Consider the following 144,179-nt stretch of genomic DNA (forward strand, 5'->3'; position numbering starts at 1 on the left):
CCGCCTGCCAGAGGAAAACCTTTAGTTGGTTCTTTCCCACCACATGGGCTCCGGGCATTGAACTCAGGCCATCAGTCAGGGCAGCAGGTGCTTTTGTCTGCTGAGCCCTCCTGCTGGCCCTCAGCCTACGCATATCTGGAAAGACCAATAGACTTAAAATACCTCTTCCATCCTCAGATCTTCAAAGGAAACATGAAGATCAGCGAGTGAGAGCAACAGCTGGTGACTAAGAACACCTCTGTGAGAACTCTAGAGACACGTTGAGAAGGGACTGAACCCAAGCCAATTAAAAAGAGAGTCCAGTGAGAAGGGGAGGAAAATCCAGGAGTTTGGCTAATCCACGCAGTCCAGCATCCCGGGGGACCCCACATTTGAGGTCTGCCTTCAGAACAGACACAGGTGTCCTAAGTATCCAATGCAATGTCCAAATGTCTGGCTACTGATGAAGGGACAGTTTTCTGTCTTGCCTGACAGATCAGAGGTATGATAAAGAGGCCAAGACACAAATACTTACCTAACATGTATGAGAGGCACTGAGCTTGATTCCCAGCCCTACAAAAAGCTTATTTATTTATTTCTGTATTTACTTTTTCGAGACAGGGTTTCTCTGTGTAGTTTTGGTGCCTGTTCTGGATCTCGCTCTGTAGACCAGGCTGGCCTTGAACTCACAGAGATCTGCCTGGCTCTGCCTCCTGAGTGCTGGGATTAAAGGCTTGTGCCACCACTAACCTGCACGTATTTACTTCTGAGACAGGGTCTCACTCTGTAGGCCTGGCTGTTTTGGAAATCATTATGTAGATCAGGATGACCTTGAACTCACAGAGGTCTACCTGCCTCTGCCTTCTCAGTTCTGGGATAAAATTGTATACTATCATGGCTAAAAAAAAATGTTGTTTAAGATTTACTTTTATTATTTTTTGATTATGTGTCTGTGTGTGGGTATGTGCATATGGGTATGTGAATGTGGGCATATATGTGCATGTGGGTGTGTGTATATGGTATGTATGTGCACGTGGGTATGTGTATATGAGTACTTATGTACATGTGGGTATGTATGTGCAAGTGGGTATGTTGTGCCTGTGGGTATGTTGTGCCTGTGGGAATGTTCATGTGGGTACGTATGTGCATGTATGTGCAAATGCCTATGAGGACAGATGCATTGGACCCCTCAGGAGCTGGAAGGGCAGGTAGGTGTGAGGTCCCAACATGGATGCTGGAACCTGGACTTGGGTCCTCTGAAAGAGCAATATGCACTATTAGCCACTGGCCCATCTCTCCATCCCATTTTTTTTTTAATAAAGGGAAATGCAGACTTTACAGGTGAACAAAAACCGAGGGGTTCATCCACTAGGGTGGTTCTGTAGGGAATACTAAAGAGGGCCCTGCAAATTGAAAAGAAAGGAAAGTCAACAGCACCTGAGGGCAAACACTCTTAAACAGAGGTCAGAGAGGGTGTGGCATCCCTTGGAACTGGGATTCTAGACAGCTGTGAGCCATGTGGGTGCTGGGAACTTAACCCCATCCTCCCAAGAGTGACAAGTGTTCTTACCTGCTCGGCATCTCTCCAGCCCTGTTCAGGTGCTTTATCTAGCAACAGAAACTCAACTAAGACACTTAGAGAAACTGTCTAAAAATGAAGAAGAAATAAAAGGCTTTCCCAGAAAAAAGACGCTGGGCGAACTCATCACCTGTCAGACAAGAGGTTCTTCAGTGAACTCTTCAAGTTGAAATGAAAGGACACTCCATGTTATCAATAATAATAGCAAAAGAGAGCATTCAATCATTACTGTGTAAACACACATGGGTACAGAGCACTGTGATGCTGTAATTGTAGTGGGGAGACAACTAATTCTTGAATGGAAGGTTTTAAAAAAGCACTAGAAATTACTGTAAGTATGTTTAAAGACTCACAGTGTGATTAGGTAGAGACTGTAATACAGAGAGAAAGAGCTAAATGGCAAAGCGTTTGTACTTAACTGTAAGGTTTTGGGTTCAACTTGTTATTTGCTTAAAATAAATAGTTATAGCTACAAGATATTTTACTTACGTTTTAAGGTAAGTAATAAAACACCTATATAGCTTAAACACACGGGGAAAGAGACCAAAATAAAAACATACCAATAAAAGAAATCAACAAAACAAAGAGAGAGAGGGAAAGACAGAAAAGAACTATAAGACTAACAATCACAGAGTAACAATGGTTACTATTTTCCTATCGATTACTACTTTAAATATAAATGAATTAAACGACCAAGTCAAAAGATAGAATTGGTCAAATGGATTTTTAACAATATAATCTAAGCATATGCTTTCTAAAAAGACTTACCTGAAATAGATTACTATAAAATAATGAAAAGGGACATTCTATGCACATTGGAACCAAAAGAGAGCGGAGGCAGCCATGCTAATATCAGGAAAACCAGACTTTAATATAACAAGATGAGTCAGTACATGCACCTAAGAGTTGACTCTGCATTTCAGATCACCTGTCATTCAGAGAACCCAGGTTTGTTTCCCAGCACTCACGTGGAGGCTCAACCATGTAACTCCAATTACAGAGGATCTGACAACCTCTTCTGACCTCTGAGGGCACCGGGCAGGCATGTGATACACATATACACAGCAGGCAAAACATTTATACACATAAAATAAAACAAACAAGTCTTTATTGAAAGTCAGTACACTTGACAGAGTGATTATAACTACAAAGGCCCCCAATACGAGTGCTTTAACATCACAAACACTGACATATCCAAGGGGGGAGATTCATGGCAAAATATAATAGTTAAGGAAACTTAACTATTCAATAATAAATAGGCTCATTGTTGAAGTATTTGCTATGATTCCCTCCCATTTATGGCCGGAATAATACTCTATGTGTGCACAACACACACACACACACACATCCAGGAAGGGCTCTTAAATGAATTCAGTGGAGTACAAAGACAAGAAGCAAAGGTCAGCTGTATTCCTCTGTCCAAGGAACATTCCAAAAGGCAATCACCAAGACAATTTCACTTCTAAGAGCAGCAAAGAAGGAAATGCTTAAGGATAAACCTAATCGGAAAGGGTCCACAGAAGATGTATACACTGAAGACTGTAAAACGTCACTGAAAGAAATCAAAGAAGACACAAAGAAATGGGAACCAATCCCACATCCATGGGCTGAGAGGCTGAACACCAAGGTGCGAATACCATCCAAAGCCATGTAGAGACCCAGTGCAATCCCTATTAAGTCTCAGTGGGAATTTTGTGCATAAAGAGAAAAAAACAGCATGGAATTCCAAAATCCAGCGGATTGCAGAGTCCAAACAATCTTGAAAGAGAACAAAGCTGGAAGATACACCCTGCTTGATTTCAAAATTTGCTAGAAAACTCAAGTGGCTGAGCCAGAAGAGCCAAGAAGTAGGCAACTCCCCCAACGGAGGGCGGGATCCACAGACGGTGACGCTCTCCTACAGTAAAGTATTACTCGGGCCCCCAATGGGAGGAAATCATGGCAGATATACAACAATGAGCCGCAAGGACATTAAGCTAAGTGAAATAACCTTTCAAGTCACAAAAAGACAAAAATGGCCTTCCACTTACAAATGAACTTAAAGTAGACAAAATTTACAGAGACAGAAAATGGAATTGCTACTGGCCAGAGGCCTGAGAAAGATGATGTGGAGAACTGTTTAACGGGGACAGAATTTCAGCTGTGGTGTAAAGAACAGGTCATACAGAATCACAAAGGAAGTTACCTCAAATGGAAATATTCCTGGGAAATATTTTCCAAGAACCCTGGATATATGCCCGAAATACATTTCCCCTTGTACATACATCAAGATATATAATTCATAAATTAGGTACATGAAGAGATTAACAGTAACAAAGTGGAAGAATTGTAACATGTGTAATGTTGTGTGACTGCCACCCCTCTCTCCATAAGAAAATGAAGGGACTAAGACAGTGTGCCCAGAGTGGATACGCTGGACAAGGGAATGATTCATTCCTGGGGAGGCAGAACCAGGTGATATGATATTCCAAACTGCTCAGAACAGGACACTGCCGTTTAAAGCTTACTGACTGTTTATTTATGGAATTTACATTTAATATTTTTAGCTATGGTTGACTGCAGTTAACTGAAAACATAAAAAATGAAACCCACAGATCAAAGGGGACAAAAGTGATTAAGAAGGTAAATTTTACCTTGTGTACATTTTACCATAATAAAAAATCATTGGAAGGGGTTAAAGTTTTTTTTTAAGTAATTATATTTTCTATTAAAGCCATTCTTTTATGTAATCATAATACCACTAGGAATGTAGTATAAATACAAGAACACTAATGTTTAACTTATATTTTAAAATTAAAAACAAAAATAAAAAGTAATTCAGTGGCAGTGTTTGCCTAGTATGAGTGACTACATAAAAATAAATAAATAAAAGCAGTGACATTATCACAGAGAGTAATGTAAACGCTTTTCATTTTGATCTTCCTGTGTATTTATGTCTTGACATAGTGGAACGTAAGTTCTACCTAAGCACATATGGCTTTTAATTGTTCTAGCGGAGGGTGTGATGGTTCTCTGAGAACATGAATTATGCCTTATAAAAAGACGGTGTTCTAGAAGGAACTGCTGAGCTGAGGACAACGTGGCCGCGAGTCAGAGGCTATTAGGGCAAGGCTTGTCCACCAGGAATACAGATTTGATTACATGTGACTCGTGTCAACTTTGGAGAAATCACGAGCAAAATGTAAAGCGGGGCGACGCAGAGATTTCTAAATGAGCCGTTGAGCCTCTGAGGCAGGTCACGTGGCGGCAACTGAGATGCAAAGCGAAAGTATCAACATGCCAGCTTCACTGTCTTTCAGTTATTTTCCCCTTGTTCATTCATTCCTTCAAAAGGTCAGAAAGTTTACCAGGAATGGTGGCACACGCCTGAAATCCCTGCTCAGAAAGCAGAGGCAGAAGGATTACAAGTTCGAGGCACCTCAGAATATGCAGTGGGACTGTTTAAAAATAACCAGAGCTGGGGGACAGAAGCCAGTTATAAAAGAGGCTGGGCATAGAGGTGTGCGCTTGCCATGATGGCACTGGAGAGCTGCAACCAGGCTCAGTGGCCAGTGAGCCCAGCCTTCTTGGTGAACTCCAGGGCAGCAAGAGACCCTGTCTGAAAAAGAAGGAAACAGGGAAGAGAATGGACCAACCTGAGGACCAACCTGAGGACCACCTGAGGACCACCTGAAGACCACCTGAGGACCACCTGAGAACCAACCTGAGGACCAACCTGAGGACCACCTGAGAACCAACCTGAGGACCAACATGAAGACCAATCTGAGGACCACCTGAGGACCACCTGAGGACCAACCTGAGGACCACCTGAGGACCAACCTGAGGACCAACCTGAAGACCAATCTGAGGACCACCTGAGGACCAACCTGAGGACCAACCTGAAGACCAACCTGAGGACCACCTGAGGACCAACCTGAGGACCACCTGAGGACCACCTGAGGACCAACCTGAGGACCACCTGAGGACCAACCTGAGGACCACCTAAGGACCACCTGAGGACCACCTGAGGACCAACCTGAGGACCACCTGAGGACCAACCTGAGGACCACCTGAGGACCACCTGAGGACCAACCTGAGGACCACCTGAGGACCACCTGAGGACCAACCTGAGGACCACCTGAGGACCAACCTGAAGACCACCTGAGGACCAATCTGAGGACCACCTGAGGACCAACCTGAGGACCACCTGAGGACCAACCTGAGGACCACCTGAGGACCAACCTGAGGACCACCTGAGGACCAATCTGAGGACCACCTGAGGACCAACCTGAGGACCACCTGAGGACCAACCTGAGGACCACCTGAGGACCAACCTGAGGAACACCTGAGGACCAACCTGAGGACCAATTCTGAGGCTGTCCTCAGGCTTCCATGTGCACATATACATATGTGCACGCATACACATGATCATACTTCTAGACTGAAAACTTAATACCCATTCAACTGAAACAAATTAAAAAAAAAAAAAAAAACCTTTGTATTTTCCACTCCTCAAAAGGATTCCCAGCCCTGAATCGGCAGGGCCGTGAAGGCTTACTGCTTTTGGCAATGTGGACCCACACGTTCCAAGCTACTCTCAATAGCATTTGCATCTCGTTTCTGAATCAGCCGAAGTGCACTGATGCCAAGGTGTACAAGCAGATCTTCTTCCCGAGCTTTAAATCCGATATAATTTACACTGCTTAAATCCAGGGGATACTGAGGGGGAAATTCAGTTAAACAGTGAGTTGCCTGGATACCCGTACTGATCAAGTACTCAACTGCAATCAAGCCAAGTGGTCCCTGCACAGTTAGCGCCCATATGGTCTGGGAACTCCAAAGAAAGTTCATCCAACTTAAGTAAACATACTTCAGTGTAAGAGTTTCAAATTCCTGCCTAAATTTTACCGTCAAAGATAAATATTTCCAGAGATAAAGAATCCAGGAGAATGCAGAAGTAAGAGGCCATAGGAAACATTCAACTTTGCTACTGAGCACAGACAGCTCCAAGTTCACTTCAGTGAACCCTGGTTCCAGGCTAATTCAGCAGCCTCATGCTTCATTCTAGACTCCAGGATGCTAAGTTACCGACCTACCCCAACACCGGCCAACCCAGGCTCAAAGGAAAAGGGTGGGGTCAGGAGTCACCAGCCAATGCAGAGGGAGCAGGAGATGAACATGCCATGCTAATAAAGGTACCACCATGTGGCAGAGTATAAATGAGGAATATAGGTTAACTTAAAATGTAAGAGCTAATTCGAAATAAGCCTGAGCTATTGACTGAGCATTTATAATTCATATGAGCCTCTGTGTGTTTATACAGGACTGGGCGGTTGGGACAGGAAATGCCCGATTACAATAGAAGCTGAATGGAAAGGTGGTTGCCGGGGAGGAGGGAGGTGGGGGAAATGGAGAGATGCTGGCTAAAGGGTACAGAGTTTCAGTTAAACAGGAGGAAGCATCTATGTAGTACAACATGGTAACGACAGTCAATAACACCTTGCTACATACTGGAAATTGCTAAATACCTAACCAGCAATGATCAGAATTAGTTTTGACACAGATATTGGAATTGTTAAGAAAATTAAAGATGCAAAATAATTAGTGTGCTGGGACTATCTTTTAAAATACAGATAACATGCAAAAGCAGATTGATCATTTCAGAACAGGAACGGAAATCTTTAGAAAGAATCCAGGAGAGTGTTAAGAAGGCTAGAACACAGTAACAAAGAGAAAAAATGCTTCTGATGGGCTCAGCAGTGGACTTTTCAAGTCTGTTGGTATAATTTCTGTAGTTGTTTTCAAGGTCATTGGCCTGCTATTCTGGCAGGCTGACTCTATAATAGGATATATTTTCTATCACCCTTTAAAGAACATCCATCTATGTAGTTGAAAGTTTTCTTCTGGTCCTGCCCAGTCCCACAGTTGTTTATAAAATAATCATTCAGAAGCTTATATTAATTATAACTGTTTGGCCATTAGCTCAGGCTTATTATTGACTAGCTCTTACATTTAAATTAACCCATAATTTCTTATCTATGTTTAGCCACATGGCTTGGTATCTATTTTTATTTTTGCCTTGTCATCTTGCTTCCTCTGTGTGTGGCTGATGACTCCTGACTCCACCCTTTCTCTTCCCAGCATTCTCCTAATCTGCTCATCTGGCCTATACTTCTTGCCTGGCTACTGGCCAATTAGCATTTTACTAAACCAGTATACAAGAGCATTTTCCCACAGCAAGCATATCTATCTATCTATCTATCTATCTATCTATCTATCTATCTATCTATCTATCTATCATCTATCTATCTATTTTGGATAGAGGATCTCATTTTATATCCCTGGTAGGCCTGACACTCAACTGTGAAGACCAGGCTGGCCTCACACTCACAGAGATCCTCCTGCCTCTGCCTCTTGAGTGCTAAGATTAAAGGTGTGCACCACCACACCCAAGGACTTTCTTCTTAAGTGTACCTGTTGCATTTGCTAAATACACTCTATATTCTGGGCCATAAAACAATCTTTAACAAATGTAAAAAGAAACAATTCATACCAAGTATTTCTTGGGTCATAATGAATTTAAGCTTGAAACCAGTGACAGAAGGATCTCTGAAAAAAGTCTCCCAATTACATGAAAATAAGCCTTTAAAGTATTCAAGAGTCACGAGTGGTCCCAAAGGAAATGTAAACTTACTTTAACACTTACCTTTATTTTATTTTATGTGTATGGGTGTTTTGCCTGCATATATGTCCATGGGTGTGCCTGGTGTCTGTGGAGGCCAGAAGAGGATTCAGTTCGCCTGGAACTGGAGTTACAGATGATAATGAACTGCTACATGGGTGCTGGAAATTAAACCTAGATCCTCTGGAAGAGCAGCCCGTGTCTTAGCTACTGAGCCATCCCTAGCCCTTAAACACTTTTATGTGAACATAAGAACACTCAAATTTGATAAAGTGGTACTTAGAATGTATAGAGAACGATACATAGCTGCAGCTAAAGTAGTGCTGGGAAGAAAATCTGCAGCACAAGGTCGGAGAGAATACGTCAGCAATCATTCAATTATCAGAGTTAGAGGGTGTTCTCAAACAATTAGCATCCTGTAAGATTTTTAAAATTTTTCTTCCTTCCTTCCTTCCTTCCTTCCTTCCTTCCTTCCTTCCTTCCTTCCTTCCTTCCTTCCTTCCTTCCTTCCTTCCTTCCTTCCTCTCTCTCTCTTTCTTTTTGGTTTTTTGAGAAAGAGTTTCTCTGTGTAACAGCCCTGGCTGTCCCAGAACTCACTCTGTAGACCAGGCTGGCCTTGAACTCACAGAGATTTTCCTGCTTCTGCCTTCCAAGTGCTGGATTAAAAGTGTGCTCCACCACCATCTGACTCTTCCTGTAAGATTTTTTAAGACACAGGCAGAAGATCTGTGAGTTCCAGGAGAGCCTGGTCTACATAATGAGTTTTAGGGCAGCCAGGGCTGCCTAGAGTGAGACCCTCTCTCAAAGCAAAAAATTTAAGAGACTAAAGCAAGAGAGAAAATTAAACCTAAAACAAAGAAAGAGAGGGTAGGAAATAATGGGTAGAAACTTACGAAATGAAAAACAGAAAATAGATAAAACCAACTAAATCAGAATCTAAATTTTCATGGGGTAACAATAATAAACTTGTAAAGTCCTTAATGTTAAAAAAAAAAAGTCAATGTCAGCTGGGCTTGGAAGGCAGAGACAGGTGGATATGTGTGAGTTCAAGGCCAGCCTGGTCCACATAGCAAGTTACAGGACAGCAGGACTATGCAGAGAGATCATGTCTTTAAAAAAACAAAACAAAACAAAAGCCAATGTCACTTATGATAATTTTTTTTAAAAGGGTGGAGGGATTGGATTGATACAGAACAAGAAAATTCAAAGTCATTCAAAATAAAAATTCTTAGCAAAGTACGTCTTGAAGTCTGTATGTAACCCAGGCTGGCCTGGAGCATGTGACCTTGCTGCTGCTTCTGGCTCTCCAGCACTACACGCATCACCACGTCTGGTCAAACAGCATCGGAAGAATTTAAAGCTGACAATACTAAGTGCTGACAAGGTTGCAATGCTCGGACAGTGCAGGAACACAAAATGATACGATCACTTTAGAGGACACCCCTGGGCGCTCACGGATGTGAAATCAACACTCATTGCTCAGAAGGCTTAGATCCCTGTAAATTCCATATACTGACATCTTAACCCCAGAGGTGATGGGGAAGGAGGGCTCTTGTCAGAGTAGAGTCCTTCTGAAGGAGACAGACCTTCTCTACCACGTGATGGCACAGCTAAAATGGATCATATGTGACTAGGGGGTCAACCTCCACCAGACACCAAATGTCCTGAGGTTGGACATGGTCTTCCCAGCCTCCAAGTCTATGAGAAACAAGTGCCTGTTTATAAGCTTCTTAGCTGATGGTAAGCTTCTAGAAACAAGGATCTGTTCATATGTTGCCCAGTTGATAGTCAGTTTCTAGCACACATGGACTAAGATATCCACAGAAATCCTGAACAGGAATATTTATAGGAGCTTTATTTATAATCATTGAGAGTTACAAAAGCCATTAAAGCAGCTCCCTCTCCCCTACCAACAGGGTGACAGATAAGCTATGGTATAAACATACAGTGGACTATATCTAGCAATAAAAATGAGCTAGATGGCATATTACTATGCAGTACTGTTAAGTGTAAATGCATTTTGCTATGTGAAAGAAGCCAGATTCCGAAGGATGTGTATTCTGTATTTCTATTATAGAACACTCTGAAAAAGACAAAACTAAAGAGACAGAAAACTGATCTTGGTTTTCAGGCATCGTAAGCAGAAAGAGGAATTGACTGAAAAGGGACGAGGGAATTTGGGGCTGATGGAATGGTTTTGTGTGGTACCATGGGAGTTCTGTGAAACTATATGCCACAAAGACAGTTTACTGCATATAAAATTATAAAACTGGGGCTGGCCAGATGGCTCAGTGGTTAAGAGCAATTGTTGCTCTTTCAGAGGACCAGGTTGGACTCCCAGTACCCTCATAGCAGCTCACAACTATCTGTAAACTCCACTTCTAGGGGATCCAATGCTCTCTCTGGTCTCCACAGGCACACATGTGGTACACACATATACATGCAAAATATTAATAAGGATAAAATAAGAATGTCAAAAATATATATAAAAACCTTAAAATCAAGCAGGAAATTGGGTAGGCAAAGATGGAATTTAGAAGAGCATAAATGAATCCATCCATATGTAAGTCAATGACATAATCATGCTTAGAGTGTAATAGAGATAAGGAGCCAACTGAAGACAGTGGAAAACATTTATTTTGACAAAACTGAGAACCAAAAGATACTGTGCCCTAGGCTGAAAAAATGGGTTCCCTCCCCAGAGATATAGACAACTGTTTCCTGGAATCTGTGAAAGTTATTGTATAAGGCAGTATCATTAAGTTGAGGAACTTGAACTGGGGTGATAGTCTGAATCATATCCAACAGATCCTAAAGGCGCTGCACACATCCTTATAAAAGAGAAGCAAAGGGGATTTCATATACAGAGGACACATGTAGGTAAAACAGAGAGAGATCTGGAGATGACAGTTGGGATAGGTAATTTTCTTAACTGAATATGGTGGCCAATGGCCAAATACCTCTCTAGTTTTTGCTGTGGAGATATTTTTTTAAATGTGATTAACTTTTGTGTTTTTTTTTTTTTTTCTTTTTTACACAGGGTCTCATTATGTAGCCCAGCCAGCCAGGAACTCACTATGTAAGTCAGGCTGGCCTTGAACTCGAAGATATAGCCAACGAGATATCCCCCCACCTCTGTCTCTGTAGCGTCCAGTCCAGAGTACTGGGATTAAAGGTATACGACACCACGGCCAGCCTCCCACCCCTTTTAAGACTTGACTTCAGTATCAATTTTCACCTGAATGTTCTGCCTGCCAGCCCACCCTGCAATATTAATCTTCCATATCCGCATCCTGACCTCTAATTCTTTAACGTAACTCTAGATGGATAGGTGGAAGGATGCGCACTACCGGTTGTTTCTTTGGGGTGATGCACCACAAGCCAAATGTCAGCAGCTATCAGATGAAAACATAGGACAGATTCTCCTTCGGAGCCTCAAGAGAAAGCAGATCCTGCTGACATCTTGATTCCAGCTTACCCAAACCAATTTTTGTACTACAAACCCCAGGATGTTGTTCAATTAAAAGCTGCTGTGATAATTTACTATTTTTTCTCCTTTTTACCTTATACCAAGATGGTATTTAGTCAAATGTATTTCCTTTAAATACACATTTTTTTTTCTAATTTTGGGGGCCAGTGGAATCAAACCACAGGACAACTAGTTATGATGCCCATGCACCTGGACAACTGCAACTGACCTCTAAGTGGTTTATCTCTAGTTCTCTCAACACTGACTATATTGTCAGTTTAACTTCCTTGGTTATTCCATTTTGTGAGTGTGAGTGTATATAAATGTGAAGTAAGAGCTCAACCTTGTTCTTCAGATGCCATTCACTGTCTTTTGTTTTTATTGTTTTGTTTTGAGGCAGGATCTACTCCTTCCCTGGAACTTACCCATTATGCAGCCTGGCTGGCCAATGAGCCTCAGGGATTCCCATCTCTGCCTCCCTGATGCTGGGATTACAACACTAGGGTTTCATGTGGAATCTAAGGACAACTCAGTTCTTCACACTTGCATGGCAAACACTGATGGGCTATTGTCTTCAGCTCTGGACACTTGCTTTCTGGTATTTAAGACACAAGTTCTTTATTGTCCTCAATTTCAAATACATCATGACCTACCAACTATGAGTTATACCATATCTATTAAATTCAACTTCCTGTTTTTCTTTAGTCCAGTAAGACTATTTATTTCCTTTTATATATAGTATTTTTCTTTTGCTGATTGTTTTCCCTTCACATAGAAAGCTTTCTCTGTCTTCTTTTCCAATTAAGTTCTATTCTATTAATCAAGTATTTACTGAAATCCTGCTAAACATTAGCCATTAGAGTTGGCCAACATAAAATGCAATGCCAAAATGCCATCAATTGGGGCCTAGAGAATGGCTCAGTGGTTAAGAGCATTTGCTATGCAAGCATGGGGACAGATATAAGCTCCTCGAATCCCCAGCACCCATGTAAAAAACTGGGTGTGGCTGCATGTGCCTGTAACTAACATTTCAGAGAGAAGACAAAGAGGATTCTGGGAGCTCAGTGGCCAGCCAGCCAATCTAGCTAAAAGCAAGAGCTCCAGGTTCAATGAGAGACCCTGTCTCAAGACAATTCAGTAGAGAGAGATGAGGAAGGCTTGTGCACATGCATGGGCATACACACCTGAACACTCACATTTATGAACACTACCCACTCAACACAACAGATAAGTAAACAAATAAATATAAATGCCATCAACTCAGAGCTGGAGGTGCGGTTTAGAGCCTACATGTGCAAGGTTCTGGGCCAATCTCTGAAAGGTTAATGATGTAAAGGCCTCAGATGGACTCCATACAGAAAGTTGACCGATAACACTTGTGCAAGCTTCTGACAAGGAGATTCACACACCAAACCCCACTGGGATCTACCACTTCAAGACAGACTGGAGGGGAACTGACCTGCAGATGGAATCTTCCATCCCCATTTCCAGTCTATACAACTCCAAACCCCTTGGTACTACATGCATAGTCTCTACTCCTACAAGAGATGAGGTCCTTCAGCTGTTCTGATAAAAAGACAATTCTGCTTCTGGATATGCCTGTCTGCTTTCTATTATTCCAAGTTGCCTCCATCAGTCGTAATTTAACAATCCCCAGTGCTCAATCAATTAGCTAATTAATTGACTAAAATGTATGGTTAGCAGCATCAACTTACTCTTTAACATTTTATAATTTACATACCTTTACAGTCCTAATTAAAAACCTACTTCTTACCGGGCAGTGGTGGCGCACGCCTTTAATCCCAGCACTCGGGAGGCAGAGGCAGGCAGACCTCTGAGAGTTCGAGGCCAGCCTGGGCTACAGAGTGAGTTCCAGGAAAGGCTCCAAAGCTACACAGAAAACCCTGTCTCGAAACAAAACAAAACAAAACAAAACAAAACAAAACAACAACAACAAAAACCCTACTTCTTCAATGAATCTTTAAGCTTTCCAGTCCATGCCTTATTTTTTTTTTAAAGAAACCAGTGTCTTTCTACAACGTATCAGTATAGTCTATGAAAACAAAAGATAATTTTTCATTGTAGTGTTTTTTGTTCCTGTTTTGTCTTTTCAACCATGTTACATGTTCTTGAGTGCAAAACTAAACTATTCCTTTGTTCTCAAGATGACATGTGCAGTTAGATATTTTAAAAACACCATTTTGTTTCATTTATTGATTCACAATAAACTGAACCATACCAGTGTGCCACATATTACTAAAATAAAAATAAAACACTAAATTGCCAATCTAGGCTAAGATAAGTTTTGAGTCTCTTAAAACAACCGAATTCCAATTTTTTTCTTTTTCATATAGTCAGTATCTTTATCATATCAAATCCATGTCAGGTCATAAAAAAGTATCTGGTACAAAAACAAAAACTCTAGATTTTTAAAGTATATATGAATTATACAAAGGAATTGCATTATGACATTTTCTGTGGCTATAGTGTGCTTTGATCAGTCTCTCTCTCTCTCTGTCTCTGTCTCTGTCTCTCTCTCTCTCACACACACACAAACTAATTATCCTGTCTTGAAAAACTTCAACTTTTAAAAAATGGATTTCTATTCATGACTATTTAGTTTCATATTTATCCAAAGAATGTCATATAACTGTAAACCTATATTTTAAACTAGAATTCCTTTTCATCTTTTAACCAGTTACTGAAGGTTTAGATTTTTTAAAAGTATATAGTCTGGGTCTGGATAGATGGTACAGAGGTTAAGAGCACTGGCTACTTTTCCAGAGGACCTGGGTTCAATTCCTAGCACTCACATGGAGGCTCACAACCATCTGTAACTCCAGTCCCAGGGAAACTTGGCACCTGACTTTTTCAGGCACCAGATATAGTATACATAGTGACATATATGTCAGCAAACATTCATACAAAATAAATAAGTAAATATTTTGAAATATATAGTCTAATGTGGTCTTAAGTTCTATCGTGAGTTATAGATCAGCCTCCTGAAGTCTTTGGAAAGGCTTAATTCAATAAGCTGTGACATGCTGTGAATATTCTGAAGAAGTTAGACAGACTTTTTCACTCTTTGTTTTGCATGTTGAGAATGATGATTCAACATACATGCATCAAAATATAGCAAGAAACAATTTTCTGCCCTTATAACAAGGATTTCTGGGGGTTGAGGGTTGGAGTGCAAGCTTGAGATGTCTTGAAAATGGCTTTAGAAAAGCATGAGTTTTAAATAACGACTAGGAGTAAGGGTTCCCATTAAAGGCTCTGAACTTCCTGTTGGCAGTGAGAAGAAACCAAGCGGGTTTTCTCTGCAGTTTGATCAGATGTAGGGAAAAAAGTGAAGGCTTAAAAATCTGTAAGCAATTACACATCCAAATACAGTCACACTCTTTATTACTTCACAACTCAATTTAAAGGCACACAGAGATATTAAGCAATGTATATCACTTAATTAAATTTAAATACCTTAATTTAATCTATGTCTAGTTGAAAAATATCGAACATAAAATACAAACATGAAATACAAATATGAAACAAAATATAAATGCAAAAACTAAAAATGTTAATATGAAATGTTCCTTGAAGATGGAAAACAAAAAAATTTTTATTCTTCAAAAAAGGTTTACTCAAAACCAGGACAACCAGAGATATAACAATACAATTTTCAGATATTAGTCTTTCTTTAAGACATAGTAACAAATTAACAAAATTAGAATTTTACTGTTATTGCATTTAGAAGAAAATAACATAAACCTTTACTGTCATTGACATGAATTTTTAAAAAATTACTATCAGAATTCCATTCTGCATCCTGCAATAATGAAGTCTAAATAAAACCCAGTGATTCCAAGCCTTTTAATTGCTAACGTATGAATTCTGCACAGCTACCATTACGAGGTCTTCTGATTGTTTGAAGGCATTCTTGTTATTATCAAAATAATTAAAATACTCCAGACTAAATCTCAAATTCCAGAGAGAAATGGACTTAATATCATACAAAAATTAATGGAAAAAAGTATTGACGTCTCTAAGATAGAAGGACTGTCTGATAGGACTTACGATGTCAAAGCCAAAATTAAAATAAATAATGATTAACTAATGTCACAAATAAAAATGAAACATTCAGTACTTAAATAACCTCAATCAAATGACTCAACTGTAGTAACAAATTACTACTTAATTGACAAAAATGTATCTTCATGCATTCAGTGATAATACAGATTTTTTTCTAGATTATTGTAGAGCAATAATAGTTCAAAAATAATAATTCAAAAAAACATAAATTGGGTTTTATTTTGTGAGGATGAAAAATCTTTTGAGGAAGAGGAAGGCATTGTATTTTGATCCTGTTCAAAAGAAAATGGAAAACTAAAGTCATCTTTTCCAGCTCCAAATGTATGAGTTGAAGCGTCTGAGGGAAAAGAAAACGTGAAGGTATCTTCTCCTTCTGATTTCCCAAATAAGTTTCCTGAAGAATATAAATATTAAAATATCATTGTATTCATGTTATATGAAACTTAAATCTACTAGATTACAGAGTATTGTACACAACAAATAGATGAACATTGAATCACTTATCTATTTAGCAGATATTTAAATGTATTCTTCATATACACAAAGCATTGCCTTTGGTACTATGGAAAGGTACACTCCAACTTAAGCCCTACTTATAAATACTTTGAACTCAAGTGTGTAACGAACTTGTATACACAGCAGGAAGCAGGGTAAGACATCTCAAGTATAGAGAACAGCACACAGTCCCAGAAACAGGTGTGCACAGGAAATAGTAGGGTAACATAAATCCATTCAACTTAGCAGGATGCTGAGTAAAATAACAAAGATATATTAAACAAGAATTAATGAAGATGAGTTTGCAAAGACTACTGAATGTCTCACTAATGTAGACTTAAATAGATAACAGGAAACCATAAGTATTTCTGAGCAAAGATATAACATAACTTAAACTGCTTTATTAGGTTACTTTGGAAAACATGAATAGAATGGTGGAAAGGAACATCTAGAAATGTAACTAAAAGGGGAAAATACATTATCCAGCTATTATTTATTGAGTAATTACAATATATGCTTATAGCAGTGTTCAAAGTCTTTGACAAATCTGTGAAGATTTCCGCCGTTTTGAAAGAAAATTTATAAATCAACTTCACATGTAGATTTGCTTTATGTCAATTCTCATTCATTATTATTTAAACCGAAAGCAGAAATATTTTTCAGTATCTTTAAAATCAACTATAACTCAACAATTTAAAATCTACAGCAACACAAAGGCTTATTTGAAACAAGTGGCATAAAGCAACCAATATCAAATGAACTTGCTAGCAGGATGAACTGATTAGCAGATGTTTGTGTTCCCCTACTCCCCTTTTTTATTTTATTCTTTACTAATTTCATTTCATATCAGAAAAAATAAAGCCTTGAATTTCTCTTTGCATAAATGAGTTTTACTTTCTTTTTAAGAAGTTCCTATGAAGTTTTCATAAAATTCCTAAGCATTCTATAAATAAAAGTCTATCACTGGGTAAGGCAGTATTTTAGGTGCTCTGAGAAATTCAAAGGTAAATATAAAACAAGTCCTTGCCTTCAGAGTTCCAAAGGATGTTTTATATGTATTCATAAATACTTAGTGATATTATATAGAATATAAACATTACTTTAAAAAGAAGAGGTTCAGAAAAGTAGAAATTCTTTTGCGGGGGATGGAAGTTAAAAGTTGGAAATAGAGGTTTTATGAAAGAGAAGTTAGTCTTTAAAGATAAAGATGGAAGTTGGAGGTTGTAAGAAACAAGCAGGAAAAAATGTCTGGGTATATTTGAGATATGCTGAACTCCTCAGTCTGATCCAAGCACAGGTAATTTGCTTTTAAAAAGAGCTTCAATGTTATATTGAGGAAGATGATAAATAAACGACAGTCAGTGAGAGCCACTTAAGGATTTGACTATGGCAGATAATAGAATCAACATTATGCATAAAGAAGATGAAGCTGTGATGTAGAGGTAAGCTGAGAAGAAAAGATCAATTAAGATGGCACTGTAATAGCCCATGTGAATAATTATGAGTTGGAAACAATAATCTCAGAAAAATTGAAAAAGTATTTCAAAAAAAGAACTAATAAAACGGTGACTAGTTGAATTTAGTGACAACAGAGAAAATCTAAAATTATCACTGATACTCTGAATTTTGGCAAGCACAACAATGGAGATACCACTAAGGATATCAGAAGGAGAATAGCTTTTATTTCAGATACACTGAGTTTTTAATGTCAAAAGATATCTTACATATAAAGAACTTATGACTAGTCAATCAGAGCAAAGGGCCCAGAATTTGTTAAAAAAAAGTTTTAGCAACCACCAGTTTCCACTTGAATTATTTTAATCATGCCAATTATTTAATGCATGCTGATCATCTCCCTGCATTTACCCTTGTTTTTATACAGTGTTTTCTCCACACAGCAATCCACAGTAGTCCTTAAAACAAAACAGAAACCAACCAACCAACCAACCAAAAACCTGTCAGAGCATTTCAGTCATGTGCTCAAAACCCTGCCGTAGCTTCCTGTTTCACTTAGAAGAAAATCCAAAGATTCCAATGATTGAAAGGTTGCACATGATTTGTTCCTTCTCACACTTGTGATTTATTGTGCTGCACTAGTCTCCTTTCTCTCACCTGCTTTTCACTGAACACCCAATCATGCTACCATGTCAAGACCTTTTCACTTTTTGCCTAGAATACTTTTTTAATCACCTACTACCTCCATCTCCTCAGGTCTGTGTTCAAATGTCTTTCATTGATGTGTTCCTGAATGCCCTGTGGCACAACAACCATTTTCCTAAAGCAGGAATTTCCTAGTCTTCTTATTCTGATTCATTTTCCTTCCTAGTATTTATGATCAATAATAAGGGTTAACTCAAGCCAGGGCTGAGTCAGGCCCACACAGAAAGATGACTTAAGAGTTCTACTTCTCATAATACCATTTTAAAAGAAAATACAGGATTGCTGAGCACTGGTGGCTCACACTTTTAATCCCAGCACTCAGGGAGGCAGAGGCAGGCAGATCTCTGAGTTGAAGGCCAGCCTGGTCTACAGAGTGAGTTCCAGGACAGCCATGGCAGTTACACAGTGAAACCCTGTCTCAAAACAAAAACAAATTATTAAAAGGGACTAAATATGATAACAATTGCAAGATACCCATGTTTGATAATTGAGAAGTCAGTAGTACAGGAGGCAACAGCGTTGGCAAGTGGTGAAAGAGTTTCCGTGCTGAAAGAATGGAGTAGGAAGAGTGGAAAGGACAGGAGGATAGGAAAGGAGAACAGATCGGTTACGGACTGCTTTCTGTGTGAGGAGATGGCAGCACTGTCTCCTTAGTTAACACTGAGGGCCTAAAAGATCAGCTGGAGATAAACCAAGTACCATGAAGGAGAATTAACATGTTTTATATGTAGAAAACTTCAAATCACTTACCAATTTCTTGTTGTGATGAAGAAGGATTTAGGTTTTCTTCAGAGTAATGTTCATTAAACTGGAAAATATTCCCATTAACTATTACTTGTGAAACCAAAAGAACAGTTTATATAGTAGCATTTATATTTGACACTAGAGTCTGGACTTTTTTAGTATATAATATTAGAATAAACATGACAGTAACTTTCTACATAGATATCATAAAACTTTAAAAAAATCATCTGTCTTTGGGCTCAGGATGTAGCTCAGTGGTAGAGTCCTTGCTAAGCATATGAGGTTCTTGGATCAATCTCTAGCACGCGATGGGTATCATTTACTTATATTAAAACAAGGATTGGTCTGGAGGGTGTGACTCAGTGGTAGAGTGCTTGTCTATAGCATTCCTGAGGCCTAGGGTTGGGTTCCCAACACTGTAACAAATAAATAAATGAAGCCTTTAATAATTTGATTATAGCAATATATAAAATATTTACACTTAGAGAATCATCCTAATATTTCTTCTGAATATTTTATGGTTAATATTTTTAAATTTAATTTAAAACTTAAACTGGTAAGTTTTATTGGTGTAATGTATAAGTCCCTAATTTATTCTTACAACTAATAGTCCCACCTTTATCACATTCTAAATTCTTTTGTTTCAAGACTTTCTAGCCTATACCACTGACTACTGGATCAGTCCTTATTCCTCTATCATACCATTTTGGTTACACGAAAGTTTATACAGTTTTATGCATTTAGTGATTATGTGTGTATGTGTAGGGGCACATGTGCCATGATGTATATGTGGAGGTCAGAGAACAACTTGTGGGATCAGTTCTCTCCTTCTACCATATGGGTCCCAGGTCAAAAAAATCAAGAGGCCTGAACCCCACTATTGAGCCATTTTATCCAGTTTTAATGTGTAGAATGAGTTCCTTTCCCCAATTTATTTTACAATATTTATGACATAATTATATCCTCTTAATTTCTAATAGAGGTAAGTGACCTTTTTTCTTTCCTTCTGACGATCTAGCTAGAGTTGGTCAGTCCTCTTAGTCATTTTCAAAGAATCAACTTTGGCTTTCTAATTTTCTGGGGGTTTTTTTCTAGCTCGTTGATTTCTAGTTTTTTATTTCTTCATTCACTTTGGATTTGCTTTGGTTTGTTGTTCTTTTTATATCTTTTCAAAAGAAAACCAATGATCATTAAATTTAGATCATTCTTTTCTATTAATTATCTGCTTTATTAACTAAATTATCTAACTACCATCTTTGCTCTGGCTGTGTTATCATTCTACAATTTTGAAATGGCTAAGTTTTCATAGTAAGTAATTCCAAAATCTTCTCTGATACCTCTCATGACTATTTTCTTGCCTCACAGTCTAAATGTTGAGGATTTTTCTAGGTATCTTTTTGTTTGTTTGTTTGTTTTTGTTTTTGTTTTGTTTTTCGAGACAGGGTTTCTCAGTGTAGCTTTGCGCCTTTCCTGGAACTCACTTTGGAGACCAGGCTGGCCTCGAACTCACTGAGATCCGCCTGTCTCTGCCTCCCGAGTGCTGGGATTAAAGGCGTGCGCCACTACTGCCCGGCACTAGGTATCTTATTAAGTTCCAATTTAATTGCACTGTGGTCAGAGAACACACTCTGATTCCAATACTTCTATATTTATCAAGATTCAATTAATGAACCAAAACACAGTCTATCTTGTAATTATACCATTAGTGATTGAAAACTTAAGAGTTGTTGGATATGGTGTTCATCAAGATTAACAAGACCAAAGAGACTGATTAGAGCGTTCAGATCTTACAAGACATGCTTACTATGTTATCTAATTTTAACAACTGTTGAGAAAAGGGAGTATAAAACACACAGAGTTGGGTATCTATTTACCTCTTATGTAAATCTGACTAATTATCCAATTAACTCATTTATTTTATTTCTTGCAATTGAACCCACAGCATTGTAAACACTAGGCAAACACTCCACCACTAAGCTCAATATATAGCTCTATATTACATGTTTTAAAGCTATCCCTAGCCATAAACCATATTTGTGAGTGGTGTATCTTCCTTATGAGTTGAACTTTTTATTTTTATAAATTATCTCTCATTTCTAGCAATGTCTTTATCATGAAGGGTACCCCAAGTGATCATGTAGCCTTCTTACTTAGAATTTTTATAAAATATAATTTCATACCTATTAATTTTCAACCTATCATCAGCTTTATATTGAAATAAGTATGTGGGTGTGTCTCTCTCTCTGTCTTTTTTTGTTTTTGTTATTTTGGTTTTTGAGAGAGGGTTTCTCTGTGTAGTCCTGGCTGTCCTGGAACTCATTTCATAGCCCAGGCTGGCCTCCAACTCAGAGCTCTGCCTGCCTCTGCTTCTGAGTGCTGAGATTAAAGGCGTGTGCCAACACCACTGCCTTTATGCTTTCTTACTCAATTTCTTCTCTATTGTCTTCTTCTGGGGTAATACTTGTTTAGAATTTCATTCTATTACCAGTTTTACTTTTGAGCATTCTCTTGATAATTCATCATGATTTGTCCTAAGAAATATATTAATTGGATGGTCTTCTTCCTCAACTCACCACAACAAAACAAAATGAAACAAAAATTAAAAATACAGTTTTCCATGATTTCTTCTTTGCTGCTGTTCATTTGTTTTTATTTCTAGAGACAAGAGTTTCTCTGTGCACCCCTGGATGTCCTGGAACTCGCTCTGTAGACCAGGCTGGCCTCAAACACAGCAATTCACCTGCCTTGGTCTCCCAAGTGCCAGGATTAAAGATGTGTGCAACCACTGCCCAGCTAATTTTCTAGGATTTCAATTATATTAAGATTAGATTATGTTTTCGCCGGGCGTTGGTGGCGCACGCCTTTAATCCCAGCACTCGGGAGGCAGAGCCAGGCGGATCTCTGTGAGTTCGAGGCCAGCCTGGGCTACCAAGTGAGCTCCAGGAAAGGCGCAAAGCTACACAGAGAAACCCTGTCTCGAAAAACAAAAACAAAAACAAAAACAAAAAAAAAAAAAAAAGATTAGATTATATTTAAGTAGCACTGAAAAGAAATACATTTCCATAATGTTCCCTTCCTATGTAAATACCTCATGTATTTACCCTTTCAATAATTTTTCAGTGGTTTTACAGTTTTCTTTATGCAAAATGTATATGCTTCCTGCTGAAGTTATACATATTTAAGTTCATGCTACTATTGTAAAAAACAATTTAGTTCTTGTGGTATGTTTTTTCATGTCTAGACATTCCTTTTACAAACTGCTTATGAAATAAATGTATGAATAACAACAAAAGCTAAACACATTAAATACTATAAAATGTATAATACCATATTTTCTATCAATAAATTTGTAATTTTTTTCAATTTAATATATTGTAACAAAAACTTAAGCCACATAAAATGCTAGGTATGATTATTTAAATGAGCAATAGCAAGAAAATATTTACATTTGTACTACACAGCATTAGTGAGTAGTACTTCTGAAAATCCTTTATGTGTATAAATTCATTTAATATTCATAAACTCTATGGCAGCCACTGTCATTATTTCTACTTTATAGATAAGGAATTTGAATTATTCTCACCAATTTCATACTCTACATGTCCAAGTACTGAACGAGTTAATATTGGGTTTAATTGCTAAATTCAGAAGTAAACAATTTATAGTGATTTGCATCACTGAAAAGTAACAACACTGGTACAAGTTCTTTAGGCCTTTTAAAATTAATGAATGAAGTGTTGCCATATACATACATAACGGAAAACACTAATATAACACAATAGCATTATGAATTAAATGAGAATATGTAGTTTATTTTTACACTTAAAATACGTAACACACTAGTTATAAAACCAAATTCATGTTAATCTGCTTTTAACTACAATTGAGATCATCCCTACCTTAAGGTTTTTCTTTGACTTGATTTGGGTGCTGAAATCAAGCTCAGGACGTCATGAACAGTAGGCAAGCACTCTACCACTACGTGAGCCATATCCCAGGCAGAGATTTCCTAGATTTACTTTTATTTCTGTGTATTCCTGTGTAGACGTATGTGTGCCGTGTATGTACAGATGCTGGAAGAGCTGTTGGCTCCCCTGGAACTGGAGTTTCAGGAGGTTGTGAATCCCGACATAGGTGCTAGAAACTGAACTCGGGGCCTCTGAAGGGCAGCAAGTGAATCTTAACCGTGGAATCATGTCTCTGGCCTCAAGATTTTCTTTTAATAAATAAATATGAATCTGGCTTGTCTGAAGTTAAGAATGAAAAAACAGTAGGGAATTTTTCTATACTCTCAATACTCAGAACTTTTTTCCATGCTGGAGGTGTCCCCCAGCCTCAAGGACACTAGTCAAGCACTATCCCACTGAGTTATATCTATAGCATTTTTTAAAAAGTTGCCTCTGTCCTAAGAAAGCTTGGTACTAAAGGACTAAAACTGCCTAAAGCTCCGATGTACAGTTTTTAGAAATAAATCACACTACCTGATCTGATGAGATTTCTGAATCAGATACAGAAGAATCAAATAAATTTAGTCCAGGTGATCTAGAAGAATAACTCATAAGAAATGAGAATCCAGGAGAATCCTTTTGTTTTTGTCCTTCAGGTCCTATGTTTCTAGTTCTGTTACAGAGAGATTTAAAAAATCATCAAAATGTTAAAAATGTATTAGTAAACAATGCAGACTGGGAATCACTATAAGCAATGGCATACAGGTAAGAATTTGTAAACAAAGGTTGGAGGTGGGTTTGCAAGTGACAAACTTATGGAGAAAGGATGGTTTAGTAGGGATATAAAATCAATCTGGGGTGATAACTGTCAATTCTTACCAAGAAATGACAGCACTATTCTAGACATTTACATAAGTGTGATTTACTTCTGTAACAATACATCAAAACAAAGTATAGCTGTTATCACTTTTCAGTTTTCAGCAAGTAATTTTGAAGTTTAGAAATGTTAAGTGATTTGCTTAAAAGAATAGTGAGTGCCTAAGGTGAAATTTAGATGCAGCCATTCACATTCAAAATGTAAGCTCTCATCTCTGACACTGTCTTCAAGATCTTGAAAACAAGACATGTTTTAATGAGAAGTCAGACACTACAGAATGTTAGACAAGAGAAGATAAACTATAAATGACCTGGAAAAAATAATTAAGCAAGACAGTATAAAATATAGATCCAGAATGGTTTGAGTTTAAAATCTCAACTTTAAGCTAGGTAGTGGTGGCTCATGCCTTTGATTCCTGGCTGTCCTTGAACTCATTCTGTAGACCAGGCTGGCCTCCAACTCAGATCTGCCTGCCTCTGACTCCCAAGTGCTGGGTTTAGATGTGTGCACCACCACCACCCAGTTTATAAAATGTAAAAAAAAGAAAAATGGAATGTACCTCTGGTCAGTGTGTACTTGGCATGAGTGAGGCCTTAGGTGCATTCCCCAGCATCCCCAACCACATAAATAAATAAATGTATAGTTACATATTATATATAAGTCTGACAATACTGCCACAGCAATCTCTATGATCATAATCGAATCACATACCTTTACAGACCATAATATTCTCACCCACAGAATTTAGCATATAATACAACATTCATTCACAATTTTAGGATTTGATGATAAGTTCTATTTTGAATACATCTTGCTTGAGTCAAATGCATGGCATTCATACATAAAATTCTTACTAGCAATTTAAGATACATGAGTAGAACACAGGTGAGTAATACCTGATGAAGCACAATCTGACTTAGGTCTAAGAAGGACTTACGCTTCAATGTTAAGGGACAGTCTGAACAGTAGCCAAAGGCTAAAAAATTCAGCATTGCTTTCTTGGCTGCAAGCCCTCAATCAGTGGTCTCCAAGGCTGTATATTTACATTAGAGACACTTAGTCTTAAGAAAATGGGAACACTTGCTTCAGACACTACACATAGGGAACTGACTGCTGAAGCTTTACTCAATAAGTAGTCCACGACTCCTTATGTATCAGTAGTTCTTGAGCTTGACACTAAAATTTTCCCACGTATGTATCCTTTGTAAAATCTGAAACCTACATACTGTCACAGTGGATATTCAGTATCTTCTCAAGTTCTAATTAAGCAGGTATTTTACTACTCCTATAAATTACTTATATAAACTCAATGTATAAATAATTCAATTAGATTAATGAAAATCCTACATTTCAAAGAAGGGGCTTTTAGAGAACTGCATTTTCTCCACAGATTCAGGTGTCTTCATAGTTTCCGGAGTTCTTGGAAATAAAGGCGTTTCAGGAGTTTGTGGGAAATTCTCAGTCCTTTCTTCTTCACCACTATTATTTTCGATTGGCTTTCCAAAGTGTTCTATGTACACAGCCTGCAGATGGAAGGTAACACACCACTTTCACAATGACTGTTACTATTTAATAAAAAACACCCATATAATACATAAGGTAGGATGTACATTAGCCTGTTATCACTTCGCAGATAAGGAAAATAAGAACTGGTGAAGTAACATATATACTCAAAAAATAGAAAAATAAAAAAACATAAAAGTTATTTTGTCAGTAAAGTCTTTTCTCCCCAGCCCCACCTCTTTTATCTCTACATGAAAAGAGTAAATGATAACTAAAACATACTGAAATTGACGGAAAATACTGAGGAGTGGTTTTTCTTTTAAATTTCCACATTATACTCTGCTAACTCCTTGAAAAGGAAATTTATTTTTAAGCAATTTTCTTTATTGCTTTATGCTATAATTTAGATCTGTGTTGAAAGCTTAAGCCCCAGCATGGTATTACTGGGAGGTAGGATCTGAGAGTTCTTTCTTTTTTTTAAAGATTTATTTATTATGTATACAGTGCTCTGCTGTATGTACCCCTGTAGGTAAGAAGAGGGCACCAGATCTTATTATAGACGGTTGTGATCCACCATGTGGTTGCTGGAAATTGAATCAGAACCTCTGGAAGAGCTGCCAATGTTCTTAACCTCTCAGCCATCTCTCCAGGCCCCAAATCTGAGAGTTCTTTATATGATGGTGGGTGGCATGCTCTGAAACGGACTGTGAGATCTCTTAAAAAAAAATTCCTGGCCATAGATGAGGGTTTGATTCTATTATGTATACTCTGTCATGATATGTGTACTACCACTGGACCAAAGCAACGGGACCAACTAATCATGAGCTCTTAGACTATAAAATGTAATAAGTCTGTCTTCATAAGTTATCCAAGGTAACTGTGTTTTAATGTGAATATTATCAATTGCCTTTTTTAAAATTTTTTGCCATTCTAATTTTATGCTACTTTATCCCTAAAGATTGAGAACCTGAATATTAACTTTTCTTTTATCTCATTTTTGTACACACACACACACACACACACACACACACACACACACACGAGGGAGGGAGGGAGGGAGGGAGGGAGGGAGGGAGAGAGAGGGGAGAGGAGGAGGGGGAGGGGGAGAGAGGGAGAGGGAGAGGAAGAGAGAGGGAGAGGGAGAGGAAGAGAGAGGGAGAGGGAGAGGGAGAGAGAGAGAGAGAGAGAGAGAGAGAGAGAGAGAGAGAGAGAGAGAGAGAGAGAGAGAATTATCATATATGATTATACCTAATCCTATTACAGAAACAATATGGGTCTGTGTAAAAAAATTATAATGTGCTCATTACCTGTATTTCCTTTACAGTAGATTACTACTACATCATTTCTCATTTTAATCCTTGGTACCTTAGTCTGTATCTGTCATCATTAAAGCTTTCCACTACACTATATTATCAAGATACTTTCATGGTAACCACTGGCCTTGAATTGCCATAACAAATCATTCAATCATGTCTAAATTACTTTCTTCAATCATGAATTGGTTTCCATCTCAATATGTATCATCACTTATGAGTAACAATTCTTGGTAATTGCTCATATAAACTTTTGTGTATTCTTTTTTTAATCTGGAAAATAAAATTTCTAACTTCTTAGAACCTGACTTCCAAGCTAATAAATAATCTTAATTGTAATAAATCTAAAATTTAAATGGTCACAGAATATTTTTTAAATTAGGATGCTATGCTTAAAAACTAAAAACCTAACATTTGACTTACCTGTGGAGTACTTTTTGATTCTCTTAGTTGTCTTCCTGTCTCTTTATTTCCACACTCAGCATCTATTTGTTATACAAGAATGAACTACTTCATTTATGCAATTTCATTATGAAATTAAACAATTTACTTTTCTGCTTTAAAATGTCATGCTACATTATACATATATCTTATGTCTTTCTTTTTGTTTAGCATGTTTGCACAATTCTCCATATCACTGCAGGTAGACATAGTTTTCTTATTACTGGTACAAATATTCCCTATCTCAATGCATTCTACAATAAATGGTATTCTTTTATGTGCATTCTATATTTATATTTCTCTAGATATATCTAAGGTATAATTATGAGTCAAAGAGTATGCGTATCTCCCAATATCATGTGTCAAACTTTTCCAAAATGCCTGTATCAACTTTGGCTGTGATAACTAGCCATTGTAAAAATCATGAGATCTCAGAAAATGAGTACTATCTTAGTGGTTTCAATATACAGTGATCTATTAATTATGGTTCATATCCCCTACTGTTCAACACTCTCATGAATATGAATCTGGGTAGACTTTTTAGATTTGCTAATCTGGTAGATGTGTAATAGTATCTCATTGTAGCATTACACTTCCATGATTTGCTAATCATCATGTTCATCTGCCAGAAAAGTTTCTTTCGAAGTGTCAATTCACATATTTCTATTTCCCAAGTTTTAAATTTTTTATCTTTGCATGTATGTCTGTGTAGATATTCACATGCACATGATAGTGTGTGTGCGCACATGTGGAAGTCAGAAGACAGTATTGACTATCAACACTGCCTTTAATCTTGCTTGAGACAGGCTTTCTTGTTTGTGGCTACACATGGCAGGCTAGCAGGCCTACAAATTTCCAGTGACTGTCCTGTCACCACCTCCTAGCTCACCATAGCACCACTGAAATCACAGACACATGCATCCAGCTTTCTGAGTTCTAGGGATCCAAACTGAGGGCCTCACCTCACACTTGCATACCAGTGCTTTACCTACTAAGCCACCTGAGCCTCGATCCTGAAATATTCTAATTGAATTGTCTGCTTTTATCTGCTTGGTTTATAAAAGCCCTTTACACTTTGTGGAACTACTCTCTGGGCAGTTTTATGTATTACAAATATATCCTTTGGCTTCGTGACTCATTTTCTTCCTTTTTATTGTATCCCTTTTTTAGATTTTATTTTTATTTTACAGTGCACACAAGAGTCCAGGAGAGGGTGTTGGATCCTCTGGAACTGGAGTTACAGATGGCTATCAGTGGCCATATGGGTGCTGGGAACCAAACCCAGATCTCCTCTGCAAGAGCAACAAGTGCTCTTAACCTCTGAACTATCTCTACAGCCTCCTTTTTATTGTATCTTTGGATAAACAGTTTTTTATTTTAATGCAACAAATGATCCGTTATTAATTAAGCTCTTAATTATTATTTAAAAAATCTTTTTCTTGAGATTGGAAAGATGGCTTAGTGGTTAAGAGTGAGTACTACTCTTACAGAGGACCTGAATTTGGTTCCCAGCACAGGGCAGCTCACAACTGCCTGTAACTATAGCTCCAGAGGATCCAATACCTTCTTCTGGCTTCTGTAAGCATCTGCACTCATGTGTACATACCCACACTCTGACACACACACACATACATAATTAAAAATAAAACAAAAGGTATATCAATCTTTAAAAATTGGAAATGCCTTTCTTGAAGTCACGATTGAATCTACCTATCTTCTGTAAGCTTTGTACCTTTTGTCTCTTGCATTTAAATCACAACTATTACTTTTACCACATGTTAATTTCCTCAAATTATAGGTTTAGGGATTGTTGAAAGTCTTTGTTTTTCTCCAAAAATAATTACATGTCTTCTTGAGTATGAAGCCTCATTACACATGCTTAACACAGGTAGGACTATGCCAATTATATCTATATTTCCCAACATCTCTTTGTCAAAGGTGCATTGTTCTTAAGGGATTAGCTATTCCTTCTTGTCTAATGCAATCAGCTTAGCTTATGAAAAGGATTATAAACAGCTGGAGCAGATCACAAGCACAGGAATGGCTAATGGTTTTTTCTCTTAAAAGAAAGCAAAGAGTATTAAGCTGTATAGGATGCACATGTTGTTTCAGTTGAAGCATATAAGTGAGAAAAATAGGCTGACAGAATATGACTATTCAGAAAATATATGCATCTACAAATATTTTAGAGATTTATTTTACTTTATTTATGAATATGCATCTAAGTGAATGTATGCCATATGTGTGCCAGCCTAAGGAAACCAGAAGAGGCCAACGATCCCTGGAACTGGAATTACAGGTGGCTGTAAGCTGTCACTGTGGGTACCAGGAACTGAACTTGAGTCCTCTGGAAGAGCTGATGTACCACTCTTAACCACTGAGCCCTCATCTCTCCACCCCCAATCGACAAAATTGTATAGTGTCAAATGACTCATTGTAAAACTTCCAAAAAGTAAAGTGATGACTTCTATATAAGCATGATACAGGGAATAATGTTACTCATTAATAGGCTACTAAAATATATATGTATATGCACAGGGTACACAATATACAAACATATAACCATACATGTATGCTTTTGTAACTACACATCCATGCATATACACCCATATACAGATATTTGGAAAAGATAAATACTCTCCATTGTACGCTACAGTTCTAACAGTTAAGTTGATCTTGGAGAAATAAACTCTCTATATATATTCCTGTGACCTTTCTATGATGTTCAGTCCAAGAAAATAGTCAAAGCAGCAAAAATTAATATAAAATATAGGAGATATTTACAGTAGCAAAAAAAACTGGAAACGAAGATATTCAATGTGTGAGAATAGTTGAAATCTGCTATTCAATGGAATAGTATGTAGTTATTACAAATAAAATTAATGATATGAAGAATAATCTCATGTCATCTTTTATTTGTAAAGACTATATTGTTGAGTAGGGAAATGGGATATAAATTACATATACTGTATAATTCAAATTTTGGGGGAGAACAATATATACCTGTGTATTAAAAAAAAGACAAGACTATACATCAGGATGTATTATGTCAGTTATGTCTGGTTATTGATTATTTTGTTTCCTTTATATTTTTCTGTTTTCCAAATTTTCTACAAGGCAATGTATCCATTTTATTTTTGGAATAAAATGTATTTTTTAAAGATTTATTATGTATAGTTTTCTGTCTGCATATATGCCTGCAGGCCAAAAGAGGGCGCCATATCTCATTACAGATAGTTATGAGCCACCATGTGGTTGCTGGGAATTGAACTCAGGACCTCTGGAAAAACAGTAGTGCTCTTAACCTCTGAGCCATCTCTCCAGCTCTAAAACATTTTTTTTTTGTTTTGTTTTGTTTTTTGTTTTTCAAGACAGGATTTCTCTGTGTAGCTTTGCACCTTTCCTGGATCTCGCTCTGTAGACCAGGCTGGCCTTGAACTCAACAAAGATCCACCTGGCTCTGCCTCCCAAGTGCTGGGATTAAAGGCGTGCGCCACCACTGCCGGGCCTAAAATATATTCTTTTTTTTTTTTTTTTTTTTTTTTTTGGTTTTTCGAGACAGGGTTTCTCTGTGTAGCTTTGCGCCTTTCCTGGAGCTCACTTGGTAGACCAGGCTGGCCTCGAACTCACAGAGATCCTCCTGGCTCTGCCTCCCGAGTGCTAGGATTAAAGGCGTGCGCCACCACCGCCCGGCCCTAAAATATATTCTTAAGCCACATACGTATCTATTAACCAGAGATGAAAACATTCAGATAATTTATTTAATATAAAAACTGGTAAAATTGGTTGTTTAAGAAAAATATAAACAAGAAATACCTATATGTCCTTTTTCAATCCATTGACTGTAATTTGACTGATTCAATCTAAAATGCAACAAATATAATTTTTATTATTTCAGAGTCAATATTTACAAGTTATCTCAGAGACTATAATGTTTCTTTTCCTTGAGAGAGGCAGTTCTAGGAACTGAAAGCAGACAAATACACTAGCGCTGAACCATACCCCAACTCTTTGGGCATTTTCTTATTTTTAAAAATTACCTGAATTGCATAAAACCTTGTGAATTTTTGACAGCTGTAACATGTGAACATTTTGAACTACTATCCATATCAGAGTAATTAAATATCTGAAAGAAAAAAATTAAGCATTAGATTTCCTTTATAAATAATAATCACGTATCAAATAGAGACATTGAGGTCTCTAATTACATTAGTATTTAATTCTCATAATCATCACCATTATCAATATCTACAACTACATACATTAACTGAAATAACTACATAGGAAATATAAAGGCATATATACTGAGAAACAAAAAGGTTTAGGATTCTTAAATAATTTGATGTTTTTGACAAGTATGCTAACTATTTGTGGTCTTTCCACATTTAAAGTAAACTTTTAAAATTTTATCCATATTCATTAGTCAAGTTTTAGAATATTATTGTTTTCTTTATTGTCTACTCCATTTCCATGTCCTTTTAAAAACATTTATGAGGTGATACAAATGTTCTGGGATCAGTGGTGACAGTTGTGCAACCTGTATGCTAAAAATCATTGAACTCAAACTTTGAAATAGTAAATTTTATGGATGTGAATTATGCCTCAAAGAAACGCACTTTACTTTGTAAGCAAAGAGCGAATTAATTTTTTTGATGGCTGGCAGTCTTTGTAGGATCCTCTTATGGTTCTTTAAAAAATCTCTCTCAGTTCGGCCGTGGTGGTGTATGCCTTTAATCCCCACCACTCAGGAGGCAGAGGCAGGTAGATTTCTTGAGTTCAAGGTCAGCCTGGTCTACAGTGCGAGTTCTAGGACTGCCAGGGCTACACAGAGAAACCCTGTCTCAAAAAAACTAATAATAATAATAATGAGGAGGAGGAGGAGGAGGAGGAGGAGAAGGAGAAAAGGAGAAGGAGGAGGAGGAGGAGGAGGAGGAGGAGGAGGAGGAGGAGAAGAAGAAGGAAGAAGAAGGAAGAAGGAAGAAGAAGAAGAAGAAGAAGAAGAAGAAGAAGAAGAAGAAGAAGAAGAAGAAGAAGAAGAAGAAGAAGAAGAAGAAGAAGAAGAAGAAGAAGAAGAAAGAAGTCAGTAGCACCAAGGCTGAGCAGTCTGACACACTCCTGAAAGCTTTGCTGGAGTTCTCCTGAGAACCCGAGTCTAGGTATGAGAGGAATAAGGGAGAAGAATAACAATAGCTATCAGAGATTGCACTTGTTTACCTGGGAGACTATATACCTGTGTTTTTCTTTATTTGCTTTTCAGCCTGTTTATAACTTAAATTGTCTTACAGAAATATCCATCTTATCCTAAATTTAGTGGTAAAAAGTCTTACATAGCATTCTCTCAGTATTTTTAAAAATTATCTTCCACATTTAGGATGATCTTCTGTTTATCCAGAGATAAACAAACTTATCTTTCCTTTTGTCTCAACTGTTTTAGGGGGACAAGGGTTAAATTGCTGGCATCTTATTGATACTTAAAGTATGTTAGCTTTGATCAGATTTATCAACCCAACCTTTTAATATCACTAATTTTTGCTTTTCTGTTCACTAATCTTTATTGTGAGCATTTTGAAGAAGAAATACTTGATATTTAAATTTTTCACTTTCTTTCTTTTTTTTTTTTTGTTTTTGTTTTTTTGTTTTTCGAGACAGGGTTTCTCTGTGTAGCTTTGCGCCTTTCCTGGAGCTCACTTGGTAGCCCGGGCGGGCCTCAAACTTACAGAGATCCGCGAGTGCTGGGATGAAAGGCGTGCGCCACCACCGCCCGGCTAAATTTTTCACTTTCTAATGTTTGTTTTTAATACACATCTTGTTCTGAGAATCAGTCTGTTTCATGTTTTATAGTATTTTGTTAAATCTTATAAATTCTAGTTTGACTTCTTCTATAATTCCCCCAAATAATTTGAAAGCATGTAAATTTCTTTTCCCTTGGCAGCCTAGTTTTCCCAGGGAAGGGCTGTTTTTTTTTCTCCTGAGACAGGGTCTCACTATGTGGCCCTGGCTGCTCTAGAACTGACTTGCTATGTAAACCAGGCTGGCCTCGAACTCACAGACCTGTTTGCCTGTTTCTTGAGTGCTGTAATTAAAAATTATCTACCACTACAGTGAAATGGTTCTTTTTGTTTGACTTCTATCTTTCATTATGACAAGATAGCAATTATTAACTAATTACTAGAATTAGTTAAGTGGTGTGTGTGTGTGTGTGTGTGTGTGTGTGTGTGTGTGCGTGTATGGTCGGTCATTCATGCCTACAATCCCAGACATGAGAGGCAGAAGAAAGAGAAAATTGAGTTTGAGACCAGTCTACACTATATCTCAAGACCCTGTCTCTCTGCCTCTGTTTCTCTCCGCGTGTGTGTGTGTGTGTGTGTGTGTGTGTGTGTGTGTGTGTGTGTGTATGGGGGGGGGGCCTAGGGCTTTGGTAAGTGCACTTGGAGGACCTGGGTTTGAATTCCGCACCCACATAAAAGTTGGGCATGGGAGGCTGAGACAGGTAGGTCCTGGGAGCTCAATGGCCAGTTAGTTTATTTGAACCATCAAGCTTCAGATTCAAAGAGAGACCTTGTCTCAGTGGAATAAAGCAGAAAGTGATAAACACCCCACTGCTGTGGTTCACAGGCCTTATTGTTAGGTAGGAATATTATTTGCTTTTCTCCGTTGCCAGCTTAAATATCATCTTTGAATACTAAGAGAACTTGTTTTCAGGAGGGAGACTTCCAGGTCAGATCCAGCTCAATTCTTCCAAGTCCTGTATTGGAAATGCATGGTGTCTTTAGCAATAGGACCTTAAACTTTTAAGCTCCGGGAGTCAACCAAGAGCAACAGCAACAATCTATTTCACTGTAGGAGTCACATTTTTTTTTCTCTTTGTAAGTTCACTGTCACCAGGCCTGGTTGTGCATGCCTCTGATCCCAGCACTTAGGAGGTAGAGAGAGGCAGGAGGATCTCTATGAGTTCAAGGCCAGCCTGACCTACAAAGAGAGTTTCAGGATAGCAGGGGCTGTTACACAGAGAAACCTTGTCTCAAAAAACCAAGAAAAATATGTTAATAGTCTCCGGTATGTTTTAGTGACAGAAATCCCTATGAAAGAGTGCTGCCGGTACAGCCTGTGCAATCAGTACTGTGATGAAGGGTTTAGCAGATATTTCTCAGGAGTTCTGGTCTAACTACCAGGCTTGGTATTTTTAAAAAATATTTTATATGATATTTAGTCACAAGGGGGAAGTTTATATTGAATGCCATACTGAAACTCTTGAACATTTTAGACCATGAGGTAATAGCAGTGGCTAATTTATTATGTACATGCATGTATACACAAGCACACACATACATCCTTGTATCCTACCTACATTTATTATCTCATTCAATGTAGACATTTATGCTATTAAAAACAGAAAGACATACCTGTGAGTCATTTTCTTGTCTCAAATCACTATTAGCAAACTTTGACTGACTGACTGAATTTTCTTCTTTTTTATCTAGATTAAATATATTACTTCAAATTAATTCTGAAAACAAAACCAATCATGATCTCGAACTCACTGCCTTGTATATGCTAAGCTCACCCTCTGTCACTGAGCTACACACCCGGACCCAGCCCTCATCTCTCTAACATTTAATCACAATTTATACTTTGGCAAATCAAGTTTATAAGAGTATTCAGCTTAAAATATGAAATTACTTCAAACCTTTTCATTCACTCCTATATACTAGTTGTTACAATAATCATGAATGTGAAATGACAAAATGGACATGTGACAAAACTACTCTCTTGAAATTGATTACTAAAGGCAGAGCAGTGACATTAATGAAGAAATAATTAAAACAGTGTAGTAAAGTAACCCAATGTGACTACTCCGCAGACCCTTGAATGAAACCCGACTTTAACATTTCAGCGACTAGCACAATGTAACTATCTGTTTACTGTAGAGCTGGTCACCCTCTTCTGACATTCCTGCTACCAGACTATGTATGACACTTGGAAAAACATTACACAAATGCTTTCCTTCTCAAAACTGAAAAAGAAAAGCTATGTGAACAAGTCATATCCCGTTTGCACTCAGAAGACTTAAAATGGAACTTTCCCAGGCCTACAGGTCTTCAGTATTGTTTGTCATTGCTTACACCAAGTGATAATTAAAATTAATGTTATTTCCTCGCTGTCAAGAAAAAATGAGGTTTCTGAATGATAAATTCTGTACCTGTAACTCTTGGTTCTGAAGAATGCATCTTTATTAGTCTTACAAATTTCTGAGACTCACGAGGTGGTAGTAACTGGCTACTTTGAGAGGATCTGTTCAATACATGCTCATCTTTTTCAAAAATTCTGAAGAGAAGAGTTGACATTCACTATTAGCAAAGTAAAAATTAAATTTAAACCCAGAAGGGTATTTAGATACTATACAGTTAAAACTTCACTTTTGCAGATCATAATACTAGGTCTGCAGAGCATTTCACAGACTTTATCACTAGTATTAAATGACTTGGTAAAAGGGAGTGCCGGTATTGTCTGATTAAGTCCAATGCTCTTCTCAGTATACTATACTCTTCCTTTTTTTTTTCTTTCCTTCTTTCTTTTTTTTTTTTTCTTTTTGGTTTTTCGAGACAGGGTTTCTCTGTGTAGCTTTGCGCCTTTCCTAGGACTCACTTGGTAGCCCAGGCTGGCCTTGAACTCACAGAGATCCGCCTGGCTCTGCCTCCTGAGTGCTGGGATTAAAGGCGTGTGCCACCGCCCGGCTATACTCTTCCTTTTAAACACAATCATTTTAAAGAAGATCAAAATTATTTTATACACTTTCACTATAAATAACATGTTTTAGATTTCAGAGTACTTCAGATTTGAAAAAGATTTATTTAGAAACAAATGAACTATCATAAATACAGGAATTATTAAAGCAATAAAATATTAGTCATAAATGTGTCTTTTAATCTTTTTACTGTAAGAATAACTTCACTGAATTTTTTTCTAAATCAAATGAGTATAAAACACTATCAAAAATACATTACTCTCCTTTTCTGAAGAGAAGATATATTCTGAGACCCCTACCTTCAATGGCTGCCTAAACCATAGCTAGTACCAAAGTTTACATATATTATACCTTTTCCTATACACAGAAACAGACATACACATACTCAATGTCTTTTCCATCTTAACTAAGAAATCATTACACACTGTAGCTATAACTTCTGCATTAAGGTATGAGAGTAAAAGTAGTATTTATTTCTTCCTTCTTCAGAGTTCCATAGATAAATTTGGTATCATAAATCTTAACAAGCAAAGTGTATTCTTGTTTTCTTTCCTTAAATTGAAAGCTAGCACTTAAAAAAAAACTATACAGCCTCTCTCTGACATAACACAATTGTCAGCATTGCTAATCTTATATGCAGGAGCCATTTTAAAAATAAGGGTGACGCTGGGCATAAATACCAGGATATCACCACATTGATCTGATAAGTGAGAGGGATACTAAACAACCAACAAGCAGGTAGTGTAGCTAACACTGATTCCCTGAACAAAGCAGTGATTTGCATCTTATATGGAAAGGAACAGAATGGCATGAGACTTCATCATACTATTCAGAATAGTGTTCAATATTTCTGGAATTTTCCATTTAATATTTTCAAATCATGACTGGACATGAGTAACTGAAACAATGGAAAGCAAAAACATACGTAGTAAAATAGCATATACTGAGTAAAAACAGCATGGTGGTTATATCAGTTCCTCTTAATATAACACATTTTTATGATATTCAGTGTCTATAAAATAAAATTGTATATATTTTCAAATTTCTCAATCAATTTCATCAAAAAATTAATGACAAACTGTCAGGAAGTAATATGAAGGAGTGAAGGCATCAGTTTAACAGTTCCAAAGTAGGATCAGGGAAATTAACTCAGGAGGGGAGTATGTTGGGGATAAATAATAAAGTCTGAGGAGTGAAAATAGGTTATATGCAGAAGCCCAAAAGAAGAACGTTGATCAGAAACACCAACAGTAATACACGTCTTTTCCCCTCCTAAAGTAACAGGGAAAATCAAGGTGTCTTTAATGCCTCCCTGATGCCTTGTATCATCTCCACAAGTATCAGTGAAAACATACAACGCTACAGACTCAGAAGAATGTGGGGTCTAATCTTCACTTCCTTCACGGAGGTAAAGGAAGAACTAGTCACACTGGTGAACAGTCAAGTGGAAAAAAGGGTAAAAACAGTGCTTTTCTACTGTTTGACTCTTGCGTCCAACCACAGAAACTGGATACATTTTTTGAACACTGACAAGTTATAGAACAGATGAATTAGGGAGGCAGAGGCAGGTGGATCTCTGTGAGTTTGAAGCCAGCCTGGTCTACAAAGCAAGTCCCAGGACAGCCTGGGCCGTTACACAGAGAAACCCTGTCTCAAATAACAACAACAAAAGGAACAGATGAGCTGCTCTTATCCTATTTCTTGTTGTATGATATCTTTGGTCTTCATAACAACAAGCAATTTTGGATATTAGTTCATAACATTTAAATAAATAATAGCTTCATAAAATTAATAGAAAACTAGCTTGCATAAAATTTCATTAGATACAGACTCAAAATTTTAGCTGCAGAATATCTATTCACATTAAATTCAGTTTTAAAGTTTACCTATACCTTTCTTTAAATTCTTTTCTCTTTTCTGTATTTTTATTCTTTTCTTCTAGAGCTTCTGAAAAATTCTTTCTTTCAAAAAGTCTTGCAATCTGCTAAAAAGAAAAGTGAGATAAAAAAATAATTAGCTTCATATCGGCTCACACTTGCACCCATATACAAGCTAGGTATAAGGGTGTGAGCCTGTAATCCCAGTACTGGAGAGGTGAAGACAGTCGGATCTCTCAAGCTCACTGGCCAGTCAGTCAAGCCAAATGGATGTACTTCGGTTTCAGGTGGAGACGATTTGAGGAAGATACCCAATATTGACTTCTGGCCTCTAGATATGCGTGCGTGTGCGCGCACACACACACACACACACAGACAGACAGAGAGATCCTTCAAAACAGCCACACATATATACTTTTCTTAACTAATAAATATCATTTTTTTTCTAGAACCTCAAATTTGTATTTTTGGTAGTATTGGTGAAAATTGCTGTGTCATGGTTGGAGAGAGGGCTAATAGTTAAGAACACCTGCAGCTCTTACAGGGGACTCAGGTTCAGTTCCCAGCATTTATATGATGGCTCGCAACCACCCATACTCCAGTTCTAGGGATCTGATGCCTTTTTTCACCTCCACAGGCACTAGGCATGCATGTACATATATGCAGAAAAAAAACCCCACCCATACAAATAAATAAATCTAAATTAGTTAAGAAACCCCACAACTCCAGGGATGATACTAAAATGTATTTTAGAAAAATCTTAAAAACTAAACTATTTTTATCCTAGCTCTCTAAATATTATAAACTATAGTTATAAGTCTTTCCAAATCCCTAAACTATTTACTATTTTGTTCCATCTTTCAAAGACACAGTTGCTCTTTAAATTCTGGCTGAGGGCGCATCCAGTAATGCAGTTGCCTAACATGCCCTGCACTGTGCCTAGGTTTGACCCTTTATTGAACAAAATAAATCAGTTCTTATGACTAGTTACATCCTGTTCCTTCTTTGTCTTTCCTCATACCTCAAAGAAATCCAAATATTCCCCAAAACTAAGAGTTAAATATATTCAAAATCTGAAATACATTTTGGTTTCACTAAGGCACATAAATTGGCCTCTCTCCATATTTAAGCTGTCTTAAAAACAGCTCTTTTAAGACTGTAGACTAACATTACCATATTTATACATTAACAATGTATTAAAATATAATATATATACCTTATTTAAAGAATTAATTTCTATTTCCATATCATCTGCTTCTTTTTCCAATTCAAGTGATCTCTTGGTAAAGTTGTTGGCACATTTAAGAATGTCTTGTGTTTTATATCTCAAATTAACTCTTTTTATGTTAAGGAACAGGCATGAAATAAATTTTACATTTATTATATAATGAATATATACTACTGACATTTATTTTCTACAAAAGTAATATTGATAACTGGTAACTGAAAAGACGGATAATGCTAATATAAATAGTTTACCTATAGTATATTAATGAACTTAAAATTAACATTCTAGTTCGAGGCCAGCCTGGGCTACCAAGTGAGTCCCAGGAAAGGCGCAAAGCTACACAGAGAAACCCTGTCTTGAAAAACCAAAAAAAAAAAAAAAAAAAAAATTAACATTCTATTGAGAATATTCATTGGTACTTTTTCTTTCAATAAAATATTTTTATAAGGTAGAATTCTCATCTTTTTCTATGCAAGTTCACTGTGCCATTTGGCATAACTAATAAAACATAATCAATTCAACTACAAACTTAAGTTTCTATCACTTATTTATTCTAAACTCAACATTAAAAATCCACTCAATTTCCCTTTTCTTTATCCATAATGTTCATCAATGTATCCTGTATAACTGAAAAGAGCTCCCACCTGGGCTTCCTGCTTGAAGTAGTTTATATTTATAGAGTATTTCTCAGTTATTAACAGACATCTTGTGAGGTTACTAAATAATATAATTTCTTAAGTTACTGTACAATCCATTTAGGAGAACTAAGAACTGATTAGAATAATTAACCATGAATAAAACTGTTAGGAAACCTTTTTTAGTCCTTTCCTATCTTGCCTTATAACGTACATGATTTGTATGCTACAACCAAAACTTCAAGTGAATGTTCCATCGTGTTATTACTAAAAGTGTCTATTTAAAATTGTACATATAAATACTTAAACCCTAACCTTCAATTCTTTCTACCTCCATCTACCTCTCTTTGTCACTCAAACTTTGTATGCCATCTCAAATCATAGCCAACCCTTTAAAGTCTGGTTGTGTCTTAAATTACCTACTAATCTCTGACCCTTTGCATGGAGAATTTAATGCACAGCAAATAAAAAACTAAAAAAAGTTGAAAACCAAAACATGGAGAAAGCAAGGAGTAGAGCCATTAAAACAACAGTTTTGGAATGGGAACAAAACAGAATGCATGGATGAAGACAGCACAAACAGTGGAATTCTAATCTGATAAGAAAGCATATAAAAGATTCTAAAGGTTTAAAGAAGATTAAAGTTTTAAGTTCATAATTAGGGAAGAGCTCTCTGACAAACAGGTGATACTTATACCATTTAAAAATTACTTAACTATCTATTATAGTGGTCCTTATCAGATTTATTTATGACCTATTCCCATACTAAACTCGAGTTCTTTCCAAGGGAGGTCTGTAACTGCAGCATTTCCCAGCACAAGACAGGTACCCAATACACTTCGAAATGAATGATTATGACTCACTTTCTTACTACCTTCTCTACTAAAGAGTACGTAATAATCAATTTAGTTGGAACTTCTTAAAAAACCGAGAAAGATAAAATTCTTCATTTGGTTGTCACTTTAAAGCCAGATTCATATACCATTTTATTTTCTCTGAAGTTATTTACTTGCTTTTGATCACATGGGCATATATGAAAACTAACCCCTGGAGACTTTTAAAGTGATCTTTAAAATCTGACTTCAACTGAAAAGCAACTCATTGAGATTCCCAACAGGAAAACATATTAACAATTAAAAACAGAAATTATACTTATCTAATAAAATTATAAGTGAAATCTGTTGTGGATACATGTGTACTGTCCATTTAGTAAGTGATGGGAATGGAGCAGGAACTGTAAAACAAATTTTCAATTGAGAATGATTATACTCTTTCCATTGTACACATGCTGTAACTAGAGCAGTATATAATAAAATGTCAATACCTAGAAGTTCCATCAGAATAGTTTCATTCTTTTTTAGTTGTTCAGTACATGCCAACACTCTGTTTTGAATTTCTTCATGTTCTTTTTTCTTCTCATAATATTTACATGAAAAACGTGTTTCTGAGTATTTTAGTTGGTATTGTTTCAAAACATTTTCATACTGACATATATAATCATGGTACATTTTTCTGTTAAAATTAAAAGAAATTATGTAGAAATCTACAAACTTAGCAAATATCATTTATTAAAGTCTATTCCATTAAGCATAAATGGCAATTATTTACTCATCTTTACTGCCTTGAATAGTTTGTCTTTCAAACTCTCTAACTCTCCCACCATACCTCTGTTTTATTACCTGAGCTATTCATGCACTCCTTAGTCCCCTTCAATTATCATCCATTCTCATCATTTTAATGATGGCATTCTTTGAGAATTCATGCCATGCATTTTGATCATATTCACCCTGAACTCCTCACAGATCCATCCCTCCCTTCCCACTACCCCCAATGTTGGGTCTTCTTTGGTTAATTATTAACCATCAACTCTCATTTGTACTGTCCATATAGTTCTGGGTGTGGGGCCATCCACTACAGCATGGTCAACCTACCAGAAGCCACACACTTAAAACTGACTCTCTCTACACACCAAAGTCATCAGTTCTCCGTAACTCCTCAGTTGTGGTTGGGCTCATGAACCTCCTTCCCATTCCACGCTAGAATGTTGACTGTCTTTTGATGGTGTTCAGGCAACCACAGATGTTGTTCATAACTGTGGCAGCTCTGCCATGTCCAGAAGACACTATTACTAAACTCTGTTCTCTTTAACAAGATATGGGAGTTGAGCCCCTAAATAAGCTCTTTTTCAAACTCAGAGTATTTGCTAATTAATCACTTATCACTTGGAGTAACTAGGGAAAATAATATAAGCAAATAAATACCTTTAAGAAAGCTAACATACTGTATGAAATTAGCAAACATCTATCTTGTTCACAACATATATTTATGATCTAACATACTTCTCACATATTCCATACTGCAATTCCGGCATACCACATCACTTCCCTAAGTGATGATCTATGGTGATATTTTATTTGTACTGAAATGTGATTTTAATTTTATGTTAATAAATAAAGTTGCCCTGGGGTCAGAGCTATTAGAGCCATAGCAAGAGCGTGGTGGTTAGAAGAGCTAGGTAGATTTCCCTGTGTTCAGGGATACAGCCAGTATTGGAGACATACGCCTTTAAGACCTGGAGGGCGGTACTTACAGGCAGTGACGAGACAGTCATGTGGTTGGGTTTACAACCAATGAGAAGGCAGAACAGAAAGACTATTTAAACACAGACAAACAGGAAGCAGCTCTCTCTCGGGGAAGTTAGGAGCACTGCAGGAGGTAAGATTTTATCTCTGAGCTCTGACCTCTCGGCTTTCTCTTTTACATTGGCTCTGTGTTTCTTATTTTAATAAGACGATTGGTTACATCTACAATGATCCAAGAAGAGTCAGTATTATCTCACCTATTAGGAGCAATATTCGTTTTCATGAATGCCTTAGGCAGGAATAGATTAGAAGTAAGCAACGGGTAGAGTGAGACTAGAGAATTTAAATTTTGAAGCAAGTGTGGGCTATAGAGCAAGTTGAAAGCTAGTTGAGGGTACATAGTGAAATCATGTCTGGAAAGTGAAGTGAAAAAGGAAGGCAAAATGGCTGGTGCATTATTTCATTTTGTTTTTAAGATGTCTGATATTGAGTCATCAATTCAAATTATCTATATGGCTGGTTTAGAAAACAAACAACTGTTCCACTTAAGTACCTCTGTTCAGCTTGAAAGGTTATCTAGAATAAACACTATTTTTAAAAGACACTTACTTGGATTGATTTGCTGTAGCTTCTCTTTGAAACATTTTCCTTTAAAAATTATATATATATATATGTGTGTACATCCATATATGCATACACTATATGTGTATATATAATGGAGGCTGGAGTGATGGCTTAGCAGTTAAGAGCATTAGCTGTTCTTCCAAAGGACCCAGGTTCAATTCCCAGGACTCACATGGCACTTCATAATTCTCTATAATTCCAACTCCAAGTGATCTGATCCCCTCTTTTGGCCTCCAGATACACCAGATACACGTGCAGTGCACAGACATACATGCAGGCAAAAAACCCACACACTTTAAATAAATAAATCTCTTCTACATATCTTAAATGACCATAAATTACATTTAAATGATACAAGCACACATGTATGTACATGCATACACACATAATTCTAATCACTCCATTCTCCATTTCATTCTTTTGAAGACCCAGGAAAGAAATTTCCTTGAAGCTTCAAAAAAATCTACTCATCTTAGGCAACTGAACTGCTTTTTAAATGAATAGTCTGAGTCCCAACCTGATGACATTTCTATAATGCCTTGACTATTAGTAATTTCAAATTCTAATCTGCACCTATAACCAGTAATATATGTAGGACCACTTGTGTGAATTTCTAACTCAGTCAAAGGTTTCCTACATTATTCTTTGTTGTAGAATATTTTTTTAAAGTATGTTACATTTGTTTATGCTGTGGAACATTTGTTTAGTGACACAAATATGTGCTGCATACTTTTATGTTGCATTTGTTTTATGTTGCACTCTCTGGCAGGCAGAGAGTGACTAGAAGGAGAAAAAGAGAGAAAATCAAGAAGCAAGAGAAGGAGGAGGATACCAGGGGCCAGACATCCAGCTACACAGCAAGCCACAGAGTAAGAAGAAAGATTAGAAATAGAGAAAGATAAAAGCCTAGAGGCAAAAGGTAGACAGGATACTTTAAGAAAAGCTGGCTACAAATAAGCCAAGCTAAGACTGGGCATTTATAAGTAAGAATAAGCCTCCATGTGTATTTATTTGGGAGCTGGGTGGCAGGCCCCCCAAAAGAGCAAAGAGCAAAGGAGCCAAAGTAAAACACAACCAACAAAAATTCTTATTCCCTAAAGCCTTGATTTTTTTTTTTTTTTGGTTTTTCGAGACAGGGTTTCTCTGTGTAGCTTTGCACCTTTCCTGGAACTCACTCTGTAGCCCAGACTGGCCTTGAACTTACAGAGATCCGCCTGCCTCTGCCTCCTGAGTGCTGGGATTAAAGGCGTGCACCACCACTGCCCTGCAAAGCTGCTGTGGATATCACTCTATATAAATAAAACACTGATGGCAAGTGACCAGGCAGGAAGTATAGGCGGGACAAAGAGAGAGGAGAATTGGGGAAACAGGAAAAAGGAGGAGAGAGACTGCAGCCACCGCCAGGAGAGGCAACCTGTAAAGACGCCAGTAAGCCACCAGCCACGTGGCAAGGTATAGATTTATAAAAATGGGTTAATTTAAGATAAAAGAACAGTTAGCAGGAAGCCTGCCACGGCCATACAGTTTATAAGTGATATAAGCGTCTGAGTGATTATTTTATAAGTGGATTGTGGGACTGCGGGGCTTGGGGAACCTGGAGAGAAGCCCTCCAGCTACACAAAGCCTCGATTTTAAAAGCCATGTATTGTTATATAAATCATTACAGATTCTTTGGGGAATAAAGCATCATCTATAAAGAATAGCCTAACAGTCTCCTTTTCCTTTTCCATTTCCTGCCTTCAGATGGTATACTCTAGCTTCTTTCTTGTCTTAGTTACTTTTCTATTGCTGTGAATATGCAACATAATCAAGGCAATTTATAGAAGAATTTATAGTGGAATGACAGATCCAGAGGGTTAGAGTCCAGGACCATCATGGGAGCAGCTAGCCAAGCAAAGCCCTGGAGCAGCAGCTGAGAGCTCATACATCTTATCCACAAGCACAAGGCAGAGAGAGAGAGAGCGAGAGCGAGAGCGAGAGCGAGAGCGAGAGCGAGAGCGAGAGCGAGAGCGAGAGAGAGAGAGAGAGGGAGAGAGAGAGAGAGAGAGAGAGAGGGAGGGAGGGAGGGAGGGAGAGAATGAGAATAAGGAAAGGCATGGACTTTTGAAATCTCAAAGCCCACCCCTAGTGACACACCTCCTCAACAAGGCCACAGCTCTCAATCATTCCCAAACAGCCCACTAAATATTCAAACATATTAGCCCGTGGAGCCATTCTCATTTAAACCATCATGCTCCTGGTTTTGCTCCAGACATTTCCTTGAGACATTTTACACATTTGCATGATTTCTAATGACAGTTACTCCAAATCTGTAACTTTCATCCCTACCTCTTTTAGGGCTCATCTTTGAAAAGAAAGGATTACAGGTTTTTTATATGTAGAACCTAGATTTAATCTGTATGTGTTTCTATATATGGGTGTGTGGGTGTGTGTGTGTGACTAACAAAACTAGAAAAGGGAGGAAGAGGTGAGGAAAAGGAAGAGATCTTAAGAGGTGGGAAACAGTAATGTTTTAGGAAAGCAGGAGAGGGACTACCTAGTGGACCGGTGGACAGCAGCTTAAGGTGGGGAGGGAGTGTTGGGGAGGGTAGTGAGAGAAGGAAGCAAATGAGAGCAAGGTAGGACACACGTGTTAACACGCCTTGATGAATACATCAGAGACAGGGTTTCTCTGGGTAGCCCTGGCTGTCCAGGAACTCGCTCTGTAGACCAGGCTGGCCTCAAACTCACAGATATACACCTGCCTCCGCCTCCTGGGTGCAGGGATTAAAGTCAATACTCCCAAATTTTCATAAGCTAGTTCTACATGAAAGTAATCCTTTACATGGTTTCCTATAAGGATCATTGAACAATTCTGCTACAATAGTTGCTGCTGAGAAATAGTTCGTATCTGAACACACATGAAGTTAAATGAAGATTTACAATAAATAAACAGATCTACTGCATCTGTTTACTTAAAATTCTCTCAGAATACAAACTTGCTACATTTTTCAATTACCATTCTTACACAGTGTGCCCTGATAAAACAAACTTATGGAACTGAGACTTAATATACTCTCTTTATATACACATATATATATACATATATACTGTACTTGTCTTTTTCATTGTTTTCTTGGTAAACAGTAAGTTGATCTTGCATATAATCTTCATGTTTATGAAAAACATCACATGTTGGCTTCCAGCTATGAAAAAAATTATAGTTGTGATTACCAATTTGAATGTGATTACCATCTCAAAGTGATAAATGAATACAGTGGGATGGGTATAGAAACAAAAAAGAATGTAATCATTTAAAGAACAACAAATCTTTCTCTTGCTAGCAAAAATAACTTCATATTAAAAAATGGTCATATCCTATCACCACCACTACCAGCATTCATGTTCTTATATAACCAAATATTAATATTCATTACATTTTACATAAAACTTGCTTTCATTACTAGAGAAGTACAGGTCAGATTGTGTATTGCTGTGACATTTCTATTACATACTCTATTAATGTTGTTGTATTAACACCCCAACATTAGTCATCCTTTCTCATCACAGTTTTGTGATTTTGGCAAAGAAATTAATTCTTCAGTAGTAAGTTTTTGGTTTTGGTTTTGGTTTTTTTAGTTTTTTGAGACAGGGTTTCTCTGTGTAGCTCTGGCTGTCCAGGAACTCGCTCTGTAGACCAGGCTGGCCTTGAACTCACAAATATCCACCTGCCTCTGCCTCCTGGGTGCAGGGATTAAAGGAATGTGCCACCACTGCCTGGCTCAGTAATAAATATTTAAAGAGCTAGGAAAGGGTCTAAAAAGAAGCTTTTTTTCCTTTGACTCTTAGGTTTTATGCCCTTTTGAGATTAAAGAAACTAGGCCAAAGTGAATTTCAAAATCAGACAGCATGAATAAATTGAATATCTAACTTATACTTTCCATTTTATTGCACAACTTGAAAAATATTTCCAAAATGAAAAAAATATAAAATTACTGTATACCATGGCACCTCTGTTCTAAGTAGTATGTGAATATTTTGTTTTCTAATATTTTTCAAATTCAAAAATTAAGTATGCCCATTCTGTAAGTACAGAAAAGTATATATAGAAAAATTACTATCCATATTTTTTTCCTTTTTTTAAAAAACTTTTTCTGATACAGGGTTTCTCTGTTTAACAGCCCTGGCTGTCCTGGAACTTGCTCTATAGATCAGGCTGCCCTCAACTAAAGAGGTTCGCCTGCCTCTGCCTCCCTAGTGCTGGGATTAAAGGCCTGCACCACCACTACCCACATTAAGTATCTAGTATTGGTATCTAGTATTGCTACTTTAATAAGTTATCTCCAGATTTTACTACTATTATAACAATATTGAGATCATAATCACACATAACAACTTACCCTCTTTTGTCACTTGCTGAGCAGAAACTATTCTTAAACATTTGTCTAAATTTCTGATCAATTCTTAGCAAATATTCTCCAGAATTAGAGGTTCAAAGATTACATATACACATATTCTGTGCATTTAAAAATGCTCACAGTGGCCAGGCAATGGTGGTGCACGCCTTTAATCTAAGCACTTGGGAGGCAGAGGCAGGCGGATCTCTATGAGGTCGAGGCCAGTCTGGTCTACAGAGCGAGTTCCAGGACAGCCTGGGCTACACAGAGGAACCCTGACTCAAAAAGTGCTGCCTGGTGGTGGTGGCTCACGCCTTTGATCCCAGCACTCAGGAGGCAGAGGCAGGGGGATCTCCATGAGTTCCAAGCCAGCCAGGTCTACAGAGCGAGTTCCAGGACAGTCAGGGATACACAGAGAAACCCTGTCTCCAGAAAAACACCAACAAACAAAACAACAACAACAAAACAACAAAAAGGTGCTTGCAGTGATCACTAAGGAAATATTTAGGACAAGCATTTTGATATACAACCGATTTTCCTAATTTGGGAAATCCAGATATATAATTGGAAACATATTATTAGTTGGATTCATACTATAAATGATGTTTTATTATCTGCTTGTTCCATTTGTAATGTACTGTTAACTTCTTTCCAAACCAAACATACATGTCATAATTTCATTGACTGTTGAATGTTCAGTAGTAAGTATATAATTAAATTAATGAAACCTCTAATGTTGGATATTAAGAGTTATGCACAGTGTTTTCCTATAGTGAAAATATTGAACAAGAAACTCAATTCAATTGCAACCAAGTAAGATGAATGAATAAATCCAAAGACATATTTCTTAAGTCTTTATCTTGAAATTTTTCAGGTTTTTTTTCTTTTTAATGTGTATGGGTGTTTTGTCTTCATGATAGTCTGTGCACCAAATGTGTTCTGTGCCCATGGAGGCAAGAAAAGGCATTGGAACCCCTGGGACTGGAATTACAGCCTGTCACGTGCCACCATGTGGGTGCTAGGAACTGACCCTTGGGCATCGGCAAGAACAGTGAGTGTTTTTAACTGTGGGGCCATCTCTTCAGTCCTTAGGTTAAATTCTTACAGAAATCTAAGACCTTGAAAAGCCGAAGATCAACAGCAATTTTACATCCCAAGCTTATACACAAAATCTGTTTATCTGTAGACAGGATCTTATATATCCAACCTGGCCTGGACCTCTATGTACCTGAGGACAATGCTAAATTTCTGATTCTTCTGCCTCTCTCTCCTAAGTGCTAGAATACTAGCATGTGCCAACACCCTCAGTTTACAAAAGTCTGTTTAGACTAAGTAGGTCTGAATTAGTGAGATCTTATAACCCCTATTTCTGCTTTTCTGTGGAATCTTCTGTAAGTCCTTCTGCAGTTGCATATAACCAGGCAATGTGACATGATTATTTTGCAAATAGAGATGCTAACTTGGGAGTTGGGATTTAGTTCAGTGCGAGGGAAGAGTGCACAAGGCCTTGGGTTCACAAGAGGAGGAAGAGGAAGACAGGGAAGGAAGACAGAGAGAACACTGTTACTTTAAAGTAAGATTTTTGTTTGTCTGTGGTAATCATAAAAAGGGCCCTGCAAATGTTAGGCAAGTGCCTTACCATTGAACTACATTTCCAACTCAACATTTTCTACTAACAACTCTGAAACCTTGAGTAAAATTATCAAATGATAAGAAACGGAAGTTCATTTCTGTCAAATACTTACTTATTATAGCAGTCTTTGATTTCTTTACTATGTTTATAGTAATAAGCAATTTCCTCATCTGTTTTCTTTATAGCTTCACATATCTTAGAAACATTTGCTTTCTTTTCTTTAATGCATTCAAGGCATTCTGAAATAGGAAATGTTTGTTTTATTTACCTAGAAATCATAAATTCAAAACATACCAGAAAAATAAAAGTATATGGCAGCTGACCTAAAAGGCGAAGAATCAGAGAATGGAAAGGAAGTGAGGCCTGAGAGAGACAGGCATTTACACTAAAAATCAAGAGAACCAAAGCCAGGCCCATTCCTAGGTCCAGAAGTTTAAGAAAAACGTAAGACCAAAGAAGAACAAATGTCCCTGCCCCCCATCTTTTACAACAGAGGGCTAGATCAGATGGCATGTAAAGCTAATGCACCTTGTGATGCTGTGAATTCATATAAACACTTACTAATGATACTACCAAAGGCTTTTATTTTTGACAAACATAAAACTGCATCCATTGCACATCAATTATTAAATATACCAATACACTTATGGCTTGAGGTTAAATAAATAATAAAAAGATAAAAATTGCTTTGAAAAATTGGTTTTTTTTTTTTTTTTTCTGAGAGAGGGTTTCTCTGTTTAGCTTTGGTGCCTTTCCTGTAATTCACTCTGTAGCCCAGGCTGGCTTCGAACTCACAGAGATCCGCCTGGCTCTGCCTCCCGAGTGCTGGGATTAAAGCCGCCGCCACCACCACCACCACCACCGCTGCCTGGCTAAAAATTGGAATTTTAAATTTATGTGTATGAGTATTTTGCCTGACTGTATACACATGTACTATGTGTGTGTCTAGTGTTCAGTGAAGACTGGAAGAGGTCATAAAGATTCCCTGAAACTGAAATTACAGAAGTTGTGAATCACAATGTGGGTGTGCTGGGAACTCAACCTGGGTCCTTTACATGAGCAACAAGTGCTTTTAACTACTGAACCATCTCTCTAGCACTGAAATAATTAATTAATATTCTATTTTCTTTTTGATTGCAGAAAAGATAATAAAATTCTTTTAGAATACTAAGAAATTAACAGTTATGCTTTCAAAACTGAAATTAGAACTAAACCATTTTAAGAATTCAAAACATGAAGAGCCGGGCGGTGGTGGCGCACGCCTTTAATCCCAGCACTCGGGAGGCAGAGCCAGGCGGATCTCTGTGAGTTCGAGGCCAGCCTGGGCTACCAAGTGAGTCCCAGGAAAGGCGCAAAGCTACACAGAGAAACCCTGTCTCGAAAAACCAAAAAAAAAAAAAAAAAAAAAAAAAAAGAATTCAAAACATGACCCTGATATTTTACTTATCATTTTTCAGAATCATTCTTCCTGTAAGCATGCCACTTACCAACCTTTTTGGTTATTTCTAGGGAAAAAAATTAAATATTTGAAATGACCTTGTTATTTGAAGGGTAAAAACAAAACTGTATATAAGAGATTGTTTGTGAGAAATTCTTCACACAATGATGTTGAATACAAACATTTATCATTGCAACACTAGGTAAGTTACAACTATTATTACCCCTAAGAAAACTAGCTCACTGTTACTCAAAAGAAAGATTCCTCTCACACACACAACTATAGGTTGCCCTAAGCAGTGCAATTATAAAATTAAAAAACTAAAATATTTATTTCATGGAAAACTACTTACTATTAATTCTTTGAATCATATCTTCTTTAGCACTTTTGTCTTGCTCATACTGGAAAACTAAAATAAACATTTCTGTTGTAATTTTACTTCACGGTTAAATGTCAAGTGTTAATACAAACTGCTGCTTATTTCTTTATTTTCATTTTATACCTACCAAATTCCAACAAAAGCCTGTCTAAACTGACAAACAGGTTGTCATTCATCTTGGATCCTGTGTAAAATAAACAATAAAATTTCTGAAACCATACATAAAACAGCATATAGAGAGTAAGAACCTTTCAAATATAGCACTCAGGCTGGCTTGGAACTCACAGAGATCCGCCTGCCTCTGCCTCCCGAGTGCTGGGATTAAAGGCGTGCGCTGCTGCCGCCCAGTGAACACAGCATTCTTAAAAAAGAAAAACACAGATAGCTGAAGACCCGAGGGGAGAGAACCTCTCCCAGGCAACGGCTGGATTCCTGGCCAGCGCTTCCAGAGCCCTGATAAGCAACTGAACAGGCACTCGAAGGGGAAGGCGGAATGTTCTGGAAGTTTTCCTTCGACTGTTGATACTGGGTGTTATTGCAAGAAGCCTTCGAATGAGTAGAACCCACAGACATTCGGACCTCTTGGTTTACATTTTAAAACTTCGGGACCAACTGTAGGGGGATTCTTAAGAAAGTCCTGTCCCTGGCCTGGACCACGGAAAACCGGTGAGATTGGACGTGTATGAAATTTTTTTTTGGGGGTGGGGGCCCGCCCGGCCCCGTGCGGCCCGCCCCGTGCCAGCCCACCTCACGGGACCCTCCGGACCCCCGAACGTCCGTCCGTCCGCTCGCTCTTCCCCGTGTCCTCAGCCGCGACCGAACCAGCCTTCCACAGAAGTCCAAGCCCTTTGGCGAGGGCTTGGGAGACCCCGCCCCCTGCGGATCACGTGGTCAGCCGCAAATCTCGCGAGATCGCGGGCCGGGCTGCGGCGGCCACGCCTTCCCGAGGTGGAGGCGTCAAAACTCGGGGGGCGGCGGGAGTGAGAAAGCCGCGCCAAGGCTTTCCCGTGAGCGGCCCCGTGTGCCCCTTACACACCACCCCGCCCTGGAGTAACACAGCGGGGTTGGGAGTCAGCAGTGAAAATGAACACTGAGCCCAGGAGCGACTGGAATTCAAAGTTCCGCTTGAATTCAGAATTTCTCAAAACTCTTGCTAAGCACGTTTTAAAGACTGTTGCATTTTCTTTTGCTTTCTTTTTACTTTTTTTTGGTGCTGAGGATCGAACCCAGGGCCTTGAGCTTGCTTGGCAAGCGCTCTACCACTGAGCTAAATCTCCAATCCCTCATTTGCTTTTTAAAAATTTAACCCAAAGTTGTTGTTTTTTGTTTTAACTTACTGTTCCTAGATGTAGGGTAAAAGGGCCAAGGAAAGACACTCTAACTTAACCCCAAGACCAGGACCCTGACCCTAACTTGACCCCAAACCCCAAACCAGAAACAGAATCCCACCAGTGCATCATCTTGCCTCAAGATCAGGCCACCAAAATCCCACCAATCCCAGGCCATCTCCGCCCCAAGACACTCTATACAAACCCAGCCTTCTCCTCGGTTCCCTGCCGCTTCAGGCAGCCATCCTCCTGTTTTGTTTTTCCCCTCCCAATAAATCGCTTGTGTGAGGTTTATTGTGTGGTGTGACTGTGGTATTCCTTGGCTCTGGATTGCCAGGATACCTTTCCCTTCAGAGCTGCGACACAGGAGCAAAGCTATGTAGCACTTCCCTTGGGGAAACCTTTCCCCTCAGAACTAAAACCTACTCGATTATTTATGCTTTTGAATGTGTGTATCTAAAGTGAACATACAAGGGGAAAAATAGAAAATCTCCTAAATTGCTTCTTTTTTTATTTTATTATTTTATTTTGAGTTTTTGAGACATAGATTCTTTATGTAACATCCCTGGCTGTCCTAGAACTCACTCTTTAGACCAGGCTGGCCTCGAACTCACTGAGATCCGCCTGCCTCTGCCTCCCAAGTGCTCGGATTAAAGGCATGTACCATCACTGCCCTGTGGTATTATAGAATTGTATATACTTTAAAGGCATTATTGTATCATAATGTAGTAAATAACTAACATTTAGAATTACTAATAATGAACAAGAAGGCTTTTCCGTTGAGTTCCCTTAAGTTGGTAGATATTAATAGTTGGAAGGAAAGATAATAGAAAATGAGATTAGAATTTAAAGAATTGTTTGGAGTAGGGCTGTAATAACCGGCCATTCCTAATCTTGTAAATGAACCAAACATGATGCTTGAGAAATAGCCGTTAATGAAGGCAAGTGATTATCGTGGAAAGATATAGGTCTCCCAAGATGGAAAGTTTTTGCTTACTCTGTGTAAGGTGAATTGCTACATGGTCTTATTAATAAGAAAAAGCTGGAGCCAGACATTGGGGTTAAAACCGAGATTTCAGAAAAGCAGAAAGAAGCCAGCCACGTTCTCATCACTTAGAGATCCTCTGCCAAAGAGACCTACTTCCTGTTTACCCACCGATGCCTATACGCCTTTCTGTTCTGCCATCTCATTTCCTCTCTCAGCCCAGCTACATCACTTCTTCCTGCCCAGCTCTGTCTGTACAGACCTCCAGACCTTTATGGTTAATGCTGGCATAAAATTATGTACCACCATATCTCAGGGGTTTGATTTTTTTTACTTGGTGATTAGTGATGCTGTACATTTCTTCATTCGCCTGTTGTGATTTGTATGTCTTTTCAAAAAAATACCTACCTAGGTCCTTGCTCATCTTGAAATCAGATTATTTGTTTTTCTGTTGCTGAGTTCTTCCTCCTATTTTAGAAAATTAAACCATTTTTGTTCTTATTATGCTTGCCGTATTATGTTTATTAACTATATCTTCCTAGGAAAGTTTATGAAAATAACTATGAAGGGTAGAGGCATTGAGTTTTGTTGGCACCATGTTGCTAAAGCTACCAAGAAAATTTAATAGGAGTTGACTCACCTCAACTCAATATTAGACTTTCTAATGAAAATTTGTAGAAATCTAGAAACACCACCTTACTGTGATATAAAAAAATCAATTTATTTGTATTTAAATTCACATCTATAGAAAATTTCTTAATAAAGAAAAATGAAAAAATTCACATCTTTGCGTATCTTAGTTACTGTCACATACATGCACACATGTTCCCAAGCTGTACCACCACCACCGGTCCCATGTGTGAGTAATTAAAATTTATTAAAAATTATTCAGTAGTCAGAGCGTCTTCCTTGCCAGAGCATCTTCAAAAGAGAATTTTGGAATGGGACAGGTACAAGGTCAAGTCCAGAGGCTCCATCATGAGTACTCACCTGGGAATGGGCCCACTACATCTGTCAGATGCTGAATTTACTAGCCTGATACTTAGTTCCAAGACAATATCCCGCACTGACTTTCCTACAGTATTACTCAGCAGATGGAGTCTCTCTGTGTGTTGTCTGATTTTGGGAGGAGAAGACAGTCCTTTGGTCATCAGCCTATCATGGCCCCAGAGGCTCCATTCACAAGGCTCTGGTCTGAGGACAAGCGCCACAGAGCTCTGCTCAATGCAGGGTTTTCCTCTGCCTGATTCTACCTCTCTGCCTTAGACTTCCCTCCTTCAGCCCTTCTCCCCGACACAGCCTCTCTCCAGGCTAGCCCTCTTGAAATTAAGGAAGGGTTACAATCAGCTCCTCTTTCCTTCTTGACTTTTTCAACATGTTGTGCTAAAACCTCGTCCTTCCTGCCCTGAAGGTGCTTTTCTGCACAAACCACTGCTCAAGTTGACTGCTGGAGACTCTCGCCACAGCCGATTTGCTCGACCTCCAGCCAACACATTTTCAAACAGTTGTTCAAGCTTACGTGCTCTCCCTCCTGGCTTATTTCTCAGCTGATTCCAGTCCGCCTTCCAGGTCCATTGCATCGTAAACTTTGTCCTTACTGAACATTACAATGACATTCTACCATTGTCTTAGTTCGGGTTTCTATTGCTATAATAAGACACCATGACCAAAAGTAACTTGGGGAAAGAATGACTTGTTTGCCTTACATATCTGAATCACAGTCAGTTGAGGGAAGCCAAGGCAGGGACTCAAACAGGGCAGGAACCGGAAGCGAGAGCTGATAAAGAGGCCATAGAGGACTCCTGCTTACTGGCTTGCTGAGCCTGCTTTCTTTCTTTTCTTTTCTTTTTTTTTTTTAAGATTTATTTATTTATTATGTATACAGCATGTATGACTGCAGGCCAGAAGAGGGCACCAGATCTCATTACAGATGGTTGTGAGCCACTATGTGGTTGCTGGGAATTGAACTCAGAACCTCTGGAAGAGCAGTCAGTGCTCTTAACCTCTGAGCCATCTCTCCAGCCCTGAGCCTGCTTTCTCAGGACCACCAGCCCAGGGATGGCACCACCCACAATGGGCTGGGCCCTCCTCTATCAAGCACTAATTAAGAAAGCACCCTACGGGCTTGTCTGCAGCCTGATCTTCTGGAGGCATTTTCTCAACTGAGTTCTCTTCTCTCAGATGATTACAGTTGTGTCAAGCTGACATAAAACTAGCCAGCACAGTCACTAAATCCACTAAACACGTTTTAGTCCTTATGTGACCTGACCTCTCCACAGCATTTCAGCACACGCTCAGTTTTGTCTTCCTCCCAAATTGCTATAGTGGGAATTCTCCAAACATAAGAAGTAGAATGAAATGAGCAGTCATTTAGAGTAGCAACTTTTCCATGTTACCTATCTCCTGGGTTCCATACTCATATATGTAGTTGCCAACATGGCAAGCTGTCTTATTTCATTTTTATTGTCATAATATAACAACACACACACACACACACACACACACACACACACACACACACACACACACACACCAAATGGCTTCCTTTTGTTCCCGTAATAAATAACAAAACTCTTAACATGGTTTATAGGCTCCTTTATAGAACTCTTTCTCTACATCTTCATAGTATATTAACTCCATCCATCCTTTTGCAATGCATCCATATTACAAATCTTTCTGTTCTTAACATACTCTTTTTCACCACAAATCCAGTTTCTGGTTAGGTCCTCAGCTTAGAAATCTCCATCTTCACTGAATAATCTATATACCATCCAAGTCTCAGATCCATCAGATCCCATTATAGATGGTTGTGAGCCACCATATGGTTGTTGAGAATTGAACTCAGGACCTCTGGAAGAGCAACCAGAGAGTATTACAGCCCTAGCAATGCCCATTATAAACTCTTACTTTACATTCTTATCCTTCACAGTCATTAGCATAGCTTTAGTTCTCCATTATTTTCTGTCTTCCACTGTACTATAGGCTCCTCAAGAACAGGCCAACTCCTACAACCCTCCACACACACACCACATACACCTTGGTAGCCACAATAAATGGGGTATAGCAATAGTTTATCATAATGGCTACCATCTCAATTTATAAGCGTTTCCAAGGAGAGAAATGGACATGATTCTCCTAAGAATTGTCATTACAGGAAAAAGAGTCATAGAAGAAGTAAATAATGTGAGCCTGCTAAGACTAATTTATTTACATGCCTCAAAGTTAGGTCAATGGAGGAAAATGGGGTTAAAAATGTACCAGGGTTCATTTGTATGAAAGAATTTGCACTTAAATATTAAAACAAAATTGTTTTCTTTATTTAATTCCCTGTCGCTGGAGCAGTACAGTGTCTTTCTGGGCCAAACATCACTTACACTACACCCATGTTAACTCCGTGCAGGTTAACCTAACCCATCTCAGGTAAACACCACTTAATTCAACCTAACCCATCCATTTTTTCACTGTTCATGTGCCTTTGTTTCTGTTCTAGGTATTCATCTGTTTCTCCTGAAATATGTCCATTTACTTGTCAAGTTGTATTAAATGATATTCAAAATCTCAGTGTGGTAGCTTTAATTGTCAACTCAACACCATCTGGAATAACCCTAGAAAAGAGGTTTTTGTTTTGTCTTTATATTGGACTGACCTGAAGGCATGTAAGGGATTGTCTTAATTAAATTAATTGATAGGGGAAGGCCCAGCCCACTATGGGAAGCACCATTCCCTAGGCAGAGGGATTGTAGCTGTAGAAGAATGGAGACATGGAGCTGAGCACAAGCAGAGCGAGGAAGTAAGCATGCATGCACCCATTTCCCTCTGCTCCTAATTGTGGGTGAAGATGACCACCTAGCTCCAGCTCCTAATGCTGTCATGTGACCTAGGTGTGTAAACCAGGTGTGGTGGCGCACACCTTTAATCCCAGCACTTGAGAGGCAGAGCCAGGTGGATCTCTGCGTTTGAGGCCAGCCTGGTCTACAGAGTGAGTTCTAGGAGAGCCAGGGATACACAGAGAAACCTTGTCTCAAAAAACTGGAAGAAAAAAAAAAAAAGGACTGTAATGTAACCTGGAATTGTGAACCAAAATAGACTCCCTTTCCTTTAAGTTGCTTCTTTTTATTGGGGGTATTTTATGACAGCCACCAAAGCTAAACTAGGACACTCAGTCCTAACTTATTCCTCACTATTCTATTCTTTATGCCACACAGGTCTCTAGCTTTACTTTTCTTCGTTTGCCCACCACTTATCTCCAGCAGCCAGCAGAGGGTGAACGCTGTCATGGAGTGGAGACAGGCTTTTCCTCTTTGATCTGCCCTATTCTTTCCATTCCATCCAAGAACATACTGACTTTTTTTTTTTTTTTTTATGTATGAGTGCTCTGTCTGCATGTTTGCCTGCACACAGAAAGAGGGCATCAGATCTCATTACAGATGGTTGTGAGCCACCACATGGTTGTTGAGAATGGAACTCAGGACCTCTGGAAGAGCAGCCAGTGCTCTTACCTGCTGGGCCATCTCTCCATCCTCCATGCTGATTTTTTTTTCCCTTACACCTATCCCATCATATTATTTACCTGATTCGAAATAAATTAATTAACCCGGTCAGAGTGGCACACACCTGTAATCCCAGCACTCAGGAGGTGAAGGCAGGAGGAACAGGTTCAAGGTCATCCTTGGCTACGTAGGGAGTTTAAGGTCAGCATGAGCTATGTGAGACTGTCTCCAAAAATATAGCTATTTAATTAATTATGTCCTGCATTTCCCTCTGCTTCAGATTGGAATGCTTCTCCCCTGTCTTAAACGTTTCCCCGTTTGGGCCCAGTAGAGACGCTGTGCGATGCACACCCCTTCCTTCCCAGCCTTCATCTCGGATGGACCCTGCTGTGCTGTTGATGCCTAAGAACCGGATTGCCATCTATGAACTCCTTTTTAAGGAAGGAGTGCCGGTTGCCAAGAAAGATGACCATATGCCCAAACACCCCGAGCTGGCAGGTAAGAATGTGTGCCCAGCCTTCACTTACTGAAGGCCGTGAGGTCTCTGAAGCCTCAAGGCTATGGGAAGGGGGAGTTGTCTGGAGACATTTCTATTGGTACCTTACAAACGAGGGCATCCAGTATCTCCCAGATGACCTCCACCTACCCCCGGAGAAAGTGCCTGCACCCTGCCAGGTAGCCATCCTCAACTGGCAGGCCTTGGCCCAAAGATCTAGAGAGTGACCCACCTGCAAGATTCGCAAGAGGAGGGGACAGACCGAGACACATACAGAAGAATTGCTGTGCCCTCTGGTGCTAACCAGAAAGCTGAGGCTGGGGCTGGCTTTGGTCGTGGATGTAGCCAGCCACCTCAGTGAAGTTGGAGACTGTGTTGTATTGAATAAACTTTAAAGAAAAATGTGAACAAAAATATTCCCAATTTGATCTCAACTTCGTTTCCCAACAAAAATCTCTCTACTTTAATCAAACCGGCTTCCTCAGTGACCCATGAAGACATTTTGATTATTTAAGCTTCTAAAGCTTTGTGTTCATGTTATTCCTCTCAACTGGAGAAAAAAAATGTCTCCATTTTTCAGTTCTCAATTCCTAATCTCCCTAGAAGCTCCAATGTGACATCATAGCCCTTTTCTATCAAGCCCTTGTGCTTTCTAGAACACTGTATATAGTTGAATAAAGAGATCACAAAGATAAACAACCCTCACCAGCTAACCATGAGGACAAGGATGATGGTGAACACTAACTGAGATGCTGATGGGGGATGTCAAGTCGATGATCTCAATGACCTCCAGTTCTAAGTCAAAGTCTCGGCAGGGGACATCATTCTCATCTGATAATTCAAATCAAAATAAGGAACCTGCTAGTTGGTCACTGGGTAAAGGTGTCCGTCACCAAGCCTGATAATCGGAGTTCAGTCCCTGGGGATCCACCTGGTCAAAGAGGAGAAGCATCATTGTGGGTTGTCCTCTGATGCCATAAGCACACAGTGGCACGTGTGGCAATACCACCGTCAACACACATGCACAAACCATATCATGACCAAAAATTAAACATGAATTAATAGAGAGACTACTTAAAGACCGATAGGCAGAGATAAAGTGTGTGGTGTTTCACGGTTGAAAGTGGATGTTGAGAAATCCAGATACTAGCAGTGAATGCCTGCTCTATATGCTAAGGCCGGTTGCCCAGCAGCACGTACCCCAGCAGACCAGAAAAGAGCCAAAGACCATCAAATACATCCAAGGGCATGCCAACCTACCACAAGTTCATGTCTGTCTCGTGTAAAGATGCCGGTTTAGAGAGACAGAGGGATTTTTAAAGCTGCATTTAACAAAAACACAAAAACAAAAACAAAGCAAAACAAACCCCACCTGATTTACCTAAAAGATAAACTTTAAGCCATCTTTAATTGAGAAGTTTAAAGATGCCCCCCTCTCACCCCACTGCCCCTGGTATATTTCAGGGAAGAGACTAAAGAGGAAGATGAGATCAATTATAGGAAAATAAAGGTTCATGACATTCAGAAGTCACCCTCAGGTAACAGAGCTGCGCATCCTTAACAAGAGATAAATCAGGACTCGGTATAGTGGCACTGCCTTTAATCTCAGTATGCAGGAGGTAAAGGCAAGTGAATTCCAGGCCAGCCAGAGCTACGCAATGAGATCCTGTCTCAGAAAGGAAAAAAAGGAAGAAAAGAAGAAAGGGCAGGGGAGGAGAGGGAGGGAAGGAAGGAGGGAGGAAGAGAGGCAAGGGGTAAAAGAAAAGGAAATCAAACCTTTGAGCCACAGGACCTGACCTTAGGGTTAGACATGTGAATTGACCTGGTTACTTAAAGCCATCTGTCCCTGGGGCCAGATTTTCTTAAATGATAATGTACAGAACAGTAGAAGGAAAATGTCCTTTTAGGTTGGTGACCTCCAAAATCATTTATATCTTTCACATCGGATTTAAAAAAAAAAAAAGCAAGCTTGCTCAATGGAGGTTGAAGACATGGCTCAGTGGTTAAGGAACACTTGCCATGCAAACTTGAAGACAAGAGTTTGAACCCCAGCACCCATTCAGCCAGCTTTGTGTGGTCTCTAAACATCTGGCAGGAGCGTCATCTAGGGCTGGCTCGCTATCACCTTAACCAAAGAAAATTTTTTTAAATTTAAAAATGGAAAGTCAAGGTTAGCAAGAGATCCTGCCTTAAAGGAATAAAGCAGAGGATTATAGAATTGAGGGAGATGATATGCTATGTCCTCTTCTGCTTTCACACATGTGTGCGCGCGCGCGCACACACACACACACACACACACACACACACACACACACACAACAACAACAACCTTTGCCCTGTTTCAGGTTCCATAATTCATTAGGTCCCATTTTTTGTTCAAGGTTGCCTAGGTATGCACCTAAAGAATGCTACTAATGCAAAAAAAAAAAAATACAGATGATAAACTTTTGTCCTATTACACATTTCACTTGAAATTTTACTTGAATCAATTTCCCAAGCAAAATCAACTAAAATTTCCTCTGTTTATTTTCCATAAATTGATTACAAATATGCCATGGTTTAGATGTTTCATTTTGTGTGTGTGTGTGTGTGTGTGTGTGTGTGTGTGTGTGTGTGTGGTGCATTCCAACATTCATGTTTGCACTTGTGGAGGCCAGAGGTTAATGTTTAGTGTCTTCCTCTACTGCTTTTCACTTTGATTTTTAAGACAGAATCTCTCACTTGACCTGGAACTCATCCACTGTTTAGACCAGTTGGCCAGTAACCTCCCAGAGTTCTCTGTCTCCAACCCCCAGCCCTGGGATTACAGGCACATGCCACCATGTGGGTACCAGGGATCCAAACTCAGGTCCTCAGGCTTGTGCAGAAGCACTAATCCATTGGACCATCACCTTGACCCTCAGTTTTTCCACTTTTATCCTTAACTTATTATATATATTTCATTTTCCCTGGAATTTCTAATTGCATTTCTTCTCCCCTCCCCCCCCATAGAAGAATTCTGTGTTTTTCACCATGTTGTCAAAACCCCATTGGCTTCTTACTTATTGTTGGTTGAGCAAACATAATTTCTAGTCCCAGAGTAAGCAAAAACTTTCCGTCTTGAGAGACCTATACCTTTCCATGATAATCACTTACCTTCATTAATGGCTATTTCTCAAGCATCATGTTTGGTTCATTTACAAGATTAGGAATGGCTAGTTATCACAGCCCTACTCCAAACAATTCTTTAAATTCTAATCTCATTTTCTATTATCTTTCCAATTATCAATATCTACCAACTCAAGGGAACTCAATGGAAAAGCTTTCTTGTTCATTATTAGTAATTCTAAATGTTAGTTATTGTACTACATTATGATACAACAATGCCTTTAAATTATATAAAGTTCTATAATGCTACAGGGTGGTGGTGGTGCATGCCTTTAATCCGAGCACTTGGGAGGCAGAGGCAGGTGGATCTCTGTGAGTTTGAGGCCAGCCTGGTCTACAAAGCGAGTCCAGGACAGCCAGCACTGTCACACAGAGAAACCTTGTCTCAAAAAACCAAAATAAATAAGTAAATAAATAGTTCTATGGTACCTAAGACCTTAATCATCACCATCATCATCACCATCATCAACATCATCATCATCCTGGTTTGCTTTTTATTGCTATGATAAAGGTTATGACGGAAAGCAACGTGGGGAGGAAAGCGTTTATATCAGCTCACAGCTTACAGTCCATCATGAAGGGAAGTCAGCAGGAACTCAAGGCGGAACCTGGAGGCAGAACTGAAGCAAAGGGTGGAGGCCATGGAGAAATGCTGCTTACTGGCTTGCTCCTCGGGGCTTGTTCGGCCAACTTTCTTTTACAACCCAGGACCACCTGCCTAAGGGTAGCACGTCCCATAGCAGGCCACATCTGTCCACATGAATCCTTACTCAAGAAAATACCCCCACAAACTTACCTATAGACTGTTCACGTGAATCCTTAATCAAGAAAATGCCCTTATAGATTTGCCTACAGACCAATCATATAGAGGCATTTCTTCAATTGAGAGTTACTGTTCATAGATGATCCGAGCTTGTATCAAGTTGACACAAAACAGCAACAACAAAATGCTGTAGGATGTTCTGTATGTTAAATGTGTTGCTCTGATTGTTTAATAAATAAAACACTGATTGCCCAGTAGCCAGGCAGAAAGTACAGGTGGGACAAGGAGAGAGGAGAATTCTGGGAAGTGGAAGGCTGAGGCAGAGAGCTGCTGCCAGCCTCTGCCATGACAAGCGAGATGTAAGGTACCGGTAAGCCACAAGCCACGTGGCAACTTATAGCTAATAGAAATGGGTTGATTTAAGATATAAGAACAGCTAGCAAGATGCCTGAGCCATTAGGCCAAACAGTTTAAATAAAATATGCATCTGTATGTTTATTTTATAAGTGGGCTGTCGGGCTGCTAGGGCCTGGCGGGACCCAGAGAGAAAACTAGATAGCAAGAAGCCTGCCATGGCCATACAGTTTGTAAGCAATATAAGTCTCTGTGTTTACTCAGTTGGGTCTAAGTGGCTGTGGGACTGGTGGATGAGAGAGATTTGTCCTGACCATGGGCCAGGCAGGACTGGAGAAAACTCTAGCTACAACAAAAAATTCACCAGCACAATTGATCTTCTGTCAGCTTGGCATACAGACATATCAGTATTAAACCATAACCTTTCCTTTATTGTTTTTTTTCTCATGATATCATATTAATATCACAGTCTAAAACGTAGTATAAATTTTAAAGTTCTACAGTCTTTAAATACATTCAACACTTTAAAAGTCCAAGTTCTCTTTAAAAAAAAATCCAACATCTCTTCATTGTGGGATACTTTGAAACCTAAAATATGTATATACTTTCTAATTCCAAGAGGAAAGAACCAGCAAAGGCCTACAGTTAAATCAAATCAAAGCCAACATCCAGCAGTACAATCAAATCCTATAGGTCGATGTCCGGCATCTGGGATTCATCCACTATCTCCTGGGCTCTGAAGGGGTTGGGCAGCTCTGCTCCTCCATCTCTGACATCCAGAACACGTGTAGCTCATCTCATAGGCTCTGACTGATTCCACTCCACACCTGTCCCTGTCCCTGTGGTCATCCTATAGTCCTGGTATCTCCAGTATCCTGGAGTCTCCACGGCAACTGTAGCTGTGTCTTTACTAATGACCTCTTCTGGTCTCTCACAGTGCCAAGCTTCAGCTGCTCTCTATTATCCTGCTAATCTTGTACCTTTATGACCCCAAACCCAGTTCCACATGAAAGACTCTCACATGAACATTACCAAGTTCAGTTACCAGCTTAAGACACAGATGCTGTCTTCTTTGGCACACAGCTTCTCTGTGATATTCTTGAGCAAACACTTCCTTGCAGAAGTGATGCTGACCATCATCCACGAAGCATGGCCTCCATGATGCTGGCCTCTTATTAATCAACCTATTTTTCAGCCTCAGCTAACCAGTATTGATGGTCCCAGTAAACATTTCACTTCTACAGATTCTTATCCTAAAATGTCCCATAAATGATCTTGATAGAGTCTTGGCTTCCCTCCGAAACTTCACGAGCCAGGTTTCCATCAACAGCATTGCTCTCAACCATTCTTATCTTCCACGCTCCCACAGGACAGCCTGTTAAGATTTCAGTCACAACCATAAGCATCTTGAGGGGAAAAGGGGGGGGTTATCTCATCTCACAGCTTACAGTTCATCATAAAGGGGAATCAGGGAAGAAACTGAGGTCAGAAACCTGGAGGCAGGAGTCGAGGCACAAGCTATGGAGTAGCGCTGCTTACTGGCTTGCTCAGCCTGTCTTCTTATCCAACTCAGGACCGCCTTCCTAGAAGTGACACTGGCGACCGTGATCTAGGCCTGCTCACATCAGTCACTAGTCCAGAAGATCTCTCACAGACTTGCCTGTAGGTCCATCTGATGGAGACGCTCTCTCAGTCGAGGTCTCCTCCTCTAAGATGACTCCAACTTGTGTCAAGTTGGCACAAAACCCACCAGTACAACCCCAAATCATGACGTATTTCAATTCTCATCTCTGCTTTTCCTATACAAGGAAACTTCAACATTTTACTGATGCATGTAAAAGAGTACTTGAACAGGGTGTGAGGATGGTCCAGAGGTGAAGGGCACTTGCTGCTCTTGCAGAGGCCTGGGGTTTGGTCCCAGCACCCACAAGAGGTGGCTCACGACCACTTCCAACTCTAGTTCCGGAGGATCTCTCATCCTCTTCCGGCCTCTGCAGGCACCTGCACACATGCACTACATACACAGACAAGCAGGCACACACATATATGTGTTGGGGGAAGTAAAGGAGAAAAGGACTTAGCCATTTGAGCCATGCCCAGGGGCACTCTTCTGATTCAAGTCCACAGTTTTGAGACATGTATTTTTCTGACATCTACTTGTTTTCCATATGGTGAGATCTTAACAGGAGAGTTCTTGCTTGAGTAATAGTTTTCACCCCTCTAATAAGAGGGGAAAGGAAAGGCTGAATAACCTAAAAGAGTTACAGCTGACAGGGCACATCACCAAACCCAAAGAAGCAGCTCACTGCTTTATATTAAATGACACAAATTATACTGAATAGCTAACTCAAAATTCTGTCATAAGATTCTTCTGACTCCTCAGTGATATATTAACAGAGATCAATTGCCTATATTATCATTTTTAAAAAGTGTAAGAGTTACTTAAACATTCCATATTTGAATAGAAAATACAAAGAGATGTGGAATCTTTTCTCATTTGTTTAATCCCAAGACATAAATCTAATACTTTAATTATTTTTTCATGCCTATTATTGTCCTAAAGAAAAGTAAACAATTTCAAATAATATGAAGAAATTAATGAAAATTCATCTTTGATTGGGCTCTTTCCAATCTTGATATGGAATAATTTGAAATGAAGTAAATAACTTATTTAAAAAATAATAAAGCTGGGGCTAGAGAGATGGCTCAACAGTTAAGAGCAGGGGCTGCTCTTCCAGAGGACCTGGGTTCAATTCCCAGCACCCACATGGCAGCTCACAACTGTCTGTAACTCCAGTTCCAAGGGACACCCATGGCAAAACACCAATGAAGGTAAAATAAAAATAAATAAAAATTTTAAAAATAATAAAGCCAAAAATGGTTTTCCTATTTCTAGATCAATCAATTGCAATATTCTATCTTTCCATTTACAAAAGCACTTGAGACTGGCGTGAACATCAAGTAACTGGTGTGTATGCTGGAAGGAAGAAGATTGCAAAGATGAATTCACTTCCTAATCCCCAGAATCTGTGATCTGACTTTATGTGCTAAGACAAGTGATTAAGTCAAAGATCTTATAAGGAGAAACACCCTAGATTACCCAGATGGTCCCTAATACAATCTTCTGGATCCTTATGAATTATGGGCAGAGTTCACACACACACACACACACACACACGCACGCACGCACGCACGCACGCACGCACGCACGCACAATGACTGTGATGTAAAGTTCAGAGCACAGACTAGAGAGATGCAGTTTCAAAAGAAGAAGGAGCAGCAGCCTAGAATCAGAAGAGGCATTCTTCTGAGCCTCTGCAAAGAAGATGACTCTGCCAACACTTTGATCACATGTGTGGCCCCCCAGACCTGGGAGAGAATACATTTCTGGGTTTTGGTACCATTCAGCTTTGAGACATGCTGTTACACCAACCACAGGAAACAAGCACAGTAAAGATCTAAGGAAATTCATGTAAGGCACTTGGAATGTTTTAGATTAGTTTATTGCAACGACAAGGACTGGGAAAGCCTACCTCAGAAGAGCCTATTGTTTTCAATGTTCCCAGGGGCTGAGAAGATGGCTCAGCGGTTAAGAGCATTTGTTGCATCAGACCTGTGTTCAATTCTCAGCACCCACACGGTGACCCAAAACCATCAGTAACTCCAGTTCCAGAGGATCCAACACCCTCCTCTGAAACTCCGTAGACACCAGGCATGCATGTGGTATGCATGCTTACATGTAGGCCAAGTACTCATATACATAAAATAAAGTAAATACATCTTTAAAGCAAAAAAAAAAAAAAAACCAAAGGACATTTCTAGGGACCCAAAGACAACACCAAAGGATGGTGAAATGAAGAACCAAGTGGAAAGTGAGACATCATGTAGACAACACTTGAGGCCCAGTTGCTAGATTAAGTCAATGGTTGGTCACAAAAGGGAAACTAATTCTTGTTGAAATGCATTTTGTCGGGCACTGAGCAAAGGCTAGTCATTCATATCTCTTTTAATCCTTGCAGTTCCCATCTAAGGAGTACTGCATTTGTTAGGTAAGAAAACTGGGACCCCAAAACATGTGGGTAATGCAATGGTATAAACTTCAAATATCTAAAGTCCCCCTGCATCTACTTCATGACTTCCGTGAATTTAGTCTAAGAAGCATCGCTGTCCTGAGACATCACTGTAGTGACTCTGTTCCTCATCTCCGAGACCCACTCCTTCGTCCCAGCTTCTTTCAGGAGTGAGCATTTTGTCTTTGTCTACCTTACAATTTAAGCTTAGTCTACTGAGCAGGTACTCAGCAGCGGAGGCTAGAGGACAGACAGATGGAAGGCTCACAGATCAGACCAAGTAGAAAAGAGAGAAAGCAGGGTATTAGTAAAAATAGTTAGCACTCATTAAGGAATAAGATAACGGAGAAGCACCAAAAAGGTTAATTTAGTTTTTTTTTTAAACTAAAGAAACAGAAAAGATACAGAAGAAAGTTTACTAAAGAAAGATAAAAAATAAATATGAGAAATTTCTGAAGTTCAGTTCAACCCCAGTGTTAATACCTGTTCTAATAAATTTTCTTATTTTTTTTTAAAACAGGAAAAAAGGAGAGCTTAAAATCTTGCAGTCTGAAGGGTCCAAAGGAGAAAAAAACTGCTGTTAAAGAAACACACACACATTTCTCTGCCTCTTATTTTTTTCAATTCTGTTCTCCCTGTCTGCCTGTATAATTCCCTGCCAGAGCTTTGCAGCTGGTCCTAGCGAGGCTTAAGCAGCCTCCTCTCTGGGTTTCCATTTAAAAATCTTTATTTCAATAGGTGGGCCTGAAGCATCTGCACTTCCAAAATTACCACACAACTGATCCAAAATGATTGAAACAAAATTGGTTTCAAAAATTGCCCCTAGGCTGAAAAGAAGATGAAGGCTAACATTTCAGACCTAAAGAAACACTTATCACAATTCTGAGGTCTGTAATCGACTTCTGTAGACGTAATAGAAAATGTTGACAGCTTGTTAATTATAGAAATGCTTGTGAGCATCACTGTTATTCTTTTGAAAGACCTGACAAAAGAGTTGAGAGTTTTTTCACTTAAACCCAGCCTTACAGCACCTCAAGCCCAGTCCCCTCTCCCCCTGAGGCCACACTCAGTTCCGTTTTCCTGTCAGCCAACAGTGTACTGACTCAGGGTGCCAGCCCCAAACTCCAGCAGTTTCCGGTCTCCAAAGAAGACAATGGAGACCCAAAGCCACATTTTGATTCAGGGACCCTTTGGGGTTTGCAAGTTACATCCAAGACAATTTAAATCTTCATGAGCCCTTTGAACTAGAGGGTTCCAAATGCTGAAGTCATAGCCACAGGAAATAGTACAGACCTTTACATGTGGAAGGTCAGTAAATACCCCTGTGTGGTTCAGATCTTCTGCCCCCCAACTCTGCTAGAATTAAACCCTTGAGTGAGAAGAGTAGGGTATGCAATGGATAGAATTTGAATGTTTGATTCCCCCGTCTGCCACTAATTAGATGCCTAAGGTGGGTAGTCCTTGGTCTCTGTAAAATGAAGACAGATTGATGACTATTGATGTCTGTCCTACCAATTGCCCAAAGACCACAACTCCATCATGTTAAAAAGAAAAACATCCTGTTCTCAGGTTCGTGGCTTGCTGGTATGACTACTGGTACCAACTACAGTAAATTTTAAGAAAAAAAAAAATAGATCCTAAGAACTGATTTTATTAACGTGGCCTACAAACACAATAAAATTAAAAGTATACCGAGTCCAAGCTTGGAGAGATGGCTCAGTGGTTAAGAGGACTCATGGCTCTTGCAAAGGACCCAGGTTCAGCTTCCAGCACCCATATGATAGCGGATAACCATGAGTAACTCCAGTTGCAGGGGCTCCAACATCCTCTCCTGACATCTTCAGGCACCAGGCGCACACTTGGTGCCCAGACATACACATAGGCAGAACACTCATACACATAAATAAAATACATAAATCTAACAAAACAAAACTGAACTGATTCCTTTGCAAACAACTCACCTCTGGGGTAAACAGAATTCTAGCCAGGCTTCATGCCTTATTTATATTGAAATCCTTTGGTGCTGGAGTTCTTAGCAACAAGGCTATTGGTGTTTATTGTCAGGGGCTGCTCTGCTCAAGTATTAAGATGTTGGCACCTCTGGCTCAGTCCCTAGATGGCAATTTTGACAATTGAAAATGTCTTTGGGTGTTGACAAATGTCTCCTGCAAGTAGGGGAAGGGAATGGTAAGATTGCCCTCGGCTGAGAACGGTCACTTTGAAGGTAAGGTGACATATAAGTGTATTTTTTATAATGCAATTTAAAAAAAAAGTGTTTTCTGCTAACCAAGGAGACTAACTCAGAGGAGGTAAGGTATTTATTAATGGTGTGTGTGTGTGTGTGTGTGTGTGTGTGTGTGTGTGTGTGTGTGTGTGTTTTCAGAGGTCAGAGGACAACTTGTAGGAATTGATTCTCTCCTTTCACTATGTGGAATCTGGGGATCTAACTCAGGTTGTCATACTTGGTGGCAAAAATTTTATCTAATGAGCCACTTTGATTTCCCATTATGAGTATTTTAGAAAGATATTGATCTTGGTCTTGAAAATGGTGAGAAAAAGAAAGAAATAATGTTAATGATAGTGGGGGAAATGTTAACTATAGTGTTAAATTATAACAGGGAGAGGAAATAATGTTCCAGTAGAGAACTACGAATTAATGATTCTTTTAGTCAATCAATTAACATCTTAGTACTGATAATAGTGTGTTTATAAGTCATAGGCCAGTCACATAGCTAAGTATTAATCCTTCAGATCCGTTGGTGCATAGTCCTAAATAAGCAATGAGATTGTGTGGTTAGTCCTGTACACTTTGAGGCCTGCCCTAAAGAAGCAGGAGAGAGATGTGTGCGCCTAAGATCATAGTTTATATTAGGGGGACCCTAGCTCGCCATGTACTCTCTGCTTAGATTCAAATTTTCATGCAAAGATCCTGAGTCCACCACAGATGAGAACTTAAAATGCAGTTGGATGGGCAGCACAATTTTTAAAAAGATCGCTACTCACTGCTTTAAAAATAGTACATTTACACATATATTATTCTCTACTTAAAAATCATAAGCAATTTTGCATCATTTAAAATGCCATTTAAACACCAGCTGGTGAATAATAACAACAAGATAATAATAAACACCCATCTCTGAAAATTAGACCAATAGTTTCATGGCAACATTTCTCTTGCATCGAGTTAAGGCTGCAATGCTGGGACAGCCCCAATCATTTCAAAGACAGCATTTGTTTGTTCTCAGGAGGAGGCAATAAAGGGCTCTGTCTGCTCCCTCTTTGTTACAAGGTGCGTCCTGAGAGAAGAAATGCCAAAATGTGTGGGAAATTACAGCAGCAACCTACCTTGGGAGCTGTTTGCTTTGCTTTGTTTTAGGACAGTGTGTATTTTAAAGTAGGATCTAGAATTCATTCCACAATCTGAAGAGCTGGACCACCAAAGACATCAACAGACACGCACGTCTACATGGACAGTCTCACTGGGAAATCAGAACTAAGTTAAGGAGTAAATGGAAGTTTTTAAATTCTCATACTGCCATTTAAAAGACTACGAAATACCTTTGGACACTTTGTAGATTTTTTTTTTTGCTATAAATGAGATATTTTTAAGTAATTATTTCTAAGTAAAAATATAAATCAGAGGTATGAACGATTAAAAGACAAAACAAACAAACAAAAACTCCAACAGCTTTTATTATCAGCATCAGGCTTTGAAAGGGGAAAGGAAGACAGACAAGACTCTCCAAAAGTCCACACGGACACACAAAAGACTGGAGCCTCATTGTCTTCCAGACTGACTCTCTCACACACAGCACAACGCCTTTATTAAGGAATTCAGATAGATTCAATTACTACATTCTTAAAGCCCCTGGCTATTCAAATGTGGCGAGGTGAGGGGGAAACACACCATTATTTCTTTCAGGCATTGCAGCTAGAAACAGGAGCAGGCAATGAAAAGCTAAGGTTGGAACTCAGTTAAAGTGTATTGACTTCTAAGCTCGGAGCTCCTCGGTCAGTGTGAGCTACTGTGAGCATCCGTCTTTCTACCCTAGAAGGAAAAAAACAAAACAACAAAAAACCGTTAAGTGCTCCCTGTGTACACAGACGTGCGGTACTCTCTAAATCTGAAGTTATAATCTGCGCTGGAGCATTACCTCTACGTATTTTTCTCCACACCCCGCCTCCAAACTAAAACTGACAGCGAGCAGAATCCACATCTCTGGATTCTTGGCCAGAACTGAGCGCTGGCGGGTCTCCCTTGTAAAGCGTAGGGGCAGAAAGCACCCCCAACAGTGTTGAGGCCACAAATTAGATAATGAAGTGGGGAGTGAAGGGGGCATCACTAGAGGGTTGTCACGACGCCCCCACGTTGGTTTGTTTGTTAACCTTTCTTTCCTTAAAATGAAGAAAAACCACCCTGAAGGTACAGCTTTCTGCCTGGCTAACGCGAACTGAGCTGTGAGAGCTTGCAGGTGGGGTGAAGGCTGCATTTTGCACAACTGAGTCATTTCTAAGAAGCCCACGAAGCGCCCCCCCCTTTTGGATGGAGACTTAGCCCACTCATCTCTTCCAGTTTTTCTCCAGGTGAAGCTGAACAAAGGCGATTCCAGGGGACCATTTATTTCTTTTGAGTTAACAAAATTAAGTCCCTGACGATGGCCGAAGAACTATCTCCCACCCCAGAGCTCAACCTCCAGGGCCCTCCTGTTGGGTAACGAGGCACCTGCCTAGCACTGACTGACTGCACCTCCTGGGAGTCTTTCCGCTGCCAGCCCCGATGCTGAGCCCCAACTTCCCGCTGGGACCCCAAACACGCATAGGCCAAAATGTCCTTTTATCTCACGTTTATGGAACTGTTGTTCAAGAAGTGGGCAGTGGGATAAATATTAGCATTTCCCGGATGGAGCGTCTTGACTCGGAAAATTAAAACCGATCCTTGCAAAGGTTAAAGGCAAAAGGTGAGCGAGTGCGAGTGGTCCCTGGCCCGCAACCTGCAGCTTTTAAACTTTGTGCGCTGACTCAAGAGTGCTGGGCGGAGGCACTGGCCTTGCGGCCCCGAGGGCCTGCACTGGGCCTGGGAGAGCAGCTGTAGGTCCCGGGAGAACCTCAGCCTAGTTTCCAAGATCCGGGACAGAGGTGAAGCCATTCTGGCACGGTGTGAAAAGAGAAAAGGCCACGCACGCCGGAGCTCGGGCATGCTTTCCTTCCCTGGCCAGAGGGGAAACCTCTGTTTTTCCGCAGCCCTGCTCGATCTCTGCTTTGTCTTCAAAGGTCCCCGGGGCGTTTATCTGCGCCATGGATTCACCTCCTCAAGGGTTCTAGGACCCCTGTATGCGACATTTCTCACTAAAATTTGTCCCTGGAGCTGATTCAGAAGTCGCTCCCAGGCAGAGAAGGTCTGTGCTTTGTCACTGGCCCCATCGGCCTCCTCACTTTGCCCCTGCTCTGTCTCACGGTTGAGGCGGCTGGCCATCTCACAGAAATGATGTAAATGGTTGCGGGGCTTTTCCCGCCCCTTCCCCTCTGCGGCTTTTTTTTTTTTTTCCGAGTGAACTGTGAAGATCTGTGAAAATAATATCAGGGGTTTCCGTCAGAACGAGCTTTACCCTGCACTGAGGCGTGTGTGATCTGACCCGACACATCCAACCATCTGTGCTATCTATCTGCCTTCTGATGTACTCAGGCTGTACAAGCCGCACACAAAGTGTGTTTGATACTAAAGCAAAGACAGCCAGGCCCAGTCCAGTTCGGTGGTGAACCTTGTCAGGGGTCCTGGTTTCTTGGGACGCCTTCACCCAGTATTTCCTTTCTACCGAAGAAGCCTCATCAATGGCCCACATGAGATCGTGGTTCCCTTGAGGGAAGCCACAGAAAGCGGTATGATGTGGATGTCAATTGGGAATCAATAGATGTTGCCAATTCAATCTATTGGCCAGAAGGCAGGGTGCCAAAAAGGCCCGTGCTCTCTGCGGGAGGGGGGTCAGTGCCCCGCGGATCTGACCCCTCTACCTCGCCACCTTAACACACGGTGTAGTGGAGCACACCGCCCTCCTCCCCCTCCACCACCCCCATTCTACTGTCACTAACTGCTTCTGATCTAAAAAGCCAAGATTTCTGCCTCTACCCCAGGAATTGTATGTTCTAACGCTGGGCAGAGGCAAAACCAGCCTGCCACGAGAGAACCTATGTTAAAAGAAAAAAAATCCTTGAAAGCAGGCTTTTAAGTTGCTGTCCTGACCCATGGATGACTTCTCACTCTAGATACGGCTGGTGCACATTTGTTCAGGATCGCTGAACTGGAGAGGGGAACTATGAAGTATGACTTTATTTGGGTCAGAAGCCCCACCAGCCCGCCTTTCTTGCTGTTAGACTCCGTGGCTAGCACCTGGTTATCAAGTGTGTGTCCTTGCCGCTGCGGTCTAAAACAGTTTCAGGAGTCTCTGAAGGGGGTGGAAGTTAGAGTCCAAACTGACCTCTTCTACAGATCCCTGGTCCTGTTCCTTCTGTTTCCACGCCTGCTTCCCACGCAGCTGCTTTTGCAGGAGACAGAGAGGAATGGGTGCCTGGGGGCGGGGGGGGGGCGGTAAAATAAAATGAAATAAAAGCAAGATACACTTCCCTCCCTGTCCCCTTGGTGCGCACGCTCCCCGCGGGGTTTGCCGCTTCGCTACGATTAAACTTGAGAGTTCTCGGAGGGTTTGTCTTTCCCCAGTCGCCTTTGTCCTCTGAAGTCCTTTCGACCCAGGCATTGCGTGGGCCCCCAAAGTGAATTCCTGCAGCGTCCTGCCTCCCGGGTGGGAAAACAGGAGGGCGGAGCCGGGGAGGAGGAGCTGGGAGGGTGAAACGCTGCGGTTTCCGTGTGTTCCAGCCACTCCTACCTCTTTTTCATCCTTGGAGTCCGGCAAAACCTTGAGCAGTCTCCAGGCAAACCGCGGGCGCTGTCGAGTCTGGGGAGGTGCTGAAATGGCCGGGGCGCGCTAGTGGCTGCCTTGATTGGCAGAGCTGCCCGGTGACTGACAGGGGGTCTCCATGGCGCCGGCGTCTCCAATCCGCCCACCCCAGTAGCGGCGCGGACTAGCTCACTGGCGTGCCCAAGCGGAGCAAGCGCAGCCGAACTCAACCCACGGCTCTTTCCCGGCGGGAAGGCTTCCCCCCTTCCCCGACTCTGTAGCCCCCCAGCCGCACCCCGATCGGCCTGCGGGCATCTGCTGCGCATCCTGCTCGGGGCGTCCGCACAGCCTCGATGTTCCAGCTGCCCATCTTGAATTTCAGCCCCCAGCAAGTGGCCGGGGTATGCGAGACCCTGGAGGAAAGCGGCGATGTGGAGCGCCTGGGTCGCTTCCTGTGGTCGCTGCCCGTGGCCCCGGCGGCCTGTGAGGCCCTCAACAAGAACGAGTCGGTGCTGCGCGCGAGAGCCATAGTGGCCTTCCACGGTGGCAACTACCGCGAGCTCTACCATATCCTGGAAAACCATAAGTTTACGAAGGAATCGCACGCCAAGCTGCAGGCGCTGTGGCTGGAGGCGCATTACCAGGAGGCGGAGAAGCTGCGTGGCCGGCCCCTGGGGCCGGTAGACAAGTACCGGGTAAGGAAGAAGTTCCCGCTGCCCAGGACCATTTGGGATGGCGAACAGAAGACGCACTGCTTCAAGGAGCGCACGCGGCACCTGCTTCGAGAGTGGTACCTTCAGGACCCGTATCCCAACCCCAGCAAAAAGCGCGAGCTCGCCCAGGCGACTGGACTGACCCCCACGCAGGTGGGCAACTGGTTCAAAAACCGCCGACAAAGGGATCGGGCGGCGGCAGCCAAAAACAGGTCAGTAGTACCTAGAGGCCTCCGGGCTCGGTGCCCACCGGGATGGGCAGGACAAGGCATTCCGGGCGGGAGGCGCACATACCTGGTGCCTGGATTCAGCGGGAGATGGGGGTGCCATCTGTCTTGGGTTTAGGAGACCACTGTGTTCTGGACTCCAGTGCAGGCTCCTGGCTCCCCACTATCTCTCTGGTTTTGGGGATTTGGGGTCACTGTGGCAGCTGGTGTGGGTCACCAAACCAAGGTGTCACTGGAGTTGGGGCATGGGGGGGGGGGGAGAGAAAGATTGCAAGCCTAGAATCAATTAGAAATCCAAAGGCCCAAAGCTAATTCATGCTAGCGTGGCCCCAGACTCTTATCAAGTGAAGCCTATTTAGTTAGCTTCATTTTTTTAAAGCCCGGCTGCATCCTCCCCTGGTGCTCTGGAAAGGTTTCAGTTTTCGAGGGTCTCAGGTTCTAAGAAGCAGAAAGACAGGTATCCCCCATCTCAAACCGGCCATCCTTGCCTCAAACCGAGCAAGCTAGTCGGCCTATGCTTTCCATTCTCCAGCGCCGTGGATCTTGCATCCCAGGCCCAAACTCTCCGGGTAACCTCCAGGCGGCGATTTTTGACTTTAGCTGGAATAGATCAGATTCGGGGGGTACCACCTCAGGCATGAGCCCTGGACAGATGTACTACTAGGAAAGGAATCCCGGGTACCGGAGGCTTTTCTGTCCCGCTTTGCTTTTTCTGACAGTCCTCTCCAGTAAATCTCCCAACGGTGGGTGACAGCTGAGAAAAATTCAGGGAGGCTAAGGAGGAATTCATGGTGAGCCAAGAAAGGGCATGAGGCAATTGGAGGGTTCTGCAGAAGGGCGGCTGTGCATCGGTCCAAATTCCGTAGCCTCACCTTCCTCACCTAGTCAAGGTCTGAGAAAGTGTAGTCTTGACGCGGAGCTGGGGGGAGGCTGGTCAGAGAAAAGGGGGACGACGTCGCTGCTTGGTTTCTTGCTGTGACCCTGTCCCTTCCTTCCTCCCTAGACTCCAGCAGCAGGTTCTGTCGCAGGGCTCCGGGCGGGTGCTACGTTCGGAGGCTGAGGGCGCGCCAGAGGTGTTGGGCGTCGCCTCCAGCCCCGCCGCTAGTCTGTCCAGCAAGGCAGCCACTTCGGCCATCTCCATCACGTCCAGCGACAGCGAATGCGACATCTGAGCTGCCCACACTCATCATGCTTAGAAACAGAATCCAGTGTAAAAACGAGATACACAACATAAAAGGAGAGAGGATGAGACCAGCAAACGTAGCCTACACTCGCTGGTAGAAGCCCGGTGGCCAGGGACCCGCGGGCCTAGGTGGCCCGATCTGCTCCACTGCCAGCCGGCTCTCCTAGCGCTTGTCCATCGCGACTCAGGGGCCCGCGGTAAGGCCTGACCCAACGCCACTTCTCTTCGCTTTGGTTTTTTCTGAAGAATCTGGCTGCAAAGACCTCTTTGGGACGGAACTGCACGCTGAGCGTTTGCCCGCGAGTCTCCTGTGGGTATTTCATGTCGAAAGGACACTGTTATATATGTATAACTTTTGCTTTGAAGGTTTTTTTAAAAAACAAAACAAAACATATATATGCTGTTTATTTACTTATTTAAAAGACTTCCACGATAGGTTTCTCTGTAGCTTGGGGGAACTTTGCTGTTCGAAACGAGCAAGCTCAACGCATTCTGTGTGGAGAAGCCAAATAATAAAACAACTTGGTGGGTAACCTTTCTTAATTAAGGGAGCAACCATCTCAGATTTTTTTTTTTAAATCACTCTTATTGCCTTTACCAGGTATGGAGGGTAGAATCTTATCCAAACAGTCTCATTAACTTCTCTATAACCTTTGATATCTCTCAGTATGTATTTTTAAACAGCCATTGATAGATTGCTAACTACCTGCTACACTGAATTGTATATATGCATGTATATGTATACATGTATGTATCCATGGACGCATACACATTACCACATTAAACCTAGAATTTGCAACAGGAGCATGCCGTCTATGGCAGCGCTTTACATTCACCACAAAAGTGATCAAGGTTTGTGCACCTACTCATCCTTAGGAAGTGGCAGCGATTTTTAAGGGCAATTTGGGAAGACAAATTCTAGACTTGGGCAATGAGTCTTACTTTACAAAAATGCAAAGACACGAGAACTTGATAATTTAAAAAAGCATTTCCATTTCTTTAGAGGCTCTCTCCCATTCAGAAGCAGTGGGCACTCGTGATCATTCCTGGTAAGCATATAGTGCATGTAGAATTGAGCTTTTATTAAGAAAAAAAATTAGGAGAGGTTGTCAGCAACTACATTAGCAGCTTCCTGCCTCAGAAGTGGGTTTTAGTCAAGTAAATAATTTTCAACAAAAGAAATACTAAGATAGGAGACAGTATGCAAAGGTTATATATTGACCATAAAGCAAGGCCACAGAGAAATGACAGGCATTTTCTAAATCAACGCTCTACATTAATATGCAACAATTTATCAAGAACGTCATTGTCTTGGGAAGAGCCTCAGTTAAAATATAAAATACACTTAGCATGTAATTGTTCTTCCTGCATACAGACATGTAACACACACACAAAAAAAATCTACCACCTTTTTGCTAAGAAAGTAAATGATATCCAGATTATCTAAGATTTTGTTTTTCCTAGTGAAATGGATTTCATATTACAAAATCTGACATTTATCTTTAAATCACTTGGACTGGACTTCTCACCCAGTTGGGGTCCTCTTAATTCACCCCTCTGTTCTTAGAAGGTGCTCCGTGGGTCAGATGCCTGCTAACATTTCTGAAGGCAAAACATGCTAGAGTACCAAACACGTGAAGACTGGAGTCCAGGAAGACAATAGCCGGGCAGCCAGATGGCAATTGGAAGCCCAGGACACGAGTAAGGGTTGATTTTTGTTTGTTTCTGTGTCACTTAAACTGATTTGGCTGCTTTGGGCTTTATGAATAGGTCATCTCTGTGTGCAATGCTCCTTATCCAGAAAATTCTTGAAAATTGAAACTCTCATAGCGAAAGGGCACTAGATGGACAGATACAGAGAGCTTTTGTGATCAAATAGGTAATTCCCAAATCAAACAAACGCCCTTCTGTGGCCCGTGAAAGATTTCCGTGGTAAAGCTCCCTCATTTGATTCCTAAAGCCTCTGGTAGTTCTTGGGATGACAAGGGGCGGTCTGGGGCTCCAGAGACAGAAGAAGAAGAAGAAAAAAAAAAGGCAGCAAGGTGAAAATTTTAAGAACATGTTCACTTTCTAGGTCATGTGAGTGCTAGGGACCTGAAATTGTCTCCTTAATTTTGCAGCCTTGGTTGTTGGCAGTGGTGCGCCTCTAATCCCAGCACTTCCGAGGCAGAGGCTGGCAGAGCTCTGTATGTTTGAGGTCCTCCTGGTCCACATAGTGAGTTCCAGGCTAGGCATGGCTACACAGTGAGCCTGTTTCAATAACAATGACAACAATTTGCACCCTAGCGTCTCTTGCCTCACCCGAGTCTAGAATCAACCCAACAGGATTGCACTTCAATCTTATGATCCAGCTCCACCTCATTTCAGCAATGGGGTGATCCAGAATCAACACTTGGAGAAATGGATCGGCAAATTTTAGCTTTCATTTTTATGAGCTCAGGTCGGGATGGGGGTGGGGGTGGCGGAGAACTAGTTAGTGAAATGATGTAGAAGAATTTGAGATTCTAAAAATACCAACCGACTTGCCAGTACAAAGGAGGACTGAGAATATCCGCTCTGTGCTCTCCAGAAAACAGTGTAACACTTGGAGGAACTAAGCTTTCTCTGTACAAAGTAATTTTTAATGATAGTTGCAGAAAATTAGAAGGCCTAACCGTGAAGGATTTCTTTTTCTTTTTCTTTTTCCCCCTATCTGCCTTGGTGAAGGCTTTTAAAGAAGATATACTGTTTACCTAAATTAACAAGCTGCCCAAGAATTATGTTTAAAGTAGCTATGATGCTTCAGTGCCACAGAGATTTATTCACCTAATTTCATGTTGAAATCTTAGGGCGGTAACATTGTTTGAAGGATGTTTTTGTGTGTTTACCTGAAATCTGGTGACACTTAATTGCTTTGTGATTAATCAATTCTTCAGATGACCCTAGATTGGAAATTAGCCCAGATCTTCACACAGCGACTTATTCAATCACCCGAATCCGCTCATAAACGTGCATTATAAGGATTTTCCATAACATTTTTTAAAAATCAACTTCATCCTGGCCTGGAGAGTGTTAACCTCCCGGCAGCCGGAAGGCTCCACGAGGTTCTGAATTGAGGGCACTGTCCACACATACAGCATGTTTCCTTTCTTCAATCCCCGTCACGATTTCCTCAAAAGCAATTAGTGCAGCACGGACGAAAAAAAGCCTTTTTACATTTCCACAGACCTGACCAAAGCCTGGATTTTTACCTCAGCCTCAACTCGGCTCTCCCTTGGCTTCTCCAACCACCCCGAGTTCCATCCCAAAACGCTCCCCACGGGCCTCTGCGCCCCTTGTCTCCCCCTATAGCCACTTGTCCGCGGCCACCCCAGCGCGCCCCCCTCACTCCCCACACCGGTTTGTTTATAAAAATCCGGAGGGAGGAGGGGAGGGGAGCCCAGGCTGGGGGGTGGGGTGGGGGAGGGCTTGCTCTTTGTTTACATTAAACAAATGACAGGCGGAGAGCTCCTGCAAAGTCTTCCTTGACCTCGTTCTCTCCCTCCAATTTTCACAAAAAGGAAGAAAATACTGTATCCGAAGCGGCGCTGAATGGGGCGGGCGGGCGGAGGGGAGCCACAGCTTCTGCCTCTATTCAGCCGGGGACCCCAGCGCGGCCGATTTCCGCTCCCATTGTGCGGCGGGCGCCGGGGACCGGGGGTCCGCGGGGTGGCCCGCGGGGCTGTCAGGCGGCTCAGCGTAATCAGGGCTAATGACAGCGGCCGGGGGCCCCGCGGGACAAAGCGCGGGGCCGCTGGGCTTTGTCGGCCTGAATGGCTAATGGCTTTGCCCGCGGGCTGCGAGGGGGCGGCGGCGAGGGGAGACCGGGTCATTGTCCCCGCGCTGGCCCGGGCGCGTCCCCCGGAGCTCGGCGCGCCGCCGTGAGGCCCCCCGCAGGCCTGCTGCACCTCGGGTGGCGGGCGCCTGGGTTCCCGAGACCCGGCGGCCCGGTCCTTCCTCCCGGCTCGGCCTGCAGATCTGTGCGGAGACTCCACGCCGCCCGCACCCACCTTTTGCGCCCGGCGCCCTGCGGGGGGGATCGCCCGGACGGAGGCCTCGAGCGGCTTCTGCAGCGCTCGGCGAGCTCGGGGACAGAACCCTCCCCAAACTTGGGGACCGAGTGAAACGAAACCCAGGTGAGAGCCGAGGCTCCAAGGCCCGCCGCAGCCCGCGCAGGAGCGTGCCCTCCGGCGGGTCCCTGACCGCGCTGCGCTCCCGGGGTGCAGACGCGGGGCCTTCCAGCAAATCTGGGCCTCTCCGGAGGCTACAGCGAGTGAGGCCTGAGCTGAGCTGGTCGAGCCTGGGCCTCTGGATGCCATGGTTCGGGACTCACGGGAGTCGGATTTGCAGATGCTAGGGCTGGGAAAGGGCTCCGCTTAGGGCGCAGGGAGAGGGAGCGGGTGCGATCACCCAACGTGCGGGATAACCCACGGTTACGCCTAGCAGAATACGGGACACACGCCCTTCTTTAGGAAACTGCTACTCCCCCAGGCTCGATCCTGCCTTGCATTTCATCCCCAGACATTTTAGGGGTACTCTACCTTGAGACAACCAACTGGTTTCGTTTTCCATTCCCCTCCATTTCCCAAACCAAAGGGTTGTGAGCCACATCCCAGAGTGGCACACGTAGTTGAGAGGCCGCTTACCCCATCACACGGTCCCTAAGGTTAGGTGGTTTGTCTGCCCGGATGCTACCCCATACCTGGACTGCTAATCAGTCAACCAGGCTCACAGGACCCCTTCGAAATCTTTGGAGTCAGCTGGAGCTTTTGTGCTTATAATGTTTTTAAGCCTTCATTTCATTTATTTGTGTAATTCCTTTCCCTTTTCAGAGGAGAATGGAAGCCCCTTAAGGGCAAGGCTTGACTCTTAGTCCTCTTTGTTCTCCCAGAGTCTACCCTGAGCAATAGGTGTTCAGTAAATATTTAAAAAACACCTCACGAATTACTGTATCTTCCTTGAACCCAGTCTGTTCTACACGGTTCTCCATAGGAATGCATTTGAACAAGCAGAGGTGACTGGAACGAGCTGGACCCCAAGCTCATCTACTTCTCTGGGCTTGGATGTTGGCTATTACTTGTCAGGTCCCTGGAATGACTTCGAGTGGTCTCTTCATCCGCTTTTTCGGAATTTTATGGCTTGGGGCTCATAACATGAAAACCATCTTCACACACAACACATTTTCGCAAGCAGTAAGACTTAGGTTCCAAAATTTCTTGACCGTTATACTTCCTGAACCTGCCAAGACATTTTCTGATATTTTTGTAAATACTAGGATGACAGAACCCACTATCTGATAACTGCTGCGCTTTGAATGTTGTGTCCCTCCGCGTCTCCCCAGCGCAACTGCACTGATGGGTAGGACCTTTAGGAAGCGCTTGAGTAAATGTGTGCTCCGGGGCGTTTGTTACAGGGAGAGATCTCTCTCCTGCGCCAGCGATCAGAAGTGAGCTCTCAGCTTCTGCTCCAATGCCATGACTGCGGGCTCCTGGTCATGCTCCCCGCCATGATGGACTGTAACCCTCTGGAACTGTTCCTGTCTAAATCCGCAATGGGAACTTTGACGGGGGATGGGTGGAATTCTGAATTCGAAAGACCACAGCTGTCTTGGGTGTGGGAAAGAGAGAAAGACTCATAAAAGTGAAATGTGAGTATATTTTCCTGGATTTTTCTTTTTGGAGGCCTGAGTCTGTAAGGATCACAGCTTGGTCTGGAGCTCCCCAAAGATGAAGGCCAGTCCAGCACTGGTCCTCTACCATACACACCGAACCTTTAACCACCAGGCAGAGATCGAGAGGGTAAAGATGAAGTGGGAGAAAGGCTGACAAGAAGCTCACCACTTTTCACCAGAAGCTCTGCCCTGGGCTGGCTCTTGGGATGGTTGCCTTATGGCTTCCCCATTATTTATTATTCTTACATTCTCCCTGGAACAGATTTCTCTTTGGCCCCTCGGCAGGGCCACCGTTAGCCCACACAGGACCGTTCAAATGATGAAAAAAAATTACTTTGTCAAGACATTTTGCTAATATCTGTTGTACAGTTGTAATAAATACACAAATAAAAACAAAACAAAACAAAAACTAAACGACAAAAGAACTTGAGTGAAAAGACCTCTCCTCCGTAGATACCAGGAAGATACCATTTTTCCAGTTCAAGACAGGCAGCCCTCACCAGACACAGAATCTGCTCTCCTAGTCTCCAACACTGTGAAAAATAAAGTTCTACTACGGATTGCCTTCCTAGGCTAAGGTATTTCTATTTCTGTTATAGCAGGAGGGCACACTCCTTCCCTTCTCTCTCTCTTTTCTGCCTCAGCCCTCTCCTCCACTTAACCTCTTTTAGCCTCCCACTGGTCTTGATCCACAAATTTAAAAAGTAATGAACACACAGAATCACAGACTCAGCATCCAATTTCGAGATAAAGGGTGATACCTCACTTCCATGCTCAACCTCATTTAAGCGGAAGACAAATAGAGCCTTCACTGAAATCTGAGATCACAAAGTCCTTATGAAAACCCACCTGATAACTAACTCATCTCAACTTTAAATTTTAATGTGCAGAAGCCAGTGAACTGTATAATTTCAAATTCTGATAAAAAATATATAAGGCTGTCTCGTGGAAAATAATTTTAGCCTGACACTGTTAACTTGCAGCTCTGTTGACTGAGAATACTGATTGGGATGTTTGTTTTTCCTCAATGAATAGATTAGTCTTGAGTTTTCTTTCTTCCTTCCTTCTTTTCTTTCTTTCTTCCTTCCTTTCTAAGATTTGTTTATTTATTTTACATGTATGAGTGTTTGGTCTGCATGTATATATGTACACCACCTGTGTCCCTGGTGCCCACAGAGGTCACAAGAGGGTATTGGGTCCCCTGGAACTGGAGTTACAGATGGTTTTGAACCACCATGTGGGTGCTGGGAATGGGTCCTCTACAAGGGCAGCCAGCACTCTTAACCACTGAACCATTTTTCCAGTCCCTACCTAGACTTGAATTTTCTAATGATGAAATCAGACACCTAATGTGAGGCGAGACACATTAATTTGGTGCATGAGCAGTCTGGATAGTGATAAACTAGTTTATGTGGCATGTCAAACCTTTTCAGATATTTAGGATTCTTAACTGTCCAAATTAAGCACCATTTAAAGCCTGTTTTATTACACTGGGTATACTCTTGGCTTTCTACAGCTAATTTCTGTGATAATTTATATTTGTAATTAAGGCCTATGCACGTGCTAGAACATTTCTTTTCAAAATTATTTTTGCAGGTAATTGTGACTATCTGAGAGATGTGAGTTGAAATTACACCAACCAAAGGAAGAAAACTTACATTTAAGCAGTCTGTAGCTGTGACTTGGGACCTGATGAGGCAGAGTCAACAAACCTGGTCAGAATTTCCCATCACTGTGTGAAGACGGACAAGCTGTTCTTACTTCCATAAAGTAGGGCTCACAACATCTAGGGATATGAGTGATGCCTAGGAAGTGCCCCTCATGGCCCCCTATGCAACAGACTTGGAGAGAATGAGTCTTCGCCTCACTTTTCCTGGTCAAGTGTTAAAGGAACGAAATGCTATCGTTTCCCTTTCAAATTTTTGTTTATTTTCATTGTGTGTATGTGTATGTATGATGGCACATGCTGTAAGTATGTGTCTGTGTGGAGCACATATACCGTGGTACACATATCAGTAGATGACTTTGTGAAGTCAATTCTCTCACTCTACCTTTATGTGGGTTTGGGGGATGGAATTCAGGTCACCAGGCTTGCATGACAAATGCCTTTAAACACTGATCCATCTCGAAGGTCCTACGTTTCCATTTTAAAAATGGAGTTGGGGCCAACAAAATGGATCAGTGGTTTAAAGCACTTGTTGCCAAACCTGAAGGCCTGGGTTCCACACTCGGGATCCAAGATCCTGAGGCTACATGTGGGAGGACAGACTGACTCCTGCACATTGTCCCCTGAGCCCCCATACACAACCTGGTGAGCAGCAACCCCCGACAAAATAAATAAATAAAAACCTAATACATGGTTTAATGGGGTTTACTTTTGTTCTGACAAAGGCTTGCTATCCAAGGCTGACTTAGAAATTGTGATGCCCTGTGTGGGTCTTCCTAGTGTTTGGATTACAGACACATTACCATCACAACTGTCTTTATAAGTTGTTTTCAATAGTCATCATCTACATAATTGAAGAGTTGCTGACACTCGTGTGTACTGTAAGTATGCTGGAGATTGAGCACAGAGCTTCATGGAAAATTCAGCACCTGCTCTGCCTTTGAGCCTCATGCCAGGCTAGCTGCCACTGCCCTTAGCATCAAAAGCAGCTCCTGTTTACCACCCCAGGAGGAAGAACTGAATATCCTGGCCTTTCACTGGAGGCAATGGACAGGTCTGTGCTCACACCTGGAGCCACTTAGCAGTTACATGGAACTCTTCAAAGAGGTCCTGGTCAATGTCCCATGACCAAACTTTATAGGTAAATATGCGATGTTCACGGTATAGCTCAGTGGTAGAGTTCTTGACTAGCATGCCCAAAGCCCTGAGTTCAATCCCCAGCAACACACACACACACACACACACACACACACACACACACACACACACACACAGAGAGAGACAGAGAGAGACAGAGAGACAGAGAGAGAGAGAGAGAGAGAGAGAGAGAGAGAGAGAGAGAGAGAACATTCTAAATTACGAATACAAAGTTGGATAAAAGAAAAGAAATAACAATTTAAAAGGAAATGTACACGTACACTCTTCAGAATAACCAGAAACTGAAAAGAGCCCAAGTGCTTATCAGCTGGTGAACTAGCTAAATAAAATGTAGTAAAATCATACGATGGAATAGTATACACCCATGAAAGAAATGAAATAGGAATTATGCAGATGGCTCAGTGCTTAAGAGTACTTGCTGCTCCTAAAGAGGATCAGAGTTGAGTTCCCAGCACCCACCCAGGGTGGCTCTCAACACCTGTACCTGCTGTTCCAGGGGATTTGACGCTCTCTTCTGGTCTCCACAGGCTCCTTCAGTCAAGCACATACACACACACATAAAAATAAAGGTTAAAACTAACAAGTGGTGGTGGCAGTGGTGGCAGTGGTGGCGCACGCTTTTAACTCCAGCACTGGGGAGGCAGAGCAGGCCGGTCTCTGAGTTTGAGGCCAGCCTGGGCTACAGAGTGAGTTTCAGGACAGCCAGGGCTACACAGAGAAATACTGATTTGAAAAAAGCAAAATAATAATAGTAAGAAGAAGAAGAAAAAGAAACTGTGATATATGCTATAACATGCATAAGCCCTGAAAATATGGTAGACACAATAGACTACATACTGTATGTTACATTTATATATGAGAAAAAGAACAGAAGATGAAAAAAAAAAAAAAACCAAAAACCCATGTAAGAATTACAAGGCTTTTGGCCTAGCAAATAAACTACAAAAGCCAGACAAATAACAAAATCATTTTGCTATCTGCCCTCCACACCTCTAGGAAAGTTCTGCCCCACTTTTTCTTTCTGCTCCCTGATGACTTCTTTATTTGGTAACAATTTTACAGTAAACTTGAAACGGAAAGGTCATTTTTTTTTTTTACCGGTTTTTAAGCTGATTTAAATGCTTTTTATTGGCAGTTTAGAAATGTTTTGCCATCTTCTTAGTTTATTATTGCTAAGTTCATACATTATTTTTTAGATTGATATGAATTTTTTTCATATGTGAGCAGTAGGATTCCATGATGCCTCATGTCTCCTTGAGCCACGACTCAGCTGAAACGGTCTTTGCAGGGACAATAGTTATTAGTAAGTTTGTGATCAGGGATCGTCCATGTTCCTTTCGTGACATAAATCAGTACATTAGGCATTGGGGATATTCCCGTGAGACATTCTGCACTGCAGCCGCTAGCCACGTCATCCAGAAGTGCCAGCAAACCATAAAAATGTATGACACTAAACCAAATCATCTTCTCCTTCCCTTCAGGGACCACGGTTATCCCAGCACACCAGGCAAAAGAGGAAATAGATAAGGAGTGGAAGGAGTCTGCTTTAGTAAATCATATGAGTTTTACAAATTTTCAAAAACTGCATGATCGTGTGAACACATTACCAGGAATTGCTTACAGGGCCTTGGAAGAGGCTGATGCAGGTGAGGGACCTTGAACCTAAGTAAGCATCTACTTCAAGGTAGTCTGACTCCAAATAAACAGAAGATGATGAAAACAGGCTCTCTGACTCCAAGTCCATTATCCTTTTCTATTACCTGAGACAACGTATTTTCCAAGAAAGTTTTTAACAGGGTTCTACCGAAAACCTGTTCTTTAAAAATGATTCAGAGGCCAGGGTGATACGTGCCTTGTAATCTCACCACTGGGCTAGGGGGGCGGAGGCGGGGAGTATTAGGTGTTCAAGGCTACCTTGGGCTACATAGTGAGGCTAGCATAGAAACCACCACCACAGCCAGGAAAAGAGAGAGAGAGAGAGAGAGAGAGAGAGAGAGAGAGAGAGAGAGAGAGAGAGAGAGAGAGAGAGAGAGAGACTCATTGGAAAAAGGAGGGAGAGTTTAAGTTGTTCGTGGAAAGCTAGAGCTGACTAGAAGCCTGCTCCATCTTGCCTCCTTGCAGATTCTACCCTCAGACTGTCAAAGGCCCTGTGTTCTTCATCCTCCCTTTAACAGGCTCTTCTCAGTTGTCAGAGGAAAACAAGGCAGAAAAGCCAATTCACACCAGCATACAAATAACTGCTGAAAGATTAATGAATTACCTACAGATGGGGCGCTGGCATAGTCCTTACTAACTGCCTGAAGATAATCCTTTAATTCAATACCCCCCATCACTAATAATAGCAATTCAGACATCACTAGAAGGCTAGTAGGAAATTATTTTTGTTGGAAGAGAGCCAAGCGTCCTTCAAACCTTTGCAATAAAGTAAATAGATAAAGGACTGATTTTTTTTTAACTCAGATATCATAAATTTTTCTGAAAAAAAAATTAAAGGTCGTGGTAGCACACACCTGTAATCCTAGCACCTGGCAGGTGGAGGCAGGCAGATCAGAATTTCAAGATCTTAGACTCCTGCAGGCTAGCCTCTGCTTACGGCTCTCGTGAGCATCATGAGCATCCTAACCTTCAACGCAGGACCAGGTTGAGGCAAGTGAGGTGCCCGAGATGCAACTTCATGGAGTCATTTACTCTTATACCCTGCAAGTTCAGGCTTGGCATTGGAGAGTGAGTAAGTCCTTGAACTTTATTCCATGGACCGCCCCCACCATCGTAGTCTCCACTTTCTTCTGGAACTCCGTGGCCTATAACCAACTGTCTTCATGCTTCTGCTCACGGTGCAAGCATGGATGCTCTTTACTTCCGTGGTTGTGTTTGTACCACATCCCTTCCCACTCCTTCGGGTAGCAGCACCCTTAGGAAACTCCGCCCCACCATTTCAGTGTATTTCTAGAAGGGCTGCTGAGTACAGACTCCCAACCTCCCGATCGGTATGGAATGTACACACCAAACTGGCACAGCTCTTTCCAGAAAGCTTTGAATTGACAAGAGAGGAGATGTTCTCTGTACTCTTGGATTGAAAGCGTAAACTTGTGATGATGCTGTGGTCCATATGGGTCACTGAAAGGAGCTTCACAAAGAAGAGGCAAGCTCGGGATGTGGAGCAGGCCTGCAACCTGTAACCCTTGGGAGTCTGTGGCAGGAGCATTACAAGTTCAAATCCTGCCCGGGCTACAGAAGGAGAGGAAGCTGGAGGAAGCAAAACTAATGCTGATACAGTCACTGTAGGCTGAGATGCTGCAGCCAGCTCCAGCTCTGCCTCACGGGTTTACCAGAGGAGCTAACATAATCTCCATTTATTGAATTGTTCAAACTGCTTGGAAGACTTGTCCCTGAAAAACAAGCAAGACTCAGAATCCTTGTAATCTTCCAAGAACTGAGTGTAGACTCTTGGCCACAGCAAAAAGTCAATAGATCTTTGCAGAACAGATGAACTAAATGGTCATAATAATTAGAGGATCACCAGAACCATGATATCTCATTTCAAGAAATTTCGTTCTGAATGGGCTAAAATTCAAAACACTTTTTAAAAAAGAATGTATTTTGTCCAAGATTAAATTCAAGTGTTCCATTAATTGCCAGGGAAATAAGTAAAAATTAAAAGGTGTCAGAATTTTGTTTTTAAGTTCAGGAAATAAGACCTTCTATTTACTTATATCTAAATGAATAAATAAATAAAGCTAAAAAGACAAGCAGGAAGCAGTGGTTTCAGGGTTAGGGGAACCACTGTGTCAGAGAGGAGGGAAGACATCCTGGAATTGGAGAAATTTTCCATGTGTAACTTTATGTATTTGATAATGACTTAACATTATGAACCAGTGCCTCTTCAAACGTTAAGTTACGGCTTGGGGAGGTGACTCAGTGGTGATGTGCTCATCTTGTACCCCCCCACCAAGTTTGGTTGAAGGCCGGCTTGGACCATCTCTGACTTCTGATCTTAGCTGTTAGGAGAGCCAAGCTCTGCTGCCGGGAAAGGAGGAGGATTACAGGAGACTGAAGAGAAGTTGCCGAGTTTTAGGCTGATAAGACATACTTTCTTTACTCCAGACCAAGAGTGCTCCATAAGCAGCTGATGGCGGGCACCCAAGCACACCCTGGTGTACACAGGCCACGAACAGGTGAGCACAGGCACACACACAGACCAGAACACAGGCAGCATGGAGTGGGTCCACAGACCTACAGCGAGATACTCACAGGCAGGCTGAAGGCTTCTGACCTCAAGACCATACTCATACAGAATCACACACATGTAGCACTCTACCCCAAATAGTTATGTAACAGATTACAGGACTTTCACTTTTGGGGTCTCTCAAATACCTGATAACAGCCATGGTGTGCTGACTCGTAGACTCCTGGATGTCCAGTATCAGACATTGCTAATGCTTACTGGATGTTCATAACAGCGCCAGGTTGTCTAAATATGAACCGGCCTGTGCCGCCCTCTGTTTCCAATAGCTCATGACCTTGATTGTCTTCCTTGTTAATCACTGGCTGCTGCTGCTACCTCAGACCTTGCGGGTGTCTCAAGTCCTGTCCACTATATTGAGCTCTCTTTATTTTCACACAAAAGTAGTTTCATTTGTTCTTAGCAAATTCCTTGTCCAAGGGAGGGTTTGGGGTGTCTTTCCAAAGTAAGTGGGGGCCTTTTCTTGGAAGCCATCCTTTCCTTTAGTACAGTTTCGTCTACTGCAGTTAGCTGTATCAGAATGTGTAAAAGGCAATGGCGTCTAGCATAGTTCTTCAAGGACACTGAGGTGGGGGAACAGGCAGCCTGATGTCACTGGCCCGAAGCTTGTCCTTCATACCCAGTCTGCTTGGTTACCTCATACCCAACTACAAGACCTCTGCCTCTTCCTCTGTGCTCCAGACTGCTAATTTAACCCTTGGTCTTCCCTTTAACCCCAACCCCTGTACTTACTGCCACATGGGAGCAGCTTGCAGATCCCACCACTGGTCTTTGCCCCTTTCTACTTACTGAGAACAAGTCCCACATCAACATGCAGAGCTAAGGGAAAACAAACCCCTAATTCTGAATGGCCAAGGCAGGCACCAGGTGAGGTTCCTTAGCTCAGGATAGTTTGGATGTCCTTCCAAGACCAAAGTCAGCGAAACACACAGAGGAGGTCACACCCAAAAGTCTGCCTACTAGGGCAGAGAGCACACAAGGCTTCAGAGCAAAGCCCATAGGAGAAATCAGGAGGACTCCAGCATATTCATACTTCTGGGTGAGAGTGATAGAGTCTCTATCAAATAAACACGCTCTTATGCATTTGTGAAATCAAACTGCAAAAACAAGGAAATTATTTGGAATTATTTCAATTCACCTTAATGTAAAACATTAAATTGACTTCCTCTCACACTTAAAAAATGATGGAAGAGCATGATGGAAAGAGCATCCTGCCCTAGGCACCAAATTGCTTTATGGAGTCTCTGTGAGTCACCACAGGAATGCTATGTTTTAATTTGTATCTCCTTAACATCCTGCACGGTGTGCTTCCCCGAAATTTCCTATCTCAGCCACGACAGATGCTGTCTCTGGTTTTCGTCTCACACTCTATGACCTCTGAGGCTTTCAGCAGAGGTAAGACTGGTCTAAAAGAGAGGTGGACTTAGCAGCTATCCCAAGGAAATAAATGATTCATGACCACTTTGCATCTCAAGTAGAGGTTGGCAGTGAAGACCATGACTGACTCTCTCATTCAGCAGAGTCAGATACTGAGGGCAGTCTTGGGATGTCCTCTCCACTTTGAAGCAAGCCCCAAAGACTTCGAAGGGAAATTAATTCTACAGTTGATAAATATATATATATATAGTGAGTAAGTAATTAATTCAACTTTTCTCTTTGATCCCAAACCTTATTTTTTGACCCCAAACCTGCTAGTAAAAAAAAGAACTAGCAGGACCTCTGGGCAGTTATACACACTTGTGTTGAAAACCCACGTGTTGAGCCAGGAGTGTCATCCAGAACAGTCCCTGGAGCGTGCTAGAAGCTCACCATCTCAGGACTCCATTCCAGGCCCACCCCATTGGGACTATCAACTCAGGTTATCAGCTTGCCCAGCGAGCCCCCTCCCTTGCTGGGCCGTCTCCATCCCTCCACGCTTCTCCAAGCTGACCACGCCGTCCTGGGGCTCTGGGGTACCACAAATCCGATGTCCCAGTCCCTACCTATGTCTCCCACCAGTCGGTCCGTTTACTCCACCGCCTCTTGGACTCCCCTCCCCAGGCCCCAGCTGATGTGTGTTTCTTCCCTGATTGCTAATGTTTCAGCATATTTTCAGGTCCTAATATCTGAACACTTACTTAGTGGAGAGAACAATAGATTGCCCCATTTATGAGGATTCTGCGGACGGTTAATGGAAGCCCCGTGCATTAATTCTCCAAGAAGAGCCGCTGTGTGCCAATAATGACACGAGATCTAAATGGTGACGGCGCTGTCAAACACACGGAGTGTACCATGACCGTTTTAAAAGATCGCTTCAGGTCGGATCCTTTGGCAAAACTGAAACAGGCCAGCGAGGACATTCACAGAGCAAGCGCAAAGGGTCACCTTTATCCTTGGAAATCAACAGACAATGGATGCGTGTCCAGTAAAAACAGGACATAATCTAAGATAATTTTTGCTTTCATCTTGAAGGGACATGGCCACGATAACATGGCGGCACTCTTGACTTTGTTTAAAAATAACCACTTGTTGGGCCGGGGGGAAGGCTTAGCGGATGTAAGCACTCGCCACGAGGCCCGATAACCTGAGCTGGATCCCGATCCCTCGGACCCTCACAAAGCAGAAGGCAAGGACTCCTGTACCTTCAAGCTCCTGCCCCTCTCCTTAAAGGAATGGATGGATGGATGAGCGTAATTTTAAAGTAACTACTTCTTTCTGACACTGATGTTAGGCTATTAGAGGGAAGACCGCCCTCCGGAATCACCTCTCACCCCTAAGGCGCTGCTCGAGCTGTGTAGATAGATGGTCAGCATCCCTGGCCTGGACCACCCTGGGCTAACAGTTCACACCGGTGCCCTGCCTCTGCGCTCCTGCACTGTGTCTGCCTTGTTTCTTCTAACTGCTTAGGTGGGAGGAGATCCTCCTAGCCTGCGTGTCCACTCTTTCCAGGTATAAATCAACTTGATAGTAATACAATCACAACCACACATCATGAATTCACAAGAAAAAAAAATAATAGCAAGCCTATAAACGTGTTCCTTAATACCCCAAGCAGAGTCATTTAAAATTACAGCTCAAGGCAGGACTGGGGAGGACCATGATAGAACATCCTTAGAAAACAGGAGAAATCCCAGGTACGTGTGCATAAGCAGGAGCTTTGCAGGCAGATCTTAACCATGTTGGTTACTGACCTCAAATGCCCGAATGTCTACATGTGTGCTGTCCTGTGCAGTAGCTGGCAGCCGCCGTAGCAATGAAGAATTCACATATAATAAGAAGTTTGCTGAGGTGTGCTCAAAGTTCAAAACAGTTTTTATAGACTTTTTTTTAACTACAAAAGGAATTTAAATAGCTCCTAATACTGTTTATATTGATGCTGAGATTAGAGCTCAGACGTAGGAAACTGTCTCGTGTGTGTGTGTGTGTGTGTGTGTGTGTGTGTGTGTGTGTGTGTGTGTGTAAGGTTCTGTGTCGGATGCCCAACACCAACAGTAACAACCACTTTTCTTGAATAAACATTCAAAGAGCGTTTTTATCTACCTAGTTAAGTGAAATGTATTGGCAAATAAACGTTACCTGTTTCTTACAGCATTTTTAATGTGGCTGGCCGAAGAATCGCAGTTCCCTGCCTGATTTTCACTGTATCTCTGCCGGACTGAACTGTTAGATACAGCTCAGTGGTTGGGGTGCAGTCTGGAGTCAGATTGCCGCCTATCTTACGCCACCACAGCCAGCTGCTGACTTAGATAATGCTGCTCAGTGATCTCTGGCCATCTGTTCCTCCTGAATGACTTGAATAGGTCTAGAGAGTCATGGAGGTTCCTGTCAGGGGTTAGACATCAAATATGTCCAAAGGCAAATATATTGAAGACTTGATCCTAGGCGGTGTTCATATTGGTAATTTGTATCACAGAGCTGCTAATCTCATCAATGGCTTTAGCTAACAATTGGTTCATTATTGAATGAACGTTTTTTATCTGAATGTATGTATGTGTGCTACATACATGCAGTGCCTGAAGAGGCCAGAACTAGCATCACAGAAAGCTGTGAGCCACCAAGTGGGCACTGAGAACTGAACCCAGGTCCTCTGCAAGAGCAATAAGTGCTCCCAACTGCTGAGCCATCTCCCCAGCCCTAATTCATACTGTTATTAAGTCTGGGCTGATTTGGAACTGTACAGAGCAGTTTTGAGGACGATGTCGTAGGGAATTGTGTTACCTTTCAATTGCTGTGATAAAAATACATCAATGACTTAAAGAAAGGAAGATTTCTTCTGGCTGGTGGTTTCGGAGGCTTTAGTCCCAAGGTCATTGCTTTGGGCCTGAGGTGAGGTAGAACGTCATCATGGTGGTGTACAAAGCAGAGGAAGATGCTTATCCTGGCAACCAGGAAGAAAGAAAAGAGAAGAAAAGAGAGGGAGGAGGAAGAAGGTGGGAAGAGGAGAGGGAGAGAGGCACACAAGCTATGCCCTTTAGCTGAACCTCCCTCTTATGCACTCATTTTGCTGAAGACCACCATCTATAACCCCAGTTCCAGGGAATCCACAACCCTCTTCTGGCCTCTTCAGACACCAGGCACGCATGTGGTGCACATACAGACATGCAGACAAAACAGTCACACTCATAAAAAAAATTAAAAACCAGTATGATTATATAGTTCTGAATTTAACCGAACACAGTTTATATGACCGTTTAGAGCACTGAGTTTCATGACAGCTGTTGAAAAAAAGCTTTTTCTTCCTGTCTGTTTGGAAACTGCTTCGTCAAATACTGAAGTGTGTTCCAGTCAGAAACTTATGGCAAATGGAATTTTTGTTTTGTTTTGGGGATTCAGTCAATGTGGTGGTTTGAAAGAAAATGGCACCCATAGGGAGTGTCACTATTAGGAGGTGTGACTTATTGGAGTAGGTGTGGCCTTGTAGGAGGAAGTGTGTCACTGTGGGGGTGGGCTTTGAGGTCTTCTATGCTCAAGCTGTGCCCAGTGATATGGTTCACTTTCTGTTGCCTGCAGATCAAGATGCAGGACCCTCAGCTCCTTCTCCAGCACCACGTCTGTCTGCAGACCGCCATGCTTCCCACTGTGATAATAATGGACTAAACCTCTGAGCCATAAGCCAGCCCCAATTAGATGTTTTCCTTTAGAAGAGTTGCTGCGGTCATGGTGTCTCTTCACAGCAATAGAACACTGACTACGACATGGTAGACATTGTCAGTTTTCGTCTTTAAAACTATTTCTTGATGATTATAGTTTTCTCTCAGACTTTGTACTTCTGTACCAAAGACCTGTGTTGCCAATCTGTCTTCCTTCACAATTCCTTCATTCTCCTCATTTTGCAGTTTTGTAAAATGGTGAAATCCCCAAAGTAAAAATCCTTAAAACGTAAAATTCCCTAAAATTTGAGGCTGGGAAGATGCCTCAGTTAATAAAGCAAAAGGGAACAGAAGTGAGATCAGAGCACGGAGGCTTGTGCCTGTAATCTCAGCACCGAGAGGTGGGCACAGGAGGGTCCTTGGGGGCTTGCTGGCCAGTCAGCATAGCCGAATTCATGAGCTCCAAATGAGACCGTCTCCAAAAATAAGGTAATCTCCATTTCACTTCATGAAGACCCCTGCTGTCGGCCCCTGTCCTGCACATGCATGCAAACACACACACACACACACACACACACACACACACACACACACACACACACACACACGAGAAATAGGAAAAAAAAAACCACCTCCCCAAACTACAATCTCCAAGATTATAGTCATGAATATTGAAATGCTGAAAGTCAAAATTTGGAAAATTGTAATTCTTATTGGAAAAAAAAAGAGGAGTGGTATATGTAAGACAAGTAGAAAGCTGAATTCTGGGGAAGGTGTGGACGCATTTTCAGTTGTGAGCAGGACAGTACCAATGACAATGCCGTTCTTGTGTTCACAGAGGGCTCCCGAGATTCTGTGTTCACAGAGCTCCCAGGAGATTCAGGAGTAGTTTGGTGGTTTAGATAACATTTGTAAAGCTCTCATTTGTTTCTAAATCCACCAAATTTAAATTTTATTATGCCTGTTGCCCACAGAGGTCAGAAGAGGATGTTCCGTCTCCCGGAACCGGAGTTATGGGTGGTTGTGAGCCACTCTGCAGACGCTGGGAACCAACCCTGGGTCCTCTGCACGAGCAGCAAGTTTTCTTAACCCCTGAACCATCTCTCCAGCCCCTAGATTTTATTATCAATTTTTTTACATTTATTTAATTCTGTAAGTGCAGGTATGAGTGTGCGTGCACACATACCCCCGTGCACGTGTGGAAGTCAGAGGACAACTTTGTAGCATCTGTTCTCTCTTTTTTTTATGTGGGTCCTGGGATCAATCTCAGCTTGTCAGGCTTGGTACTAAGTGCTGTCACCTGCCAACTCTAAGGTAAAATATTTAAAAGCCACCCTTGATCAGAGGATAAAGAAAAATCTGATGGAGCTCAGCAAGAGACTTCTCAGTTAAACACATGTGACTCAAAGGTCTGTATAAATGTCCCTCTGATGACATAAAACACAATGGTGACCTTCTTGCTTAGGACATTGACTGTCAAAAAAGGTGATACTTATTTTTGTTGTTTTGTGAATTTCAAGATGTCACCAACAGATGCCTTGTTTATTTCTGATTTGGACTAATGCCTTTCTCAGAAAACATTCAGGTGAGCAAATTGTCCGTGTGAGGTCATTAATATGGATTTCGCCGGCTCTAGACAAACCTAGGAAACAAGCCCCTGGGCACACCTGGGCGGGAATTTCCAGTTTGGGTTCCTTAAGATGGGAAGACCTACCCTAAGTATGGATGGCACCGTTCCAGGGGCTGGGGTCTCCATCGGTTTGAAATGAAGAGGGTGAGCCGAGCACCAGCGTTCTCTCTCTGCTTGCTGACTGTGGCCGCAGCGTGACCAGCTGCCTCGTACTCCTGCCGCCATCGCTGACTGTACCCTTAGACCCTGAGCTGAAGAACCCTCTCCCTTCCCAGGAGGAGAACTATGGCCCGCCAAAGTATCTATCACGATGGAAAACTTATAAATACAGTTAAAGATGGGGAAGCTAGCTGGTTCTTATGGATCTATGGACCACTTCCATGCAAACAGTCCTATTCTAGCCCTGCAGCACACGATTTATTTGTTTGTTTGTTTGTTTGTTTGTTTGTTTGTTTTGAGACATGGTTTCTTTGTGTGTATCCCTGGCTATTCTGGAACTCACTTTATAGATCAAGCTGGCCTTGAACTCACAGAGATCCACCTGCCTCTGCCTCCTGAGTGCTGGGATTTAAGGCGTGCACCACCACCGCCGGGCTGCAGTACTCTTTTTCATGTCAAATTTTCTATTTTTTTCTTTATTTTTGTTTTGTTTCCAGAATTTTCACCATTACTTGAAATTGTTAGCAGTAGTCAGGGCAGACTTATCAGGTAAAAGCTCTTACCTTGTAAGCCAGAAGACATGAGTTCAATCTCCAGAACCCACAAAAAAAGGTGGGAGAGAAGTGAACCCACAAAACTGACCACTGATTTCCATATGCCCTGTGCCTGGACATTCTCACATGTGCACTCACACATGCACACACACACACACACACACACACACACACACACACACACACACACCATACCCATGCACGAACCAGGTCAACACCTTCAGAACAACACTTCAGGGCTTGCTCTAGCGCTATACATGTGAGACCTGTGAGCCAAACATTGCCACTGCACCCAAAATTAGCCCAACCTGGCTTAATTACATCCGGAACACCTGGGACACATAGGATCGTCTCTTGAGGATCTAATCTGAGGGAAATTACTTAATAATTTCACAACTTAAACTGACTAATAATTTTTTTTTTTTTACAAATTTTAAGTATTTCTTTCACCATGGCAAATAATATAACCATTCAGGAATTTAAAAACTTCTTTGTTTATACTATGGATGAAATTTTAGAAGACAACCTTCCTGGGATGTATACAATTTTCACCATAATGGCGATTAGCAGAGTAATTCATATCATATCATCAAAAAAACTGTTTAATAACAATACCAAAAATGAGATATTACTGGGACTGGTACAGACTTTGCAAAGTGCTAATGAAAACTTAAACAAAAGGATTCTTTCTTTGGAATCTGCTAATTTACCTCAAGAACTTCAATCCACTAATAATAACTGGACAACCAGATTTAATTCTATTGATAATAAATGTGAATACCTAATGGATAAAATAGTAAATCTTCAGAGCAATCTTAATACAATACAGATAATTTCTAAGGAAAAATGATCATTATTAATTTATAGAATAAAATCTTTAGAATCATATGTTTCTAATGAACATAAAAAAGTGTGTGATTCCATGAAGCTACTGGGGTCATTTACAGTACAAGAGGTATAAACGTTATAAAAAGCTGTGGTTAACCAATTTCAAGCTTTGGAGGAGTCTGTTAGAACTGATAATAAGGGTGCTAACAAGCAGAAAGTCAAGGCTAAAGCAGTCATAACATTGCAGTCCCTTACAGAGTTAGAGATGACTTACCAAAGGTAACAGGTGGTTATTATGCTATGGCAGACCCTGTTACCACTTGTGAAAAGCCAGCAAATGATAAACATCCTAAAGGATGTGTAGAATATATATGGAAGTTCATATACATGAGTGCTTTAAAGAACATCAAGTACACTGTAGTTACCTATGGCATACATTCAACAGATGTTAAATGTGTGATCTTATAGAAACAGGATCATGCCAAATGATTGGGATCAGTTAATTTCAGCTGTGTTAGAATATAGCCAGCAGTTCCAGTGGAAAAGCTCATTGAGAGAAGAAGCGAAGGCCCTTGAGCAACAAGGTAAAATTAGAGGTTTTGAGATCTCCCAAGATCAAATTCTAGGTGAGGGCTGCTTTGCTGAGGCACAATCTACCTTTGATGAGAATACATTATTCATATGTGTACATCAGCCTTAAATGCTTGGGAAAAGATTCCAGAACCAGGGAAACCAACTGAGTTATATATGAAGGTCTTCCAGGGATCAGATGAACCATTTACTGATATTTTACAAAGACTGACCAAGGCTATAAACAAGACAACATCAGACCAAGACTTAAGACAAGTATTAATTCAATCTTTGGCTTTTGAAAATGCTCACATAGGATACTTGCACCTTAAAAGATCAGATCAGCACCCATAGAAGAATGGAACCAATGCATAAACAATATTGAGTTTCTTAACTATTGTGATGAGGCTTGGATAGGAGAGGCAATTTCCAAAGGTGGAAGGGGACATTAAAGTACCAAATGTTTTAACTGTGGTACACCAGGCAATATAAGAAGAAGTTGTTCACAGGGTGCTCCTAGAAGCAATGCTTCTTCTAGAAATAACCCAAACAGGAGACCTCAAACTTTAGATTATGTAGAAGATGCAGCAAAGGCCAACATTGGACCAATAAATGCAGATCAACAAGACACATACAAAGCAGCCCTTTACTATTGGGAAATGCCTCGGGGAGTAGGGGGGGCTCTCACAGGTCCCCAAATCAAATGTGATCCACTCATTTCCAGTCACTATGAAGGAAATTCCTCCCCAGGGCAATTAAATAATCCAGTACCTAATGTGAAAAACAATACTGCACTGGATGATAGAACAGCTTTGATAGTTGGATCAAAAATTCCAAAAAATACCATAAAACGAATATTTTGGCAGACTTCCATAAATGAACAAAGACCAAAACTTAGAGTATGATTAATAACATTATTCTAGAAGGCTTATGAGACATAAGTATGGATGTGATTATAATTACACCAAAATCATGACATCTGCATTGGCTTCTTCAAGAGGTAGATGTCCAACTTCTAGGGATTGGCACCCTATCTCAGATAAAACAGAGTTCGAGATGGGTTGAATGTATAGGGCCAGAAGGACAGAGAGGAAGGCTAAATTCATATGTGGCAAATGTAGGAGTGAATCTTTGGGGCCAAGATCTGTTACAGCAGTGGAATACCCAGATTAAAACTCCTCCAATCTCAGAAGTAGAATATAGACCAATTCATGTATCTGGGAATAATATTATAAGATACTATAAAAAAATAGCCACCAATCATTCAGGCTGTACATAAACAGAGCACAACTACTGTTGAACTCTCAGAGGTACCAACAACCCTACCTTTAAAATGGCTAACTGATAAACCTGTCTGAGTTGGACAATGGCCTATGACACAAGAGAAACTTCAAGCCTTAGAACAGCTGGCTCAGGAGCAGTTAAGTGCTCAACATATTGAAGAATCTACCAGCTCTTAGAATTCTCCTGTATTTGTTATTAAAAAGAAATCTGGTAAATGGAGAATGCTGACAGATCTGAGAGCCATTAATGAAGTAATTCAGCCTCTGGACTCCCTACAGAATGGGATTCCCTTGCCCTCTCTGTTATCCAAAGAATGGCCTATTATAGTTATTAACTTAAAAGACTGTTTCTTTGCCATACCCTTATAAGAAAAGGATAGACAAAAATTTGCCTTCACAGTACCCACTTATAATAATTCCCAGTCAGTCAAGATATATCAATGGAAGGTCCTCCCTCAGGGAACGTTAAACAGCCCCACCCTGTAACAATATTTTGTGCAAAAACCATTGGAAATCATTCATGCACAATTTCCACAATCTATAATTTACCATTATATGGATGATATCTTATTAGCCGATCTGAAGTCAGATAATTTAGAAAGTATGTTTGAAGAAGTAAAGAAAGTTTTGCCTCACTGGGGATTACAAATTGCTCCTGAAAAAATACAAAGAGGAGATTCTATTAATTATTTAGGATATAAGATAGATCTACAAAAAAATTAAACCCCAAAAGCTACCAAGTCAGGAGAGATCTATTGCAGACTCTTAATGATTTTCAAAAATTGTTAGGAAGCATTTCCAACTTACAGATTATCCTTGGAATACCTAAAGATGGACTAGTAAATTTGGCCAATACCCTAAATAGGAATAAGTATTTAAATAGTTCAAGAGAATTATCAGCTGAAACTGAGAAGGAATTGGCTCTAGCAGAAAAGAAAATATGAGAGGCACATGTAGATCATAGGAATCCAGAACCTAACTGCATTCTGGTCGTACTCCCCTCCAGACACTCCCCCACAGGGGTTTTGATGCAGAGGGAAGATATTATATTGGAATGAATATTTCTACTCTTTCTGAGTAAGAAATTAAAGACATATGTGGAAAGATCTCTGATTTGATTCTAAAAGGAAAATTAAGACTTCATCAATTGTCAGGAATTGACACAGAAGAAATTGTAGTACCTTTAACTAATGAGGGAATTTCCTCTTTATGGAAAGATAATGAATTCTGACAAAGAGCCTGCCATAATTTTTGGGAGAGATTAATAACTGTTATCCCAAAAGCAAGAGAATAGAATTCATAAAAAGAACTGAATGGTTCCTTTCTCATATTGTGTGGCAAATAACAATCTCTGGAGTCCCTACATTCTATACGGATACAAGTAAATCAGGAAAAGCAGGATGTAAATCTGAACATTTAAGTAAAGTAGTTCAAAGCCTTTACAATTCTGTACAAAAGTCAGAACTGTATGCCATTCTTATGGTACTTATGGACTTCACAGAACCTCTCAATATAGTTACTGACTCTCAGTATGCAGAGAGAGTTGTTTTACATACTGAAACTGATGAATTTTTTCTTGATAATACAGAATTAACTTCACTACTTATACAATTATAGGAAATCATCAGAAATAGGGAACATCCTATATATATAAAACACACATCAGATCCCTTATGGGTCTATCAGTCCTCTAGCACAAGGTAATGATGAGATTGAGCAGTTATTAATAGGTAATGTGCTAGAAGCCTCAGAATTTCATTAAAAAACACCATGTAAATAGCAAAGGTTTGAAAGGGGACTTTTCCATCACTTGGCAAGAAGCTAAGGAAATCGTAAAAATATGTCCTACTTGTTCCTTCTATAACCAAACTCCATTACCTGCAGGAAGCAATCCTAAAGGTATACAAAGAAATGAAGTTTGGCAGATGGATGTGTTACATTTTGCAGAATTTGTAAGATTAAAATATGTACAACATACCATTGACACCTATTCAGAATTTCAATGGGCAACTCCTATGAATTCTGATAAGGCTGATTCTGTATTTACACACCTATTAGACGTTATGGCCATCATGGGAATACCTGTACAAATTAAGATTGACAGTGTTCCAGCATATGTCTCAAATAAGATGAAACAGTTTTTTGCTTATTACAATATAAAGCATATTACAGGTATACTACACAATCCCACAGGCCAAGCAGTTATAGAAAGATCCAATCAAACTTTTAAAGGGTATGCTAAATAAACAGGAAGCGGTAACAATGGCCCCTAGAAATAGATTATGTAGTGCCTTATTAACCTTGAATTTTCTCAATGCTGATGAGAAAGGAACAACAGCTGCAGAGAGACATTGGAAAACAGAAAAAAACAAAAAACAAAAAACTCCTGAACTAAACCAACCTGTTTAGTTCAAAGATGTATTGACCTCGGAAAGAAAAACAGGATATGTCCTACTTTGGGGAAGGGGTTTTGCTTTTGTTTCTGCAGGAGAACAAAAGCTATGGATACCAACAAAATTAATAAAAATTCGATTCAAACGGGAGAAATCCCTTGATGAGGAGAAGTGACAGCTCATCCACCAATGTGACCTCTCTACAAGTTGTAAGGAAAACTCAGCCAACAAGGGTGGGGACAGGGCTCTGTTCTTCGTCTTTACAGAATAATAGGAATACCCACATTCGAGAAATCACAAGGCCTAGGACATCCAGATGTCTACAGCAGAAGGGAAGACCCTATTGATACGACTATACTCCACAGGGTAATATCTCACTGCTTACCATCTACATCTCTTTAACTCTAGAAAAGTTGTGGTCCCGGTTCAGTTATAAATCAAGCTGGCTTTGGAATTGGAATGTGGCTCTCTCCTTCTCTAAACCCAAACATGTTGCTAAAAGAAAAATTAGGAGATTCTGTCTCATATCAGAAGAGCTAACTGGTGTGGGACAGAAAAAAAAAAACAATTATTAAGGGACTATTGTTGTCAAGATTCTATTTCTTTCCATGCTTATCCTTGATTTTTGGGAATCCTTCCTTGAATCATCCTAAAATCCAAACTTTCCTTTTGATATTAATAATGTTCAAGTTTTCCACAGTGAAATATAACTCTTTCCAGTAGCAATCTCTGAAGTCTCCAGAAGGAAGATGGGGCCCCATGACAACGACTCTACCTGGTCCATAGTGATGCCATTCAGCCAAAAACACCACTAAATGATCAGCTTTGGACTGCAAACTCTTCAGGACAGTTCCAAGATGAGATGGCTCACCATATTACACTTCTGGCCAGAACCTCAGATCACCTTACCTATTACTCTGAGACTGGCTACAAACATTACAGCTAGCGCTATTGAAACTTAGCCATTTAGCTTTCTTACAAGATCCTACAGAGATACCATTGCTCCCTAAATAGCAGGAAGCAATTTAAAAAAAACAATGCCCCCTCTCCCAAAAGTTTTCACTTTTTCAGGGTTAATGGGTAAGTTGTTATAGGTTTGGGGGTGGAACAATAAAATTTACACTCAGAATTCTTTTTTTGGAAAAGAAAAAAGGGGACTAGATAGGTATAGTATATTAAGGTAGATTATTGTATTTACTAGTAAACTAATTTAGCAAACTATCAGCCTTAGATAAATTACACTGATATGGATTCTTGTCTATTGATACAAATATAAACTATTTTTCTACTCCTATTTAAGATAATTTGTATATTGATACAAATTTAAAACTATAATTGTCATATTGTACACATATCCCTACCCCTATTAAAATGCTTTGTATATTGACACAAATGTAAAATTATATTTGCCATACTGTATGTATGTTCTACCTCCATTTTGGATAGTTTGTATATTGATACATATTAAGGATATTGTTATCATATTGCACTATACATTTCTACCTCTGTTTAAGATATTTTGTGTGTTATCACAATTTTGAGGTCATTGTCCTTACATGTTTACAGATTGTTTACTTTGTTAATGTGAAACCTTAGTCCTTAGGTTATTTAGGTAGGTAAGACTTACAGATTAATAGTCACCCATGCTTTTCATATCTATAGTTATGTTAGTTAGGTTCTCCAGATTTACAGAAACTTATGTCAGATGGACAGGTAATCATTAAACACTTCATAGAGAATATGGCATTTAAATGTTTTGATAACTTAGAATTCTGTTGATGTGAGAAGCAATTGCTCCTGGCAGCACCCATCTGATCCGGAGAGAATGTTGGGCTTCTCAGACATTTCCATTTGGAAGTTTGTCTTCTTCTTGGCACAAAATGGCCTGCTGGGCAAAGAACTGCCCTTCCCTAGGCTGCTGACATTATGGATGCTGTCCTCTGTGGATGAGCAGGACACAAGGAAAAGTGACTGCTGAACTCTGCCAAGGCAGGGTAAGATGGTCTTTCAAATTTCCTGCTTCTGAAGATGGTCTGTCAGATACTCTAGGCCTGTAGCCAAATTGGATGCCCCAATGGTGCTGAGAATCATTAGGTGACTGTCCAGGCTGCCAGCTGTCTCTGTCTATTCTCACAATTTTTCAGAAACTACTTGCTTGTACTTCCTCTTTTCTCAGGTAATATTATTTTTCTCAGTTTTTTGATGGGATTGAAGACTAGATAGTTACAGTTACAATCCTCTCATATGTTAGCTAAGAACAGTTCAGATAATAAAGTTATCTTTAAGATAGGACAGCTATTGGAGTAATCTCTGGAACATGCTATTTACCTATGATCTGGACTTTACTATGTGTCTCTTGTTTGATGTTGTTCTTGCTGGTTGTATTCCTATTTTTGTTTATGTTATTACCTGTCCCCTCTCCTGGACAACACCTAATAATCGTTCCTGTTGTATATACTTTGTATGATGTTAGAACTTTCTTATTTAGACAAAGGGGGAGATGTAGTGGATACCTGTTCTATCTATGACCTTGAAGCACCACCCCTAGAGATACAGCAGGTAACTGTCCTACCTACCTATGGCCTTGAAGTACCTGCCCCTGGGGCATGGTTCAGGGCTACCTTAAGACCTGAGACTCAAGTATGTCTCTCCTCTTCTCTCCCTGGTGGGCTTGGATACTAGGACGGACTAAGGTGGAAGAACATTGTGGGACTGTACCTGGGCCTTCCAGGACCCTACGATAAATCTTCTCTGCTGTAGTGAGTTTTTCTTCCTAATAAATTCCTTTACCCTTTAAACAGACTCCACAGATTTCTCTTTTTGTACACTCGAATTTGTAAGATTTCAGAAGTTTGGAACTGGACAGGTGGCTCAGCAGTTAAGAGCACTGGCTGCTTTTCCAGAGGATCTACGTTAGATTCCCAGCACCCACATAACAGCTTACAACCATCTCTAACTCCAGTTCCATGGATCTAATGCCCTCTTCTGGCCTCCTCTGGAACCTGGCATACATGAGGTGGACAGATGTGACAATATGTAAGCAAAGCACATAAATAAAACCTTTTAAAAAATGTGATGTTCTCAGCTCTTTGAATAAGATATACATGGTGGGGAACCATCCAAGTTATTGACTGATTTCATAAAAAGACAGGTTGTCCATCATGGTCTCCCCAACTAGTTATAAAGCCAGATTTATATAACCCTGGGATCTCTAGCAGTATATTTTATCTGTGCAACTGTGTAACCATTGTTAGTCTGAGTGGTTATATATGGAAAAATGTTATTCTTGCTATTTTATTGTGTACAATAGCCAGTGGAAATTTCTATCATGTTTTTATGTTTCTCAAGTTAATCTCTTTTTTAAAATTAAAAAAAAAATCATTTCCCCCCCCCCAGAACTGTATCTGAAGGTTTTAATCCTTTGGCCATGTCAAAGTTTGGGAATCTGGGATTATCTCTTGGGATTATCACCCAAACTTCTCCCAGTCTTTCTGTGAACCTGTGTTCCCAGTCCCACAGAACAGAGATCATGGGGCTGTGAGATGGCTGAGCCCGTGAGGACTCTTGTCATCAAGGTTGATGACCTAAGTTAGATTTCCAGAGTCCACGTGGTGGGAGGAGAGAACCAACTCCTGCCGGTTTCCTCCAACCTCCACGTATGTGGTACGATACAAGCAGCCATTATCCCCCCACCCCCAGAGCGCATGGGATCAGACTTGGTCTTTCTCATGTCACGTGCTAGTGACTCTGTCCCCAGAGTGTCTGGGCATCAACTCTGCCTCTCGGCCTGCAGAACCACAAAAGTTAAATAAACAATAAATAAAACCACTGGAGGGAGCTGAGGGACTCTTCTGTTCAGGACACGCTACAATCATTCATCTTTGCAAGGCTGTTTCTCTAAATTTTAAGTTTTTAGACTTTCTTATTTCCACCTCCCTCTCTGCCAATAGGTAACCATTCTAATGAGTTTGATTTGATGTGTATCCTTTTATTCACATGTGGGTTTTCTTGTTTTCATTTTCTTTTCTTTCTTTTTCGGGGGAAGGGGTCCTCAGAGTTGAGGACTGATCAGTTACTATACATAAAGAATTTGTAACTGTGCATTTCCTCTAAGTGATGAATAAAGGATGGTGTGTGTGTGTGTGTGTGTGTGTGTGTGTGTGTGTGTGTGTAAACTTAAAAATCAACTATTGAAAGTATTTTCAGGTAAGAACAGATTTCGAGTGAAGAGGAGAATATTTTAACTGTTATTATAAAAATATCACAGATCTTAAGCTTCCTTGGGTTATGTCCTGACTTTGAAGATGAATATTAGTCCCTATAAAGTGACAGAGTCACCTCCAGGGAGATGACAGTTTCTTGCCATCTCATCCTCTTCATGTCATAGACTACACTTCATTCATTCATTCTCATTCATTCATTCATTCATTTATTTGTCCCACTCCTGACTCCAGGGTCTGGCCTTGAACTCACTAAGTAGCTGAAGACAACCTTGAGCTCCTGGTCCTCATCCCAACTGTTGGGATGGGTTGCTGGGCTGCAGGGGTCTGGCTCACTCCCTTGTGCGTGCTAGGTGAAGTCTCTACCAAAAAACCTATGTCCCCTGTGTTCACTTACAGTCTTGAGGAGTGTCTCACTTTTTGTGACTGCAGATTCAAGCCCACAGACTGTTTCTCAACCAGCTGGTTTTGGCCAAGTCTTTGGCAATCTAGACACAGGCAGCTTCCCCTTGAGGTTTTGGATACAGAACTACCTTTCTCCACAGCTGCGGGTAGAGGTGCCCTTTGACACCCTGCCTCTTCCATATTTCCAGGTCATTTTGATCCCCTCCAGGACCTCCAGGTTAAAGGAACTCCGACAAAAGCTTCTCAGTACACTGGCTTCTCCATTTCCCTGTGCTGGATCTTGCACATACTTAAAAATTAATAATTTTATTTTATACAGCTATTTCAGGTCTATGGAAAAATTGGAGCGGAGTGAATAGCTGGTTGTGGTATACTTTCTCTCTTTGCCCCAACCCTGCTTTCTGTTTTCTGTTTCCCTGATTTTATTTTCATTTATTTTTTTTTATTTATTTATTTATTTATTTATTTATTTATTTATTTATTTATTTATTTATTTATTTAGGCTTTTTGAGACAGGGTTTCTCTGTAGACCAGGCTGGCCTCAAACTCACAGAGATCCACTTGTCTCTGCCTCCCAAGTGCTGGTATTAAAGGCGTGCGCCGCCGCCCGGCTTTTCTGTTCTTAACATCTGGCAGTGTAACATTTGTTACAGTTAATGAACCTGTACTGAACTAAACTGTTTTATGAACTAGAGCTCCTATTTTTACCCCTGGGAACTACTCTGTGTTGGGCAACCTCTGCATTTTGACACATACCTGATGATGGGAATCTATCACTTCAGTATTGTTCAGAAGTCCCCTGTACTACATCTGCCCATCTCTGTCTCTTTCCTCCAAACTCCAAGGAACTATGGCTGCTGAGATTTAGATGTGGTTTGTCCTGCAAGGGTGTGTGTGTTGGAAACTTGGTCCCCAGTATTAAGAAGTAGGGTCTAAAGGTTGGATAAAGCACCGGGACAAATAACCAAATGAATGGAAGCACAGGATCTATGAACCAAAGGCTGAGGGGCCCCCAACTGGATCAGGCCACCTGAACGGGTGAGACAGTCATTTGGCTTGATCTGTTTGGGAGGCAGCTGTGCATTGGTGCCAGGTCCTGGGCTCGTTGCATGAGTTGGCTGTTTGAATCCTGGGACTTATGCAGGGACACTTGGCTCGGTCTGGGAGGGGGGAATGGACCTGCCTGGACTGAGTCTACCAGGTCAACCCCGGTCCTCGGGGGAGACCTTGATCTGGAGGAGGTGGGAATGGGGGGTGGGCTGGGGGGAGGGGTGGGCGAGAGGGGGAGAACAGGGGATTCTGTGGCTATTATGTTGAACTGAATGGTGTTATAAAATAATAATAATAATAATAATAATAATAAAACCAAAAAAAAAAAAGAATAAAATAACAAAAAAAAAAAAAAAAAAAAAGAAGTAGGGTCTAAGTGGTGGTGCACTTCTTTATCCTTAGCATTTGGAAGGTAGAGGCAGGTGGATCTCCGTGAGTTCAAAGCTAGTCTGGTCTACATAGCGAGCTTCAGGACAGCCAGAGCTACATAATGAGACCATGTCTCAGAAAAGAAAGGAAGGAAGAAAAAAAGAGATGGGGGAGAGAGAGAGAGAGAGAGAGAGAGAGAGAGAGAGAGAGAGAGAGAGAGAGAGATTCAGGTGGGAAGTCAGAGGACAATCTAGGGGCAGTCAGTTCTTGGACATGGGTCCAGAGGTTGGTGGCAGGCGCCCTTCCACCTGCTGAGGCACCTTGAGGGTCTCATCGCTGTTCTAATTTGAAATCCACTGACAACAGCATGTGTGGTCAGTGTTTTTTCACCCTTTACCATTTGCATATCTTCTTTGCTAATGTAACTCTTCAGGTCTTTTTGATTGGGATCAATTTTTTTTTTAACTTTAAAAAATTTTTGGATTTAATGATTCTTGGGATATTTTGGATATAAGTCTTTTATTAGGTATTTACTTTACAAATATATTCCTCCAGTCTGAAGTTTCTTTTAAAAAAAATTATGTTGGGGCCTCAGAGGTTAAGAGCACTGGCTGCTCTTCCAGAGGTCCTGATTCAATTCCCAGCACCCACATGGTGGCTCACAACCATCTGTAAGGAGATCTGGCGCCCTCTTCTGGCATGCAGGGGTACATGCAGGTAGAACACTGTATACATAATAAAATTTGAAAAATTATCTTAATAGAGTCTTTCACTGGGCAGAAGTTTTAATTTTAGTAGAGTCTAATTTACCAGGTTTATTTCCCATGGGTTATACTTTTGTTGTTCTGTCTAAAAGCAATCACCAAATGCCTAAATTTCCCCTTACGTTATTTTCTACACGTTTTATAGTTTTGCATCTTATATTTAGATTCACAGCATGTCTGAGATAAATTTTGTAAAAAGTATAAGGTTTTTCTGGATTTATTATTTTGTCATTTGATGTCAGTTACTCTAGAATCACTTACTGAAAAGATTAGCCTTTTTTTTAAAAAAAAAAAGATATTAAAAAATTTATGTGCAGCCAGGTGCTCTGGAGCAAGCCTTTAATCCCAGCACTTGGGAGACAGAGTGAGGCAGATGTATGTGAGTTCAAGGCCAGCTTGGTTTACAAAGTGAGATCCAGAACAGCCAGGAATGATACACAGAGAAACCCTGTCTCTGTGGGGATGGGGCGTGGGGGGGTGCGTGAAGAAAGAAAGAAAGAAAGAGAGAGAGAGAGAGAGGGAGGGAGGGAGGGAGGGAGGGAGGGAGGGAGGGAGGGAGGGAGGGAGGGAGGAAGGAAGGAAGGAAGAAAAAAGAAAAGAAAGGAAGAGAAAAGAAAAGAAAAGAAAAAACACAAAAAGTCTGTGCGTGTGTATGGGGTGGGTGGCGTATGTGGTCATCGTGGGCAGCACTGAATCCCCCAGAGCTGGAGTTACAGAAGTCCTCAGAAAACCAGGAAGCTGTCTAAGCCCCAGGGCCACCCCTTCCCTTTGGAATCACCTTTGCCCTTTTTATCAAACTCAGTTGACAGGACTTGTGTGGGTGAAGTCCTGTCTCGTGTTCTCTATACCCCTTCACACTTCTAACAGGTTAAGGGTGGACACAGATGTCAGAGCAAGTGACCCTATCTGCTGAGCCATCTCGCTGGCCCTCTTGCTGGCTTTCATTGAATAATTTATGACTCTGTTTTCTGTCTTGCTTTAGCATGTCCATCAAACCTCTCTTTCGGAGTATTTCAGTGGTTGGTCCACAATGACAGTCTGCACTTTTAATATGGTTTGCTTCCAAGTATCACTGAAACTGCTCTGCTTCTCTTACACAAATTGCTACCTGTTAGATCAGTTAACAAGAAGAAGAGTTTTGCTTTGAGTTGGGTTTTTGTTGTTGTTGTTGTTGCTTGTTTGTTTGTTTTTTGTTTTTTGCTTTTCTTCTCTACTGATCTCCTTTCTTTACATGGGCCTGAGTCTCTGACCGACCTGCACCGTTTCCTTCCCTCTATAGAACAGTTTGCCAGGAAGGTCTGCTGGTGACAGCCATTTCTTACCTGTTCACGTGAGAAAATCTAACATTGCTGAACACAGGATTTGAAGTTGATGAGATCAGTTTTCAATCTTTTTGACATCTGATCGTCATTGTCCCGGCTCGTTCTGAGTAGAAGCACAGGGGTTTGTCCTACAATAAGGCGTGTCTCCCCGGCGTCTCACTGGGTCTGCTCTTTGCCTTTGATTTCCCTCAGTTTTATTACTATCTCCTTAGGGGATAATCTTTTTGGTACCTCTGAACTTGCTGTATCTGTGATTTAATATCTGACATCAACTTTGGAAAATTCTCAGCCATTGTTACTGCAGATACTTCTTTTGTTCTTTTGCAGTTGGTCTTTCTTTGGGATACCAGGTCATAAATAATAACACGGAGACTTAGTAATTATGAAAGCTCAGCCTTAGCTTAGGTTTGTTCCCACCAGCTCTTATAACTTAGCCCATATTCTTATTAATCTATTATGTTCTACCACATGGCATTACCTCTCTTCCATCTTGCAACTCCTATTTCCTCTCCATGTCTACTGGTGTCTCCTGCACACCTAGATTCCTCCTCCTCTTCCTTGGAAATCCCACCCATACCTCCTGCCTAGCTATTGGCCATTCAGCTTTTTATTTCACCAATCACAGCAATATATCTGCACACAGTGTGTAAATATCTCACAGCATTCCTTTCTCTCCTCCGGAACCCCCATCACCTACATGTTACATGCTTTGTAACTTACTCTCAGTTATTGAGTGTTTTGTTCCACTTTTTTCATTTTTTTCTGCTTTACATACCAGCTTTGGAAGAGTCTATTGGCATTTATTCAAGGTCACCTTTTTTAAAAACTAGGGATGTCCCTGTCCTTAAATGTATAGACAATAGGTCATGCTCAGTATATGCACTGGTTTGGAGGGCAGTGATGTTGGAAACAGGAAGATCACTGAGGCAATAGTGGCAGTTTAAATGAGAACTTGAATGAGGATGGTGGCCATCGAGGCAGTAGGGATAGGCAACAGGTATGCACGTGATTCATGGACATACATGAAGGTAAAACATTCATATATATAAGAGGAAATAAACCTAAAAAAAGAAAATACCACAGTCAACACCACAGCCCACAACTCAGCCCACATCACACAGCCAGCACAACAGCCAACACCACAGTCAACACCATAGCCAACACCACACAGTCCACACCACAGCCAACACCACAGTCAACACCATAGCCAACACCACAGCCAACACCACAGCCAACACCACAGTCAACACCATAGCCAACACCACACAGTCCACACCACAGCCAACACCACAGTCAACACCATAGCCAACACCACACAGCCCACACCACAGCCAACACCACAGCCCACACCACAGTCAACACCACAGCCAACACCAGTCAACACCACAGCCAACACCACAGCCCACACCACAGTCAACACCACAGCCAACACCACAGCCCACACCACAGTCAACACCACAGTCAACACCACAGCCAACACCACAGCCCACACCACAGTCAACACCACAGTCAACACCACAGTCAACACCACAGTCAACACCACAGCCAACACCACAGCCCACACCACAGTCAACACCACAGTCAACACCACAGCCAACACCACACAGTCCACACCACAGCCAACACCACAGCCAACACCACAGCCAACACCACAGCCAACACCACACAGCCAACACCACAGTCAACACCACAGCCCACACCACAGCCCACACCACAGCCCACACCACAGTCAACACCACAGTCAACACCACACAGCCAACACCACACAGCCAACACCACAGTCAACACCACAGCCAACACCACAGCCCACACCACAGTCAACACCACAGTCAACACCACACAGCCAACACCACACAGCCAACACCACAGTCAACACCACAGCCAACACCACAGTCCACACCACAGTCAACACCACAGCCTACACCACAGCCAACACCACACAGCCAACACCACAGCCAACACCACAGCCAACACCACAGCCCACACCTCAGCCAACACCACAGCCAACACCACAGCCGACACCACAGCCCACACCACACAGTCCACACCACAGCCAACACCACAGCCAACACCACAGCCAACACCACAGCCAACACCACAGTCAACACCACAGCCAACACCACAGCCAACACCACACAGCCAACACCACAGCCAACACCACAGCCAACACCACAGTCAATACCACAGCCAACACCACAGCCCACACCACAGCCAACACCACAGCCAACATCACAGTCAACACCACAGCCAACACCACAGCCATCACCACAGCCAACACCACAGCCATCACCACAGCCCACACCACAGCCATCACCACAGTCAACACCACAGCCAACACCACAGCCATCACCACAGCCAACACCACAGCCATCACCACAGCCATCACCACAGTCAACACCACAGCCAATACCACAGCCAATACCACAGCCAACACCACAGTCAACACCACACAGCCAACACCACAGCCAACACCACAGCCCACACCACACAGTTCATTTCTGGAGCTCCCTTTATAGCCACAGCAAAGTAAATTAAGAAACTTTAACTTTCTCAGCTTTCTTTAAAATGCATCCTCAGAACTAGAGATTCCAATCCAGATCTCTGGTTTGTAACAGTTCCGTCCGGTGGGCCTCAGGATCCTCATCTGCGCTACACTGAGAAAGCGGGAATGGAGAGGTACATCGGACTAGATAGCCTCCAGTTCCCTTCTAGCTCTACAGTTAGACATGCAGTGAACAAAGTGTGGAAACCTTGGTGGGCAATACTCGGTGCGTTCTTCAGACCTTTATTTCTTTCCTTCTAGTAGTGGGACAGAGCAGACATGCAAAACAATGTTGCTGAACTGAATTCAGGCACACTTCATCATTGCCAAAACCAGTTCACAGGGTGCCCTTAAGTATCCATTCATGCGGAGGGCATCAGAGGCACAGCTGGGATCCATTAGTAAGTCATCATAACCTGCCCCAAATCCTCTTGAAAAGTGCTGTTGCTTTCCATTCACCCACCCCAGTAGTTTCCTCTTGGCCTGACACTATCAGCATTATTGCGGTACGAAACCATGATGAGAGGTTTGAAAATGGGACCACTCAACACACGTGGGTTCAGAGTGTTCGTGTGCGCCTGTAATTTGCATAGTAAAACCTTCAGCTGTCAGGCTTGGATTTTCAAATCAGAAAGGAATGTCTGGGTTCAGTGTTGTTGAACATAACGACTCTACCAGTACGTTTTTCAGAAAATGCCCTTCTTGCTGGAATACCCAGGATAAAAACCAGACAGATGTGGATAGTCATTTGTTAATGTGGTGGTTTGAATGGTTAGTTCACCATATTCTTGAGCATTTGAACACATTGTGTGGCGATTATCTAAATTATTCTATTATTAATAAAAAAAAACCTCAGAAATCGGATACTGGGGTTAAATCTGAACGAGCTACCGAGAAACAACCAACTGACCTCTATTCTCCACACACCCCAGCTCAAAAGGGCCATGCATCTGTCTCCACCCATCCCTGGTTCTCCTGGTCTCTATCCTCCGGTCCGGGGGGAAAAAAAAAAACAAAACCTCTATGGTTCATTCTGGCCAGCTGAACGTGGACTCCGCCCTGTGAAATCGAAGTAAAAACTTTATTGGCCATCTCGGAGTGAACAAATCTCCCACAACAATTTGGTCCCCAGTTGGTGGCACTTTGGGGATGTTTAGGAGGTGTGGTCTTGTTGGAGGAGGGGTGTCACTGGGGGTGGGGTTTAAGAGTTTGGAGGTTCACGCCATTCCCAGCTCTCCTTCTGTGTCCCGCTTGCAGTTCAAGATGTGAGCTCTCAGCTGTTGCGGCCGCCATGATTCCCTGCCGTGATGGACTCAAACCCCTCTGGAACGGTCCGCCCCAACAGACTTTCTAGCAGTTCCCTTGGTCATTGTGTGCCATAACAGCCGTAGAAAAATAATTAATACAGTTGGTAAAGGACCCACAGTGAGGGAAGAAAGATTGCTTCTTCATCATATCCTTCCTCAGCAACGGCCTCACTCCTTATCTCTCTGCCTGGAACAGAACCCACAAATCAGGGAGACACACCTGGTCCTGTTGGTCTATTTTTTTTTATGCCATAGTTTAATTTCACCTCAGAATTCTACGTTTAAAAAAATGTTTTAAATCAACTATTTGGGGCCAGGGAAGTGCCTGGGCAATTAAGAGCACTTGCTGTTTTTGCAGAATATAAAAGTTCAGTCCCTGGCACCCATGCCAGGCAGTTCAGATCTCCTGTAACTCCAGCCCCAGGCAGGGGATCGGACTCCCTCTTCTGGCCTCTGTGGGTTACATGCATAGACATACAACAAACACAAATAAAAATGAATAATTTTTTAAATCAAATAATCCACAGGAAATTTCTGTCTTTTAAACAGTATGATAGCTCCTCAAAACAAATTAAAGATAAAAGTATCATATATATGATCCAGACATTCCGCTTTTGGTTATACCCAAGGGATTGAAAAGAGGGACTAAATCTGATATTTAAACACTGATGTCCATAGCCGTATTAGTAACAATAACCAAAAAGCAGAAATGACCTACCTGTGACTTCAGCGGTGAATGGATACTCAGTACACACATGTGATGTAACACCATCACCCTGAAGAGAGTGAAATTCTGATGCAGGCTACAGGAGACCTGAACCACAGAAACAAGAAGCTAAGTAAAATTGTGCATTCGTTTACTTATATCGAACACCTAAAGTAGTCAACTTGTGGGGACAGAGGAGACTAACAGGGACTGGGTGATTTCTTGTCCCTGCAGCCAAACATCTGGAAAGCAGCTTAAGGGGGGAGGATTCATTTCTGTTCAAGGTCGACGATGTTCCTATGGTGGCGGGAAAGGCGTGGTGGCAGACACCTCCACAGCAGAGGTAGCTTGGGCCTGGGATTCCTCCTCCTGTCTTGCCAGAACAGGAAGTAAAGACCTGACAGGAAGGGGAGAGAACTGTAAATCTGGAGGCCTGCCCCAGGTGACCTACTCCCCGCCCCACCCCCTGGGGAGGTTCCACAACCTACTAAAACAGCACCGGCAACTGAGGACCAAGTGTTCAAACACATGCATCTGGGGTGAGAGGGAGCACTTGACACTCAAGCTATAACACTTGGGGGAAGGGAGAAATGCGTGTGTGGGGGGGTGGGGGGGGTTGTCGTTCGGTGAGGACAGGTTCAATTTTGGATGAAGAAGTTCCTGAGATAGAGAATGGATAGTGGTTACCTGGCGGTGTGGAGTTATACTGAATACCATCAGCTGCAGACACAGAGAGCGGAAACAGTACATTTTATTTCCATGCTTATTCGTTTTACCATTTGAAAAAGCTACTCCTGAAGCTTCCAGAGAGTGTATAGAAAGAATCACAGTTTGGGGAGGAGGTACTTTAGAGTTCCCCTTCAGAGCCTTACACTCTATGTGACTGGGGAAAGTCATTAAGGATGCAGAAAAAGTAGGGTTTCATCTTTCTTTTCTTCTTCCTCTTCTCCTCCTCCTCCTCCTCCTTCTTCTTATTCATTACTATTATTTAGCTTTTAGGTGGTTTATTTACTTATTTGTTCATTTATTTTTAAGACAGGGTCTCACAATGAAGCCAAGGCTGGCTCAGTATATGACCCAGGCTGGCCTCAAACTTGTGTCATCCTCCTGACTCAGGCCTCCCAAGTACAAATAGTATAGGCGTGAGCCAATGTGAACAACTTTTTAAGAAAGCATGTTTTTTTGGGAGGAAGTTTGTGGTAATCAATGCCTAAATCAAAAAAGAAAGCTCTCAAATAAGGAAACCGACTTTATATCCCAAGAAACTAGAAGATGAACGGAGCCTGACTTTTGTAGGAGGAAGAAAATAAAGATGATCACAGAGATAATCAAAACAGAAAGGAGAAAAACAGCAGAAACTGATCAACAAAAGTAGGTTTTTGGTGTTTTTTGTTTTTTTTTGAAAAGAAAAAGTAGGCTAAGAATAAAAAAAGGGAAAAAATACAAAAAAAAATCAGAAGAAAAAGACACATTGCAACCAACACCTTGGTGATACAAAAAGCCGTAAGAGATGACAGTGAACAATTATTTGCTAACAAACTGTTTAACTTCAGAAATGAGTGAATTCCCAGACACGTTCAGTGTCCCAAGCCGGAAGTGTGAAGAAGAAAACCCAGAGAGAGCAAGCGTGGAGGCTGAGTCAGGGATGAAAAGTGTCCCAACAAAGAAACCCTGGGACCTGATGGCTTCACCACGTGTGGGGACATCACATTTAAAGGACTGATAACCACACCTTCCCAAACAGTTCCACAAACTCAAGAAGTGTTAAAATGGGCATGGGTCACCTCGCATGCTAGCTGTGAGTGTGAGGAGGACAGGCATGGCACCACCATACTAAGACCTCAGTGGTTGGCTTTTTTTTTTTTAAATAAAACAAACAAGAAAAAAGTTTAAAAGCATGTGCTTCAATTTCGAAGACAGACTCAGACGATGAGTTGACTCTTCAGAGTTTCTAGGTAGGTAGACATGTTATTTAGGTCGTTCTTAAATGATGAACATAAGGACAAATTGTTTGATGTCAAAACTTGGGAGCCTTAATGGGTCTTCTTTCTAATTTGCCCATAAATCATAGCAGCGAAATTCTGCTCCACGTAGGTCTGAGTCTGTGAGCTCTGAAAGCTGAAGGATTATTTTGTTTTTCATCTCCCTTTGGGTTTCAGCTTACCAATATTTTCATTAAACATTTAATTACTTGGCTGTTAAGTAACTCTTTCTACATTTAATGTTCAATTCAAAGGCCCACAAGTGAAGGGATTTGATGTAATTCTCATAGTTAAATATCGAGGGATGGAATTAATCCCTAGATTACCTGTATGCTGCTGCAACTTCAGGAAGGCAGGATGGAGACCCAGCAAGAAGGGGCAGAAAAACAGCGTCTGCTTGGAGGAGGCCGCAGTGAATTAAGGTTAAGGGGATTTGCCCTTGCGGGACCCCAGGTCTTTAATTGGGACCTTCAATTCCTGTAATCCAGAAGGATTGGGACCAGACACATCTAGATTATTGCCAAAGCCCAAAGGTGACTCACAAGGAAAAACAATTATTAGTGCCTCCAAAACCTTCAGATAGAAAAGAGGTATTTAATGAAACCTGACCCAAGCCAGCCAGGGCAAGGTGCTTACAGAATATTCCCCCATTAGCAGAGAAGGGGAGAATCTATGCGAACCTGCCCGTTTTAACCTCAGTCATATCTGGGATCCTTCTTCCCGAGAGTCCATCCATCTGTTGCTTCATAGGGAATATAAAGCTAATTGGACTTATATTTAAGAACAAGGCTTTTCTTTGTAGCACCACAGTTTTTCATGTAGAACTAATAAAACGAAACACATAAAGTCTTTATGAAGAGTCTAAACTCTTACGCGTTCAATCGACTGCAAGGGCAATCTAAGTAGGAAAGATGAATGTGGAAAGAGGATTCTAGAAACAAGGCTTCGAGTTCACAGTCGGTGTCAGCCCGGGGCTACACACTCGAGGAGTTTCCGGAACCTTCCCCAGACTGTGGTGTTATTGACCTGGGTGGGGGGCATCTCTGGCCTCTGAGAGCTTCAAAAAATCCCACAGATGCAACCAAGGTACCTCTCTAAGGGAGAGCCAACAGGGTGTGGCGGGAGACTAAGGCCTCTCCTGGCCTGGACTGGCTACACAATTGTTGGTACAAAATGAAAACATGGAGTCCCTTAAAGATTCTTAAGATTTCGAAACAACAGGAGAGCATTAAACAAAACAAGACCCCGTGTGTCTGCACAGGCACACACCCATGAAGCTGGCCCGGATTCCATCCTTTACTAAAGCAAGTATTTGCCTAGCATTTTAAGAACTGATATCTTTTGAGTAGCTAGGGGAAAGGTCACCTTTCAGTGTGGTGTTCACATCTCCAGACTCTCACGAAGGACTTACCTCTGGGGAGCATTGCTGTCCTTTCAAGTGCCTTGCCCTGCCTGAAAGACCCTCACTCTGTCGAGACTAATAAAAGGCAGAACTGGAGCCAGCTACAGAGACAACTGGGTTTTCCCTTCATATCCTCGTCCACAGGGGAAATACTGTGCAAACCTATGAAGCAATGGTTCACCTTGGAAATATTGACTCTGAATGAAGGGTTTTAGCTCAGGAACAAGAAGCAGAGGAAATGTTTTTAATCTGACCAGGTTTATCACCCACACTCCAGGGCAGGCCCCATGCTCATGAGTAGCTAGCCAACACAAATCAGACTTCACCGTGTGTGTGTGTGTGTGTGTGTGTGTGTGTGTGTGTGTGTGTGTGTTGGGGGGTGTCTTTATCTTTGTTTTATTTTAAGAGAGAGAAAGGACATGGCGTTGGATGGATAGGGAGGTGGAGAGTATCTGGGAAGAGCGGGGTAGGGGAACGAATATGATCGAAATAAACTATGAATTAATAACTTGTTTTTTCAAACCCTTTGTCTGAAACAGAAACATTGGAAAACTTAGTGATCTCACATCTGACAGTTATCACACTACAAATTCCATTTTTCCTGCTTCTGGGGGTTAAACCCAGGACCTTATGCCGCTAGGTAGTCATTCATTCCTTCCACTGAGCTATCTATCCCCAGCCCTATAACGAATTTTATATTAACTTACAAGTCTCCACTTATTTTAACAAAGTCTCCTTTTGTATTTGCTAATCATGGTATTTAAAATCTTGTTCTAATTTCAGGGGGGAAAATCAGAATAATCAAATGGTGTAGAAACCCCTTTATTGCAAATTGTGTTTAGGACTCTCTTGCCTGTCTCGCCTACGTTTCACCATGTTAGGAGAGCCCCCTGGTGGCAGCCTGAAGTACTACCTTCAGGAACGTTAGTGCAAAATAAAGGCTGGTCAGAGATGAACCGGTCTAGAAGAGGCGGTATCTGTGCCCTGTGTCCTCTCACCAGGCTAGCCCTCCTTTCTCATTGCTGCCGGAGCTAGCAGGGGAGAGGGTCAGGGGAATTAGAGAGAAGAAGCTGCAAAAAGTGGTTACTGACTTGCGTGGAATAAGTGTCAGACTCTAAGAGATTTCAGATTCCTCACCTCAGTCTACAAACGTGTGTGTGTGTGTGTGTGTGTGTGTGTGTGTGTGTGTGTGTGTGTGTGTGTGCGCGCGTGAAGCTGTGTTACTTTGCCTGTCTAAAACACCTGATGGTCTAATAAAGCACTGAACGGCCAATATAGAGAAAGGACAGGCAGGGCTGGCGGGCAGAGAGACTATATAGAAGGAAAAATCTGGGAGGAAGAAAGAAGTAGCCAGAGAAGGAGGAGGACTCCGGGGGACAGCTACCCAGCTACACAGCAAGCCATGGATTAAAAGTAAGATTTACAGAAGTGAGAGAATCGGAAAAGCCCAGAGGCAAAAGGTAGATGGCATAATTTAAGTTAAGGAAAGCAGGCAAGAGACAAACCAAGCTAAGGCCAGACATTTATAATGAAGAATAAGCCTCCATGTGTGATTTGTTTGGGAGCTGGGTCGTGGGCCCCAAAGAGACAAAGAGCAGAAACAAACAACAGTCATGGTGTTTTATCAGAGCAATAGAAACTAAGACGCTGTGCTTTTAGTCTTGATGTCAGTGGATGGGCTAACTCCAGGGCAGAGAGCACAAAGAGAGAAGGTCAGGTAGGAGCCACAAGGTACGGAGCATTTGAGAAAGCTCAAGAACCCTGGACTATCGGGAAATGGGTGCAGAAGAAAAATTGGCATGGGACAAATAAAAGGTTTTCTTCTTCCATTATGTCTATCTAAGACTGGTCTTTCTTCTATAATGTCCATCTAGGACTGGTCTTGACTCATGAAAGTGTCACCGAAGTAGGTAACTCTTTTCTCCGTGACCCTGAAATCAGGCTGAAGGTGTACTAAAGCTTATTATAACTTAACAGACCATTTGCTAGTTAGTCAGTGGAACTAACCATCATACATAATTATTTTGTAAGAATGTATTGTGGTTTCCAAACAATGGTTTAATTTATTTATTTTGTGGATATATATATATATATATATACATATATATATATTGTATGAATGCAAACACACCCATGTCCTAGTACACGTAAGGAGGTCAGAGTTTCTCTCCTTCCATCTTGTGGGATCTGGGTATGGAACTCAGATCACTAGGTCTTCAAGCAAGCACCTCTACCCACTCAATCATCTCACTGGCCCCAAAGATTTATTTAATTTAATAATAATAATTAAATGGAAACATTTAAATAATGTTTCTTTAATAGCTCATTTATATTGGGGATTGACAAATTCATTTAATTTTTCTTAATTCTGCCTTGAGCTTATGGATATGTCAAATAGTAGCTAGAAAAGTTCACCAGAGAATGGATGCTAAATTAATATTTAATTTGAGCTCAAAATCTGTAAGTATTAATTCGTATTACCCTAAGTCTTATTGAATAGCTGTCTCTTTATGGCCATCTGACTCCTATAATATGTGATGAAAAGCAATTGCGTCCATTAATATCTAATTAAAGAAGTATGCATTATGTCCACATATTAATATCATATAAGTCAAGCCTGGTGGTATTAGCTTATAATCTTAGCTTCCTGGGAAACTGAACAAGTTCAAGGACAATCTAGACAACTTTGTAAGATCCTGTCTCAAAATGAAAAGGTTTTTTTTTTTGGGTTGTTTTTGTTTTGGTTTTTCGAGACAGGGTTTCTCTGTGTAGCTTTGCACCTTTTCCTGGAACTCACTTGGTAGCCCAGGCTGGCTTCGAACTCACAGAGATCCGCCTGGCTCTGCCTCCCGAGTGCTGGGATGAAAGGCGTGCGCCACCACCGCCCGGCTCAAAATGAAAAGTTTTTTTTGTTTGTTTGTTTTCTTGTTTTGTTTTGTTTTGTTTTGTTTTGTTTTGTTTGAGACAGTGTTTCTCTGTGTAGCTTTGCGCCTTTCCTGGGACTCACTTGGTAGCCCAGGCTGGCCTCCAACTCATAGAGATCCGCCTGCCTCTGCCTCCCGAGTGGGCTATAATAGGTGTGAGGTCCTAGGTTCAATATCCAGTATCCCACAGAAGAGTCACGTACACATCAATCATACTTACAATAAATTACATAATAAGTATATGTACATGTACAATATATTATATAAGTATATGTACATGTATTTTATGTAATATGGTATAATGCACATAAATAATCATGCACAATCTGCTAAAAAAACAAACTCTATCATGAGACATTATGTGACACTACACTTTGTTTTTATGTCCTTAGAAATGAAGAGATTAGGAGATGAAGACGGAACCCATCATATTCATGCCACTATTCAAAACAATATCTTAAAAAAGAATACCTGTTTTAATTTTCTTAGATTTTTTTTTAGGCTGTATAAAGTTCTCTGCCCCCAGGACATTCTAAACTTTGAATACTCAAGTGGCCAGATGACAGACTAAACCTGAAAATGTGACCTGCAGATTCCACAGTGGATCAGTTAGGAGAGTGGACAGAGACCAGACCAAGGCTCACCTGCCTTGCAAAAGCCAACCCAAAGCAGCTTTAAAAGTGGGGAGGGAACTAGAGCTTTCTCTAGTTTTCTCTAGCAGCCACTCATTGAAACCATACATCCTCTTGGTGTACCTTAAGGAACTTTAATACATTTTGTAACCTCCTTCTAAAAGCCCGCTTTCTGCTGGATTCCCTGGAAGAGGCAGATAAAAATAGGGAGAGCCCAGCTCAGTTTCTGGAGCAGGGCTCTCTCTATTCAGGTAGACGGCGGGTGGGCAGGAGAAAAAATTCTACAGTTCTGTTCTACGTGGCCAAGCTAACTCATCCTCCCCGGGGCTGTTTCTGGCAATCCTGTGCGCCTGGACTGCATTCAGCTAACACCCCTTCCGTGCACTGGAAGCAACTACCGCTTTAAGCGGCTCACACCCTTAGCACTCCCAGCTTGGGTTCTGTTGGACGTGTTAAAGAGTCCCCAGGTGTACATTTTAAACATGGGATCTGCATTTACCCCCGCCCCTTTAGTCTTTTGAAACATCCATAAACACCTAATAACTTTTTCTTACCAGAAATACTGCTTCAATTGTATTTTTTAAAAAAACAACTAAAAAACCCTAAACAAAACCCATAAACCCCCAGGACAGTTCAGCGTCTGAGACCCGCCCCTCCCCTCCATTCTTCCCCAAATGCCCCTCCACGGCTAAGGCAATTCCAAAAGTTTGTTAGGCCAACCCCAACCACAAAAGAGAAACTCCGGGGATTTAGGTAGCAAATACCCTCTTTTCCAAGAAAGCCTGGGTACCTTTTAGTAAAAGCATCCCCTGGGAAGAGAGGAGGTGGAACCGTGGAGAAGGAATGCGGAGCCGGGGGAGGGAGAGCTCTAAGAACGCAGCTTTTCGACTCAAACCCGGAGGTGACAAGCTGCCCGGGTCTCCCGGGTGACCACAGTCCTCACCGCAGAGCGGCAGCGCCACCTTGTGGGCAGATGCTCTTGGCTCGGTTTTCGGTCCTGCTGATGGGCAGCTTGTCTCTCTCCACCCCAGGCGTCTGCCCAGAGACAAGGGGTGACCGTCCTGCCAGGCACCGGCTCGCAGTCTCCTTCACCGGATGAGTTGGGACTGTTCCCTCACTCTCCTGTTGACTGGGGTCTCCTTCGGAGAGGAGCCCCTCTTCCATCTGAGCACCCCCAGCCTGCAGCGTGGAATTTGGCCGACGGTGGAGATTCAGAAACGTCGGACAAAGGAAAAGATTCGGTTGAATGTTCAGTTGGGAAACACATATCAGTCCTACTATCAGTACCAAATGTTTTCCACCAACTCACTCTGCAGGTTAAATGGTCAAACAAACCTTTAGAAGTCGATTAAATTTTTAAAAAAATTAAACCAGCTTTGAGCTTATTATAAAAGCACACTGAAGCGATTGGAAATGTCAGTGGAAAATTCAGTATTTACAATTGGCTTATCTGGAATAAGTAAAGATTCCCTTAACAAGGAAACCCAAGTCCTAACATGCAAACGAATCACCGGAATAATTATACAAATTCTCACAAACCTAGGACGCGTGCTTTTAGGATTTAGATACTTTCAGGATTCCCGCGGCGCTAAAACAACCTAAGACTGTCCTCTACCGGCCTGTGTGATGCTCTAACATTAAAAAAAAAAAAAACGAAACAAAGAGATTTATTAAAAGCTGCCCGGTTAAAATTTGCCCGATAGGATAAAGGCATCGCAGCCAATGCACGCACATCCTTCATCCGTCAATCCCACAGCAGCGGGTTCAACAAGCCAAAGAAATTTGAGCAAAATCACACAGGCCCCAGCTTCCAAGAACGGCCTCTCCATCCAAAACGCTTGTGAATTCCAAGGCCAGAGAACAGTATGACTAATTCTAGCTAAAATAAAACCAGCTGCTTGAAGCACTCCAGTAAGCACACATGAAATGCTGAGAGCCATGCTCGCTCTGTGATTTGAGTGGGGCTGGAACAAGGCACAAACCGGGAGGAAGCAGGAGTTTAAACCAGCCAGGAAACACGGGTCTGTTTAAACCAGCCCCAGCCTGCGCCCAGGGAAACCTCTCTGAGGTACTCACGTCTCACCACAAACTGTCAGTGGTGAAAAGAATTCCTGGTGGGATTCAATGATAGAAGTCACGATGGTGGCATCTTTTCAAGGCACCGATTCCTGAAACAACTTCACCAAAAAGCTAGAAACATGATTTATTTATTTTATCATGGATGAACATTTGTTTTTAGCCATTTAGGACACGTAGTCTATAAAATTACATGAGAAATGTGCAGTGGCCCTCCGTGCTTCTAAAGGTATTATTATTTTCTTTCTTAAAGGTGCCAGGTGTTAGAGAATAGGTACTTTTGGAACTTCAGGAGAAACATAATAAAACACTAACATTAAAACTTAAAAACATTCTGGGCATAGTGGTGCACACCTTTAATCCCAGCATTTGGGAGGTCTCAAGCAGAGGCAGGTGGATTTCTGTGAGTTTGAGGCCAGCCTGGTCTATGTAATGAGTTCCAGGACAGTTGGGGCAATATAGAGAGATCCTTTCTCAGAAAAAAAGAAAAGAAAAGAAAACCTGTAAAAAAAAAAAAAGAAAAGAAAAGAAACTCTTTGATACTTAAATTCTTTTTTTAATTAGACTTTTATTTCATTCGAGTGCACACCCTCACAAACACACACACACATATACACACAAAGATACACACACACACTCGTGCAGCCATGCATAGGTTTACAGAATGTTTGTTTAGCATGCACAAAGCCCTGAGTTCAATCCCCAGTGGCACGAATCTACAATCCCATCACTCAGGAGGCAGAAGCAGGAAGAGCTAGCAATCTTCCGTTACACACTTACATAGCAAGTTTGAGGCTAGCCTGGACTACATGAGACCATGTCTCAGAGGTAATCATAATAGCCAGTCATGCTGGAGTGTGGTGGTGGATGCCAGAAATTCCAGGACTTGGGAGGCAGAGGCAGGAGGATCACCACAGTCTCAAGACCAACCTGGCCTACACAGCAAATTCTAAGACAGCCAGGGTTACATAGTAAAACTTTGTCTCAAAGCAAGAAACATAAACTGTTCACCACAAAAGGCCACAGTGAAGGAAAGCTATACCAAGGTTCCCAGCAACACCAGTAACTGGGACCTAACGACAGTCGCACCAGCCCCTGTGGGGAAGGCCATGTCTGCTTCCTTTGAATATTTGCAAATTGAGGGCACATGAGTGACACTGAGGTGCTATGTGGACATTTGCATTTGTTTGTTTTCACAGCAGCCCAAGGAAGCAAAGTGAAATAATTAGCCCTCCCTTTCCCAGGCAAGGAAATCAAGACCTGGGGATTCAGAAAACTTAACCAGGATCATAGCAGGCAAGGTGGAGCTAGCATCCGGGAGCCAGAGTGTATGTCAGGGTGAGGGGCTTGTATACCTCAGACTCCGCAGGCAAGTGATGTGAAAATGAGTCCTAAGACAACAACCCCCGAGTCCAGCTGGGCAGAGAAAAAGGCTCACGCTGAACTCTGAGCTAAAAGGGAAGACGCTCGTTTACAAAGTGCCTCAACTTCAGGGAAGGAGACACGTTGTCACCACCAACAGAGATAGATGGGACTGATCACACACACGAAATGACAGACCCGACCCCAAAGCTGAGCAACACCCCCAGCTCCTGCTCAAAACTCTTATACAGAATAGCTTCCTGCACACTCAGCTTCAGAGAATAAGGGTTCTCTCTAGGGCCATGATTCCTGAACACACACCAGGAGGCTCTGAGGACATCTGACATGAGCTTGCACAAGCCAGACTTTGAGTTTCTCTTTACATACACACTATATCTCATTTAATCATAGGCATGACAGGGTTGAGCTAATATGACCAAGGCCACACTGCCGGGAAGTTGTGCGTCAGGACTAGAAGACAAGTCGGTAGGTTCCAGAACACTTGTTCATAGTGGAGTGGCGTTGTACATCCATATCGCCTGGAGAACTTTAGGAAAATACTTATGCCAGGTCCCCAACCAACCCCAAGGAATTTGAATCTCTAGGGATGAAGTCAGAGCACCAGTGATTGATTGAGATCTTGCCTAAGTGTGGCTAAGGTGCAGCCAGTCTTGAAGGCATGCTATTTCACACTCCCAGAGACTCAGGGCTGGGGCATCTTTAAAACAGCCACCCCAGGTGATTCTAGTGCAGGCTCCACAGTCCTATACGGCAGTGGTTCTCAAGTTTTAGCGTGCATCAGAACCGGCTGGGAGTCAGAAAGCCTGCATTTCCAGTAAGTTACCCAGGATGCTGTTAACCTTTGCTCGAAGGGACCACCATGTCACTCTCATTGTAGTAAAAAAAAAAAAAAAAAGCCGGGCGGTGGTGGCGCACGCCTTTAATCCCAGCACTCGGGAGGCAGAGCCAGGTGGATCTCTGTGAGTTCGAGGCCAGCCTGGGCTACCAAGTGAGTTCCAGGAAAGGCGCAAAGCTATGCAGAGAAACCCTGTCTCGAAAAACCAAAAAAAAAAAAAAAAAAAAGCTACGTTTAAACACAGATATTAACATAAACTAATATTTATGAGTGGGAGTACTGTAAGGACAAAACTTTCCTAATGAAATCTGAAGCCACTTGGGTATGGTGGCATATACTAAGAACCCCACACTTGGAAGACCCAGGCAATAGGATCATGATTTAAAAATCCATCCTGGGCTTCTGCATAGGGAGATCCTATTTTCAAATTTTATTTCTTAATTTCAAATTTATGCATCATAAGATAACATTCTTGTTTTCCCAGCTGTAAAATATAAAGTCCATATTTAATTCACAGGCCATACCAAAAAAACTAGCATCTGGCCAGATTTTACCCATGACCTTAATCGCCAACCTCTCAACTGTACACTATTACTTCTGAAAAAGGTTACTTCAGAATATCTCATGGAAAGGAGTCCAGGTTACTTAAATAGATCTGGAGTTCAGAAGATGGATTTTGGCCGGGTTTCCACATTTGAGAATCATGCACAGAAGAAAACGTAAGTGATGAGATTAAATAGAGTTTGTTTTTTAAAAAGCCATTTAGGCCCACAGTTTTGGAGGTTCGTTACGTGACCCATTGATCTCAGAGCTCTGGGCCCCGGCGAGGCAGCACATCGTGACACTTGGCACTCAGCAGAGTGGCATCATTGACGTCACAAGCCAGAGAGCAAATGAGAATAAAGAAATGCTCAGGGTCTTACAATCACCTCTGTAGGCGTGCCCCCGAAAGACCTAAACACCGCCTACTAGGTTCCATCCCCTAAGGGATCCATCAACTGCCAGCACGGTCACCCTTCAGACCAAGCCTGTAGGACAACATCTACACGACATCAGCGCCTTCCAGGAACATGAGAGAACTGTAGTCCTCCGCTTTCCTTAAAGCTAGACATTAGCCAGTGAACAGTGGCAGAAGAGACATGGGTCTCTGCATTGGACATTATTCCAGATGCCAATGCTCCATCACCTGGAGTCAGGGGACAAGCAGACATGGAGTGGAACACCCCCTGCCCTCACCAATGCAAAACAGATGCGTGGTAGAGGTAGCAAACAAATCCCCACTGTTGTTAGCCACTAGGATTTGGAGCTCATTCGCCACCTTGGCAGAATGTAGCCTCTCCTGTCTGATACAGAAGTCAGATCTAGAGGAACATAATGATATGAAAGAAGATGAACATGTCAGGGACCAACTAGTACAGGGACAATGTACCCCATGATTGATCAGAAGATACATCAGCCGATAATGGGGTGCTAATGATGGAATCCAGCCGTGAAAAGTAGGCAGGGATAGAACTTTTGATAGGAACCTAGAGTGGACCTTTATTTTCTCTTCTGAAAGATGGACTGAATTGTGGTGGAATTTGGTGTTCCCCAAAATATTGTGTACCCTAATAAACTTATCTGGGGTCAGAGAACAGAAAAGCCACTAGATACTTAGGATAGGCAGTGGTAGCACACACCTTTAATCCTAGTATTCCAGAGGCAGAAATCCATCTATTCAAGGATACAGCCAAGCATGGTGACTCACGCCTTTAATCCCAGAAAGTGAGCCTTTAATCCCAGGGAGTGATGGCAGAAAGCAGAAAGGTATATAAGGCGTGAGGACCAGAAACTAGAAGCATTTTGGCTGGTTAAGCTTTCAGGCTTTCTAGCAACAGTTCAGCTGAGATTCATTCTGGATGAGGACTCAGAGGCTTCCAGTCTGAGGAAACAGGATCAGCTGAGAAGTTGGCCAGGTGAGGTTAGCTGTGGCTTGTTCTGTCTCTCTGATCTTCCAGTGTTCACCCCAATAACTGGCCCTGGATTTGTTTTATTAATAAGACCCTCTAAGATTCATGCTACACTGAATGGCAGGGGGTAGCAGGACAGACAATGGAACGGGAGTAGCATTTGGGCTGGGGTGGTGGCGTCTGTAAGTAAGGTGTCTAAAGCCCTTAGCACAATGTCTACTCATAACTGAAGGCATGGCTAACACCACCCTGGCATCCACATTGTGGATACTGTGGAAGAGCCATGAGGAACTGCTGAGAAATGGGCCAGCACGAATGCACTCCTTTCATCTGGCAGTTTTGCACAAGAGGATTTAAGAAAGCACGAACATGAGAAAATTAATTAGGCAGTGGTCCAAGAGGGTGACCGTAAGAGAAAAACAAATTCTATTCCAACTAGTGTTTTTCTTATCCATCAACCACTTCTCACGGCCACCAAGTGAACACTCATGAGGACAAAATCTTCCCTCATTAAGAACCTGTTAAATTAGTGCTTGATAATTCTATAAGGCATGAAGGGATTGCCTTAGAGGTCTCTAGAGTGATTTGTATTATTGTGCTTCCGTGAGAATGAAATTAGGCAACCAAGGGACCTTTTATCCAGTCCCTTAGCTTGTTCTATTGATTTGGGGCTTAGTGGTATCCACAGTAACTCTTTAGGGAGCACTGTAACTCCTTAGAAACTGTGAGTTAGTCAGCTTCCCATAACCAAGTAAAACACCCAAGAGAGCTAACTTATGGATTGAAAAGGGATTTGGGGGGATCATAGTTTTTGGGGTTCCTGTCCACGATGGGTTGGCTTTATTGCTTTGGGCCTAGAGCAAGGCTGCATATCTTGGGAGAAGTGCATGGCACAGAACCACCTACATCACAAGCCAGGGAGCAAAGAGAGAAGGCTCTCCTTCAAAGACATACCTTGTACTGGCTGGCTGATTGTGTGTGTGTGTGTGTGTGTGTGTGTGTGTGTGTGTGTGTGTGAACTTGGCCCAAGCTAGAGTTGTCAGAGAGGAAGGATCCTTCCTCAGTTGAAGAAATGCCTCCATGAGACCCAGCTTAAGGCATTTTCTCAATTAGTGATCAATGGGGAAGGCTCAGCCCACGGTGGGTGGTGCCATCCCTGGGCTGCTGGTCCTGGGTTCTACAAGAGAGCAGGCTGAGCAAGCCAGTAAGCAGCACCCCTCCATGGCCTCTGCATCAGTTCCTGCCTCCAGGTTCCTGCCCTGCTTGAGTTCCTGTCCTGACTTCCTTCAGAGATGAACAGCAATGCTGAAGTGTCAGCCAGATAAACCCTTTCCTCCCCCACTTGGTTTTGGTCATGGTGTTTCATTGCAGCAATAGAAACCCTAACTAAGACACCCTTCCAAAGTCCTGAAGACCTCTCAACAGGCTCTACCTCCTGAGCGTTCCACCACTTCAATGGCACCCTGGATACTAGACCTTTAAAACACAAGCCTTGGAGGAGATACTTACTCCAGTTATGGCTCCCTGTCTTGCAAACTCCACTGAATATCTGTGGACTCTACCAACATAGTGGGAGGGGTGAGGGAGGTGAAGCCTTGTGAAAAGAAGATAGGCTCAGCCCGCTTCACTGTAACTTCCCCCCACCCCCACCCACCCCTGCTTGATAGATTTACATTCACTTTCACTCAGAAGACAAGCACTCCCAGGTTTCACCGTATCTGAAAGGTTTTGTCCGTGATGCCAAGGCCAATTGGTCTTACTTCAAATGTTTCCTAGGTCAGAGCAAGCAGCTTAGAAACAGCCCCTTCGCTTGTTGCCAGCCCTGTTCATCAAAGTCACCCTGGGCAGCTGCCGAAGGGCACTGTGTTCCAGCTTGCTGCTCTGGCTACTGGTAAATAGTCATATTCATTTCACAGAGAAGATGCAAGCCTTAATGACTGTTTGGAAGATGTGAGCATTAATGACTGTTTGCGCAGCACTTCAGCATCTCCCCATGAAAAGTCCTGGATCTGGGCGACATAATTACAGGCGCGTTTGTTTTTATGATCGAGAGAAAAAGGAACACAGAGAAAGAATAATTTGCACATTTATCCTTCTTGTGAATTCAGTGATTCCTAGCACACATCACTACCCTAACATTCTGACCAAAGAAAGCAAGTCTTAAGTAGCTAAATATAAAACCCATAAAATTACCACATCACCTTTTCCTTCCATAACCAAGGACACATTTTCCTCTTTTACCAGGCCAGCATATCTGGGATTCCGTCCAGCATATTTACACACAGCAGAGGAAAGGATCCAGACCCAAAGAGCTAAGTGACTTGCCCAAGGTCCATCTAAATTTGGCCCCAGAAACTTTTATTCCCATTCGATAGTTCTAACTTTTCTTTCTCAAAATAGTCGAGAATGACAAATCAAGTCACTAAAGAGAATTTAGGAGGCAGAAAGGATTTCTTTCTCCTGGTTGGATTACCAGACTTTTAGGAAGTAAGAGTCATTCTCTACCCCAGAGGAAGGACTCTTTAAAGGTCTTAATTGAGTGGGCATGTGAGCAGTTGCTACAGTCAGGGGCAGAGCATGTGGTCAGTCTTCAGCACCAAAGAAAGGTGGACATGGGCCAATGAATTCTCTTCCCAAATATTTTAGTCTTGCAGTAATGTCCTTTCCATATCTGGGAGAGTGAATTTCTAAACACATAGCAGATTTCTCATATTTTCTCTGGAACCTTCCCCAAGCTGTTTCGTAATAGTGGCTTTGCTAGTAAAGCCTGTGATGGTCCCACAAAGCAAAACTCCAGAACACATTCGGCTTCTTGGCTCCAGGGACCAGCATGTGGACAGGTCCGGAACCAAAGAATCAACTTCAAAACCTCCACGGTTTTGCATTTAAATGCCCAACTTATGTGCTTTTCTACCAAAAGGAGCTGTGGGTGTGCACACGCACAAGCATACAGAGAGAGAGAGAGAGAGAGAGAGAGAGAGAGAGAGAGAGAGAGAGAGAGAGAGCGCTAAAATATGGATTTTGAGTATTCTTTGTTTTAAGATTTATTTATTTATTATGTACACAGAAGAGGGCACCAGATCTCATTACAGATGGTTGTGAGCCACCATGTGGGTGCTGGGAATTGAACTCAGGTCCTCTGGAAGAGCAGTCAGTGCTCTTAACCTCTGAGCCGTCTCTCCAGCCCCTGATTTTGAGTATTCTTAACACAAAGAAATGATAAGTGACAGGGATGAAGTATATGCTAGTTGTCTAGATTTGATTATTATATAATTCATGCATGTATTGTAATGTAATGTGGTGCCCTGTAAGCATGTACAAATTATTATTATATGTCAAGTAAAAACATAAAGAGGCCGGGCGGTGGTGGCGCTCGCCTTTAATCCCAGCACTCGGGAGGCAGAGGCAGGCGGATCTCTGTGAGTTCGAGGCCAGTCTGGACTACCAAGTGAGTTCCAGGAAAAGGCGCAAAGCTACACAGAGAAACCCTGTCTCGAAAAACCAAAAAAAAAAAAAAAAAAAACAACAACATAAAGAGTAGGGCTGGGAATGTACCTCAGTTAGCAAAACCCTTGCTATCATGAACAAAGCTCTGGGTTCAATCCCAAGCACCACATTAAATTAGGCATGGTGGTACTCACCTGTAACCCCAGCATTTGGGAAGCTGAATGATCACATGTTCAAGGTCATGCTTACCTACAAGTTCAAGGCAAGCCTGAGATACATGAGAACCTGTCTCAAATATATATATAAGTTTGTGAAGGGTAAAGTTATATTTCTATTTTATTTTCTTATGAAAATGTGGGGGTAGAGCTGGTGAGATGGCTCAGTGAGTAAGGGCGCTTGCCACCAAGCCTGAAGATCTGAGTTCGATACCTGGGACCCAGTGATGGAAGGAGAGAAACAACTCTGTAAACTGTCCTCTGATTTCCACACATGTTCTATGTCCTGCACATGCAAGCACACACACACACACAAACACACACACACACACACACACACACACACACACACACACACACGAGTAAACAAACACATAAAATGTTATTAAAATTTTGACATGAGGGCCATGGAGGGTAACTCAGTGGTAAGGTGCCTCCTAGCATGTGTGGGGCCCCGGATTCATTAACTCCAGTGCTGCAACAGAAAATGTGAAAAAAACAATCATCCTGACCCCAAAATAACAGTTTATGTGGAGTAACTACTTAGACCAGGTCAATGTCCTATTTGTCTCTACAATAGCACATTTTACAAAATCCCCACAGGAGAATCCTGAAAAGGAGTTACATTGTAAGAATACTTCTTTCACTTTAGTAGTTTTTAGTGATATTGTAACCAATGTATGAAGCTTAAAGACACTAAGTTATTTTATGTGGGTTAAAGTGAACAATGCCCTACTATTTAGTTACTTTTAAATACATTATTTCTGTCTTTTTCTCCAGTAAGAACTTAGAATGATTTTTTGGCTTTAGACAGGAAGACTCTGGATGGGAGCTAGCTCAACTTCAGAGAAGAAAAGATATTCTTCCCATGATAATATACAAAATGTGTTTTTACCTCATTACTTGGCTAGAGAGTTGGCTCAGTGGTTAAGAGCAGTGGCTGCTCTTCCAGAGGTCCTGGGTTCAATTCTCAGCATCCACATGGCAGCTCACAACTGTCTAATTCCAGTTCCAGCCTGACACCCTCATACATGCATACAGCCAGGCAAAACACCAATGCACATAAAATAAAAATAAATAATTTTTTAAAAAGAAAATAACATGGTAAAAAATTCACTCAAAGATTCTGTTACTCGCTACAATGTTTAAAATCCTGGTTAAATGATATAAATCTACCACTGGCTCTTTATTTTTCAGTGCTGAGATCAGTAGCACCAGCCAGAAAACAGAGCATCAGGAAGGGCGCTGTGACTTCACGCTCATGGTGAGAATCACATGTGGAAAGCAACCTCTGTCCCTCGAGTTAACACAAGCCAGACTCGGAACGCCTGTGGTTCGTGGTGCTGCTTTTTGAAAAAACATTGTAATCACTCATAGAATGTCTTAGGGAGAAGAAACAGAAGCGAAAAGAAGTAACGGAACAACCTCCTCATTGGTTAAGAATGCTGGGATGCCATGTTGGGGGTGGGAGACCAAGAATGCCTATAACAGAAGACTTGAATGGGCAGCCTTCCTCCTGAGGATGTCGCAGACCTCGCCTGTCCCCAGTGCTTATGTGAGGGTTCCACACAATGACTGCCCCAAACTCCAGCCCCAAATCTATGCTCTTTGGCAGCACGAAGCTGCCTCATCCCTCTCTGCCTCGGTGTCCTTATTTGTGAAACAGTTATTAGGGAAATACAGACAGATTTTAATGCTTTACTGTATGCAAGAAAGGCTTTTATACATTACTGTTTATATCCGTATTAACATTTCTGTTTAAGATATAACTAAAGCATCTTTCTAAATAGAGGAAAACATTGTAGCTTGCATGATAAACCATCATTGCTGGTTTTCCCGGGCAAGCACGGCACTACCTCCTTCCGACCCCAGGAGCTAGACATCTGCATTGATAGGGATCACTTACAAAACATGAACACATCAGACACAGGCAGGAACGAGACACAAGGCATCTGTGAGCAGTACATGACTGAGACACACACGCATGGTCCAGAAGAGGGCAATTATGTCTAACTGGAGGAGTCAGAGAGTGCTTTATGGTTGAGCTAGGTCTCCCAGTCTACTTATGGTGTGCAAACAGAAGAAAGAGATGAGGGAAGCTTAACCAGGACATGAGAGCCAATATCCTTGTGCGAAAGGGAGGAGGTGTGAGAGGGAGCCCGCACTGTGGAGGATGAGAGTGGGAGACAAATGTGATGAGGGGGGTGCTTAGTGTTAGCTTGACTGGACCGAGGGGTGCTCAGACACTTGGCTAAATATGGTTGTAGGTCTGTGTGTGACAGGGTGCTGCTGGACGGGAGAGGTTTCATGTTAGTACACTTAGTAAAGCAGATTGCCCTCTGTGATGTGAGTGGCTCTCACCAGCGTTATTGTTATTGTTATTATTAGCATTTTGAGACAGGGTTTCTCTGTGTAGCTTTGGAGCCTGTCCTGGAACTCACTCTGTAGACCAGGCTGGCCTCGAACTCACAAAGATTCACCTGCCTCTGCTTCCCAAGTGCTGGGATTAAAGACGGGCACCACCACCGCCCGGCCCACCAGCGTTATTTTATTAAAAGGTCTGGAGAGAAAACCATAAGGATCCTCATGTCTGTAAGGAAAAATTTCTCCTGTCTGACTGGCACACCCTCTTTTCCTGCCTTTGAATTTAAGTTGAAGCATAGATGCCCTGGGTATTGTCTGTTCTGGCATTCAGAGTGGAGCTACACCATCAGCTCTGCGGGGGACCCAGGATACTGTCCCCCAATGTCAGGACTTCTCAGCCTCTGTAATCAAATGAGCTAATTCCTCATCCAAAAAAAAAAAAAATCCCTCCGTACTATTGCTTTGTCTCTTGAGCAAACCTGACCAATGCATGAAATAAAGTATTCAAATGTCCCTAATTGTATACCCCCTCTCCACCCCCCACCCCCACCCCCGCCTCAGTTGCCCTCTGAGGACAATTCTGTGTCTTCATGTGAATTCTTTTTGTTGTTGTTTGTTTAACTGTTTGTTTTTCAGGCAGGGTCTTTCTGTGTAGCCCTGGCTGAGGCCACACCTCCTAATGGTACCACTCCTTTTGAGAACTGTTTTCTTTCAAACCACCACATATAGTCTCTTCCTGTAATTTGGTTTTAGTTATACTCATTTTCTTTCTCCTTTTAAAGGTTTCTTTTCTTTTCTTTCTTTCTTTCTTTTTTTTATTTAAAGGCCAGAAGAGGGCACCAGATCTCATTACAGATGGTTGTGAGCCACCATGTGGTTGCTGGGAATTGAACTCGGGACCTCTGGAAGAGCAGCCAGTGCTCTTAACCTCTGAGCCATCTCTCCAGCCCCTAAAGGTTTCTTATTAGTGTATGTTAACTATACCAAGTAATGTTATTCAGTATGGCATTTTCATATATGTGTATAATATACTTTGCTTATGTTCACCCTCCTTCACACCCATACCCACACATCTAGTATCCTACCTCTTCCCTAGTGTCCCCCCTTATACTTCTTATTCTTTTTTCTTTTTCAAGACAGAGTTTCTCTGTGTAACAGCCCTAGATGCCCTGGAATTAGTTCCGTAGACTAGGCTGACCTTGAACTCACAGAGATCTGCCTGTCTTTGCCTCCCAAGTGCTGGGATTAAAGGTGAGTGCCACTAACACCCAGCTTTTTTCTTTTTCTTTTTTTCCTGACCCCCCCCCCCCACTAGACTTCTTAAAAACCTGTGTCTGGCTTATTTACCTTAATATGGTGATCTAAAAATGTAATCAGTTTTCCTGAAAATGAAATGACACTTTTACTTATATTTTAAAGATAGCAGCAAACTTTACCAAAGTAGTTAATCACTTCTACCACATATACCATGAGGACACTGCCTAGGTTTATTTTCACTGTGGTTTCCAGTGTGGAGAACTTTCTGAGATCTACGTAGCTGAGACTGTTTTTAGAACGTCTTAGAATTTTCAAGGAAGTTTGACTAAATATAAATTCCTGTTATTATTTTTGAAATATTTTTTTACTTTTTAAAAACATTTTTGTGTTATTCATGAAATTCACTTACCTCGAGTATAAAAAAATATGAACTTCTTAGATGATTTTCTAAAATCTTTGAAACGTTTATATGTATAGTTCTTTTATTGACTTTGAATCTATATCCGGAATATGGGAGATGGAACATCAATTTTTAATTTTCCCTTCTGGATAGTCATTGTCAGGGCTGTTACTAAACAGTTGTCCTTTATCCACCAATATGCAGTTCTCCACTGTCAGGGCTCAGGCGTCAGTGTTAATGTGGTCCTGTTGAGAGGCTTTACCGTAAAATCCACTTGGGTGTGTTTATCCAGCCTTGCTGTACCATCGCCCAGCCTTTGCGGTAATGGACTTGATTAAACCTCGTCGAGCTGCAGAAATTTTTTATTTTGTTCTTCAAGACCATCTTGGCTATTCTTGGGAATTAATTTTTTTTTCTGAAGAACTTCAGTGTGAATCTATCATGTTCCTCATTTCCACAGGAAGCAAAATCTGTCTCTTGGAGTTTTGAATCGGTATTGCAATGGTTTGACATATTAACTGGGGAAGAATTATCAGCTCTATGGTTCTGATTCCCTTTAGGAACATGATTTAAGGCTAGAGAGACGGCTCAGTGGTTTAGGGCATTTGCTATTTTTTAAAGAAGAACAGAGTTTGGATCCCAGCACCCATATTACACAGCTCACAACTGCCTCTCACTTTAGCTCCAGAAGATTCAACACCCTCTTCTGCTCTCTGCAGACACTGCACTAGTGTGCAAATAGCCACACACAGGCACACACATAATTGAAATATAAAACCCACCTTCCAGAAGACCCAGGTTCGAGTCCCAGCACTCACATGGCCTCTCACAACCACTTGTAACTCGACTGCAATGGATCCATCACCCTTTTCTGGCCTCACGGTGGTCTCATGTGCACATATGGTACACACTGACTCGAGCAGGCTTGCACACATGCAAATAAATACAAAATAAATAAATAAACATGCCTTTTGAAAAAGAAAAAAAATTGAAAGAAAAGGAATGTGATACATGTTTTCTTTTATTTATGTGTTCAATATTTGTTGTTAGGTCAGTGGTTCTCAACCTGGGAGTTGAACGACCTTTTCACAGAGGTCACCTAAGACCATCAGAAAATGCAGATATTCACATTATGATTCATAACAGTAGCAAAATCACAGTTATGAGGTAGCAATGAAAATAATTTTATGGTTGGAGGTCACCACAACATGAGGAACTATATTAAAGGGTCACAGCATTAGGAAGGTTGATGACCATGGCTTCAAATGATGTTTCATAGTTTTTCTTCAAAATAATCATATACACGTGGTTTTCCAAGACAGGGTTTCTCTGTGTAACAACAGTCCTGGCTGTCCTGGAACTCCCTCTGTAGACTAGACTGGCCTTGAATTCACAGAGATCCACCTCCATCTGCCTCCTGAGTGCTGGAATTAAAGGTGTGTGTCACCACTGCCTGTCACATGCATGTATTTTGCCTGGTTTATTCTTACATAACACTCTTCTGCTGTTATTTTAAATAATATATCTTATATTATTTAATATTTAATATTTTAAATAATTATTTTGGAATTATTGTATAACTAATTATTGATGTTTAGAAATGCAACTGATTTTTGTGCATTAATCTTATATTCCATGTTAATAATCTTTCTGAACTCTAAAATTAATTATAGTCATGTAATCACTATAGATTTTCCTGTTTTGACAATCACAGTGTATTTGATAATGTTGTTCTTCCATTTTAAGTCCTTTCTGTGGCTCTGCTCACTAGCCAGTCTCAAATGTAATCTCAATATTCTTATTTGATATTTTTAGAAAATATTATATCACTACCCAGACTTTCTAGTTTGCTAGATCTTTTCCTTCCTAAGATTATAACCCATCTTGTCATTTTACCTATCAATGTCTACCTGAATTAGCCCATTATGGTCTTTTCTCAGTGTCCACCTCTCAGTGCTTTTTTTCTGGTTTCAACGTAGAGCTCATAAAGGGCCAGGAACTCTCTTCAAATGCTGTTTGTGTGTATGAGTGTGTAATCATCTGTTGTTCTATGTTCAGTAGAATGTTGAAAAGTCACCTGGTTCTTGTGGGTTCATTCCATGGGTAATATACATACAGAGGGCCGAAAGGATAGCTGGTCATCATCGACTCAAGTTCCTGGCTGCCCTTTCTCTTGTACTATATGGGTTTCTATTACTTTTTTAAAAGCTCATTTTATGCGTTTCATTTATGTGTGTGGGTGTTTTGTCTGCATGTATGCCTGTATGCCACATATGTGCCTGGTGTCTGAGGAGACCAGAAGAGGACTTCAGAATCCCCGGGACTGGAGTTAGAGACACGTGAGCCACCATGTGGGTGCTGGGGATCAAATCCCGGTCCTCTGGAAGATCACCCAGTGCTCCTAACTGCTGAACCATCTCTGCATTCCCTCTACTGTTTTTAGGATCCATCTTTACAAGTGATGCTTCTAAGACGTTGCCGACTTAATTTGTGTTTTCACATTGGCTGGCGTAAATCCAGTCGTGGCCTCTGCCTATCATTTTTAAATTTCTGCTGAATGTGCTTTTTAAACACTAATATTGTTTTATTTGTTTTATATTTTCTTTCATAACCACTCCTACAGATATTTGTTTATCTTATTAGTCATTCCAGAAAGACCAGCTTGTGCTCTTGCCTGTTGTGGTCACCTCTAATTTATTTTTTTTCTCTTTCATTAGCGCCCTGCTTTTATCTTTACTTCTTCCCTTTTATTTTCCTTGGGCTTATTCTGCTGACGTGTTCTTGCTTAACTTGGATGCTTATCTCATTTGTTTTCTGCCTTCTCTCTTTCTAGTGTAAACACTCTCCAAACCAGAAAATTCTGCCTAGGACATAGCTCTGTGCTAGAGACTCACTCACATGCAGGAAGCTGTGGATTTGATCTGTCCCAGCGCAGAAGAGTGGTAGATCATGAATTCTGGCTGAAGAACTTATGAACAGCTGTGAGCATTTACAAACTTCTATTTGGCTCTGCCCTTATTCATGGTATTTTTATCAAGCTGCTTTTAAACTTCCAAATTTAATGCCGAATTGTTATTTACATTATTGTTAATGTATACGTGTATATGGTGTGTGTGGAGGGGGAGAGCATGTACATGGAGACCAGAGGACAACTTTGAGGAATTAGCTCTCTCCGCCTGCTGTGAGTCCCAGGAACTGAACTAGGTTGTAAGAACTGCCTGGGAAAGCGCTCTGCAGGCTGAGCCATCTTGTTGACCCTAAATTTAAATTCTTCACGGATGAATGTGTACATGTATTCATCATCTCATAAATGCGTAGCTCACTGAATTTTCAAAAATGAAATTGACCGACACCAAGGTCAAGGAGAACTTAGACTGTCTGTGGCGTTCTTCCCATCCCTCCCCCTCCCAAAAGTAAGCACCATGCTGACATGTACAGTGCAGACAGACACACTTTTGTGACTGATACAAATAGAATCATACAGAAAGAAGTTTTGTGCGGCTTCTTTCCATTTGGAAGACGCAGCCTCACGATCGCCTGTAAATACGGTCTGTTATCCTTGCTATGGAGTAAGTCACGGAACGAATGTTGCCCATTTCTTCATTCTTTTGTTATTGGACACTTGCTACTGTAAATGGTGCTGCTGTAAAATTCTAGCACTTCTTCGTGCTGCTAAGGACCAAACCAGGACTTCACACAGGCTGCTCCCGCCCTGCACCACTGAGCTTCCCCGCTAACGGATAGCACACGGGCGGGAAATGGCAGGCTCGTTAGGTATTTGCATATTAAACTCTGTTGATATCGTCAGTCATTTCTCAGAGTGATGGGGCCAGTTTAGACTCCCTCCAACAGGTATGGACAGGCTTTTGTTTTAGTTTTCCATAACACTCAGAATGAAGCTCAGGGCCTCATGTATGGCAGGCAACTTCAGTCCAGATCGGTTATCTTTATACGTGATGTCTAACTTAGGCTCTTTGCAGTTGGCAAATGGGATTTATGTACTGGCAGTTATTTGATATTTGTTAAGACTTGCCAATAATGTTTCACTACCTTCTATATGTGCTTGAGAATGTCATACAGCCCAGGTTCTGTGTGTGTGTGTGTGTGTGTGTGTGTGTGTGTGTACGTACGTACGTACACATGTGGAAGTCATTAATTAACACTGGCTGTCTTCTTCAGTCACTTTCCTCCTAATTTTTGGGACAGGATATTTGCTGACCCTGGAGCTTATTGATTTGGCCAGACCATCTGACCAAGAAGCTCCAAGGACTCACCTGTCCTGCCTCCAGTGAACGGGGATTATAGACATGTGACCAACTTTTTACGTGAATACTGGGGATTCAAACTCAGGTCCTCATGCACAGCAAGCATTTTCCCAACGGAGCGTGCTGTGGGATGTTCTCTTTGCTGTGAATGTGTTGCTCTGATTGGTTAATAAATAAATAAAGTGCTGATTGGCCAGTAGCCAGGCAGGAAGGACAAAGGGAGAGGAGAATTCTGGGAAGTGGAAGGCTGAGGCAGGAGACACTGGCAGCCGCTGCCATGAGAAACAAGATGTAAGGATACCGATAAGTCACAAGCCATGTGGCAAGGTATAGATTTATAGATAGGTTAATTTAATATATAAGAGTTAGGTAGCAAGAAGCCTGCCATGGCCATACAGTTTATAAGCAATACAAGACTCTGTGTGTTTACTTGGTTGGATCCGAACAGCTGCAGGACTGGCGGGTGAGAGAGAGTTGTCCTGACTGTGGGCCAGGCAGAACCAGGAAAACTTCAGCTACAGAGCTGTCTCTCTTACCCCATACATCAGGGTCTTTAATGTCTCTTTTGTCATTCCCATATTCCTGTTACACAGATGGGCAAAACTGTGTGCTTTTTAAAATCTATTCTTGTACGAATGCTTACTTCCAGACTTTATACTTCAAAGTTCTATTTTTACATGGTTCCTTTTTAAAAAAACTGCTTTAGCTGTCTCAGTCAGGATGACTAAGGATTTTTCCAATCTTTCAATATGATGAGGAAGCATACCTCTATTTCTGTACTTTGAGTAGTCATCCTTAAACTTTAACTCGTGTTCTTGGTGCATAATTTTCCTCTAAACAATGTCAGGAACTTACAATAACATGCACTGATGTTTACTAGGGACCTGCTACTTATTAGAAATTGCTCCAAGCACTTCACTTTGTCACGTTATCTAAAGTCTAAGAAATCAAGAAATTTGCCATGGTTACGCAAAGAGTACATGACAGGTCTGGGAATGAGTGGAGCCAGGCACGGTGATGCACAGCTATGGTCTCAGGATCCGGAAGACTGAGGCTGGAAGACTGCCATAAGTTTGAGGCCATTCTGGACTACACTGGGAAGACCATGCTAGCTAAGGCTACAAAGCAAAGCCCTGCCTTTAACAAAATGACTGGCACTCAAACCCAAGCAGTGCCCTGGAGTACTGTACTTTTCACCAGAGTCACCTGGGTTAAGATACTGAAGGTGAAAGTTCTGTTTTCAATCGTCAAAGAGAATTTTTATTAAATGATAGCTTCTTTAAAGGTGACAGTTATTTAGTTATTTCCTCTCCCCCACTTTCCATATATCCTTTCTCTTTTTTGTGTGTGTGGGGTGTGTGTGTGTGTGTTCAAGACAGGGTTTCTCTGTGTAGCCCTGGCTGTCCTGGAACTCTCTCTGTAGACCAAGCTGGCCTTAAACTCAGAGATCTACATCCCTCCCCCTGCCTCCTGAGTGCTGGCACTAAAAACTTGCACCACCACCACCTAGGTTTATCGTTCCTTTTATCTTTAGTGCCATGTGCTTATTACAAGTCTGTGGTCTGTCGCTGTCAGAGCCGGTGAGTGATCCCCTACCCACCACCGCTTGCTTTTGCAAACTTCTTTTGTCTTTAGCGTTACACAGTCATACCCTTGCGTATCAAGTTGTGAATTTCATCCTCCAGTGCTGATAAATGGGTTGGTGACTAAGAGCGCATGCTGCTCTCACCAAGGACCTGAGTTTGATTCCTAGCACACGTGTGCACATGTTGGGCGGCTCAGAGCTGCATGTAACTCCAGCTGCAGGGGAATTCGGTGCCTCTGATCTCTGCAAGCACCTGTGCTCACATGCTCAGATTTCACTCAGATACACATGCATGCACACAATTAAAAATAATAAATCTTTAAAAAAAAAAAAAGGAACTCCTACTTGGGATTCATTGAGTTTCTGAAAATTTATATTTTCATCAGTTCTATAGAATTGTCAGGCAGAATCTTGTTAAATAATGTATCTCTCCTCTCCTCTCTATTTTTTCTTTCTAGAACTCCAGTTGTATGGATGTTAGATGTCAGCCCTCTCTCCTTGCTGATTGATATTGGCAGTGGTTCATTTTATGTATCCAACTGACTGAGTTTTGGAGTGTCTGAATACTTAACTAAACATTATTTCTGAGCATGTATAAAGGTGTTCCTGGATATTAGCATTTAAATGAGCAAACAGTAAAGAAGGGGGCCCTCCAGTTGGGCGTTATGGCCCATGCTTTGAATCTCAACACCCAGGAGGTAGATGCAGGTGGGTATCTGTGGTATCAAGGCCACACTGGCTAGTGAGTTCTAGGTCAACCAGGGCTAAAAAGGAGAAAGAGAAGGAGGAGGAGAAGAAAAGGAGGAATCCCTCCCAATGTGGGTAGACAAACAAAAGCAGAAGCAGCTACATTTTCTTTTTATCTTTTTTTTTTTTTTTTTTGCAAGAATGCTTGACCATGAATACGTTACTAAGAAAATATTCAGGAAAAAATTTTTAAAGATTGGAGAAAGGAAATGACTAATGATGAGAAAAATATGATTACCAACCTAAGCAAATGCGACTTCACACAGTTGAGCCATTATTTCAAAGCCCAGTCAGAGGTTTGGAAGCAGATGAACAAGAAAGAAAAATTGAAAATCAAAGAAGAAAATGAAAAGTTATTGAAGCCAGGCTGTGGTGGCACACGCCTTTAATCCCACTACTTGGGAGGAAGAGCCAGGCAGATCTCTGTGAGTTCAAGGCCAACCTGGGCTACAGAATGAGATCCAGGAAAGGCACAAAACTACACAGAGAAACCCTGTCGCAAAAAAAAGAAAGAAAGAAAGAAAGAAAGAAAGAAGGAAGGAAGGAAGGAAGGAAGGAAGGAAAGAAAGAAAGAAAGAAAGAAAGAAAGAAAGAAAGAAAGAAAGAAAGAAAGAAAGAAAGAAAGAAAAAATTATTGAAAGAATATGGCTTTTGTGCTATGGATAATCATAGAGAGTGGATTGCCAACTATAAAATAGAGCCCCTACGGCTTTTCAATGGCCAAGGTAACTACTCCAAGATGGGCACGCTGAAGAGAAGAATCATGCCTGATGATATCATTATCAACTGTAGCAAAGATGCCAAGGTTCTTTCTCCTCCAAAAGAAAAGAAAAAAGAGAAGAGAGAGAGATGGGGTGGGTGGTTTTTAACCAAAAACCATCTTCAATGAGTTATGAATATTTGTCACTGATTAGGGTGGTTGATTACAAGTCATTATTGGTAAAGGTCAAGAAAAAAGCTTAACAAAGGAGATTAGATTCATGGTTATTGTTTGAAAATTTTTTTTTTAATTTTAAAAAGGGGGATCTAGATCTAAGATCTAAGATATTGAATCTACTCTGAAAAAAATATAGAAATGATAGGATAAAAGGGTAGATTATTGAACCTACTCTGAAAAGAGAAAAGGGAGAATATGAATATGATTAGATTAAAAGGTAGATCATTGAATCTACTTTTCAAAAGCAACTACTAGTTTTAAATATTTTACATTGGATTGGATTTTTGTATATTGATACAAATTTGAGGTTAATTTTGTTAGAACATACTCTACATACTTTTTTAATCTTATTCAAAGTATTGTACCTATACAACTCATTTAACAATGTAGTGCAAATTACTAGTCCTTGAAAGTTATTATTACCAGCTAATTAGGATATAAAGAAATGCATGTTAGTAGTTAGTCACCTATTACAATCAAACTTATAGTCAGATTAGTGTGTTTTCAAAGTCAAACAGATATATTTTAGATAGACAGGTCATCCTCAAACACTTCAGAGATCTACAGAATATGACATTTAAGATGTTTTAATAACATAGATTCTTTTTTTTTATGACATTGAGACATGTCTGCTCCTGGCAGCACCAATCTACTTCAGAGAAGATGATGGGCACCAAAAAAACTCCATATGGAGTTTATTTTCTTTGTGGCAAAAGTTAGCCACTGAGCAAAAAAAAAAAAAAATGTCCTTGCCTCAACTGCTGACAGTTACTGTCCAAAATGGACAAGCAGGACACAAAAGAAAGGACTGCCAAACCTTGCCAAGACAAGGTAGGACAGCCCTTTAGAATACGCTACTTCACAGAAAAGTCTGTCAGATATGCTAGATCTGTAGGCCGAAAATGGATGCCCCAACATTGCAGAGGAACCTTGGGTGACTGTCCAGGCAGCCAGCTGTTTCTGTCATTTCTCACATTTTTGGAAGTCACTTGCTTGCACTTCCTGTTTACTCAGTCAATATTTTTTCCTTCTCAGGTCTCTGAGGGAGTTGAAGACTAGATAGTTATAATTATAGTTTTTCTTGTTAACAAATTCAGAAAAGAAACTCACTAAAGAGGTGTAAAGTGTATAATTTTGATAGATATCAAAAGATCGTTTTGGGTTGGTAATACAAGTTAGGATAGAAAGTGAATTAGGTATAACACTTTGGACTCACCAAAATAGGATAAATAATGGAGCATTTTCTCTGAATTTGTCAAGTATTTATGAACTGGACATTGTTAATGTATGTAATGTAATTCTTGTATATATTGTATATAATTATTATATTTATTTGTATATTTTTATATTATTTATAACCTTTTATTATTTAGACAAAAAAGGGAGATGTGGTGATATATTATACATATATATATACATGATATATACAATCTAAGAAATAAAGCTTGCCTGAAGATCAGAGGACAGAGCCAGCCACAGAGTTAGCCACAGAGGTCCAGCCAGTGGTGGCACACACCTTTAATCCTTGCACTTGGGAGGCAGAGGCAGAGATCCATCTGGATTTTTGTGAGTTCAAGGCCACAATGGGCTACATGAGATTAATCTAGTCTAAAAGAGAAATAGCCAGGGAGTGGTGGCACACACCTGTAATTCCAGCACTTGGGAATTACACACCTTTAATGCCAGCACTAGGCAGGTTGAGACAGGAAGTGATATGGATGGGCAGAGAAAGGAATATAAGGCAGGAGGAGACAGGAATTCGCTCTCTTGCAGAGGCTCCGTCAGGCTGAGGAGTTAGTGAGGTAAGAGGTGTTAGCTGTGCCTTGCTTTGCTTCTCTGATCTTTCAGCTTTCACCCTGATGTCTGGATCCAGGCTTTCATTATAAGACCATTTAGGATTCATGCAACAGCCCTGTCTTAAAGAAAGAAAGAGAGAGAGAGAGAGAGAGAGAGAGAGAGAGAGAGAGAGAGAGAAAGAAAGAAAGAAAGAAAGAAAGAAAGAAAGAAAGAAAGAAAGAAAGAAAGAAAGAAGAAAGAAAGGAGGAGGAGGAGGCCTTTCCAATGTGGGCAGACATCATTCAATCCACAAGAGCCTCAACTGAACAAAAAGATGAGGAAGGAAGAATTTGTTCTTTCTTATTGCTTGAGCTGTAATATTGGTCCCTCCTCCTTAGGACGAGGTTGACATGATTGGCACTCCTTTGGTGTTGAGCTAGATCTTATATCATTTGCTCACCTGTTTCTCTGGTCTTCAGATTTAGACAGAAACTGTATCACCAGGCTTGTGGATTAGGCACCAAAATTTGGCCTACTATTATCGTTTTATTTAATCAGGGTTTTTTTTTTAAGCCAATAATGAAATGTTTTTCTTCATATCCTAAAACCTCATTTATTTTCCTTTTTAAAAAATATTTACATTGGGGGCTGGAGAGAT

General features: G+C 41.4%; 2 protein-coding genes across 6 annotated transcripts; one reads left to right on the plus strand and one right to left on the minus strand.

Annotated features, from left to right (window-relative positions):
- Nucleotides 1-15,076: 15,076 nt before the first annotated feature.
- Nucleotides 15,077-51,657, minus strand: C14H14orf39 (chromosome 14 C14orf39 homolog). 5 transcript variants are annotated; one of them, XM_042260778.2, is made up of 18 exons: nucleotides 51,520-51,657; nucleotides 50,900-50,956; nucleotides 50,746-50,802; nucleotides 49,068-49,194; nucleotides 46,042-46,131; nucleotides 41,065-41,252; nucleotides 40,932-40,974; nucleotides 39,094-39,214; nucleotides 37,893-37,981; nucleotides 35,455-35,579; nucleotides 34,658-34,731; nucleotides 31,295-31,380; nucleotides 31,071-31,117; nucleotides 27,237-27,298; nucleotides 25,345-25,520; nucleotides 23,655-23,793; nucleotides 19,180-19,237; nucleotides 15,077-16,168 (listed from the first exon to the last, which is right to left on the minus strand). In XM_042260778.2, exons 2-18 carry the CDS (start codon nucleotides 50,946-50,948, stop codon nucleotides 15,969-15,971), a joined length of 1,731 nt encoding a protein of 576 aa, XP_042116712.1. In that variant the 5' UTR covers nucleotides 50,949-50,956; nucleotides 51,520-51,657; the 3' UTR covers nucleotides 15,077-15,968. The 5 variants fall into 5 exon arrangements, with proteins under 5 accessions (XP_042116712.1, XP_076406985.1, XP_015841830.1 ...); XM_076550870.1 differs by having other exon boundaries at nucleotides 37,887-37,981; XM_015986344.3 differs by having other exon boundaries at nucleotides 37,893-37,984.
- Nucleotides 51,658-73,155: 21,498 nt separating this feature from the next.
- Nucleotides 73,156-75,965, plus strand: Six6 (SIX homeobox 6). The gene is made up of 2 exons (XM_006992724.4): nucleotides 73,156-74,220; nucleotides 75,239-75,965. Exons 1-2 carry the CDS (start codon nucleotides 73,649-73,651, stop codon nucleotides 75,405-75,407), a joined length of 741 nt encoding a protein of 246 aa, XP_006992786.1. The 5' UTR covers nucleotides 73,156-73,648; the 3' UTR covers nucleotides 75,408-75,965.
- The last annotated feature ends 68,214 nt before the right edge of the window (nucleotides 75,966-144,179 follow it).

Source organism: Peromyscus maniculatus, chromosome 14 (genome assembly GCF_049852395.1).
Source record: "Peromyscus maniculatus bairdii isolate BWxNUB_F1_BW_parent chromosome 14, HU_Pman_BW_mat_3.1, whole genome shotgun sequence".
Classification (NCBI taxonomy): domain Eukaryota; kingdom Metazoa; phylum Chordata; class Mammalia; order Rodentia; family Cricetidae; genus Peromyscus; species Peromyscus maniculatus.

What these genes read in the sequence shown, in the direction of transcription:
- C14H14orf39 (XM_076550869.1), bottom strand. Translation starts at nt 50,948, where the DNA reads ATGAATGACAACCTGTTTGTCAGTTTAGACAGGCTTTTGTTGGAATTT. An exon ending in ACTAAATGGACAGTACACAT is followed by an intron (nt 39,215 to 40,931) that starts GTATCCACAACA and finishes TAACATAAAAAG; the next exon opens with AGTTAATTTGAGATATAAAA. An exon ending in AAATTAATTCTTTAAATAAG is followed by an intron (nt 37,985 to 39,093) that starts GTATATATATTA and finishes TTTTCTTTTTAG; the next exon opens with CAGATTGCAAGACTTTTTGA.
- Six6 (XM_006992724.4), top strand. Translation starts at nt 73,649, where the DNA reads ATGTTCCAGCTGCCCATCTTGAATTTCAGCCCCCAGCAAGTGGCCGGG. An exon ending in GCGGCGGCAGCCAAAAACAG is followed by an intron (nt 74,221 to 75,238) that starts GTCAGTAGTACC and finishes CTTCCTCCCTAG; the next exon opens with ACTCCAGCAGCAGGTTCTGT.